Source organism: Girardinichthys multiradiatus, chromosome 6 (genome assembly GCF_021462225.1).
Source record: "Girardinichthys multiradiatus isolate DD_20200921_A chromosome 6, DD_fGirMul_XY1, whole genome shotgun sequence".
NCBI classification, from domain to species: domain Eukaryota; kingdom Metazoa; phylum Chordata; class Actinopteri; order Cyprinodontiformes; family Goodeidae; genus Girardinichthys; species Girardinichthys multiradiatus.
In genome coordinates, this window is record NC_061799.1 from 33,431,278 (window position 1) to 33,575,456 (window position 144,179).

Below are 144,179 nucleotides of genomic sequence, written 5' to 3' on the forward strand. Positions count from 1 at the left end.
TAAGCCTTAGATGCAGCAGCTCAGCCACAGAAACCCATTCAATGAAGCTCTCTACACACCGTTGTTGAGCTAATCTAAAGCTTACATGAAGTTTGGAGGACTATAGGTATTGATTCTGCAGAAAGTTGGCAACCTCTGTACACTATGTACCTCAGCATTCGTGGACCCTGCTCTCTGATTTAACCTCGCCTCCCACTTTATTGCTGAGTTACTCTCAATTCCAATGACTTTCACTACATTGTAATACCAGTTGACTGTGGGATATTTAGTAGTGACTAAATTTCACAACCGCAGTTATTACATAGGTGGCATGCAGTCCTGAGAGCGATACAGTTTTGCCATTTCTATTTTCATCATATTTCATATTCATGACCTCAAGGTAACGGTGCAGGGATGCTTAATGCTGAAAATTAGATTCAAAAGTGCACTAAGAAATCTTAACATTATACTCTGCAGTCTTAAACACATCTTCCATCGCTTTAACTTATTTATTTTCTTTGCCAGCATTCGGTTTGATATGTTATTTTATGTACTGACACAACAGGCTCGGAAACATCTAATTAAGTGTGCATTTTCCTTGAAGAAATTATGCTGTAATTATATAATGTGGTGTTATGTGCTAATAGAAGGATAAAGACAAATTGCCTCAAATTTGTCAGCAGCTAACAATCATTTCATAAGATGATAATTATAAAAAATGCCTGTCAAATGGCTGTGGAGTAAATGCATGTTTTGTCCAGAAGTCACAGACATTCAAATTGCAGTGTAATAAAAAAAAGAAAGCAGCTCAGATTAATGGTAATTTTCTCTCCTTTTGAATAAAAAATATGCAACAGACTGGGAGAGTTTGCAGCTTTTTTTTAAGGGTTTGCCACTCAGTTCGGTTTAATCCAAAAAGGTATGAACCAGGGTGAGAAGAGCATGGAAGTTCATGGTTGCATCTGCTGCCATTTTATCTCTGGTTTCAGATTTTTCTGTTAGAAATGGATGTTTGAAATTGGATGTTTACCACAGTGACACCTCATCCTGTCAGCAGAGCACCTCTCCTGGAAACAGACATGAAGGTGCAGTGAGGAGACTGACAAAAGGGGCGAAGTTGTTCAAAACTAGAGAACAGGCAGAGACAACAACTCCATCGTGAGCATTTTTATAAGTCCCAAACATCACTCTGAGAACACCTATATAGAAAATATCTGCTACTTTAATTGACATTAATATCCATAACGAAAACCAGTCTCACTGGATATCAAAATCAAATTAAATTACTTTCAATTAAAGTATTTTCAACTGAAGCGTACCTTCCAATTGAGTTCTTAACAATTGCAGCAACAAATATACTAAAGATCGCAGGGAAGTTCAAACTACTATTAATGCACCAATCTCTACCTGTTACTATTAATGAACAACAAAAATAAGATAAAACAAGCCAAACACTAAGACATAAAGCAAAGAATAGATAAGAGAAACAGGTAATTGTAAAGGACATGCTAGTTATTGGCTTGAAGGTTGAATGGAACTCCTGCCCTTTTTCTATAAGTAGAGAGTCTGACTCTTAGATGTCAAGAGGAAGATCATTTTTGTGGTCTAATCAGGAGTTTCATGGCCTAGTGCTAATTTTGGGAAAAAATTTGGAGGAGGAAGAAAGAAACTTGATGTTTTGGAAACTATTTCGAACAAATATTAGACAAAGGTAATCCTACAGAGAATGAGCTAAAGGGAATCTAAAGTTATCCAATTGTGTGAGAATTTTACCCACAACATTTAATCGTCTGCTAAGTATTGCTGTGCACATCCAACTGTACATACTGTAAACATATAACCATTCTACTGAATAAAGACAGCTTCATATTCAAAACTTTGATACAATTAACATTGAATACAGAATCTTACAACCCCTCATTCTGAGGGGCTAGCTCTTTTTTTGAAACAGATGTTTTATTTTAGATTAAGTGAAAGATAATTATTTTCTAAGCGTAGTAATACAAATTCTGCTGGTTCGCTGAAATGGGCAGGAAAGCAAAAAGTCTCTGGTTTGGAAGGATCAAAAATAAAGGCTGGTTCAGCCTACACCCATATGAGGCAGCAGAGTCGCCTGTGGCACCAGATAGGGCCATGCTGCCATGCAGGAGTGATTAGAGCCTCCCTTTATAATCCCTCCTCCTCTGTCCTTTCTCCACACATCATTACAGTAATGCACCAAGCTCTATTACCTCCCAGCATCTAGTCAATGCCCCTTCGCTGCTGCCCCCCCTCCAGCCTCTGAGCAGACCTCAGAGGGGTGATGATGATGGTGGGTTAAGGCATGGCCCGTGGTCCCTGCAGTCTGGCAGCTTTAATTTCACGCTTTGTTAATGTCCCTATTGCAAGTGCTTGTCCTGTCTGACGCCCCGAGCAGCCCCAGCCAGGCCTGCATCTGTCCTGGCTGCCCTCTGCTTTGGCTCAAGGACTGCACCAAGAAAGGGGGACAGGAACTCACCTTTCCTTTTCATTTTTTCTTTGCGTTTGTCACCCATTTGTAGGATATCTGTCCTCTCACAACCTGCCCGCCCCCTGCTCACCTTTATCTCATTCTCTAGCTGCTGTACACTTCATCACTGTCTGTTTCACTCCCAGCCTCCCCTCTCTCCCCTTCCCTCTCACCCATGTCGATTATCTATCTGTGTTCTGTAGCAGTCTTTCTCATCCACTGACTCCCCTCTCTCTAGTAAACAGCTTCTTTTTCTCAGCTTGGCCCACTCCTTTCCCAGTCGCCGTATCATCTTCCAGTTTTCCTGCTCTACCTCAATTTTTGCTTTTCATCTCTTTCCCTCTCTCTCTCCCATTATGGTCCCCCTTTAATTCAGGTGCTCGTTTCGTTTTCATTTGCTCCGGCTTGCAGGCTCAATTCGGATGAACACGTCTCATTGCATCTTCCTCTGTGCATCTCCGTCTTTAAATCTCCATTTACACACTGTACCATCTGTATTTGCAAAGCAACGGGAGGCTGAGGATCATCATTCTGTCAACCTGCTCCTTCTGCATGAGTCGGCAGCCACTTACAGGCATCCCTAAAAACGCTGGCGTATGCACAAACTTGTTGAACCATAGTTTATTAGAGTCAGCTGGAATATTTCACTGACGGGGGTGGAACAAAGGCCTAACCTGATCCTCTGTTCTGCTGAAATATAATACTTTTAATATCTTTTTTTGTTTTATTTTTCGTTTTTACAATAATCATGTACTGGCCCCTTTTATTCAGTAGTAAAAGTTATTCTAGGGCGGATTTTTGCCGTTCATATATCTGAAAGTTTGATTAAATTGTTTTATGCAGATGCCTCATTTCAGAGGAAAATAATATGTTTCAACTCTAGATTTCTCCACCAGTTCTAGCAGCATTTATTTTTATTTATAATAAATTATCTCAATCCTTTTGTCTTATTCATAGAGGGGATGCAGCCTTTCCAACCTGAGAGAGACAGGTTACACCACCAAAGGATAAACAGTTTCATTTGAAGTTTTTTGAACCGTGGTTGGAAATCAGAGTACCTGGAGAAAATGTAGAGTGAAGTTAATAAACGAGAAACATTAAAACATAGAACTACTGTAGTTGTCTCTCTTCTTTTCTATTTGCCTAGAAAGTATTGTTGGCTCTTTGCTTCTGTGTATAACTGTGCGGCTGTTCTGGACAAAGCAATCACTGCCATTAACTTTTTACCCTTCCTTTTTCTTTCCCTTAGAAAATACTCCTAGTGACTGTGGAGGCCAGGTCATCTGGCGCATCACCCCATCACTCTCCTTCTTGGTCAAATAGCCCTTACACAGCCTGGAGGTGTGTTTGGGGTCATTGTCCTGTTGAAAAATAAATGATGGTCCAACTAAACACAAACCGGATGGAATAGCATGCCGCTGCAAGATGCTGTGGTAGCCATGCTGGTTCAGTATGCCTTCAGTTTTGAATAAATCCCCAACAGTGTCATCAGCAAAGCACCCCCACACCATCACACCTCCTCATCCATGCTTCACGGTGGGAACCAGGCATGTAGAGTCCATCCGTTCACCTCTTCTGCGACGCACAAAGACACGGTGGTTGGAACCAAAGATCTCAAACTTGGACTCATCAGACCAAAGCACAGATTTCCACTGGTCTAATGTCCATTCCTTGTGTTCTTTAGCCCAAACAAGTCTCTTCTGCTTGTTGCCTGTCCTCAGCAGTGGTTTCCTAGCAGCTATTTTACCATGAAGGCCTGATTCACACAGTCTCCTCTTAACAGTTGTTCTAGAGATGTGTCTGCTGCTAGAACTCTGTGTGGCATTGACCTGTTCTCTAATCTGAGCTGCTGTTAACCTGCGATTTCTGAGGCTGGTGACTCGGATGAACTTATCGTCCGCAGCAGAGGTGACTCTTGGTCTTCCTTTCCTGGGGCAGTCCTCATGTGAGCCAGTTTCTTTGTAGCGCTTGATGGTTTTTGCGTACTGTATCCACCTCCTGCACAACACAACTGATGGTCCCAACCCCATTTATAAGGCTTGAAATCCCACTTATTAAACCTGACAAGGCACACCTGTGAAGTGAAAACCATTTCAGGTGACTACCTCTTGAAGCTCATCAACAGAATAACAAGAGTGTGCGTAGCAGTAATCAAAGCAAAAGGTGGCTACTTTGAAGAACCTAGAATATAAGACACATTTTCAGTTGTTTCACACTTTTTTGTTCAGTATATAATTCCACATGTGTTAATTCATAGTTTTGATGCCTTCAGTGTGAAGCTACAATATTCATAGTCATGAAAATAAAGAAAACTCTTTGAATGAGAAGGTGTGTCCAAACTTTTGGTCTGTACTGTATCTTTCCTAGACAGAACCGCTATTGCCACTATTAACTTTATGCACCTTATTTGTTTTTCTTACACCAGACAAAATACACCTGACTCAGTGCCTCCGCGTTTAACCGTGTCTCTTCTCTGGTTGGAGGCATAGTTGGAGGTACTAGTGCCATTAAGTGTGTAATTTCTTTATTTGTGTTTACCAAAGAAATTACTTCTGACCCACTGCTACTATGTTAAGCTTGATCTTTCCCAGATAAAGCCATTGATGGAGCTATTGCCATCACCGCACATACTCAAACAAAAGGTGCATGAAAACAGAGAAAAACAAAACAACCCAAAATGACAAATAGGCATTAATGGTAAGTGACAAAATCTTTAAACCAACCTGGAGGTCTCACAGCTCTCCCCACACGCGACAAGGCCAGAGGCTGACTATCCACTAGCAACCTCAGCCCACACCCATCCAGAGGGCTCAGAACAGATGAATCCCCCTGTGGTGAAGGTGAATCAGGAGCGGGGCAAAGGCGGGTACTCGAGGGGAGCCCAGGGATAAGGCCAATGGTGTACGGTTTTAATCTATCATAATGAACAACCTGTGAAAGAACATCATCAGCCAGAGGCTCACTAATGCGATAAGTGTGGCCATTCACACCCTCAGAGTCCAAAACACCCGTGATTTGAAAGGGGCCCCTCCAGTGGGGAGCTAGTTTCATCCTATCTTCCCTGGGATTGTGCAGCCAAACTAAGTCCCTTACAGTGTAAGGCTTATGATGGGCATTAGAGTCATAGTACAGTTTCTGCCTCTTGTGAGCGACAGCTGTACTCTGCCTAGTATTCACAAAGGCTACCTCTAACCGTTCCACCATAGCAGAGACAAAGTCAGCATTAGAGAAAGAAAAGTCCGAATGATTTGCCTGATTTGGTATTAACACATCAACAGGAACCCGAGCCTCCCGGCCATGAGTGAGGTATTAGGGAGTGTACTCAGTGCTCGCATGAACCAATGTGTTGTAAGCAAAGGCCACATGTTTCAAATAGTTATCCCATTCATCACCGCAAGACAGCAGTGACTTTGCTAACTGGTAAATGAGTGTACAATTAAAAGATTCATCCATACCGGCAGATTTGGGATTATATGGTGTAGAACAAGTTTTCTTAATATTTAGCAGTTCACACAGTCTTTGTACTATCTCGGCCTCGAACTGTCTGCCCTGGTCACTATGCACAGTCTCTGGAATGCCATGTAGTAACACAAAATCCTCAAACAGACACAGAGCCACCGATTGGGCAGTTTGGTTAGGGAGAGCATACAGACTGACAAATTTAGAAAAATAATCCTCCACAACAAGCACATATCTATGACCTCTAGATGTCACTGGAAGCTCTAAAATGTCCACGGCGACTCTCGGAAAAGGGCAAACAGTCTGTAAGCCCCCCATTGGAGCGCGATGTTTTGGTACAGGGGCCTTGCGGGCCTGACATGGCACACACTGTTCACACCACTGCCGAATGTCCCTGAGCATGGAGGGCCAATAATAATGTACTCCAGCCTGGTCCCACACTCTTTCTGCTGAGAAATGTGCTGAAACAGGGCCCCCATGCAGTTGAAACAGTACATCAGAGACAAGTGATGCAGGCACAACCACCTGATGTTGCGCCTCCGGAAGAGGAGAGGATTTTACTGTACGGCAGAGGAGTCCCTTCACTAATGACAACCTAGGGAACTCAGTCCAAAGCTTCTGGAGCCACTGGGAGCAGCCTTTTAATTGCCCCCTGGGAGGACGGGCCCCCCCCAGTGTTAATCCAGTTCAACGCAACACTAATATCGGGTCATTCTGCTGTTGGATTGTCAAGCCCCCAGTATCATCCAAAAGCACCTGCAAGTGCCGGCCGCTAGTGTCAGGATCAGCATGCTGAGGGACTGCACTCTGCCGGGATGTATCACGGGGCATGGGGTGAATGTCAACAACATTAACCAAGACAGCACTATCTTTTGTATCCCTACTTGGGCGCCTCGAGAGGGCATCAGCATTAGTATGGTGCCGGCCCTGTCTGTGCTGTATGTCCCAGTTAAAGGGGTCCACTTCCAGTATCCACTTGGCTCTCTTCCCAGATGGATCTTTATCAATAGCCATGCCTTGTAGCCCTAAGAAAAGTTTATGGTCAGTTATTATAGTGAAAGATGACCCAACGTAATCCCTAAACTGCCTAACAGCCCATAATACAGCCCACAGCTCTTTATCAAATGTAGACCAACGTTTCTGGGTATTAGTAAGTGACTGACTGGCATAAACCACTACTCTTTCCAGCCCATCCTTATTCTGAGCCAACACAGCCTCTACAGCTTCCATTGAGGCATCGGTGTACACTTTAAAGAGAACAGGATAATCTGGCACAGTAACCACTGGGGTTGACGAGAGCACAGATCTCAAATACTCAAAAGCTGCATTACAATCATTAGTTCAGTCAGAAGGGATATCTTTACATGTCAAATGATGCAATGGGGCAGCATTATGGGCAAAGTCTTTAACAAATCGCCTATAGTAAGAGCACAGGCCCAGGAAAACTCTCACCTCCGTGGGCGAATGTGGTGTGGGCCAGGTCTTTACCTTGTCAGTGTTCCTGGGGTCAGGCTGCAGTCCATGGCAGAAAACAACATGGCCTCGGAATACCACATGATCCCGGGCAAGGTGGCATTTGGTAAGGTTAAGCTTGAGGCCAGCTGCCTGAATACGTGAAAACACCTCTTGCAGGCTGGCCACATGCTCTTCAAATGTGGGGCTGAATATTAGCACATCATCCAAATACACCATACACATCTGCCACGGGAGCCCCCGAAGAACTAATTCCATCATGCGCTGAAACGTAGCAGGTGAGTTGGTGAGGCCCATGGGCATAGACCTCCACTGGTACAGGCCCCGACCCATAGTGAAAGCCGTCTTCTGGCGGTCCTCCTCGGCCACTTCAACCTGCCAATAGCCAATAGAAAAATCCAGGGTACTAAACCAGCAGGTCCCCCCCAAAGCATCGAGAATGTCGTCCACGCGTGGCAGGGGATGGCAGTCCATCACTGTAATACTGTTCAACCGTCGATAGTCAGCTGCAGCTCTCCTCATTGACCCCATCGGCCAGCAGAGTCGTCACCTGTCTGTCAAGGTCCGGTAAGCACGCTGTCTCAAGAGGTGGGTGATTACCAGTGTTGATACAATGCTTGATAAGGGTGCACTTACCAGTCACTGCTTTGGACGTGCTAAAAATGTCACTATACTCGGCTAACGGGGCTTTCAACTGTTCCATTTGTGGCGAACTGGTGGGGGAGTCAATCAGTGACACTGGCAGCATGTCGGTAGCTACCACAGGGGACACTGTATTAGTAATGGGAGTTGACAGGTCTCCCTCCTTTACTGAAAATAACTCCCCAAGGTGTGTGCCCTCCGGTAGCATCATGTTCTGGTTTGTAGGGTTAAGCAGTAGGGCTGTAATCACACCGTTCTCCACAGAGGTGAATGTGTGGGCTACTACACACTCACTCTTACCTTGGGATTAGGTTAAAGATAACCAATAAACTCTGGAAAATTGTCAACAGGCTCAGAGGGAGAGACACTCACTGGGACCAGCATCTCACTGAGTGGTGGCAGTGTCAGAGTAGAAATAAGAGATACATTACAACATACAGGGATCAAGTCTTCATTGCTCAGCAACCCAATGTCCATGCCCCACAGCTGCAGCCTACCAAGGGAGAAATCCAAAAGTGCGTGGTGTGCCGTCAGGAAGTCCAGGCCCAGAAGAGCTTTTTGAGTGGACTTACGGAGTACATGGAAAACATGTTTCCATGACTGATTGCCCAAATGTAATGTGGCAGTAATCGTCCCTAGAGTGTCCAATAGGTGTCCGTTTACAGCCCAGGCCGCAATAATATCCACCTCTAGGGGTCGCTGGCGGAGGGCAGGAATGGACTGGCGAAAATCTGCACTAATAAAAGATTCTGTGGAACCAGAGTCTATCAAAATATTAAGTCCAGTACCTTCAATGCTTCCTTGCACATATGAGGATCTCCACTCTATAGCCGTGAAACAACCAGTAATGTGATTCTGGACAGGCATGGCGGTTTCCTTCATGGGGGGCCCTGCAGGTGTTGTAGCTGATGTTTGGGCCGCGACTACAGCTACATCCCATTTTCCAGCGGGTTGGCTGGGTCCTCTCCTGGGGAGAAAAACCTCACCCCTTGTTGTCTTGCTGAATTGCCATACAAAGTATTCCCACTCGGTCTCCGGCCCCCAGGAGATGTGGAGGGATCCGTGTATGGAGATGGAGACCGGCGGTCTGGTCCGGCGTACCGGTCATTACGGCGACTACGCCAGTTCGGAGCAGGATAACGTCCACGTGGCTCGGACCATGAACGCAGGGACTGACAGCCCAGGTCTCCACACTGGCACTGACATTGGGCAGGCCTGGGGGAGGAGGAGTCTGCATCCCTGCTACGACTTTTCAGTCTTTCATTTTCATCTGACAGCTTCTTTATGTCCTTTCTCATCTCTTTCATGTCTTCAGCAAGTCCTTCCATGGTACGCTGCCAGCGAGACTTCTCTGAGATCGAGTGCACCAGGGCAGTGACACCTTTACTTATAGGTGCACTGACAGCAGGATAGGTATATTCACCCTTTAAAGTCTCTCGAGCCATGTCACAGCGGCCTGCTATGATCAAAGCCTCATCCAAGTCAGCTGGTCCCTGCTCCCGACACTTGGCATTAAGGCCGGCATCAAGTCCAGGAATCTGCGGAATTTTTCTTCTCTCTGAGCTGCTTCACCATAGTTAGGAAAGGCTTCGTCTAATAGCTTCCCTATATCAGCCGCATAGACATCCAGGCTTTCACCAGGGGCGCGACGGCGAGCAGCGAGGTTAGCTCTGAAATTGTCCAGAAAATGTCTTAGTCTAAAGGCTTCTTGCAGCCGCTCTTTCACGGTAGTGTAGTCTGCCTGTACAACTGCGGGTAGACTGTCCCACAGCATGAAAACAGCCTTGGATAATCTGGTAGGAAGTATCCGTCCCAGTTCATAGTTATAATCACCGCCCATACCTGCCACCAGCGCTCTCACTGCCACTTCACATTGACGTGACCAGCAAGAAAAACTCTCACAGTCCTCCTTGAGAAGGGTGGTGGAAGTTCAATTTTCACATTACTGGAGAAGGGTCTTTCCCGGCGAAGGAATTTGCAATCCAGTGGGTCTTCATCGTGTTTCCACATGGTTCTTGTCTCCCTACACGCCTCCCTTACTGTAAGAAACGTGGAGTTCAGCTTACGTACTATTTAAACTTTCACAGCTAAGCTAGTCGCAAGTTAGCGGTGGCTAACTTCAGCTAGTTGACTAAACTTGTTTTTACCGTCTCTGAAAAAAAAAACAAAAGTGGGCTTGTGCACTAGAACTATCCCACCACTGCCACCAATGTAACCGATGGTCTTAGGATGATGACCACTGATGTTATAAAGCTTACATGAAGGAGGGACGACAGTTGTGAACTCCACTCTTTTTATTGTTACACTCTCCCCTCTTCCTGTCTGACCGCACTCATTAAAATAAAAGTGTCACAAAAGTAGCACTCATCAAAATAAGAGTCTCATAAAATTAGCTTACAATTGGATCTTTTGGACTGATTTGAACTAAATTTGGACTGTTTATAACTTATTTAACTTCTAATAACTCATACAAATATATGAAGTATTATATGTTTGTAAACCTCACCAGAAGTAATAACAGTAACAGTATAACTCTTGCGTACAAATATTAGAGCCCCGTGACTATATAATATATATCTAGTTATTGCAGTGGAGTGAATAATCAAAATGGAGTCTCCTCAGTGAGAAAATGGTGAGAAAAGTGAGATTTTTCCTTTGAAGAGGCTATCGTTTCCAAAAAACAAGGGGAAGAAGGTAACAGAATCTCTTTGAGAGTGAAGTCATGGGGTCTCCTGTGGGAGGGCATTGATCGGCGGTGTAATGCTGAGAAAAAGGGGAGCACCGATCAGATTCTACCTACTCACGCACAAACACACAGAAGCACAGATGTAAAGTTTACTTAAAAGAACTTAACACACCAGCGTTTTGCTCAACACCCTCTTTCTCTGTTTCTCCATGCCATAAACACTGTATCCAGAAACTAATAATACACTGACAATAATAAAATAAAAAATGTAAATAATTACACCTTTAAAAGTTTTCCTAATAAATCTCAATGAATTAAAATCTCACTGAAATATTATTCAATAACGTAGTTAAAAAGCGAACCTCATTTATCATACACAACAAAAACTTTCATGCCTTTATTTTTGTTAACCTTGGTGATTAAAGCCTGCAGCTAATAAAAATCCAAAATGCAGTGTCTCAGAAATTTTCAGTATTACATAGGAGCAATAAAAATATATATTTTTCCTACAGAATGGTTATTATGGCCTACATAATCATGGGGTAGACTGCTAGCTTGACAGTTGTCCAGCAGACAGCTACTGACACCCTCCACAAGGAGGATAAGCCATAAAAGGCGGTTCAGAGTGCTGCATCCAAGCATATTAATGGAAAGTTGAGTGGAAGAAAAATGTTTGATAGAAAAAGGTACACAAGCAACAGGGATAGCTGCAGCCTTGTAGTCCAGTGTAAACTTTCTACAGTCATTGATAATTTGCGGTGCCATGCCATGTGCTGGTGTTGGTCCACTGTGTTTTCCTTTCCAAAGTCAGCACAGTCTAAAGGACATTTTGGAGCATTTCCTGGTTCCCTTTGCTTTATAGAGATGCTGATTTCTTTTTCCAGCAGGATTTGGCACCTAGTCCCACTGTCAAAAAACCAATACCTGCTTAAATGACCATGGTATCACTGTGCTTTGTTGTTCAGCACACTAACCAGGACCAAATCCAATTGTTTTCTATGGACTACTGTTGTGGCCATTTTTTTAATTTTGTAAATCACAAGTTCTATTTAGTTTAGGTGGTTAGAATATATTTCAGTTTGTTTGGAACTATGATATGAAATTAATTGTTTGGAATTATTATGATTTATTTGGTAACTTTTAAGCCCCTCCCATTAATTTAAGAGAGTAAGAACACACCGGGGGCGTGTGACTGGGGTTCTTTGTTTGCTAATGTCCGGTGTGATGACGAGAGGTTTTTTACAATGATTTTTTGACCACTTTTCAATCACTTTTTGACCTTGCAAGATGAGTTTAAGCCAACTTTCGTTTACATCATAGTTGTAAGAATTTTCTGGTTATTATTTGGGCTATAATTTTGCAAAAAATAAAAGGATATTTTTCAAACAATCAAGTCGGAAGTGCATTCAAGAAACTAGACCACCTGTTGCCACTGACGGCCTTTTTTTTGGAACTATTTTGGCTTGGAAACAGAAAGGCCGTGACAACTACTGTCAAAAGATTAGAGACACTATAGCTAATAATGCTAATGAGCAAAAGGGCACTTTTAAAGCAACCTTGGCTTCCTTAACACCTCAGAAAAGGGACAGGCTGACGGCTTCCCTGACACACTGCATTGATGCATTAATTAATGGCAAAGGAGTCCAAACCCCAAGTACTGAATGTATATGCTCTACAGTACATGGGCGTACTACATACCTACTACAGTAGGCTATAGAAATTTCAGTATTATAAATGGTCTTGTGTAATATCCAGTTTTTAAGAAACGGAACTCTGGGTTTCCATTGGATGGGTTTAAGCCATAATCATCTAAATTAACTGAACTAAATGCTCAAAATATTTCCATTTGTGGGTGATGAATCTATATATAAATTACACTGTTTAAGTTGAATCAGTGAACTAAATGAACTTTTAATGACACTCTTAATGTACACCTTAAACCAGAAACGTCTTAAAAAGCTTTTGATTTAACCTATGGAAGCTTGCAGAAAATATGTTAATACATAACAGAGTAAATATTTTCAAAAAAGTCTATTCCTACTCTCAAATTGACTTCCTTTCCCAACTGCAAGAAAAACATGTCATCCAAAGGAACAATTCATGACATTTTCAAAAATGAAAAGGTGCCATGAAACAATAGCTCAAAGTTTTAGTCAGTGCTAATGATTTGGTAGCAGCAGTCAAGCCATTGATTGTTTGTCTCTGGATTTGACTTCCTCCCTGAGCTTAATCATGAAGAATAGTCTGAAAGTTTCCCGCAGATTGAGAACCATTGCAGCAGCGCTTGTTGCCGGGTTACAGATGACCACCAAGCCACTCCACAGTTTTTGTCTTGTACTTTTTCAACACGTATTGCGTCGTGTCTTAGATTTGCTACATCTCACAGTTGCTGCAAGGCTTGTTCCACATTTGGAAAATACTTTTTGTAGCTTCTGCAACACTCCAGACGCAACCGGGTTCCTCGGGCCATGGTGCTGTGACACATCAAGGCCTAATCTTGCAATGTGTTAGCTGATATTCAGTATGGCTGTTTTTGTGTCTGTTTATATGCCTGGGTGTGTGTATGTGTGTGTGCGAAGGCAGTGTCCAATTTGTCATGTGAAACAGAAAGAAGGCAGTTTTTATCTGCAGAAAATATTATCATTTTTTGCAGAACACTGAGAAGAACCACAAAGCGTTTATCAGTTTTCTACTAGTTATATTGATGCACCTGGAGATTTTCCTGCTGGTAAAGATATGTAGCAGCATGAAGTATATCCTTGTCCACAGTTAGACTGTACCAAACAGTTCTTTTTTTTGTGATGAGATGGGCCAAGGTGACCCCTCGGTAATATATGGGCTGCGGCTGCCAATGCCTCCCAGGAAGGTATTTGTCATCAGTGTCCCCCAAAGAATAAGGTTAGCAGAAAATCAGGTTATCAGTCTGCAGTTTTTGTCAGAAATGGCACAAAAACACAGATTATCTTTTCAATGCAGCTCACAAACATTCAGAGATCTTGACACACACACACACACACACACACACACACACACACACACACACACACACAGTCATCCTCTATCTTACAAGCTGAACTGGCATTCCTTGACCCCTGATGTTCAAAGTTTGAAGTCTGACCTTGACCCCATCATCTAAAGTAATTTAGTTTACAGTGCATTGCAAAAGCATTGCATAACCCAGAGGTCATGGAGATTCAGCGAAAAACAGAGAGAACCGTGAGGATGGATGATAGAACAGGTACGGACTATGGAGCAAATGAGGTATCACGGGCAAGCAGAATCTACTTGATTGCAAAGTGGCTGTGGGTAGGAGACTAAATAAAATGAATGGAGCTAAACAGAAGTACAAACAAACCACAGGAAAAACAGGAAATAACTAAGTGTACAAAGAATATTAGAATAAACTGGGATGATCTGCTCAGCTCTATGTTAATTAGTCTCTCTCCCTTCAGCTTCCCCATCTTCCTTGTGTAACAGCTGCTTCAAATCTACTCTGATGGCTCTTCTGGTTTGCTTCTCATCTTCCCACACTCCCCTCAGTATATACTCGCTGGTTCTTTGTTCTTTGCAAGATTCTTCCGTTTCTGTACCATGCACGTTACAAAGTTTGTTTTGCTGATGTTTTTCTGCCTGTTGCCTTTTCCATGCTCCATGTCCTCATCTCCTTGTGCCGTACCCTAAGTCTTTCTTTGTCTTTTATTTTTATTAAATCCTTATACTCAAAGTGCTGCTTCCACTTTCCTTTTTGTGCTTGGGTCCTAGTCTGAAAACCACAACCTTACAACCAATGAAAATATGGACAGACCCAATAAACTGAACACTTTCTTCAATAGGTTCAAGTTCAGGAACAAGTTCAGGAACAACCTCAGCATCCTCCTCTCCTGCTCACAGCCAAACAGACATCCCCTCCTCCCTTGAGCCACAGGTTTTCTCTCTACCCCTAACCCTCCAATGATTTATCATCCATCGTCATGGATCCTGCTGCTTCTTCATTATCAGGGAATGCTGATGCTCCCTTTGCCTCCCCTCCCACACATCTATCTCTAGAAGTCAACTGAAGAGGCAGCTGGACAGATTGAACCAGAACAACGCTGCAGGTCCAGATGGCATCAGCCCCAGACCTAAAGGCCTGTGAGGACCAGCTATGTGGAATTCTGCAACACCTTTTCGACCTGGCTTCGACCCTGATGCAGGAGAGAGTTACAGTGGTGTAGAAGACATCCTACCTATAGACCCATTGTCCTGACATCATGAGGATCCTGGAGAGACTCGTGTTGATCTATCTGAATAAGCAAACAAGCATCTTTCAGGACACCCTGCAGTTTTATTAGTGCTGTGGAGCTGAAGATGCCATCATATACCTGCTTCAACAAACCCACTATAATCTGGACAAAACAGGCAGCGTTGTGAGGATCATGTTCTTTGATTTCTTTGATTTAACATGATTCAGTCTGATTTACTATATCAGATACTCCAGAAGAAAGGTTTAGAGTCCTCAAGGATCGACTGGATAAATGACTACCTGACAAACACACTACAGTTTAAGGGGTGAACAAGAACCTGAGTACAGAGAGCTGGTTGAAGATGAAGAATTTATTCTTTATATTTTAGAACTTCGTGCACTACTTCTTCTTCCTCATCCATGTGTCCACAACAGAAGACTTGATTGGAATGAGAAACCTGCATGTGACCCCAGCTAGGTGGCATCAAGATGTCTGCCCTGTCCTTAAAGTAGTGGTCAGTTGACATGCTGGAGGTGTAGCTTGCCAGACGTACACACAGAAACATATTACACAACGACACACACGTATATTGCACATGTATCTGTCTCGAACACATATATTATACACATAATGAATACATGCATTATATGCACATATGCACAGATTACACTATACATACATAAGTCTGGTTTCATGTCCAGTATTGATTACTGATCATTAGTAGGCCAAATTTATCTCTCCTTATAGCCTGGGGCAAACACCACATAAGATAATCACATCAATACAGAACCCTGCTTTCATAACGAGTTGTATGCAAAGTGTTTATTGAATAATGAATACATTGACAGCTGAGGCTGCTCGTGCAGCATCACCTTGTTGCTATATGGGATACCACTCCAAAGACCATGAACTCTCCTGCACAGCAGAAGCATTGGCCGGTGTAGGCGGAAACCAGAGAGCGAAAGTGGGGGTGACAAATGTGCAGGATTATGTGAGAGGAGGCAGGAAGCGGCACAACATGTCAGGATACAGATGCCTGCATCTCCCTCACATCCCTTCTATTGATGTACTTCAACCCACAGCTTTAATTGTGTTTGGGTTGGAAATGTCTATCTTGCTGCAGGCAGAAGTGGTGCAAGAGCAGGGGTTAATGCAGGGGTCAGGCGCCTCTACAGTAAGTGCTGTATAGAGCTGCTCAGGACTGTGCAAATAGAGAGTTACCCACTGCTGTAAACATTCCTTTAGGTACTTTATGTCCATTTCAGTCTACTGTAGTTATTAAAACCATGCAGAAAATCAGGGCACAGAGTTATTCTCTAAAATCAGACGATCCTTTCTAGTCCTTACAGAGCTATGCCAGAGTCTTCATACCCCCTTTTCACATCTTGTCATGCTACAACTACAAACTTTAATGTGTTTTATTGGGGTTTTATGGTACAGCATCCCAGAGTAGTGCATAGCTTTACATTGGAGCAAAAACAGCGAATGGAATGCATTTCTATTCAGCTCCTTTACCATGACATCCCTTCATACAACCCAGTAAAACGCATTGCCTTCAGAATTCAGCTAAGTAGTAAATAGAGTTCTCTTTCAATTAAAACTGGATATAAAATCAGTAAGGCCCTATAAAAACCATTGTTTTTTAAATTTTATATATCATTTTATCCCACAAATTGTCAGATCCTGGTTATTTTTGCCTGCTACTAACCCTTTTCCACCAGTAGGGGCGTTAGGAGCTGTGTTCTGGGTGGTCAGGTGTATCGCATGAGTGTCATCAGCTGGAGGACTATAAGAAGGAGGCGAGCCAGTACTTCGACACCTGAGTGTTTTGCCTCCTCGTGGTATTCAGCCTGGCCAATTTCATGATTTTGTGAAGTTTTTGATCTTCTGTGAAGACTCTGTTTATTCCCTTGACTAATGGTCTTATCTGTCTCAGGATACCAAAGCCTAGTTCCTAAGAGATCTCTGGAAGACTTCTAACAGTTTATGGATTCTGGATTCTCGCTCTTCTACCCGCTGGCTGCCGGATCAGACGTTTGCTTCATAGCTCCAGGCGAACCCTGTCCACCCTCCTCCAAACCTCTCAGGACTACCTTGCTCCAACGTTGCAGTGTTGCTCACAGCCCCTCCAGGATCATAACCTCTCTCCCTAACTCAACCGGACGTAACATTACGTCACATAGAGCACATTGTTAAGGTTTCTTTGGTGGTGTCTTACCTGCGTTCACTTTTCTCTTGCAGTCGCTCAGCATCCTCGGTTTCCAGTACCTGGTTCTGCAAATAAAACTTCTTACTAAACGCTTCTCTGTTTAGTTGTGTTTTTCTGCATGTGGGTCAAGTCGGCCATTAACACTATGACACAAATGTAGTTTTCTATTTTATGGATTTCAACCTTTATGATGCAACTGGATTTGTTTCACAAGTATAACTCGTGAAAGAATATTGTAAAACAAAACAAAGAAACCAGGAAAAAAAGAAGAAACTCGTCTTTATGAGGACCTATATCAGTACTTTGAACTTAGGTTAATACTTATAAAGCGGTTATAAGACAATATCTCAAGATTTGGACATATGACTGAGCTGAAAAGGAAAAGATTATGGCACATCTGCAAACCTACCAAGGCATAGCCATCCTCCTTAACTGGTGGAAACATGGTTGTGGGGAATGTTTTTCATCAGGGATACTAAAGGATCGCCTCCATGCAAAATAGTATGTGTGATGGAAGACTAACACTGGACGTCATCCTGGACACACTCTACCTACTTTGAAACACAGTAGTGGCAGTATGATGCTGTGGGGATGCTATTTCTGTCTGCAGGGATAAGGAAGCAGTTTTGGAAGAAAACCTAAGGCCGAGAAATAAATGTAGAGTGTCACGTTTTATTATACAGGCAGAGCTATTATGGAGGGTGTAGATCATAGCATATTCATATGTTAGAATGGCCCAGTCAAAGTCCATGCCTAAATCCAACTGGGAATCTGCCTCAAGTCTTTCCGATCTGTCTGTGCTTAAGGTGTTTTGAAAAGAAGAACCAGAAAACGAATTCAGTCTCTAGATGCAGGAAAAGTTTATCATTGAGGGCCTAATATGAGTGCTCACCTTTTACATTCTGATTTGCAAAAACTGTGAAAAACTGGGTATTATTTTCCTCCCATTACAAAATCATGTGCTACTTTGTGTTGATGTGTCACATTACCCCCTAATAAAATACCCTGAAGTTTGTGGTTGTAATGAATACTTTTACAAAGCACTGTAGGTTGTCCAAATGTACTTGCAGTCATTCCTGGGACAAGACGCAGCAAGCAACCAGCTGAGGAAGACCTCAAGACTAAGGTGGCCCTTTTTCTCACAACAGGTGTGAGCTGCGGTAACCTGAGCAGAGAAATAAGCCCTTTTGCAAGTAAGAGCTGACCTGCAACCGGTTAGGTGAGAGACCTAAATAAAGACAAAGCTGCGAAGAGGCTTTGTGTTAAGGCAGCTGACCATTCATTGGGAAGAGGGTTCAGTGTGCGAGTGAGCAGGTTATGAACTAGACCCTAATGTGCTTGATTTTGAACCTTGCATATGTGAGCTGTGTGCTTTTGTTTTCAATTTATTCTTTAATTCATAAAACAAAGTGCAAGTAGCAGGCTCCTTTAATACATTTGATCTTAATGTAAACATGATCTCATGCTAAACAGTAACTAAGCAAATCCATGTTACTATGTGTATAAAAAGGCTGGTCTTCTTTTTCCTACAGAAGCAGTGCTTCAGAGGCTAATATTTTTCAACAGCAAATGTGCTCTCCAAAGCTAATAGGAAGTGCAACACCATTAGAGCAAATTAAAAGCAACAGACACGACAGTTTACCGTGACAGCCTAGCTCATTTACCACCTAGCAACAAAGCAGACGGGCCAAAGATATAAGGAATAATAAGAGCCAGGAAAGTGGGACAAAGCTCTGGAGTCGTGGAACACATCTAAGAGGCTTGTCGAGATCCTATTAAATGCAACTTCGTGACACCTGCTCCTCTCTGCTCTGACCGGGAAAAGATGAGACTCAGCTGACCTGCATCTTGATCATCGTGCGAATCGGAACCCCCCCTTGCATAAGATGAAGTAAAAACTGGAGCGACGTTACAAGAAAAGAACAGAGGGGAGGGCAACAGTAACGTTTAATAAGGGGCACTTTTGTGATCCAACATCAGAGCCTTTTCTGTCTCTGTCTAAATGATGAAATTGAAAAATGTAATGGGGTAATGTAAAGCCCTTTTGAAATGGGTCTTTATGTAACTAGCCTGAAATGGCTCTGCTGTGAGAAAAGCAAATGGCAAAAAAAAACCTTTGAAGCTGTCCAAAAGCTTTGACCGAAAGATGAGCCTGTTATTGGGAATTTTACCTTCAACCACAGTAAAAAGTAACTTTCGAGTCTTATGCAACAATTCTATTAAAAGTGCCTTTAACAGCTAAGTAAATGGATCAATCTGTGTGTTTAGATTTGCTTGCATACAAAGAAATTTTTTTGGGTTATGAGTAGTATAACATGAAAACGGTTGAAGCAGCAGGTGATGGAGTTTAGGGCTGCAAGGTGGATCAGTTGTTAGTCATTTTGCCTCGGATTAAAAAGGTTCCTGTTTGCATGTATTACACATCCATGTGTTTTCCTCCGACAGCTCAGATAGATTAATATTAGGTTAATTGGCGATTCTACATTGCCTTTAAGTGTAATTGTGTGCATGAATGGATATATGTCTTGTTTATCGCCCTTTAATGGAGCCTGTTCGTGGTGGTACTCTGCCTCTCACCCACTAATAGCTGAAGATAGTTATGCACACATGACCCTAAGCGAGTGCAGACAAATGATGAATGCTTTTACGCTGGTAAAGATCAGGACCAAATGGCAGGTCAAGTGGACCCAGTCCACAACCTTTTAATATATCATATGGGGTTTGTTAGAGAACATTTTTATTCAAGAACATGTTTGGAATTAATTAGAGCAGAGACAGTGCACCATGGTTTCTCATCCAACATCAGTGTTTGACCTTGCAAGTGTGCTTTTGAAAGACTGGTCAAAAATTCCTAATAACACCTAAAAACTGTAGAAATATTAAACCATAACCATATAATTATATCTCTTTTCTGACAAATTAATGAGTTTCATTTGTAAAACATGAAATTCCCAAAAAATGAAAACAGAAAAAAATAAATTTAGGAAAAATAACATGCAATTTTGGGATAAAAAGCTTTTTCCTGAAGGCAGGAAGTGCCATTTCCAAACTATAATAATGTATAATTCTGTCTCTGGGTATCTAAGTTTTACGTCAGTTATTTTAATGTTTCAGCATCTTGCTGCACTTTAGGTTCAGTTTATGCATTTTGTTTGTAAAGAAAATTAATTTTTCGACGTATGACAAATACTGAAGTTGACGAATACTGAAGAATTTTAAGTTAAATTTTCTTTAAAAATTAAAGAGTTTATTATGCTTTTCCGTCACACAAAAACAACTGTAGGTATAAAGTGCCATCTCCTTTGCTTGTAAGATGATTGTTGTTGTTCTGGACGTTTGACCTGATCTAGAAAACTAGACATTTGAACACAAAACATAAAAACCCCAAATTGTTTATCGTCGCTGAAAACAGCATTATTTGGCCAGTTGTAACAGTTTTAAAATAACCTGATCATTTCCTGCAGTATTGTACATTTAAGTTGACAGTTTATCATCTCTTTATCTCAATTAACCCAGTACACTCACAGGGGCTTGTGCATGAGCTTTGCACACATAATCATGGTAAATACTGTTTACTCTGCAAACATTGTTAGACAGATTCTTTTGCAGGAGACAATGTCTAAAGCCGCTGCAGATGCAGGAATCAGCGAATAAATGGCCACCCTGACATGAGGTTAAGGGTGAGATGAAGAGGCCAAGGACAAACAGGATGGTGGGCTCAATGTCATTGGTGTCTGCCTTAATTGAGCCGATGATGTATTGATCCTTGGGTTAATGAAGACAAAGCACACAAGAAATGGGGGGGCTTAATTCCTCTACGGTTAATTCCTTAGAATGCTAACATGAATCTTAATCAAACGGATGAGACAGAAGTGGAAAAATAACATGTCTGTCTGCAGAGGAAAAGACTGCAAATGAGAAGCAGCAGGCACACAAATGGGTGATCACGATCTCACCCACAAGTGGAGTTGAGCTTAACGGCAGAGTATCGTTTGCTGCCTCTGCTCTACTTATTTGTTTGTAATTCTGGCTTCTTTTATTATCGGCATAAACAGTAACACTACACTTGACAGGAAAGAGGAAAGAGGTTTTCACCGAGACCTGGAAGGGCTGTTACGATGCTTCAAGCTTGATTGCAGAAAGAAATGAAAACCATGGAGCATTCAGTTGAGCCTGTGAGGAAATCATAAACAGCTTGAAATTTGTTTCAGTTGTAAATGAACTCCAGTTAGATCAATTAAATTATCAACTGAAATACATTCAGTATCTTTCAAAATTATTCATATTGCCTGAGGTTTCACATTTTGACAAACAACAAATTTCAATGTGTTTTTGTGCGACATCATGTGAAAAACCAACACAAACTAGTGAAATTTCTTCCTATTGTTTGCATCGTGGCAATGGCGCGGTCAGACTGAATTGAGAGCAACTGTAAAGAGCTAACAAATTCTCAACAGGATTTAGGTGAACACTTTTAGTCCTACTTCGGTAGTTGTAATGTACCAAACTTTTGGAGTTGCCACAAAGCTTTACGTTTTTATTTCATTTATAGACGAGAAACGTTTCATCACGTCGCAGTCAGTCTCTGGCAGGATTAAAGGAATCCTTAACAGCTAAAATTTCTGATGGAGGCGCGGCGCTGGTGGTGTAGGGGTTAAGCACGCGACCGTGTGCAGAGGCTATAGTCCTCAGTGCGGCTGTCACAGGTTCAAGTTCCGGACCTGGCGACCTTTGTTGAATGTCTCGCCCTCTCTTTGCTCCTCTTTCCTGTCTACCTTCTATCAAAAAAATTTAAAATAAAGGCCTCTAGTGCTGCAAAAAAAATATTTACAGAAAAAAATAATTGTGATGGACAGTTGTAAGTCCAGCTGCAGAAGCACTGATCTGCTCTTTCTGTTTTTTTTTTTTAAATCTACATGGAAATTTGATTTGTCAAGTGTCCATGTGACTAAGTATTTTTTAATATTAGTTCCAGCTAGTACAGTGCAGCTAGCTTAATTATGAAAACAAAGAAAACCAACCATCTAGTTTTAGCCCACCACACCTGAACCAAAGTGCTAAGTTACCTTCTCACCACGTCTTCAGGTTCTACAGAACCCTGCCAATGACTTAGTTATTTGATTGAAATGTGTTAGTGCAGGGACACGTCTAAAAGCCAAAGGACTGAGACCCCTGGTTTAGATCAAAGCATATTCATGTGTTTGGCCCAGTCAAAGTGCAGACCTGCAGTTAGTTAGACTGATTCAAACATTTCTTTTCTTTCATGCAACAAGGATGACGTATCTGCTCATTTCATACACATGCACTTTACATCAGTTTATTTCCCTTTTGCATTTAGTACTTTTCAGGAATTAAGGAGATGAATAATCATAAAAGCATGCATTATTTTTTCTATATTTCTGTGAATATTTTTTCTCTTGTTAATTTCTTTATTGGAGTCAAATTACATTATCTTTCAATGGAATGCTAAGATTATAGAAACTCCCTTTCGTACCTGGAAAATGTTGGATTTGGAAATAGCAAAACTGCAAAAGTAGAAAATGGAAAAGGTGTGAAGTGACCATCATCCGGACAAAACAGGTTGCTTCAGTTGTCGATGTCTTGCAAACAATGTTATTCAATTGTGCTTCATTTGTTTCCACAAGAGAACGCTTAGGGCTCATGTTTGAACTGTAGTTGAAAAGAAAGACAATAGAGACAACACAAAGGCTACCGCTGAAATCAAATAACGACGCAACATCGTTAACATAATGCTTGCTTCAGCTTACAGATTAAATCTGTGGAATACAAATAGAAAACTTATAGATTTAGATTATGTGCTTTTGTTGCATCTGCTGTGTGTGAAGACGTGTCTTTCTATGCTTATTTGGCACTTTGAATGCAGTTTGGTGCTGAAGTGCAGGGTGGATATTTCATTGCTAGAGCTTCAGAAGGTTGTCTGCATGCAAATGAAGGAACACCTTTTTTTATCAGATCTGCTTTTAAGTTAAATTCTGGCTGTGCTACTGGGAGATAGTGGACAAAAACATTTATTGTATTTTAGAGTTTAATTAAAAAGTACAATATTCATATAATTACCACAATACCATCAGAAAAGTTCTTACTTTAAGGTGATACAATTAATTATGCACCATGTGGAAGGGGATAAATGTCATTATCCTGGCACTGTAGTGATATCTGATCGTCTGGCTATGATAATCCTGGGCTTATTAGAATTGGTATCTTTAACAACTACCATCTAGCTTGAATTACTCATATTGGTTGTGGGAATCAAAGCAGTAGTGTCCTACATTCTGACTTACAATACTGTTGTACTCTAATCAACATTTCTCACTTTACCTGTGAAGAAGCATAACGCTTTGTAAAGGTCTCTCAAACATCTCTAAAATGCATTCGGCTAAAAAGAAAAACCTTTGAAAAATGTGTCAAAACACAGCTGCACCATCGAGTATTCTGCAGTAATCTGTATTCTAGGGAAAGCTAAGACTCTATTTAATAAGCTCAGGTTAGCAGGTCATTTCACACTTTTCAGGTCCCAGAAAAAAAAGAAAATCCCCACAACTGAATCGGCAACAAGTACTTTAGAGTGAAAAGCTATTTAAAAACTTAAAGGAAACCACCGATATGTTGTTGACTTTTTGAAGTCTACTGTACACAGTTGTAGTCTGACCAGCCTTCATAACTCTGCGAATACTAAACTTAACTGAAGTTGTCTATTTTGTAACTAAACTGCATAAACTGAGCAACTGGGAATATAAGGAGACCTTCCAGACAGGTAACATACTTGTGCATTTATAGCTGTGTTGACAAATATTCATATGAGTCGTACGTTCCCACATTTTGTCCCTTTACAACCACAAATTCCAATGTATTTTATTGACATTTTGTGTTAGATCTGTATAAATTAGTGCATAATTGTGCAGTGGAAATAAAAAGCATACATGGGTTTAAAAAAATGTGCCAAGCTTTAAACATTTCACAGGGCATCTCACTGTTCAGTCCACCATCTGAAAATGGATGGAGGACGGCAAAACTGCAAACTTACCGAAACATGGCTATCTATCTAACTCACAGACCAGCAAAGGAGAGCATTACTTAGAGAAGCAGCCAGGAGGCCCATAGTAGCTCTGGAGGAGCTGCCGAGTCCATACCTCAGGTGGAAGAATTTGTCAATAGGTCAACTTTTAGTTGTGGCAAGAGGAAACTCATTAGATGTCTTGTTTCCTATTTACCACAAGCCAAATAGGAGACACAGGAAGCAAGTGAAGGCAGGTTCTCTGGTCCGATGAGGCTAAATGCAACACAACGTTTGGTGGAAAACTACCCCCACAACACCCTGAACACACTATGCCCATCATGACACATGGTAGTGGCAGCATAATGTTGTAGGGATGCTTCCTTTCAGCAGAGACAAGCTGATTTCACCTTTGCCTAAAACATGTTGATGATCCCCAGAACGTTTGGGAAAGATATTCTGTGGACTGATGAGACAGAAGTGGAACTGTTTGAAGCTTTGCATCCTACATCTGGCATAAAACCAACAGTAAAACCCACGGTAATAATCACAAAAGCTTGATGGCAGTGGTTGCTGCCAAGGGTGGCACAACCTGTTATTGGGTTTAAGGAGCATTACTATTTTTTGGCTTCTATTTTTTTCTCTTAAATGAAATCATCATTTTGTATTTTCTCAGATTATGTCTGTCTGATGTTAAAATTTATTTGTTGAGCTGAAACATTTAGGTGTGGCAAGAAGGCAAAGATTGAAGAAATCTTTAAATAGCAAATACTTTTTCAAAGCAGTGTATCCCATTAAGCCAAAAATCTGTCATATTCCTATTATCATATTTTCTGTTTAGATCTAAAGTAATGTTTTTATTGTTTCTTCTGAATGGAAGCAATAGTAATGTTTTGAAGTGGCAGTGCCAGACTCCTCACTTTAATCTGATAGAGAATCATGGATGGAGCTAAAGATTAGGGTGATGGCAAGGAGGCCATCTAACTTTAAAGACTTGGAGCTCATTGCCAGATCAAAAATGTCAAAATACCAGTGGAAACAATAAAAAAACTTGGCCAGCATTTAGAAGAGTTTGACAGGTCTAATGCCAAGGCCTTTTCACTAATTATTAACCTTTTGAAATGTTTTTTTTATATTTTAAAAAGATGCCTGTCTCATTTCCTATCAGAAACAAACGAAATAAAATAACTTCAATTGTAAACCTGCCATGGGTATGAATAATTTTGGGTTTCACTGTATCTCACATACATTTAAATAAACAGTTTCTTGATCACAACACTTCTGGTTCATAAACACTGAATTGTTTCAACAACGTCAGAAACATAATGGGTGGGATAAAATACCTTTTTAGCTCAATCTGATGTCATCAAGAAAGACGTATAAAAAGTTTTCAACGGAGAAGTAAGTATGTTCAAAAAGTCACATTCTTTTTCCCCATTGTGCACAGACTTTCTGTGAAGTAACTGGATGTATGGTATGGAGGGGAGCTGTTTGACAAAAAATGCCGCGTTAATGCTGATAAATTACTGTTATCTGCTGTTATTGGTTTACAGACCGCATTAACTTTTAAATTACATGAGAGGGATGCGCATTAACTGTCTTTTGCAATTATTATGCCATGCGGCAAGATACTGTTGTAAATTTACAGTGGTTTTGCTGCAGTTCATTCAAGTTCACCATGTGTGCGCTTGAGCGCATTTTTAGCCACATTCCTGTCCGGCTCCCGTCACTGGCTGGGAGCTGGCCAGTGAAGAAAGTGCAGCAGAGAGCAGCCGTCCATGGAATCAGCCAGCAGCAGGAGTGATGAGACAGAGATGAATCACACCAACGTCCATTCCTACAGCTTTCAGCAAGGATCAGCCCACGACTTATATCCCTCCTCGCGTGGATTCAGCAGGGGCCGTGACCTTCAAAGATCACAAATCTTGCAAGTGTCACCAGTCATTAACCGAAGCAATATGTCCCTCTGTCCACAGCCAAGTCTGGGCAGTTCGCAGGGAGGGCCCTTATAGCCACTGTCCAGCTCACTCATCACACATCTATCTTTTCCGAGTCATATCGTGGCAGTAAAATTGTGTGTAAAATATGACCTCAAACAGTCATGGGCCCTAGCAGCGCAGAAGAAAAATTCTGTTTTAAAACTTGCATCTGTCTCTTTTTAATTGGATTTTCTCTGCACAAAGATGATATTTTTTATTTTTTTCATCTAACCATTTGTCAAGCCATTCGTGTAGCATGTATGAACCCTGCTTTAAATACGTCTCATTAATAATTCATAACAGATTTATCAATGGCATAGCATTGCATTGCACAGCATCCTGCAGTGAATGCATAAAAAAAAAAAAAAAAAGACTTATGGAAAACTCAAACTATTTCTTTTGGTAGCTGCTTCTTTTGTACTTTTTAATGATCTGTTTAGGGAAAAGAGTGAAGGATAGCACAGGGTTGGGGAGTGGACACAAATGTTTTGCAGTTCTCTGGTCTCTTGCATTGTTAACAAAATAATTAAAAAATTAACATCAATGGCACACAAAGGCAACTGAAATGTTTACCACGACTCACTACAGCTTTAGTTTCAAGAATCCAGAAACAGTTTCTAAAAATTGATTGTCTCCTCCTACTTTGTGTAAGATATGGGTTTTAGGGACATATCTAATCAGGGGAGTATTCACTGAGGGATGGATAAAAGACGAAAAGGAAAAACAGAGGTCAAGAAGTTGGATGAACTATGCCGAGCTGAGCTGCGGGTTGATTCAGATAACCACAGAGATCCTGCCCACAGACTCTGCACGATTGAAACTGCAGCAGATGGAGAGGTGTTCATAGGACAAGAAGCATTTTACTCACTTTCAATGCAGCCTACTGAGATATTAGTCAGCAAGTGCATTATGTAAATCACGTGCCTTGTGTTTTATACACATACGTTTTTTAATCTAATATAATTATACTGAAAACTCAGAATCCTGTTTTACATATTCATAAAAACCTCAATTTGGCATATCTACTTCATTTGCTTTAGGCAAATCCCAAAGCTGTGAATTGTCAAAGCTTCTTAGACAGCTGACCACACAATGTATTGGCTTGTCTGCAAGATGGTTCTCAAAATAAATCATTTTCAAATGAGGAGTCATTTTATTTCTGCAAACATTCTGTCTATAATGGACTTCAGTGATCTGCTTTTTATGAATGCAGCGGACCTGTACCTGAAGAGACTGGATACGGTATAATTGTGCTTTGCATTTTATTATTGTCTGTGGAGATCGCAAAGATTACTGTTCTCTGTAAGATGCTGCTAAATATGCATCCTTGTATGTAGGATGGTGTTTTTATTTTACAAATCTCTATTTGGGCAGTTACCTTCTAACCTTTGTGATTAATGTGAATATATCACACCCAGTATGGGCTCAGTTCCCCATGATATTCTTCAAATGTCTGTTCCAACAGTCAGAACAGAACTAGGAAAACATTCCTTTAAATGCTGCACCGGTTTCATGTAATTTACAAAAGGATTTTAAATTGCCAGAGCTGGTTTGTCTAGTCATTTTTAATGTAATAAGAGCAAGTTCAAGAGATCAGTGTGACTGTTTCAGAAGTTGTTTCTGTTGCTCTGTTTCTGTGACTGTGAACTTGCTTATGCTGAGTATCAGTTGTACTTGTTCTGCCATATAATGGTTGTGTGATTTCTGTACTGTGTTGAACTGCTGATTATACACTTTATTAATTATTTTCAGAAGCCAAAGTTTCTTCTCTCCTGGATGGTTGCAGGCAGTCAAGAAGAGGGCTCATGGTTTCCCTCTAAGGGATTGTTGACAAAGTAAAAGGGGCCAACACGCAGGTTTTTTGTTGTTGTTGGGGTCTTCAAATTAAGATGCCACATTCATGTTCATTCCTAATTTGCTGGTAACTGATTGAAAATAATCCACTAATCGCTGGATTGTCCTGTTTCACTTGGGTGAAAGTTTAACATACCAGCTGACGCCACAGGTTAAGCTGTGTCTGATTAAAGCTGCAGTAGAACAGCACAATAGCAGGCATGTCCTGACATGACTGAGCTTTGAAGGGACATGTCCGTAGGTATGTGATTATCGAAACAGACAAAGACAAACAAAGTGACACTTATAAATCATATATTTTTTTAACCACGGCTGAATTGTTCCTTACTTATTGGGTTTTCTCTAATTAAGGAAGCTAAAATATTGTCATATTGTAATTAATCAGATTTTTCGTCTTTGTTCTTTAGAAAGAACACTTTGCTTTCAAAACATGTTGCTGCAGTATCATAAACATTTCTATATTTTTTTTGTTAAATTTTAGAGTCATGACAACCCTACACACAATTAGGTACCAAAACACATCACTTTACTGCAGTGTTTGCTAGCTTACCAGGAGTTGCTAATATAATCAATCCTACAGATACATTTCTGTTCACCGATACTCTCCATTCAATCTGACTGAGCAAAGCTATCTTGCAAAAAATAATGCGCCAAAAATGTCAGTCTCGAGATGTCCAAAGCTGGTAGAGACATATCCCTACAACCGAAATGATTCTTGCAAGTTTTTACTCAGTGGGGCTAAATACAAATGCATGTCACCCTTTTTTTCTAAAAAATATTAAAAACCACTTCACAATTAATAAAAGAAGAGTATAAATAAATAGAATTAACAAGTGTGTGGCTGTAACATCACAAATTGTGAAAAAGTTCAAGGTAAATACTACTACAAAGTAAACAGTTAAGCAAGGAACTGTACCTGTACAGTGGATGTTGTGTTTTAGGGTGCAACTTTATGTTTTATACCACCGGAAGTGAAACATTTAGCAATCATAAGGTATCTTAGAAATAAATGAAGGCTTAGATATTTGGTCTTTTAGCAGGGAAATTACCTGTAAATCACAGCAGTAAAAAAAAAGACTGACTAAAAAATAAAATTCCTGCCCCAAATCCTCTTAAAAACATTTAAAGACAGCCAATAATAAAGTGTCTGATAAAGTTAAAAAATACAGAGAGGAACAGTGCATCAACTTCCATCTGATAATACTAAGAAATTTCTACAAAATCAAACTAAAACATCTATTATATAATAATTCCTTGCTTGGAAAGACCAATATATGCAAAGTTTTATTTTTTGCATGTATTTATAAATATAGAAATAATATAATCCTAATCCGGTCCTGTCAATACAACTAGCTCATTACCATTATTTGTTATGCATTTATTATCTCTGTAAATAGTTCTTCTTGAATGTCAGCCATTTTTATTGGAAAACTTAATATTAAAGCCACAGATTGCTTTAATATTTTTAAACTTTAGTAATTGAGTGTGCTATTACTTTTGGGCCTGATCTTCAAAAGCTTTGCGTGTACAAAACCACACGCAAACCTGTTTGCATCCGGAAAGCTGATCTGCTAATCAGATTGCGTGTGTAAAATCAGCGGAACAGCTGGCAAACTTTTTAGGGTGTTTGCCTTCACGAATATGCAAAACATATGATAATGAACCAAAGGCGCACATTTATGGGAGGGGGATATGCAGATGTAATCCTTTACCACCCACAATGCGATTTATCAAACCAGAAACAGATTTCAGGTTCTGTTTTTGCATCTAGATTTAGCACGTTTGAATTGCATGCACTAACTGGGATGCAAAAATGTCTGCTGTCACTTTGGCCAGAAGGATGCATAGATAGAATGACAGATCACAGACATAAGTACGTGTCTGCAGATTTGCATTTTCAAAAATAAAAATAATAAAAATAGATGAAATAGAGGATTCTAAGTAGGATTATCTAAGGTCTGATTTGGAGTAAATCACAAACAAAGCCAAAATCTTTTTTCTGTGTCTGGTTCATTCCAGCGCACGATAGCTGTCAGTGAGATCATCTGCTGCTGAATCACAACCCCGATCATGGCGAAGTGCACACATAACTGATCTTGCCTGTAATCCATGATTCTGATTAAAGGCGGAGTAGGATGTAGTCTTTGCGTCACTGACATAAGTGAGGCAAAGACTCACAAACATAAAGCATCTGCTTGCAGGACTTCAAACTCAGCCTTCTGCATGCGCAATTACGCACTCAGAAGCATCCTGCGCAAATGAACAGACAGAAGAAATAATCTTGTCAGGGCAGAGGCTGCGATGACAAACCTGCTGCTGTGAATAGCGACGGGAACGGTTAACAAACTATAACAGTCCAGAAAAGCAGGAGCAGAACGGAACAGAAGGAAAAGAATCAGCAGCTGGATCATTCATAAGGCTGCAGCACAACAACCCCCGCTTGTTTCAAGCAACACAACTTTTGTTCGCTTCTTCTTCAGTTCTGCTGGAAGCAGCAGCAGGCAGCCAGTAGCACAAGCAATGTCCTCATTTAAATAGTGTGGTCTGCACCTCTTTTGCTATACATTGCCTGCAAAATATTTGACGATCGCATGCAACACACCCACTTATTGCAGGTGCAATTTTTATTTTTTTTTACAAGCAATTTAGCACCCCTTTAAAGGTCAGGGCCTAATGGTTTAAGTCACCAAGTTGTGTCTACATTCAAAAATACTTGATATTTCCTCACCTAAAAACACATTTTAAGTTAAATGCAGAAATATTTCTTTAACCACAAGACCCGTATTACAGTTATTACTTGTAGTGATGGGTTTTAAGAACTGAGACACTCTCTTTGACTTTTTGTTCTCATTTATATTTTCTCCTTGAGCAACCTGCATTTCAACGTGCAGAAAGTGAGATTTTCTCTTTACCAGTGTGCTCATATGCCTTATAGTGTATAATCGATTACATTATTCAGTTACTGTGGGTGGTGGGGAAGTGGGGGCAAGGAGTAAGCTACAACATATACGTTTTTGAATTACACCTACTTTAAAAATTTATATTTTTAGCTACATCTGTGACTCATTTGTAAGCGAATTACATAATTTTTCCCACTTCAGTAAGACTTTTCCTGCAAACTGGAGATTTATCTGTGAGGTATAACCATGTACCACATCCACATTATCCACATATATGCCGGAGATACAGAAAAAGTCAATTACAATAAAAAAAAGTTGCACCTCTGGCCAGAGGGAGCCTGTAGTGTAATGAAGCCCTTTAATGTTTAGAGGACCAGTAATCCCAGTCTTTTGTTTCAGAATCTCGTTCTACATACAAGGCGCATTCTTCCACTTCTCCTACATTGGACCCACCAAGCTCCCCTGCTTCTGCACCATCTGCATCTTCAACACCAGCACCAGCTCTGACACAGCCAATGTCCAGCACAATGTAACAACGTGACCTCTCCGAAATATTTATTTAAGGGACATAAAAATGTATATACCTGGAGGTATTTGCTCTACGTTGTAGGATAGGCCTATTTTGAGTATTATATTTTGATTATTATCTGAGCATACACTGGTGGAAGGATTCAACAGTACTACCCAAGCATTTTTCATTGACATTTATGTGCATTGATGTCTCAAGAAAGGGTAACCTATATACATTAAGTTTCTTACTCAATGAAGTCATCACACAAAAGGACTATTCTTGGATGTGTCAGTGCAGAAGTTTAACTGATTTATCCTCTCCTGTTACTGTTGGATTATTTTGAGCTTTTTTCTCTTACCATTGCATTTTTCATAAAGTCTTTGTAATATGTACAAAACAAAAGTAGAGACATTGAAAGATACACAAGTTTATTGTCAAAATTCATAGCAAGATCCAATGATATATGTTTAGGCCCATAACTGGGAAGACAATAATATGTTTATATCCACAGTAGCACAAAACACCTGCACAAAGTTGTGATGCTGACTCCAAACAGATGCCCAGTACTCCTGTACTCTGGTAGCTAGCTTCCACAGTGCAGTGGCCACTCTCTTCCTTGTGAGCATAGGCTCACTAAAAGCCGTATTTTGTCGCTCCAGAGCTGGATGTAGTTTGTTGAACAGGAACATATGTTCAGACATCCTCAAATTCTGCAACTGCTGCGTGTTCGTGATATCGGGAATAACATCCCACCACTGGGAGGCTCGCCCACACTGACGATCTGCACTGATAAATTTATAACAGGACATCGTCTAGCAAGTTACCTTCAGTTTGATGCCCCTTAAGGGCTTTCCACACTCTCCTGTACTTACCCAGAGTTTTTCTTCTTGGCACCCGAACCTTCTCGGGCTCTCTTAAATGGGCTCTACTTTAGCTGGCTTTACTCCACTCAGCCTTTTTGGAACTGTTTTTTGGGCTGAAATGTGACGTGGAGAGACTGTTTACTGATTGGCCAGGAGCGTGGTCAGCGGAACACCAGTATGAGAAAGTCTAAGCTGAGGTAGCGGAGAAAATGTCAAGCCACTGACTTTACTGCACACCGCAGTGCTGGGAAAAGCTAAAAAACCCCAAGAGCGACAAAAATATTAAGGACCACAATGGCCAGAGCTGGTCAAAGCCGTGGTGGTGGGTTGAAATCACCGTTAGAGGACATGATGTGCGACGGTGAGGGTTTGTTTTACTTTGCATTTTTGTACTTGAAACTTATCTCATGTTTGGTAGGCTCACACTGAACCATTATACAGTTAACGGTTAATAGCAGCACTGCGCGCAAGGCTGGCAGCTGGTCGTGGTGCTTCATGCCATAACTCCAGCAGTCAGCAAGTCAATGGAAACACAACAGCTTTCCTGCGGAGTAGAGCGAAATCGAGCGAAGTGAAGCCATACGGTGCTGGAACAGTGAATGGAACAGAGGCATTTGAGTCTGACAAAAAGCCATAGACATAGAGCAGCAGGTTTACCATTGATTGCGTTGTGTTTAGTGTCGCATACAAATAACATCACATTACTTTTCGAACTCTGTGGAAGCCTTGCTATGACAACCCCACCCACATTGAGGTGGTGCTCAATTGTAATTGAAAACGACCAAGACAATGTTGTCAAGCAGGTACTAAAGGAAAAGGGCCATATCTGTCACTGTCTGGGTTTGTTTGCTCTGGTGGTAAAAAACAAAAAATGTTATCGCATTACTGTGATCAACTACAACTTTCTAATCTTTTGAGTAATATGAAAAACCCCATTTTCTCACTATTTCAATCTACAGTATGCAGTAACTCTCTCACCCTTTACTGCCCAGTGCCATCAAACTGAGATTACCTGAGCCTTTGTTGAAGAGAAGCCACAGGAGGGAGAGAAAAGGACGAGTGTTCATAAAGAGACAGAGAAAAGCCTGAGAGACAACAAGATGCAGAGATCAGGTCTCTAACAGTGACACAGAGAGGATGTCTGATGGCAACTAGGTTGTCAAAAGTCCCACTGTTGTTCTGACGTGAGATCAGTCAGGTCACCAGCTGGTTCTTCTCTGGCAAAGCTGGATTTCATTTTACAGGCCAGCGGTGAGAGTGGCATGACAGGTCTGTTTCCATGGGAACATATTTGTCACTTCTCCAAGCATGGCCAAAGGCTCGAAGGGGAATCACAAACGAGGTTGTATTACTGGCGGGAAAATTAATCACTAATGATGATTCAAAGAATGAGCATGGGCAGAATCTGAAAGCATAGGCTGCTCCTGCAGTTTTTCTGTTTTCCCCTTTGAAACTGAATGCTGGTGGAGAGAAGCAGGATTTTATATTTCTTTCTTCAAGTGGCTCTTTGCAAGCAGAATCATCCAAAAGAGAAATACAGCCGGCAAATGAGGGGATGCCAGCAGTTAGAACATTGTGGTGGTAGTCTGGCTTTGAATTAGAGAGGAGAACCGGAAAGCGGAGGGATGTTAAGATGCTAAATTCCTGGCATTGACTGATGCGTGTCTTCCAGCTGCAAAGCACCAAGGACGACTGCTGTGCTGTGGCAAACCATGTTTTCATGCCTCTGGAACTAGATGGAGCATGTGTTGAGTGTTGTGCATCGCTAAGTCTGAAATGGGTAATTGCTTTTTGGTGCCAGAAGAATATTAACAGATGAAAAGTGACAACTGAAAAATATCGATCGGGCAAAACTGCTTTTTGAAGCCCCTTTTGTAACAATATCACCCTCGTACTTAAAAACAAATATGTTTCTTTAACTTCATTAATGCTGCACACATCGGAATGAATGTTAAGGAGAACCACTCTAAAGCTGAAACATCTGCATAGACGATAAGGTTTCTGCAGCGCTGAAGTGCACTGTCAAATCAGGAAAGAGTTGCCCATTCTGGGGGCCCAAGAGCATTTCGTTGAGATAACGTTTAAACTATCCTAAAGAAGTAATGTTAGTAAACCCTTAGATCCTTTGATTGCTGCCAAAACAGCTTCTTCATTGGATATTTGAAGATACCACAGCCTATGGAACATCACCATTTCTTATAAAACTATCCAAGGTTGGATTTAAGTGTCATGTCCAGTATTTGCACAGTACAGCACAACACATCTCTGATGTTAAAGGCGCCAGTATTCTTCTGGGGGGGCATCAACAACAAAGGGTGCTTCCTCATTATATGTGATGGCACGTCAAAGTTCTGCAGATTGTTGGAGCAGAATGTACTGAGTTTGTAGTGGCAGCAAGGGTCCTGGGCACAGCATGGTGGACCCTGGTAGCTCTAGTAGCAGCTTATCCATTATGCGTTGCCTGCATGCACCAATGTGGATTTGTCAGAAACATTTTAAGGACTGGCCACACTGGCCTTATTCCAAAGCCCCAAACTGTCATATTTAGAGGTTGAGCAGGCAGGAGGAAGGGAGCCACATGGTGAGTCGACAAGATTTAATAATAATTGATCAACACTTACATACGCAGGCAGGTTAAGAGGCAAGAACACTGAGGCGAGGAACTAGGGAGATACGCAGCAAAGGCGTACAGCAAACAGAGGCAGCAAATGCAGAGAATCCGGTGGAGAACATTGAAAACCAGAGAACTTCAATACTGAGGAGAGTGTGAACCAATGAACTGGGAGAGGAGAGTCAAGAGAATGTGAGACACCTGGGGATCAGGGAACCTAAACAATATAGAGGGAGAATGATTAATTAATATGAACATGGAGAGGGTACAGGAAGAAACGTCTAGAGAACAGAATAAGTAAACAATGAAACTAAACTAGAGGACATAACCAAGGGGAAACAAGATCTATAAGGAAATATAAACTAAACACATCTAACACCAGAACCCAGGAAGTAACAAAATTTACCAGAAGGAATCTAAATAAACCTGAACAGAAAAGCACCTGGCTTAGCAGAAAGTAAACACAAAAACCTAACAGAGACAGATCCTGACACAAACTGGTCATGCCTACACCAGGCTGACAGCACCTCAAGTCATCAAGGTGTGCTTTTGACCTGGCTCTGGATGTTACAAAAACCAAAATCCCATCAGGCAGTTGAAACTCACAAATAAAACAAATTTTAAGAGGGCAGTAGGCTTCAGTTCACACTGAAATTAACTTTTCCAAACTGTACTGCAATCCACCAACATACATATGCTCTTGGAGATCCTGTGAAAACCACAGGCTACCGTCTCATTGTGACAATAGCCTTAAAGGCGTGAGCTGTAAGATAAATCCAGGAATGACATACCAATATTGAAGCAATGTGTTTGCATTTCTTTGAAATGATTGCAAAATGTAGCCTTTTAATGGACATGTTGCTGCAACTGAGAGTGTGAAAAGAATCAGTCTCCAGATGAGTTTTTAAAAAGTTAAAAAAGATCTACGAAAAAAGAAAAAAGTTACAATTTAGGTGCAAATCATTAAATCTATTCCCCCTCTCCTATACAAGGTTGGGATATAAAGGCACTGATCCAAGCAGTGATACTTTCCTGCTGCCCCAAAAGGCTGCATGCTCATTTGTCCTCGGGAAACACCCCATACGGTGGGATATCGGATATGTGAACCAGGCATAAGAAGTAAAGTTTGGATGTCATTTACTGATCCGTTTCCATTCACTAATCTAAAGTTGGGTTGGGTCTTCTCTGCAATAGAATACATGTTCTTGGTTGAGGATAGAAAATTGTTTTATTAAGTTTATTAAGTTTTTTCCGCTCTCGGTGGAGGAGGACACTTTTCTCTGTCTCCTGCACCCTCCCATATCTGCCCTGCTTCAGCTCTGTGTCTTGTCTTTCTTTTTGGAGCCTCTTTTTGCATATCTTCCAAAATTCTGAGTTATAGATTTGGTCAGCTGGTCTCTCAATGCAATTGATCAAATTTTCTCAACGAGAAGACAGGGTGAAGGGGAACCCTCTTGTCCAAATGGGACATGTTTCTCCAGATGCACAATGGACTCCTGGCAGAAGTGGAGGATTGTGTGTTTGTCGATAATGTCAGTCGAGGATGTTGAAGATGTTTACACAATTGGATGTTTGATAACAGGATTTCTGCTTTTTGTGCATGCGATGATAATAAAATCAATCTGTCTGTGTCTAAAGATGTTTATATACACTGGTGTTCTTAGGCTTGCAAGCATCCATATTTTTCTTCCAAATGTAGTATAGGTCATTACGGTAACTCCAACATTCCAATTTGTGTTTCTTTGGACCACAAATCTCTAGAAAAGCAGTGTGTTTGAGATGGTACCTTCAAATGCATCCACAGGTGTGGCTCTATCTAGTTAAAATGTTGAGATTTTCAGAATTTTACAAAGTCATGATCATCTGGGCTTTCCCAATTTGTTTAAAGACATATTAGGCTTAGTAAACTCCCAAGGATTATTAGTCTCGTTTGATTTTTTTTTTCTGTTTGATTTTCTGTATCATTGTCATATTTTTCCTCATGTATAGCGCTTTAAGTGCCTTGTTGCTGAAAAGTGCTATATAAATAAACTTGACTTCACTATTATTTAAACAAAACAATTTTCCAAGAAGAAAATGTTAGTTTGTACCCTAAAAATAATGAAAAGCAAAACTGCAATGGATGGTTGTTATTTATTCAAACAAACTCGTGGGGCCTACATTGAAGTGGCTATGCAGAACTTCCTAAATCTTCAGACTTATCATGACCACCCTTGCAATATTAGTCCTTCAAGGCAATTTCCTAGTCATGCACATCTATCACATAATTATCTTCCAGCCGCACTCCAGCCTCCCTACAATCAGCACAGAAAGGACCACTGTCATTGTCAGTCTGCATTACAATACCCTACCCACGCTTTGAGAGCATATGTGGATTCATTATGTGGTTACCTATAATTTATGCTAACTCTGTGTGTTAATGAGCTGCATTTGTGACTAAACAAGTGTTCATTTGAATACTCATTCCTCAAATTTGACGGAACAAACACCAAATAAACAAAAGAGTTTTATGCTTCACTTATCATGGGATAAAAACAAATGTATGAATAATTTAGTAAGAAACTCTGAGCTGACCATCTGGATGGTCTCAATCCTCCCCCCTGGCTCTCCCACTGAATTATTTCAGTCATCTTACCATTACCATCAGGTCATTCTCTACATTCCCAAGTTTGGGTTGGCATTCAACACTTCGGCACTCATGGATCTCGTGGTGAAGAAAGTCCTGGCATCACTCCTGCAATTCCTCTGCCTCACTCAAAGCCCTATTTTCCCAGATTTGTTCCCAGAAGCCTATTCCTTTAATGGCACAGCTGAGGCTTCCCACATTCCTGCATTTGGTCATGGTGAGAACAAACTTGGAGCTGTGCTTGAGAAGGCGGCGTTGTGGCCCGTCTCCAGTCGCCAGGCCTGCCAGGATCTACAAGTCCTTCCAGAGAACACACCAGTGCCAGCCTGGAGAACTGTAGGACAGGGAAAAGGAAAAAAGAGTGGAAAGCAAGCAGTGGATTCTGGGATCACTTCAGTATGACCCACATCCCTCCACTCTGCTCCAAATGTCTCAATGATAACAAAAAATACAACCCAATTACTGATGAACTCTGCACCGCCTCCAAAACAGAGCAGTGATGACTAATTAAAACTGAAAGGCTTCCCTCTTCCGGCTTTGTTTGTGCTCAGTGTGGGGGTTTTATTGTGTAGGTACATTTAACTCAAAACCTCAGCCTGCCCACTGGCATGTTTTGCATGGAAATGGCACAAATGCACACAGATTGAAACCATGGTTGTCTTTTATAAATCACTTGATGTGAACAGGGCACTTTAAAGGAAGAATTAAATCAGCAAGTCGTCCAAACGGGCTGTTTCCTTTTCACCAGCCAGAACCTGAAGGCCTGGGGTGACGAATCAACAACCTGCCGCCATGTCTGGCACTTACAGGACCTGTCCATCCAATCTCTATTTCATTCAATTATCGTCCCCTGCAACAGGCCCCTGCGTTGTTTACCCTCAAGAGGATCTTGCATAACACCTATATATACTATTTGCACATCTTTTCCTGAGCAATTTCCATTTATCTTTAAACACACAGACACACTGTTAAACAGGCCCTGTTTGTTTGTTTGTTTAAAATATTCAGTTTCACTGCATATTTCCTGCTTTAGGTCAGTAAAGATTACCAAATCTGCTTTGATTCACTAAATGCCAGAATGAAAGATTCTTTACTTTATTCAGAACGTAGCAAAACAAACAAAAAAAAAAAAATCAAAAGTTAACATACACTAAGCCTAATATGTCTTTAAACAAATTGGGAAAGCCCAGATGATCATGACTTTGTAAAATTCTGAAAATATTTTAACTAGATAGAGCCACACCTGTGGATGAATTTTAAGGTACCATCTCAAACACACTGCTTTTTTAGAGATTTGTGGTCCAAAGAAACACAAATTGGAGTGTTGGAGTTACCGTAATGACCTATACTACATTTGGAAGAAAAATATGGAAGCTTGCAAGCCTAAGAACACCAGTGTATATAAACATCTTTAGACACAGACAGATTGATTTTATTATCATCGCATGCACAAGGCAATTTGATTCAATTTTGTTGGCAGCAAGTGTGTCAGACAACAAAATAGTGGCTCAAAGATATACATGTTGTAGTTAAAATGAGCAGAAAATCTGTTTTCATCTGTGTATGTGTATACTCCATATCAGAGCTTTATCATATATTGAATGAGTTTTGTTATCACAATATCCATTTGTACAATATTGCAACTGCAAAGGACTACTTGTGACTGTATTTTACTGCAAGTGCCATGCATATTTTGCCTGCCAACAAAATATTTGGCCTGTTGGATGGACGTTCACTGCCCTCAATGCCCAAACTGGGTGTATATTTATAGTGGTGGAAATGGTAAAGCTCACAAAGTGCAGTGGAGACATTGTGGTGAGGCAGGATAAAGAAAAGAGCCAAGAATATGTAGGTTAATCATGATTGACATTGTCATTGCAACTTCTGATATAGGTTTTCTGAAAGAATCCTTCTGTGTTGGTACAAAATTTGTAGCTGAACCATTTTGAAACGTTTAACTTGATCAGAGTATTTAGGAACGTTTATTTAGGAATCCATTACTTCCTCTTTATCTATGGTACGATTTTGACTCAACACAGAGGCCCAGCTCTCTTAGCCACTTTTCAAAATGAATGAATGTGGGCAAGTTTCTCTCCCAAAACCCCTGGTAGTTTTTAATGTCTCCTCCAAAATTAAGACCCTGTTTTATAAAAATTATAACTTTTATAAAACATCATGTTTGGATCAATGCCTGGTACGGTAAACCACACTCGGTAAACTGGTCAATGTGGCAGGTAAGATTTTGGGGAGGGTGGGGGGGCTCAGCTTGTGGACTTTGATAACAGGCAGGTACAGAGGAAGGTAACCTCTGTTATGTTGTTCAGACCATCCTCTCTTTATAGATTGTAAACTTCTTCCCTCAGGTCGTCACTATCATATGCCTACAGTGAACACCAAGAGATATAAGGTCAGTTTTGTTATTGCTGCAATTGTTATTCCTAATAAAATCGATATGTGATGTTGCCCGTATTATTAGACATTGCACTTTGTCGATGCCAACTGATCGAACTTGGGCTGTTGTGTTATTTTATTTTAGTATGTTTGTGCTTTGTTGTTAACTGTTTTTTTTTTTTTTTCAAATTATGTTGTTTGAGGAGTAGACATGCTCCAAACATTTTCCCATTAGAGACAATAAATAACCCTCAACCTACCACATTGTGTGCCACAGCAGAATAGGCGCAGCTCAAAGAGGAAGTGACTCAGCATCCATTCATGTAAAGTTTCTGAAGGTGAAACCAGTCTCTCTTAGCTGGTCTCAACCAAAACAACCTCACCTGTGGATAATACCAATGTTCAAATACACTTTGCTTCATGTAAAACCATGTAGACCATTACTGATCATGGAAAAGTTTAAATTTAACTGTGTTAGTATTTCACTTCTAATTATGTACAACTAATTTCAAATTCATCATTTTATCAATATCCATCATACAACCAAAATACTCATATAGTTAACACAAAAAATACACATTTAGGGTAGCAGCAACATTTTGGACCTTTGACACATCTTAACATAAAATAACCTTGATTTATGACTAGGCATAATAGTTAATAAAGATATCTATAATTATATTTTGACTTGGCTAAATACCAATTTGAGATATGTCTGATTACATTCTGACTAAATAAGGTCAGATTTACCAACATAAGTTGTATGGAGGCTCTAATTCTGGTTATCTGGAATGAAATTATTTTTTGAAACATATATTTCAGATATCAATAATTAAATTATGAATAGTCCTAAAGTAAATTTGAGATATCTTGCTTTTTGTTCTGACTAGTCATAATTCCAGTGAAAGATATCTTAAATGACCTCATTATTTATACCTTGCATGTATGTTTTGACATCAAAAACTAAGATTTAACTAGTGCAAATTAAACTGCAGATATCTTGAAAGCAGATAATGACTAGGCAAAACTAAGTGATATCATGAACTGTATTCACTAGTCTACATTCCTTTAAGATATTTCCAAAAAAATCAGACTAATCTCGAACATTTTTTTATCTAGACGGCTTTTATATTTCAGATATCTCTAAATTATCATTCTACCTAGTCAAAATGTCCCAGATTTATGTGGCATTTTAGCCTTACTTGTGCTTGTTAAAAAAAATGATCGTATTTTTATCGATTTTGTGCTGCAGCTGTTTATTTTAACAGAACATGCAAGTTTTAACAGCAAAATGCTCATCAACAAATACTTCATACAAGTCAGAATGTAAATGCAGATGTCTTAAGTTACAATTCTGGATAGTCAAAATTTAGTTGTGATTGGTCAAAACTAATTTTTAGATAAATAGAATGTAATTGCATATAGTTGGACGAAGCTGATTTTAAGTTAAACGGCCTGCCGCAGTCCACCTCATTTTCCTGTCTGCTTACTTTCGGGAAAAAAACTAATAAAGGCCACTAGTGCCGTAAAACAAAATATGTATAAAACACAATCGTTTTTACAATTCTTTTCATCATTAGTTTGAGTTTTTAACCCAAAGGCTATATTAATTTTAAACTGATATTTGGTCAGTGACAAACAATTTTAAAACTATTTATTTTATTACATCATCTCAGCTTTTATAGTGCAAGCTCTATGCTGGGTTACTGAGCTGCAACAGAAATGTATTTATTTTAAGGGTTTTTGTACATCTTTGTTAAGAGCGCCAATAGCTGTGGAAGACCCTGTATTTTTGCTTTAATCTGTCCCCGTTTTAAAAGCAAATATCAGTTCTATCACATGTCATTATTTTAACAGCAGTTCTGAAACAATTATTTTTAATTGATATGAGTAGCATGACTTTAATACGTCTTATGATGATGCTAACTTAAACTAAATGGTTAATCAAAAAGTCAAGTTGGTTCAGATCATCACAATCTTCTGTAGTGCATTCGGTAATGTATTTATGGGCACGTCAGATGTGAGACATTACTGTCAGCCTCACCATCTAAACAACAAAATAAAAAACCAAACTGTCTTCTGACATTAAATAACTCCCTAAGGTGCTATTAATGGTTTGAAATTTTACAAGAGTTTCTCTAAAATCATAAAACAACTCAAATGTCAGCCTATATACATATGTATATATTGGATGTTTATAAAGATGCGTGCTTGCTGTTTGGTTCCAAATGCTGCACACATTTCATTTGCACTTTATTACTTGTGGTGACAGCAGGGCTGGAACTGCTCCCACCTTATGAATCTCTCTGTCAAGCCAGTAAATGTGTGCTTTTTGTAATACCGCATTCATGAGGTCGGAAATCAAGGACTGTACTGCACTTAAAAGAGTCCAACAGCTTTCTGGAGACAATAAAGCTCACCTCTACGAGTGGAAATGTTGCTGTAATTAAAATAAGAATTACAAAATGTCAATGGAGAGTCACAAGAATTTCAGCATCTGTTACGGTTAACTCTAATCAACTTTGGATCATTACCTTCTCAAATAAGGAGAAAATTTAATAGGTTTAAGAACGATACATGTAATGGTTAATACTGCTATTATTTCTCAAACTAAATATTTTTCAATGTTCTTGAAGAATCTCTTCATGACGCCAAAATTCCTAAAAATAAGATAAGCATACTAGCTCAGTAGGTGGCAGTAGAGTAGGCAGAAATGTCAAAATTGAATGGTTAATTCCGCTAAACTAACTGTATTAGACCTGCTGGACAACTGCCTTTAAATCATTAACCTTTACAGCATTTGATAGAAGTTAAATGGCAATAGACTCAGGATAAATCTAGTCAGATAAAAGATAATCCCAAAGTTATTGCAGGGTCTCTTGACATTAATGTAACAAAATTCCTTCTACTTCTACTAAAGGTTCAGCTTTCAGTCCTTGCAGGCAATTTTACATAACTTCAACATATAAATTAAAATGTAGTTGCAGTAATCAGACTTTAAATGTAGTAAAGAAACTGCTAAACCCATGGATGGATGGACACAACTCCTATTCCATTTAGACAATGGAATAGGGAACAAAGTTGTGAAATCTTATGTTTCCATGTTTCTCTGTCTAGAATAATCTAGACCTTGAAATTATTAAATTCCACACTTTTCCATACATTTCCAGACTATGTAAGAACCCAGTTATTTTTGTCATATGCTGGTATATATATTCAATCCAAAAACCAAAAGTGCCAAGTAGGCTGCAGCAACACAAAATTCCTATTTGTCAAACTAAGAGAAATGCACTAAAAACAGAAATTCTTTAAACGCTCCCCTCGGAGAGATGTTAACATTTTCCGTTTTCCCCCCCAAGAACCCATCTGTGTGTGAATGACATGAACAAATGCAACAGAAGAAATGTATTTCCCAAATCTTCTTTGTTAGTGTAGATCTCCCATGGGACAGTCTGTCCACAATGAATAAGAAACAAAATAACCAAAATATGTCAGGTGTATGAATCCAATAAAAAAAAAAGATTACAAAAATATGACATATTTCAAAAGACATCATAACATTTCAAAAAAACATGAAAGAAAAAAAAATCTATGACTTTTTCCATCTTCCTTGTCAGTCGGATCAGTGTCTGTTTCTCCTTCACCCTCAGCAGCCCCCTGTCTCTCCTCAGGGACACTTGAGCTGCTCTCCCACCCAGCAGATGGTCAGGGTTGAGAACTTAACAAGATTCAGCAGCACATCAAAATGTATCCATGTTTTTTAAACATGAAACACTCTAAAATATATCTTCTCCATACTATGTCTGCTACTATAAGGCAATATTTTAATTTTCATCCCCACTTGTATGGAATGCTTTTAGGTAATTATGATCTTGTTTTTCTTTAACAGTTTCAGGGAGGCAACATTGTACGACAGCATATTCTTAAAAAACAAGGAAATTCAGATTCGACTTACTTTAATTTCTGATGTTTTTTTGCTCATACTTACTCATCACAAACAAAACCTAAAACTTTTAAGATTTCCCAACAGCAGATGGTGAGATCAGACAAAAAGCAAAGTGTGGAAAAATGCAGTGAAAAACAAGAGAAAAAAAAAAAAACCCAACTTGTCGACATACTTATTTTCCATCCATACATGGGAAGAGATTTTTCTTGAAGAAACAGCAGCATCATTCATTGCAAATTAGGGTTCTGGGAAATATCAGAGCTGACAACACCAGCGTCTGCGCGGTAAGGGCGACCTTTATTCGCTCATCGACAATTCGAGCAGGGAAATTAAATTGTTGCATAAGCTCAACAGCAACCTGTTGCTCGTTACACGCGTGCACAGAGGTGAAGGAGAACCTTGCTCCATGTGTTTGATCTGGTTCAGGCCCTCAGGAGCGGAGGGTGTTCAGAGCGTGGTGAGGACAGCCACATCAGGGCACCGCAGACAGCTGGCCCCCTCAGTATGATGCATTGGCCTTGGCATCCTAATTGGCCCCAGCGCCTCAGCCAGTGCCTTAGCCAGGGGCGATGTGGTGTTTCTCTGTGTCCACTCCATGTGTTTTCGGTATGTGCCCTATGCGCTACAGAGCATACAGCACTGATTATATGCTACACACATCCACATCCAGCAACTGCTTTGAGTATGAAGATGTGTGTGTTTGCAGTCTTCCCTTTTGAATGTATACCACATACAGAGCCCTGGACTCGGATGCACTTACACTGACCTTTTACCTCCCACATTTGAATCAAATTCACATAAGCAGCAACACAGAACTCACTGTCTTGAGAACCCTGGCTATACTGTGTTGCATATTGCTGTGTAAATATATACTGCTTCACTATGTTCATTTAAAATCAGTGATCAATGTCATTCCACTGAGGCTTCAGTAAAAAACAGCACCTCCCAAACCTTTTCACATTTTATCTTTAACAAGAACAAACTTCAACGCTTTTAAATGTTTGGTCATAGTAACAGTGAAGTGAAAGGAAAGGAAAAAGATACATGATTCTCATTAGATGGATGTACATTTATGTGCACCTACCTGAGTCAATACTATGAGTAACAACATTTCATTTCTGGATAAATAAAGTGTTTTTGTATGGAACTCAGTATGTTTGATTTAAAACACTTTGATTGTGGCTCTGGCTATATAGTTGTTCACCTCAATCTCAGTCTCCAGTCTTTAGGAGGCTCTAACAGGTTTGTCTCCAGCATTTAACTCCATCCAGTTTCCATGTTCTTACTGAAGAAACACATCCCCACAGCATGATGCTGCTAACACCAAGTTTCACAGAGGAGATGTGTTGAAAGTGATGAGCGGTCATGTTTCTGCCGCAAATAGTATTTTGCATGTAGCCCAAAAAGTAACATTTTGCTTGAATCTGAACAAAGTACCTGTTTCCACATTTTTGCTGTGTACTCAACATGAGTTGCAACAAAATTTCATGGCTTTGTTTCAGCAATAGCTTTTTTCTTCACACTCTTTTACAAAGGCCTGATTAGTGGAGGGCAAGACTAATAGTTGTCCCATCAAGAGATTCTCCCATCTAATCTGTGGATCTTCGAACCTTCGTCAGAGTCGCCACTGACCTCTAAGCAGCCATGTCTTGGTAAGTCTGCGGTTCTGTTTGGATGATGGAATGAAAAGTGTTTTGTAAGACATTCAAAGCTTGGGATGTTACCAAATTATGTATCTCACCCTGCTTAAACTTCTACACAACTTTCTCCCTGACCTGTCTGCTGTGTTCCCTGGTGTTCATCATGCTGTTTATTAATGTTCTCAAACAAACCTCAGAGGTCTTATCAGCACAACTGGATATATACTGAAACTAAATTACACACAGACTATTTTATTCTGTGTGATTAGTCATTCTCCTTCGGCTCAGCTGTCATGCATTCAGGTAATTAGATTCACCTTATCCCAGACTCAGTAATCGCCTCCCTAGCATTTAAATACTCCCCTGTTGGGTCAGTCTCTTGCCAGATCATTCTGTTGTCTTTTAAATCAGGTCCCATTAAATGTCTGTTGCTCCTCTCATGTTTCTCACCGGTCCACCCTTACTTTAAGGAAGAATTTTGTCAGTGAATCACCCTAAAATTAGACTGCTCTATGCTTATGTGCTATCCCTGTCCTGTCTGGTTTTAATTTCATTCACCAATGTTCTGCAACAAAACCTCTGAGGCCTTCAAAGAACAGCTGGATTTATACCAAGATTAAATTACAGGTGGAGTGTTTTCAATAATTAGGTGAAGACATTGGGTTGGCACTGGATTTTGTTAAGGGGTTTCCGAGCAAAAAGGGTTCATGTCAAATGTGTATGTAACTTTTAAGATTTGTGTTCGGAAAACCCTTTGAAAACAATGCATCCTTTTTCTTTCACAGTACAGTCATGCACTACTTCGTGCTGGTTTACCACATAATGCTTTTGCAAGGTACTGTATATTTGTGTGAAGGCATGTGGTTGTAATAACCCGACTTCATCATATCCATATTCAATCGAATGCATGTCATGTTAGTAAAGTTCAGCTGGATTGAGATGTTGAAAAGATGCAGTTTTTGGCTATGTTGTGCATGATGTTTTCGTTAGCCATTGTTGTCATGACCAATTTAAATCCGCCTACAAGACAATAAACGGAAGCGACCTGAGACATTTACATTATCTTGGACTCTTACAAATGGAGTTAATTACTGTTGTCATCCTCTCTGTTCCAAAACTGTCCAGTGACCTTAAGCAGCAACAATGGGCTGGTGGTAAGGGAAAACTAAATGAAAAGGTCACAGGTCCAATTCTAACAACAGTTTATGTGTGCATCGCTGGAGAGGAGGACATTTAAGTCATTCCCACTGCAGGGGCGTAGGGAGCATCATGCATGGGTAGCCATTTCTGAGGGATATGCTGAGAAAGCTCCTCAGGTCTGCTGGGGCACTGCATATCGTTCAATGAAAGGTGGTGGCTGTGCCAAAACCTGAATGCATATATTTCTAATAGCTGATTAGTGCTGTCACTGCTGCTACCTTTTTTTTACCCCTCCCATCTTTCTTGTCCAATCTCAGGACCCCACAGTGAAGCTACAGGCTATTACAGCAATTTTAACATGACCAATGTCGACTGACTAGAAAAGTAGGCTGGGACTTGCTCGGAATTAGAAGTATATAGTGGACCAATTACCCCTGTGGTGATGGCAATATACTAGAGAAGCTATAGGCTGGAGCTGCAGTGGGTGTAATTGATGTTGCTTGGTGGCTGCCAGTGAGGTTGAAAGCATGTAGACCACTGAGACATTTCTTCTAATAGGCCCCGCCAGGGGTCATGGCGCGTGCTGCCCACCAAAGCACTTACGACCCGATTGGCTTTCCTGTGTCTCCTCCAATACACACTATGTCACACGGCAGCAGGAAGGCTGTTCTAATGGGGACGTAACCCTATAGCACGGCTGTCTGACCCACCTTTAAAATTAAAAAACAAAGTTTATGAACCTCTTCAAGTTGGTAAAGAAGGATTTATCTGTAGAAATGGGTTATTTGCTTTGCTTTTTTTCCTCAAAAGAAAATTGTACTGCTGTGTACATGTTAAAAATAGTTGCTTAGCAAAGTTGGACAGGTGGTGACTTTAACAGAGCATGATGGCTGCAAAGAAAACATAAAAATAATAAATAACCTGAGAGAAATTATACAGCAATGTTTAAAAAAATGCACAATTAAAAATGTAAATTGAAACGCAGTTGAATAATTTGGATCATGCATATAAATTGTTAAAATTCTTAATTTTAGAGCTTCCAATGATTTTAAAATAAACTAATTTAGAGAGCTACAAAAAATAAGAATTGACCAATGATTACACAGTACCAGAGACAAATATATTCATACAATCCAATTAATATTGGGTTCAGTGTCCCACCTCCACCACCCATTTTATTTAGGTATCAATAGACTGTTTTTTTGAAATAACTCGTCAAATAGTGCTGGATTTTTGATCACTTCTCTTACTGTCTTTTGTCAGAATTTATAGAATACATTTAACTGGTTGATTTCCTGCTACAAATCTAGCTTTTAAGCATAAAATTGTGTAAGAGTTTTAACCATGTGATCTAAACCATCACCATCACACGAAAGGAAATCTGTCACGATGTTCAGGAGTAACCAAGGAAGCCTGCTGAATTAAGTGTGAACTACTTAACACTAATGGTGCTGTTCATAGTGAAGCTAATTTCTCAACAGCATGAACTGAGGGAGACAAAGATTGAGCTGTGTGGTCACAATGACCAGACGAATGCCGAGAGGAATAAAGGCAAGATTTTCTAATCTAATAACACCATTAACTGTCAAGCATGGTGGTGGTAGCATCATGTTGTGGGTCTGTTTCAATGGTAGTAGGACTCTACAGTTCACACTTCGCATGGAAAACCTTTAAATTTAAATCTAATTCACCTCAAATCAACAGCTAGATTATTCAAACTTGGACATAATTGGGTGTTTTAGCAATGATCCAAAACACACACACACACACACATTAAAATTAAGGATAAACAAAGTACTCTGATGTTAAGCTTGTTCCCAAAGCCCTGACCTCAGTCCTACTGAAAATGTATGGTTTACGCTTACCCAGGTTTGTGCAAGGAAATTAACCCATGAAATGTCCAGCCAGAATCCTGTCGGAAGATTGTTGATGGCAAAAAATCCCGAGTGGCCAAGCTGCAACTTGCTAAAGTGCATTTATCCCAATTCTAAGAGGGGTGTACAGTATATATTCAAGTCTGTAAGTATAATCGTTGACCAGTTTTAGATTCAAATCTCCTGAGTATTCAACCGTGGGCATTGAGCACTTACTTTTAAATAGAACCTTTAACTGAACTTATCACTGAAACAGTAACCCTTTTCAAAATATACCTACAAAAGCAATGGCTGAAAGGTTATGCTAAAATGTTTAGAAAAGTTGCCCTAAATGTATTTTCTTATCGATGGCTCAGGTTTTAGATTTACATGGGATTATGGGATTTTATCATAATTATTGTCCTCCATTTTTGATAAATGTTTTAGTTTTATTGCTGCGGCAGAAAATAGGAAATACTGAGATGTTAAGTGGGGCGTCCACACACGTTTATGTAATTAGGGCTCGTAATATCATTTGTGCTTCAATGTATAAAAAACTGTTCAACAGAGATAATGATGCACTCCCCCCTTCAAGAGGATATGAATCATCCCAATACGAGTCCATGATGGACTGTGCTTATGTGGGACATAATGAGCCACAGAAGATAGATATCACGTTCATTACGAACAAGCACGTCTGAATGACTCAATTTAAGAAAATGATTGATTTTGCTCAGAAAACCTCCACCTTAAGGTTTTACATTTAACGTGTGATTTGGAGAAGATTTCACTGTAGTTGGTTGTTTCTGAAACAATGCAGTGATACTCATGGCAAAGCGACCTTCAGTGAATCTCTGCAAGCAAATTTTGAAACAGTGTGGAATCTTCTCAGCAGATAATGGTACCAAGATGTTGTTATGAGGACAAATATTTATTATTTTACTAATCTGATTCTCCTACCAAACTAATTTTAGATGCTTTAGACTAATATTCTTGGACTAATAAGGTAGTTCTGCTACCTTTAGTGGTTCTTTTCCACACAGCTCAGAATCCCGCATAGTGGTACATTAATGCATCAGCTTTTCAGGTGCTGTTTCTAATCTCAGGTAACCAAGGCAACCACCTGTGGGTTAAGTGCAGCACATGGAAGACTTTCGGTTTGAAGTTCAGGAGCCTCTTCAAAATATGGTCAGGATATCAGCTGGGCTGAGAGTCTGCAGAGGAATGCAGAAAGGCATTACACTGGTCATGATCACTGGAAATGATGAACATAACCTGTTAATTTTGCAAAAGACTATGAGACACCTCACAGGCAAAGACAAGTAAGGGTAATAAATCCCATTATTGCATTATTTTGGTTATTGTAATGCTGAAGACGTTGAAGGTGATTTGCCACAGTGCTGAGAAAAAGTATTTGCCCTCTTACAGATTTGTTTTTGATTTTTTTGTCACAACTAAATGTTTCAGATAATCAAACAAATCTAAAAATTGGATAAAGTTTTCAAATTATGATTTCATTTATTAAAGGTAAAAGACTGAATTATGATTATATTCTACCTACTTACTACCTACTCACTCACCAATAATCATTTATCTTTCAGTTCAGCTTTCAGCTATTTTTGGCATTGGCCAATATTTTGCCCCCTTGGAGTTTCCAGTCCATCTGCATTGCTTCAACACTGTCATGGTTTTGGAGTCTGCATCTCCAGTGACAGGTTCCCAGCGTGGATGAGGCAAGGGCAGCATGTTGCTCTCACACCTGAAGGCAATGTTCTCATCTCCTGCATGGGTTCATAAGGAGCTGCCGGATGACCACTCAACGCCTGATGGTCAACCCTTACTGGTAGAATCAAGCCAAACCTTAGTCTCCTAGTTATCTTTCATAACTCTCATGTTTAACTGGCCTCAGTATCTTCTCAGATCAGTCCCGGCGAACTCTTACTGTCGAAAGCCCTGGCAAATCTGCTCTTTCCCCTGGAACACCAGAGGCACCCTACCTCCAAGCCGACTGGACTCCTGTCTTATCTATGAACTGTGTTTTCAGAAAACAGATCCCAGCAGTGAGGCGTTTACAAGAGAGCTGAACACTTTGATCTGTTTTTCAGTGTGTTTTAATTACGTAAGTTCTGAATAAAGTTTTTTTATTCCCGATACCGAGCCGAGTCTTTTAAAGAATAGGCATTTACCAATACAGAGTCTGACTCTTAACATTTCCTTGCCATGTACTGAAAAAGCTTGAATATTCAGCAACTGTAAAGTGGCGTAAAAACAGAGTAATTATTTTTTGTATTAACTCACTTGCCAATGACATTCTGAACACTGAAGTTTCAGTTTTTCTTGAAAATAACAGATATTTTATCCAATCTGGCATTTCTTCATGAGAATTTCTTAAAATTTATCTTATTTAACACACACACAGGTAGTTCTCTATAAATTTATGTCTTCTTTTATATTGTACTTTCATAGAGTAGTTAGCTTAAGTGCAAGTTGACACTAGCATGTTTACTCTCAGTTTGATAGGACTCATCCATAATTCAGCTCTTGAAATGTTTCAGAGTCAAACCTGTTGAAAAAGGTTCTTTGTTTCATAAACGTCACACTTTGATTTGATCATTGTAAATTTTAATAACTAGTGTTTTGGCTTCTCTCTTCATCACTACACAGCATACTGAACGGGTCATACGTACAAGGACAGGAAGCCGCAGTAGTGATTAAACACTTTCAGTGTAAAAGGGGAAACACTTTGATGTGTTAGGAAAAATAGCCTGTGATTTTAAAAAAACATCGCAGAGCAATCTGGAACAGCTCACTGAGGGTGTAGCTTATAAAAATCACAGACAGTGCACTATCAAGAGGTATCGAGAACTGAGTGTAGTCAAAGACTGTTACCAATAGTTAAAATTAGAAAAGATTCGACAAGCTTCCTAATTGTAATGCTTCATAAAAACAAAAAATCACAAGTCTCAGCCTCTCCAACAAAGCTTTTATTTTCCTGTTTTTCTAACAGCTGCGTTTTAAGCAGCACATTTTTTTGAGCCGTTCCATATTTTGGCTCTAGACTGTGGTTAGTGACAGTGTAAAATTAATGGCTGCGCGTTTACAGTAACACCCAAAACACTGGGGGAAAAAGACTGGTCTTATTGAATCTGGCAAATTACTGTGCCATCATTTAAGTATATTGAGCCAAGGAGACACACAATAAAACTGTTGATAATCCTGAAGAGTGATTGTTATTTCAAGCCAAATAAATTTTTACAAACATTTAAAATGCATGAGTATATTATTAAATGTAATCAAAGAGCAACCCTGTTTTAACCAATTTTTATCTGTAGACATATTTTATAGACGTATTAAATACAAATTAAGGATCAAGTCGGCCATAAAATGGAAAATTCTGGAACACCAGTGTGACTATTCGCAGTGAAACCATTTAAAGAAAGATTTGCACTAAGAGGGTGAAGACAAAAAAAAAAATCCCCCGCTTCAAAATCGACACATTTAAGCTTGATAGAAATTTGCATATATAAACAAGCCAAATCACTTCTGGAGAAGTGTTTTATGGTCTGAGATAAAGCTTGGGCTGTCTGACTACAATGACAAAAAGTATCATAGGAGGACTTAAGGTGAGGATTTCAAACCTATGAACGTTGTAATAGTCATCTTGAATGGTGGTGGTAGCATCATGCTGAATGCCTGATTCACTGCCTGTAGCACTGCACAAAGTAGTGGGGATAATGAAACACTACTAAACCTTTTACTTCACCTATAATGAGCAGCTAGATGGTTAAAAGTAAGATACCACTGGGTGTTATAAAGGGATTTTCATGCAACAAAACAATGTGCTCTATTGTGAAGCATTATGTTACTTCTGTGTATATTGAGCTTGTAGCTCTTGCACTCCCACCTCAAGAAATCGCTGAACTGCAAAGCTTATAAGTGAATGCGGGACTGCTTTGATTTTCTGTCTAAAAAATAGAACCCCAAGACATTTTAGGAACACTAGTATGCAAAGTTCTGCAGTAGCTCACAACATATGGGTTTAGCGAAGCAAAACGAAGCAAGTAGGCCAACAAAAGTTTGCAGGAGTTGCAGACAGTTTCCAATTCCCATCTCTAAAAAAATGCCCTGATCAGTACCAGAGCCAAATCTTGTGAACAGACGGCTACATCCCTAGTGTTTACAGAACTGAACTTCTTGGGCTCAGTCTGGTTGGAATGTAGGTGGTGGTATTCAGGACTAAATGAGGCCTAATATTGGACTCAGCATTGAAGTTACGTCTCTTGTTCTTTGGGACTGCTTGTCAGGGGTATGTGATTTGATTAGAATGGACAGTGCTAACCTGGAATATACAGCTGTATCGAAATAAATTACAATATCATTAAACAGTTTAGGTCATATGATAGCTAATGAAAAACCCAAAATTCAGTTTGTGAATTTCTCCCAAACATTTGATTAGACTTTACATAGTTTCACAGTTTTTGCTTTCAACTTCCCTTATATATCTTTAAATGCAGCAACCTTTAAATAGCCAGCGTCTTTAGCAATGATCTTTTGCACCTTTCCATCATTTTGGAAGTCGATAGTGACTTTGTGCTGGACAGCTGTCAAATCAGCAGTTTTCCCAATGATAGTGTAGGCCATAAAATAACATTTCTGTACTTAAAAAAAAAGACTTCCTGGTCTTATGTAATGTTATTAGCTGTAAGCCATATTCATCAGCATTAGCAGAAATAATCTTTTAAAACGTATCACTCTGTGATTAAAGTATGCGAGTTTCCCTGAAGTACTTGAAACAAGTAAGTTTTTAATGATAGTGAGATTTACTGAGATGCATCTGCAAGATGATAATACAAAAAAAAAAAAAAACAGTCACTTAGAACATTTAATATTAAAGTTTTGTGTTGACTGGTGATCTCTGATGGGTTAAAAGGTAAATTACATCAGTATGAGGAGGTGTGTCATTATAATTACTTATAATTATTTTTTATCTATTTTCATGACAAATTTGGACTCTTCTAACATGTCTTTTTTGGTTTCCCACATTTGTCACCAAATGATCGACTCACTGGAAAGGTAAATGACTGCACCACAGTCATTTTTAATTTAACAAGCGGGTCAAACTCAAATGTAATTCACCTGAAGGCAATAAGGCATCAGAAATACTCTGTGACGTCAACACCCACAGTGTGAATTTGTGCATGTCTGCTGTGTACCACATCCACAAACTGCTGATAGCTGCAAAATCTACAGAAAGGTCATACTGCTCCTAAAACGTGTCCGTCAACTGCAGATCAAACGACTCGCACTGACACTTTCTTACCTGTACTGCGCTTTGATCTAGATGTGACGTGACATTTTAGTGAATTTGTCCTTCAGAATCAACAACTGCCACATGAAAACTTTATATCGTGTAGAGTTGGCAAGTGCAATTTTACAGAAGACATATCAAATGATCGAATCTAAGGCTTATTTCGACAGAGGGATTCCTACATGACTGTTATCCCCACAGTGTCACATCCCCCATGTGAATTTTGAGGGTATATACCCCAGAATGTCTTTTTATATCTTCTGCTGGAGCATTTTAGTTTTGATCCTTGTTGCATAAAGTGATCCGGCAATTAAAGGGCAAATATAATCATTTTGAACTATAAACTTTATAAAGTGCAAAACAAACAAATCCTTATTGGCTTTTAAGTATATAAGCAATCTTAATTACAATTTTGAAAATAAAGCAGCCTTTTTCGCCATGCCATTTTAAAATAAAAAAACAACAACTTTCTAACAGAAATATATCAAATACATGAGTGGCCATATATTGGCTACTCAGAAAAAGGATGGGGTGAGCACTCCTGCTACAAAGTTCATCTTCACAGGAAAAGGGTAGTGAACTCTGTGGAAGTTGTTGTTTGTGAGCATAAAGTTTATCAGGTAAGAAAATACTTTATTTTACAGTGGCTCCTTCAGTACAAAACTATAGTTAAAGTAGACAAATCATGGTAAATTATGATTTACCATGATTTAAATTATAATATCTAAACAATCCTCGATTCATTCAGAAAATCAACATTAACAGGTTTTGATCTCTTTCTATTATTTTTATTTGCACATAAGTGCATTTGCATTTCGAAATTCCATATTTGGAAACTATTAGATTTGCAGCTCATAACAGTTATTTTATGTTGAATTAAATGTTGAAAGATTACAAGTTATTTCCTTACATAATATTTAGGCCTCAGGACAAACAGTACAATATAAAACTTCCATACATACTCCAGTGCAATGTCATAGGCAGACAAGAATGAATGTGAAGAAAAAAAATTATTTGAATCAGTCGAGACTTGATCTGGACTTGCTTCTTTAAGACTCAAAACATGACTTGAAAATGGACTTGCAAACAACTCTGCCCGTTTCTAAGATCTTAATGCCACTGCACTTAGGACACAGTTATCTTGACTTTTTGATCCTCCCTGGACAAATCACCATAAACAAGCTAGCAAGTTTTCTATGTTTACATTAATCATAGCTGGCCATTGTATTATGAACAGGTACCTCCTTCCCAAATGTAACAATCATTCGTCTGCAACTTTCACCTGCCCTTGTGCTTTTATTTTTTCTTTCAGGCTTTTGTTTGTTTATTTCTCAATGTCAGTCATGGAGGTGAATATAACTATTTTGAGCTACAAGCCTGAAAACAACTGAAAAGAAAAAGTTGTAAAAGAAAAAAAGCTATATCCCCATTAAGGTTTTTCAGTGACAAGAAATTATCTCCAGATGAGAGTGAAAGTATAACGTTGTAAAAATAAATGTTTATTTTACTGACATGTGAACTTGCTTATAAAAGCGGCTTCTGAAGGAAAACAGTGACCACATTGACGCACGTTTCTGTTACTTTGGTTTCAGCTGCAGGGACAGGGATAGCACGCATCCGATTGCTGCAGTGTGTCGCATCCGAGCTTGACTCACTGAAGCCTCCCTGCGTTCTGAGCCGGAGTACTATTCCTCATTAACATTTCACTGTGGTGGGTGACCCTGCAATTCATTTACAGACAATTACTTCCTGACAATGTTTTTCTTTCTTCCTCTCAAAGGAGAGCAGACCATTTCTCTCCAGAATGTTAATGCCTTGTAAATCTACAAGTCAGGATGAGTTTACAGGGAGTAGCTACATCCTTTTGCTTTTGGTGAGTGTTATTAAGAAAATCAATTAGAGTGCTGAACCGTAGACAAAATGGGAGGTGAATGGGTTGAAGGGTGAAAACATTCCCCCTTAGTGTTGGTGTGTTTTTTATCTCAAGACAAAAAAGTGTTTTCTCTCTGCTGAAAGGGAGACATTTGCCAGGTTTGTAGTTGGCAGAAGATCTGGGCGACACAAAGAAGGATCAATACTCAGTCGTCTGGAGGGTGAATTTACAATCAATGCCTGTTCAGGGGCAGATGCAACAATTGAAAAGTTGCACACATCAATAAAGATGTCTGCTTGTAGATTCCTTTGAATTCAGCCACCATCAATTTTTAGGTTGTCTTAATGTGTGAAAAATGACTTGATATTGATTGAGACTGTGCCAACACTGAAAAGATACTATGTGAAAGTCAGAGCTAAAACATGTGCAAACAAGTAGAGGGGCAATATAAGTAGGTAGGTGCCTTTGTGCATTTCTGATATACCCTGATTTAATGCAAACCTTCAAAAACCAAATTATGTTTTCTTTAAACTGCTTTCAATGTGATTGTATACAAAATTTTGATAATTATAGCTTAGTCATTTTTTAAAATTTGAACATCATTAAAATGTATTTTTCTTTATCACAAAAGTGTCATTACAGTCTAAACTATCATGGTAAAAAGAGTACATATACCTGTATCCAAAACCCTTTTAATATTATAATTTTCAGAGAGTTTCGATTGAATTACTAAAACAAATAATTTTTTTAGGATTATTACATTCATAGAGATGATCCTGCACAGCCAATTCAACAATGTACAAAGTATTAAAACAATTTTAGGTCACAAACTATGCAAGAAAATGTCCATTGATATTTACATTGGTGATAACCTGACCTGAAAGGAGGCATTCAGCTTCCTAATGAGAAGTCTGGTGAACAGAACAGCTGCAGGAAATGATTTGTTTAAATTAATTTAAACTCAACACAGCTGTATGTTAGCAGACTTCATTAAAGGGAGTCTCCCATTAATTACGATAAATTTAAAAAAATGAATGTCATCTTAAAAAACATGCCCAATTAATTACGAATATTCTGTAGTGGTGCAGATCAATTAGGGATACAGCAGATCTTTACCGTAATAATAATAAAAAAAAACACTTATAAACCCTGTTACTTAATTGAAAATATATTAAAAACTGAGTCCATAATTGTGTGTCCTCTCCTCAAGGTGGGGAATGCAAATAAAGAACACACAAAGTGAACTAAGTAAGGTTTACTAAACCACCACAAGCCAACCAAAAGTGATCAATTTTCAATGTGAATCTATAGACACGGCTCATGGATACCATAGTCTACAAACAAATCAATATGTTAGAAAGTTCAGGAGCTTAACAACTTTATTTTTTAAACCGCCAACACGGAAACAAATAAAAAGAGGCTACAGTTTGTAGCTTAATTCCAGCTTTTCCAACTACATGTTGAATTTTGTCCTTTGGCAAGACACAGAACCTCGCGTTGCCAGTGTTCAGTGAATCTTAATGGGTAAATGTGGTTTTTAGCCTAAATGCTATTTGAATGGTCCAGAATACTAGAAAAGAACTATAAATTAAGTGATTCCAGCTCATTTATTATCATAGACAAAGAGTTAATAAGACAATTCAGCAACTACAGCCAAACATGCAGTGTAGTGAAAAAGCATGTGCCCTTTTCCTATTTCTTCTACCTGATAAATAAATTACTTAATTTCACACTATATTCAGTATTTGATTTGGGAAAAGGCTGTGAATAATAGACTTTTCATCACTGCTTGCTGCTTTTCTAAATCCAACACCACATGTGCCTCTGCATGCATGCCCCCCATAACAAGACTTTCTTTTCTGCTGAGACACCCACAATGAGAACTGGACAAAAAACCCGTTCAATCGATTTGATGCTGCACCTTTCCCAAAGGACAAAATTTAGCGGTGCAGTGGCACGTTGTTCACAAGTATGTAGAAAGCAGATGACCTTTCTGTATATTCAGATTTATTTTCTGGTGCTGTATTTACTTAGGAAATTGTCTTGAGAGTAAAGGAGATTTTCCTGTGGATAAAAAAGTTTTTTCTTCTTAACAACATTCAATTCTTAAACAAAGACTATCGAGCTGTGGCTGTTTGCGGATGTTGCCAAAGGCCATGTGCTGCCTCTCTTGCCAACATTTGTCTGCTGTTTAGTGGAAAATCTTCATGTGCTTTCTTTTTTCTCTCCTTTCTGTGTGACCGGGAGACATCCTGCGGCACCTGTCTTTGATAAAGTTGGAATAACAGGAGCAGCTGGTTGGCTCATATAGACATACTTTATAGGCGATAACATCTTTCTCGCTTTCTCTCAGTGTGCTACCCACTGGTCGGCCTCCTCCTGGTTTGTTTCCTTCCTAAACCAAATCACCTTCCTGGGGAACTGTGTCAGGCAGCCTGTTGCTGGGTAACCAAAGAGGATCGTGGGTCAGCTGAATCCCAGCAACAACTCCTCGGCCTCTGGAGCAAATAATACTAAGTCCTGATGGTTTCTTTTTTGAATTTCCAAAAAGGCAGATTTTTCAACAATGTCCATAATATCCATGGTGATATTTATAAATTAAGAATGAAGAAACTCCAACAATACAGGTACACCTTAATAAATAAGAACATAACGGAAAAAGGGAGGCTGTATGCATACATTATATAAGCATTTATTTGTTAGCCTTCATGAATATGGTTTATAGCTAATGAAAACAGAAACGTCAAAGAATTGTTGAGACAGAAATGTTGTGTTACAGCCTACACAATGAAGGTGAAGGCTGCTCACTTAACAGGTGTCCAGCAGAGTCACCGACACCATTCATGAAGGGGAAGCCACAAACGGTAACTGCTACAGAAGCTGGCTCTTCAATGAGTGCTGTGTCCAAAGGTGAGTAGAAGCAAAAAAGTGTGGTGTACAAATTTGCACATAAAACAGTGACAACTACACAAGGAGAGCATTGTGAAACAAATCCCATGCGAGAGTTTGGAGGAGATTCATAAAGCTTTGACAAGAGCCACCACGCACAGACGTATCCAGGACATGAACTGCAACTGATGCATTCCTTATGGTAAGCCAGTCCGGAATAGAGAAAGCGTCTTACTGGGCTGAGGACAAAAAGGACTGGACTGTTGTAGGACATTTCCCCAGTCGACTCTGCATACAGTGTCAATACCATCTAGTTTAATGACCATGGTATCATTGTGCTTTGCTGGTCAGCAAACATACCTCACCTAACCCCATAGAGCACAGGTGTCAAACTCCAGTCCTCGAGGGCCAGTGTCCTGCAACCTTTAGATGCGCCTCTGCTTCAACACACCTGAATCTAATAATTAGGTCATTAGCAGGATTCTGGAGAACTTGACTGCATACTGAGGAGGTAATTTGGCCATAGATTCAGGTGTATTGGACCAGGGACACATCTAAAAGTTTGAGGACACCGGCCCTCGAGGACTGGAGTTTCACATCCCGGCCGTAGTGGATTGATAGTTTTGTCCATAGGAAGATGACAGCCACCAGACCTAACAATGCTGACGAGCAGAAGACCACTTATTTAAGCAATCCGGGCTTCCTTAATACTTTAGCACATCTACAGGTCGATCATCTCTTAGCCAGGCAGCATTGATGTGATAATTCCAGCAAAAGACACCCTGGCCAAGCTCTGAGTTTATATACTGTATAGGATCACACACTTTTCAGCAGGTCAACACTTCTGCATTCAAAATCCTTTAAGTAATACAAATATATTCTCAGAAACTGAACTTTTCCTTTTTATTAGCTGTAAGCCATAATAATCATGATTAATAGAAAACACTTCAAATATACTGCAGGTTTACTGGTGGTTCCTAGAGTCTCTAGAAGTAGAATGGGAGGCGGATCCTTTAGTTATCGAGCTCCTCTCCTGTGGAACCAGCTCCCAGTTTTGGTCCGTGAGGCAGACACCCTGTCTACTTTTAAGGCTAGGCTTAAAACTTTCCTTTTTGATAAAGCTTATAGTTAGAGTGGCTTAGGTTATCCTAAGCTATCTTCCTTATTTTCTACCTCGGTCTTCCTCCCTCCTTGTTGGATGGAGTAAGGGGGAGTCAGGTTTAGCCTAAACCGGCTCAGTTATGGTTGAGGTGCAAACACACCCTCCATTTCTGCTACCTCTATGACCCCTTCTCTTTTCCAATGGTTATAATCAATCTGACAGAGAGAGGTATCCCAATCCTTGTAGTTTTTAGTATAACAATGGCCATCAATGGGCTCTAGATGGACAAACTTTATCAGTGTATTATTTTACTTAGTGCCCCTACAGGTGGCCCGTTCTGGGGTGGCCGGGCTCTGGCACTCCGTGGTTTGGTCTGGCCTCCCCGGCGGCCCCGCACCCCTTTGTGGGGTGCCTTGAGACGACATTGTTGTAAATAAGCGCTATATAAATAAATAAACTGAAACTATCTCTGTAGTTATGCAGCTATAGTCTTAGGCTGCTGGAGGACATAACGACCACTTTCACCCTCTTTGCTACATTCTCACACTACTCTCCAATTTTGCATTATTTGCTGTTATTTCAGCTTTTAACTTTATGTTCTCTCTCTTTTCTCTTCCTAGAAGCTACAGATGGCCTGACTGTGTCTACCTGTGACACCTTTCTGGAGAGTGGCATTGTCCAAGCTTCTGCTAGGCAACAACTTAATGCTCACCTTCTACAGATGATCCACTTGGCCCTGTCTTCAGTGTTTAACCCTTTCTCTCTCCTAGATATAGCAATTGATTGAGCTTTTACCGTGACGAACTCTATGTGCTCTCTTTCAGACTCTAACCTTGAAAACTGGCTCAAAGTTTATCTGTTTTTTCTTTCTTTCTAGATGAAACGACTAAAGGAGCTACATCCACTAACATTTACTTTTCCTTCCCATAGAAAGTACTCCTGGATCAGTGCTTCTGTGTTCTTTTTGTGTCTCTGCTCTATTCTCTCAAACTCCCAGTCGGTCGTGGCAGATGGCCGCTCACACTGAGCCTGGTTCTGCTGGAGGTTTCTTCCTGTTAAAAGGGAGTTTTTCCTGTCCACTATCGCTACATGCATGCTCAGTATGAAGGATTGCTGCAAAGTCAACGCCAGTGACTGTCCACTGTCTCTACATGCTCATCCAGGAGGAGTGACTGCTACAAGTCTCTGACTCGATGCAATCTGCTGGGTTTCCTTAGATAGAAAAACCTTTTATCCAATTTGAATAAATAACTGAATCTGACTGCACTGTTCAATGGTTAGGATTAATTGGAATGTATGTACCTGACTTTTGTGAAGTGCCTTGAGACGACATGTTGTGAATTGGCGCTATATTAATAAACTGAACTGAAACTGAATTGAATATATAACTATGTGTGCAACAACTCTCTATAATATGCGAGTTTAACTTTTGTAATTGAATAAAGAGAATTAACTTCTCAATAGTCTCCCAATTTACCAAGATAGACCTGTATGTTTTACAAAACCAATGAAAAGAAAATAATCAGTGGTCCTTCTGAACCTTCCTGAAATGAGAATAATTACATGATGCATTTCATTTTACAGACATCAGCAAAGCAGCAGTGAACCAGTCTCTAATCAGCCTTATCCAGCTGAGATTTGAAGCAACCTTGGCAGTGATCCATGTGCGAGCTGTTCAACACATGTTGCACTGTTTCAAAGTGGGAAATCAAAAATTAATGCCTGTAAATATATAAATTTGGGTAAAACATCATTCTGTGTCAGTGAGTATTTTAATTCTAGCCGTGCCTAAGGCATCAATTATTGATGATCCGTCTTTTGTGCCCGGGTCACGACCACATGAATGAACGGCAGCTATTATAGGGCTGAACTGGAAATGACTGACAAAACAGAAGCGGATGTACATTTCACAGCTCTGAGCTTTGACACAACACAGTTCTTGTACTGCCTCTCAGCTCACTGGGCTAAGAAATCAAATGTAGGCCATGATCTGAACCTTTTATTCAAGCAATGCTTTGCAAATTTTGTTGATAATTTAATACAATATTTTTGCTGTTTTTTTTTTCCCAAAACAATTTTCTAGTAGAACTAGTCAAACTCCAATATTGATTCCAGCCTGGGTTAAGTACTTCCTTATAAGCAACTTCTGGCCAACTCAGCATACAATGAATCAATACCAAAGCTAATAAAGAGAGTTGGTAAAATCTTCTTAGTCACTATAAATATAGTTTCCTCTGGGATGTCAACTTTCTTTAAAACAGACGAACTAGAGAAGTTTATAAAGCACAGCACAACTACATAAACCTGGAATAAAAGTTGCCTCATCTTATCTAATCACTACCTATTTTTATTGTTTACTCCCAAAACCACTTAGATGTTTGAAACTAGCAAAGTTAAGGCTGTAAAACAGTCAAGGCTGTTAAAACTCCCAGAGTCTCATAATGAGTACCGAGGATGTACCATTAGGGTCCATAATGGTTGTTGTAGCATTAACTAGGTAATAAAAAGCAGAATCATTTAAGACATCCCTAGTGTCATCCGGCTCGGTGGTGCAGTTTGGACGAAGACAGTGTATGCAAGCCTAAAAATAAACTAAATATAGTTTAAAACAGATGTTTACATAAACTTAATAAAAAAAGACAACCATTTTTTTTTGTTACTGACAAAAAAGAATAAACTTTTCCTGTTTTATATCAGTTAGGATTCCCCAAGTTATTTCCATCTGCTAAGTGGAATATTGAGAGAAATAATTTGTTATGACATTTTTTAAATTCAGAAGGTAAGGCACATTTGGGCTAATATGCCTTTAAACAATTTAGGAAAGTCCAAATCATGAAATCATGTCAATGTAAGATTCTGAATAATAATTTGCTACATTTGAGTTATACGGAGGCTTCCTTTTTCATCAACATGGGACAATAAAAAGAAATCAGCCAAAATATCAGGAAAAGAATTGTGGAGAATTGTTCACACGTCTGAATCATTAGGTTCAATTTCCAGATGCATGAAGGTACAACGTTCATGTCTTCACACAGTTAAATGCAAGGATAAACAGCACTGGAAAGTCCAGTCATCATACAGTTCAGAAAGGAGACGGGATTTGTGTGCCGGAAACACACAAAAACAGAATACCTTGAAAAGATGTTGGCTGAAACAGTAAGTGTCATCAGCATCCACAGTGTCCTGCGCCAACATGGGCTGAAAAGCCACTTAGCAAGGAAGAAGCCATTACTTCAAAGGCAGCAACAAAAGCAGATTACAGTTTGCTATAATTATCATTGTTAAATGTACGTAAAGTACGTAGTATAATGTTATGTGGATGTTCTGCTGCAGGTGGGAATGTTTCACATTGCAAAACAAATAGAATTATGGGGAAAGAACATGGTGGAGGTAATGAAGCAACATGTCAAGATATCATCCAGGAAGTTAAAGCTTGGGCACAAACGGCTCTTCCAAATGGACACTGACCCTAATAATACCGCAGATTAGTCACAAAGTGGCTGATATCAGTCCTCTGTCTTAGAGGGAGTCATTTATGCAGTTATTGTTGCCATTAAGGTGTTGTACCACTTTTCTTTTTCCGAACAAATGTTGTAGGGACTCATTGATTCTGTGCTTAACTGTGCCTTTTTCCCATCTAGGCAAGGCAGGTGGATATACCTAATGAGCCTGGCTCTGCTGAGGGTTTCATCCCGTTAAAAAGAAGTTATTTCCTGCCACTGTCACCACAATCTTAATCAGGATGAACAGATTGCTGAAAAGTCAAGGACTAGATGCAATAAGTTGCCGTTCCTTAGATAGACCACTTTTTAACTATTGCCATTAAATGATGCATATGACTGAATGTTTTGCGCAGTAATTAATTGGACTAATTACCTGAATAAGAACTGAATTGTACTGAATATAATGCAGTATAAATTAGGACTGTTTGCCAAGTTAAGAGTCTTGAGTTTACCTTCTTTTGTGAATAGGTGGCAATCAAACAAATTGAATGGAAATCTGAACAAATCCACTGGATGACAATCAGGTGCGTTTTGTTTAAAGAACAGGATTAAAACTCTGTGATCTACAGCATGTTTTGGAAATGTATGATAAGATAAACTAAGGGAAATTTGTCAGATGTCACTGAATTGTTGATGCTAAAATATGCGCACATCCTGTTCAACAATTTGTTCTAACCATTCTACTGATGTACAAAAGGTCAATTTACTTTTGCACTGATCCATCAAAAACATCTGTTCAAATTATTTATCAATGTAGTTCAATTCAATTCAATTCAGTTCAAAACTATTTTATTAACCCCAAACGGAAATTAAATAATTACACGAGAGATCCAGTTTAAATCTTACAAGCTGGCCATGATCTTGCGGTAGAGCTAATAAATGTTTTATGCAGTCAGCAATTACTCCAGAGATATCTTCAGCTCAGTCACAGCTTTTTAAAAGTATTTCCTATTTAGGAACCTAAAAGGGTTTTAAAATATTTTTCTCCAATTAGATTATATAATCTAAAAGTAAATTGATGAAGAAAAATTATTAATATAAAAAATAAACATATTCCATGAAACTGCTCCACTAAAAAATATTTTGTTTAGCTCAGCTGTATTTCCTCTGGTGTACCCCAGGTCCACACTGTACAGTGCCTTGCGAAAGTATTCGGCGCCCTTGAACTTTTCAACCTCTTGCAAAATTTCAGGCTTCAAACATAAAGATATAAAATTCAAATTTTTTGTGAAGAATCAACAACAAGTGGGACACAATCGTGAAGTGGAATGAAATTTATTAGATGTGTCAAACTTTTTTAACAAATAAAAAACTGAAAAGTGGGGCATGCAATATTATTTGGCCCCCTTGCGTTAATACTTTGTAGCGCCACCCTTTACTGCAATTACAGCTGCAAGTCACTTGGGGTATGTCTCTATCAGTTTTGCACATCGAGAGACTGAAATTCTTGCCCATTCTTCCTTGCAAAACAGCTGGAGCTCAGTGAAGTTGGATGGAGAGCGTTCGTGAACAGCAGTCTTCAGCTCTTTCCACAGATTCTCGATTGGATTCAGGTCTGGACTTTGACTTGGCCATTCCAACACCTGGATATGTTTATTTGTGAACCATTCCATTGTAGATTTGGCTTTATGTTTTGGATCATTGTCTTGTTGGAAGATAAATCTCCGTCCCACTCTCAGGTCTCTTGCAGACTCCAACAGGTTTTCTTCCAGAATGGTCCTGTATTTGGCCCCATCCATCTTACCATCAATTTTGACCATCTTCCCTGTCCCTGCTGACAAAAAGCAGGCCCAAACCATGATGCCGCCACCACCATGTTTGACAGTGGGGATGGTGTGTTCAAGGTGATGAGCTGTGTTGCTTTTACGCCAAACATATCGTTTTGCATTGTGGCCAAACAGTTCGATTTTGGTTTCATCTGACCAGAGCACCTTCTTCCACATGTTTGGTGTGTCTCCCAGGTGGCTTGTGGCAAACTTTAAACGAGACTTTTTATGGATATCTTTGAGAAATGGCTTTCTTCTTGCCACTCTTCCATAAAGGCCAGATTTGTGCAGTGTACGACTGATTGTTGTCCTATGGACAGACTCTCCCACCTCAGCTGTAGATCTCTGCAGTTCATCCAGAGTGATCATGGGCCTCTTGGCTGCATCTCGGATCAGTCTTCTCCTTGTTCGAGATGAGAGTTTAGAGAGACGGCCGGGTCTTGGTAGATTTGCAGTGGTCTGATACTCCTTCCATTTCAATATGATCCGCAGCACAACCATCCTGAGGACGGATCCCCAACACAGACAGTTGGACAGTTAAGGGAACATTTAACCCTAACATTTAACCCGCAAAGCTGCAGCTAAACCAGAAGGCTTTAGTTATGCCCCAAAAAACAATTATCCCCTTTTACAGCAACAAGGCTCTGGAGCCCCCTGTAGGTATAAACCTTTCTCTCTGGGCGACATTACGGCTCTCTGTGACAAGTTGCCCCCCATAACTGAAGGAGCAGCAGTGTGGCTCCAGACGTTAGACACCCTGACAGCAGGCACCACGCTAGCATTGGGAGATTATAGAGCAGTGGCAGGATGGTGCATGCCACACCACAAATGTAGAGAGATTGAGACTGCTGCTTACACCTCAGGAGCCCCGGATTCTGACCTCTTCACCCAGCATGTCCACTGGCTAGGTGATGCATTGAGAACAACATACCCTGTAACCAGGGGACGCACCATTCCTAAGTTTGAATAGGACCCTAAAATTAACCCCAGGGAATACCTGGACCAGTGCAAATCCATGTGGCAAACTCGGACAGGAACTAACCCAGCTAATGAGGGGGCACATCGAGACTGGTTCAGAGATGCTGTCCTTAAGGGACTGCCCCAAAAGGTGAAGGCCAGTATGGACGACAATCCTGACATGCTTGGAGCGGACACTGGAACTTGTCACCACCTGTCCAAAATAAGAGAGGACCATAAGAAAGATGAGGAGGAACTTAAGACCCTGCAGACCCAATTGCTAAAAATGCAGTTAGCCAAAGCAAAGCAGAAAGCAGGAGAAAAAAAGAAAGACAACAAAACTCCCAAAATAATGTATGAAGGTGCGGTTTCTCAGGGCCCCCAGACTCCTCCCTTTCCAGGCCATCAGGACACAATTGCACCAAGGTCTGCAACCTCTGGTCCTTATCATGCCCAACCAGGCCGGTTCAGGGGCAGAGGCGGGCCAAGGGGCCGTGGATTCCGTGGAGGACCACCAAGGCGATGGGGGGGTGCTGACGCTTGCTACTACTGTGAGGAGCAGGGTCATTGGAGCCGAGAATGTCCGTACAACCTTGAGGCATATGGGCGTGGGTATGGACCCAGAGGAGGCCCAGGGCGACGCCCGTATCGAGGACGGGGCGGTCCACCACGTGGAGGTCAACAGCAGCAACCTTCACTTCAGCTGCCAGCCTGGGATGAACCCAGCCTTGGCCCGGACCACTACTGAGGGCCCCCACAGAACCCCCCGGACAGAGGGACTGAGGACCCCTTACTGTCCGTGACAGTGTATGGACAAACTCTTCCTTTTTTGGTGGACACTGGGGCCACATGCTCAACTATTCAACGAGCCCCTCCTATCACCCTTTCCACAAGGACTACCACTGTCATGGGGTTTTCTGGGGCTAAACAGGTCCTACCTTACACCACACCCCTAAAAACCGAGATAGGGGGACAGACTTTGAACCACAGCTATTTGGTGTCAGCGGACACCCCTGTCAACTTATTGGGCAGAGACATGTTGATTAAAATGGGTGCCACCATTTTATGTGGACCTGATGGACTGTCTGTGCATCTGCCCAATGGAACTCAACTAGCCTGTGGCAACAATTCCCGCCTCTCTCACGGACAGTATCTCATACAACCCCTGGCTGACCCTATGGATGACATATATTGGGTCCTCCTGCATCCAGAAACCACAGCGGGCGGAGGCATCCTCTCGTCCTTCCTTCGGTGGAAATCCTGGATCTCGACCCTGGCGCCCTACGTCTCTCCCCCTGACCCGCCACATGTAACCCTCTTCTATGACAGGAATAACTGTGAGTGTTATCAGGAAAGCTTTGCTGAGGAGCTGGAGGGGACTTCCTAGGAGATTGCCACCGCAGACATTTATGTAGCCCCTGAAGGTGTCGTAGCCTCCTGCAGCTGTCTACAGAACTGGTTTAAAATGTGGTCTGATGGTGTACCCCATGTTTCACTGGCGCTCCACCCTGCTCATGAAGCCCGCGAGCTGGGAGGAGTGTTAAAACGCTCCCTAGCTCTCACTGACTGGCATTCTTCATCCACACCCAGTCTATCTTATTCCCCCTCATGTAACACCTACCGCATTACTAACATGTCCACAGACGTTGGCACCTTGGAACATGTGCAACTTGAAAGACATCATGGGAGAGAAAAAACAAATCATCCAATGGCTGCAGCTGTAGTTCAGAGCATGCCATCTTCACTTTGGGCAGAGGGCCCCACGGACGTGGGACTCATTCAGTGTTCTCCCATCACTTTCCAGCTTAACACTGACCGACCCATTCGGAAATCCCAGTACCCTCACAAACCAGCAGCCGAAACTGGAATTTCTGACACCATAGAAGGGCTGTGGAACGCTGGGGTGCTGGAACCAGCTGACGGCTCTTCTTGGAACTCACCCATCTTACCAGTAGAAAAGAAGGGCACTGGGAAATGGAGAATGGCCCACGACTTGAGAGCTGTAAATGCAGCACTTTACACTCCTACAGTTCCAGTGCCCAATCCTTATGTTGCTCTTACCAGTCTAAACCCTGACCATGCATGGTTCACCTGCATCGATCTGGCCAACGCTTTCTTCTGCCTGCCTCTAGCTGAGGAGTGCAGAGATATTTTTGCATTCACATATAAGTCAAAGGTACCGCTACACTCGTTTGCCGCAGGGTTTTGCTCTGTCACCAGGAATATTTAATCAGGTCCTTAAGGAATCCCTCCAAAACTGTCCCCTCCCACCGAACACCACATTGATTCAATATGTGGATGACATTCTTTTGGCGACACCAACTGTTTCTGAATGCTTGGAGGCCACGGCTGTGGTGCTCTCACACCTAGCAAAAGCTGGGTACAAGGTCAGCAAAGCCAAACTACAAATTTGCCGGAAACAGGTGGATTTCTTGGGCAGGGTAATCTCTCAGCCCGGGACAGGAATGTCCCCTTCACATCAATCTGCTGTCCTTTCTCATCCAAAACCGGTGCGGGTGAAGGACATGCTTTCCTTCTTGGGACTCACCGGATACAGCAGGTCATTTATTCACTGACCTGACTGCCCCACTCCGCAACTTAGTGAAGACACAGGGCATGCGCCATTTGACGGCGCCTCTAGAATGGACAACAGAAGCAGAGGAAGCATTTATTGCTCTTAAAACCAGCCTTTCACAAGCTGCTCACTTGGCACATCCAGACTACACATTGCCCTTTCACTTGGATGTTTCTGTAACAGCACATAAAAAGGTGGTCATTCTCACCCCTGAGCTTAATAAACTGGCCCGTCTGCTCCTTTGTCCCTAAACAATAAAAACAACAAAAAAAACCATCTTGCTTAATATCAGTGTAAAAAAAGCCTGTTTTAATTTTCCATTTGTCTTAATTTGCAGAACATATTAAAATATTTCTATGCAAATGCCTAAAACAAGCTCTTTCAAACTTTTCACTTCTTTACTGAGATTTGCTTGCATTTGAAAGCGTATTTCTCTTCAGCTGTACCTGGAACCACAAATTATAATGCTAGCTGAATTATAAATATACTTTTAAAAACACACATAGCACATTTCTTCATCAAAAATGAATATTTAAAAGCTTATTTATTCTCAATCACACTCTCCAGCGATACGGTAGGATTACATAAAATCGTCCATTTATTCAGGTTAACTTTAATATCACCTGTAATGTCAAATCGACTTACATGAACAAATGACACAATACATTAAAATAATACTAACAAAAACTGTTAGAAATCACTTGTGTTTAACGTTCACTGTGATGACTGACAGCAGGAGCTCAGTGCCGATAGTCCGGTCAGATCTCTACCGGGTCTAGCTCGCTACACCGCCGGTAGGACTGGCGAGGCAAGCCGGCAGTTACTACGGTGGGAGCGGAAAACTCCGAACACGTTGAAGCACGTTTGAAATTAAGCGATGTCTTGATAAATCAAGCAGATTTTTCACACCTACAGTTATATTCCCTAAAAACATTGTAAAAGTTCATTTGTGTCACAGAAAGTGTAATTTTTCACAGTTTACTCACAGCTTTTGCCACTGTGGTCCGCCATGGCTGCCCCAGTTTGACCAAACCGCTTCGGCCCGCAATGAATCATGGGAAAAGATGGACCGCGAAGGATACTCACAACTTATCCTTCAAATCGCGCAAAAGAAGGACACATTTGTCGGCAGCATCTGACAGACTTTACGCGCCGCGCTGTGATGTAATCAGCCCACAAGTACGCACTTGGAAGGATCCAGCCCCTGAATTGGGACACACCCTCGTCCTGCACATGGATCCTCCTCCTTCCTGTATATTGACCAATAGGAGAGGAGCTGGAGAGAAGAAGGCAGCCCTCCTCATTTGCATAATGAAGCAGAAATGCATACGGTAAAGGAAAAAGAGAGACGAGGAAATGTCAAAAGAACAAAGGCATGTGTAAGGAAAAGGAAAAGGAAAACATTTACATTTCTTGATGAAAACGCATGTTTAAGGAAAAGGAAAAACAAAATATATATATTTCTGCTTTTATTTTTTAATTTTGTCAGGATCGGTCCTCCATATCATGACAGCGCACTGCGGTCAAACTTCAGCAAATTTCAAATTTAACCTGCATGCAGCCAAAGCTCCACTGTGCTTCCACTTGTGCTTTGCTCAGTGCAGCACAAAACCGTTGTTGCAACACCAATAAATGCATTTCAGAGTGCAATGGAGATGAAACATTCAGTGAGGAAGGCCCTGTAACAGCTTTACCTGCAGGCATAATTAATCTATTGTTGGAGCCAGAGGTAGATGGATCATCCTGAACAAACCTGAGCCCAGATGTGAGTACGAAAAGATTAAAAAGATGAGCTGTAATAATGGAGCAGTTTAGCTCGGAAAGTCTCTATGCACAGATTTTCAACAACCCTGGAGAGGAAAATAAATTTGATTGTAACAGTGCTGAGCTATTTTATTTGTAGGAATCATTATTTGGTGGACTTCTACATTTCCAGCTTAGAATACCTAGGAGGAGCTAGCTTGTAACTGTTTAACTCTCAAGTAAATACTTTGTAATAAAAACAGATAAAACATCTAGGATTATCAATGAGCATCCTGTTGCACATGGGCAGAGGACACAGTAAGTTTTAGGTTATTCTTTCTTCATATACTACATAAAAAATTAAATTTCATTAATTTTTTCACAAGTTTTATTTACAGGTGAGTCCAACTGAGACATGAGGCCTAATTTCAAAAGCGACCCATTTAAATAATCACAGAATATAAAATAGAATTTGTTGCAACCCAATATTCAGGGTTATAGAACACAATACTTCAAAACAATGGATTCATCAGGGCAGCTTAAATCCTTAGAAGCAAGATAAAATTTTATCAAGTTTCTTCACATGAAATCAAATTTAAACTTTTAAAAAAAAAATTTCTTTTACATACCTTAAGGCAACCACAGGTAAATAAAAATACTAGATAAAATCATAATAAAAACAGTAAGCAATAACAACACAATAAAAGGTTTTTAAAAGATTTAAATTCATTAACGGTTCTTTAGTATAAAGAACTAAGCTCAGCATGTGAGCAGACAAAGCTCTGATGAACAAAAGGTGGTTGGGGTGGATATCTAGAAATATTCAATAGTTTTAGGAGTACATATTACCCCTCTTTTTTTCCAATTTTATGTACGTTTGATACATAAGGGTTGATGCCTTGTATCCTTTCCCCCAAAATTCAAAGCCATCAACATTGTTCAATCATAAATCAATAGCTGGACCCTCGTTATACACTTCTGAGAAATGTGTGAAAATCTGATATTAAATGTTTATATTCATGCAAACACAAGGAGAGTCCAAAATGCTAATTTTACTGTGTCACTTACAGTATTAGCTTGGTGACGAAGTACTCACATTCTGTTACCTGTTGCGTTGAGCTCACTGGTTTGAAAGGTCCACAAACACAAATGTATCAATGTTAGAGCCATTATGAGGCCAATCACCTGCTGATCCACTACAGGATCCTAAGTTGGGGTCCTGTATTCACAATGTGATTCAGAGAGCCAAGTGTAAGCAGCCTGAAACACATGAGCTATAGTCTCTCTGAATAGAAATGGTCCAGTGCCACAACACCCAGGATTCATGTATTGGAAAACACTGTGCCATTACCACCACAAGATCCACTTTGCTCGCTTTCAAATAATGCTTCAGTCGGGCACATTTGGGTCAGCCGTTTAAGTGCGTCCCCCTCTGTGAATGAGTTTATTAACAAAGAGCTTCTGTTTGTTCCAGCACCAAATTGAGGGAAGCAGCAAGTGCAACCTCTTAGAAATCGAGGCCGTTTGAATACTTTAGTATGCAGAACAGTTATAATGCAAGGACAACATTTAGTTTGAGCTCTAAATGCCGTTTTGCAGCTTTTCTTCCAAGCTTAAAATTTGCAGATCAGAAGATTAATGAGGTTAACTTGAGCCGTTTTGTTATTATGACTAAACCAAATCCAGATGCACAACATTTACCTATTAAATACTGTTTGAATGTACAGCTCATTGAGTGCATGCTTTCATGCTTGTTGGCTGAATGGGACACGTGCAAAAACAGCAAAGAGTGAACGAGTAAGAAAATGTGCTGATTTTTTTCTGAGTCAATGACTGAGTCACCAGAGTTACTAAAAGCCTCACAGCTAAAGTGTAGGAGGTTTTGCTTGTGTGTGTTTGGTACGTACAGTATGCAGGGATAAGTGTATGGTTGTGGCCTGCGTATTACGTGTATTAGCACGTGTGTTTGTGTATTAGAGGGGTGAGAGGGGGCCACTGCTCAGTGAAGCTGAAAGAGGAGAGATGACATGCTGTCAGTCTGAGTTGACGGTCACCGCTCAGTGCTTTAGCGCCTCCTGACATTTTCTATTCAGACGAGGCAGCGTGCCTGCAGCCTGCCGAGGGATCCCGCCTTTTTAATTGAGCCTTTACCCAAGATTCATTTCAGCCAGCACCTTTCGGCCTCACTGGGAGCAGATAAAACCATGAGAGTGACAAAACTGGGACTCATTTTGCTTGGGCTGAGAGGCTGCTGAAACCCCGGCCTATATAAATATGTTAACCTTTGTAGACAATATCCCAGTTTCCCAGGCACTGAAATGTCACTTATCTAAACCTTCACTAGATGAAAGTAATATTATACTCCGAGCTCCCATATTAACATCTCCATTAGTCAATACAATACATCGGAGTTATCCACTAATGGGATAGATCCCATGAGCGAGAAGATGCTCCAGATAAAACACAAATTAATGCAGGATGCAATGATCTTACGCAAGGCAGCTGAACACAAAAAGAACACGGTCATTCTGAAGAAGAGTTGAAGCAAGAAGCTGACTAACAAAAAAAGCTATTTAAAGTAATCAACTTGGTAATGCTATTTTACCGGTTTGTAATTTTCAGTATATCAGGACACTTTGTGTAGGGAGAACAATGTAATTTGGTGCCAATTACACTGAAAACAGTCAGTCTCTAATTCAATTACGTTTCAAAAATTGCCTTCATTGCCTTCAAAGTGCTTTCATATATTGTTTGAAGGAAAACAAAACAAATAAAAGGAAACACTTGATATACTGAAAATTAATTTAGCAATTCTTGAAAGACAACCTCAAATGTTACTAAGTTTTATTAAAGCTTAAGGAGCACGGACCCAAATCCATATCCTCTGCTTACATTTTGTCACATTGTAACACAACGTTATGATATTTTAGTGGGCTTTAAAACAGTAGTAATGCATAATTCTGAAGTGGATGTAAAATGATTGTATTTAAAAGCTTTTACAAATAGAAAACTGAAAAGTGCATATTTGTTTTTAGTACAGTTTACTACGACACCTCTAAATAAAATCAACTATAACTAATTGCTTTTAGAAGCACTTAGGCCTCGCCTTTGTGTCATTTAACCTCGGTATAGCAGCTGTTCTGTGAAGGCCTAAGAGGTTCGTTGGAGAACATTAGTGAACAAACAGGTCTGGAAGAAGGTTGTGAAGCAGTTTAAAGCAGGATTAAATTATAAATTTAATATTCAAAGCTTTGAAGGCATGTTTAATCCTTTATCTGGAAAAAAAAAAAAGAGTACACAATGGCAGAATTTGTGGTTGAGGCAGCTATTAGGGATGTACACCACAAATCTGACTTTTATGGAAAAGTAGCAAGAACAAATCCATTGCTGAAGGCAAGGCATTGCTAGGTGTAATAAAGGAACAACCATAAGGTTGTTTTCTTAAGACAATGGCATGTTATCCTTAGAAAACAATATTTGTTCAGCTAGGATATTTGAGATATCGGCACATGTAACCAACACTCATACTCGTACTCATCGTCTTCCGTTTCATCCGGAACCGGGTCGCAGGGACAGCAGACTCAGTTGAGATGCCCAGACTTCCCTCTCCCCAGACACCTCCTCCAGGGGGAGCCCGATGCGTTCCCAGGCCAGCAGAGAGACATAGTCCATCCAGCGTGTTCTTGGTCATCCCCTGGACCTCCTCCTGATGGGACATGCCTGGAACACCTCCCGAGGGAGGTAGGTGAGGGTAGGAACATAGACCGACTGGTAAATCGAGGGCTCAGCTCTCTCTTCACCACAACGCAACGGCATACTGCACTGGCCGCACTGATCCGTCAATCTCCCGCTCCATTCTCCCCACACTCGTGAAAAAGACCCCAAGATACTTGAACTCCTCCACTTGAGGCAGAACCTCCCCTCCAACCTGAAGAGGGCAAACCAACCTTTTCCAGTCGAGAACCGTCTTGGCTAGAGGGGGCCAGCAGGACCATGTCATCTGGACAAAATCCACTGGTCCTCAAACCAGACCCCCTCCAGCCCTTTGCTGCACCTAGAAATCCTGTCCATAAAAGTTATGAACAGGACCGTGACAAAGGGCAGACCTACCGAAGTCCAATATGCACCTGGAACAGGTCCGACTTAGTGCCGGCAATGCAAATCAAACTCCTGCTCCGCTTGTACAGAGACCCGATGGCCCCTAATAAAGGGCAACCGACTACCTACTCCAGGAATGCCCCACAGGACACCACGAGAGATATGGTCGAATGCCTTCTCCAGGTCCACAATACACATGTGGACCGGTTCGGCAAACTCCCATTAACCCTCAAGCACACTGTAGAGGGTGTAGAGCTGGTCCAGTGTTCCACGGCCGGGACAAAAACCACACTGCTCCTCCTGAAGCCGAGGTCCGACTATCGGCTGGACTCTCCTCTCCATTAACCCAGCATAGGCCTTACCACAAACAAAAGCAAATGTCAATAAACGAACATTATTTAGCTTAACTCTAAACTAATCTTCTCTACCCAAACACCACCTCTTACGTAAACCGTGTCAAAGATAAGTTGTCCTGGGCGTTGAGAAAAACATCCACGTGAGGGTAAACAAAGGATTAGCTTGCAGCTAACCTTCATAGCTGTGGGGTGGGGCGGCTCTTGGATGGGCAGGCCGAACTGCACGCAGAGCAGCGTGCTGTGTTGTGGTACCTCTGTCCTTCCTTCAGACTGGGAAAACTGCTCCACTCAGCGTTGTAGAGACAGGGTCTCTGCTGGGAACGCTCTGGAACACAGTTTGCTTCTGTAGACCTCAGAAAAAGGTCAAGCCACGCTTGTACCTCAATTACCCACATTCTTGAATGAATACTGGATACACAAACAGCAATTTATTCCTACTTAACTTTGTGCATATGATCATGTAAGATAAGATAAGGTAAGTTTATTTATATAGCGCTTTTCAGTAACGAGACACTCAAAGCGCTGTACATACAATTACAATACAATCACAAAGAAAATAAACACACACACAGAAAAACAAATCAAATGATACTACAATCCTAAGAAATCTAAAAATCTCTGGCCAACATTACAATGATACAGACAACATTAATAATCCATTGGGTTTTACTGGTAAGAGCTGGTTCTAAACCAATCTTTCTAAAGAGGTAATTATATCATTAAGTCCTCTATGTAGGGGAAAGCATTTTGTGCTAAGCTTTTACTGGTACTGAAGTTGAACTAAGTAATAACAGTCCATTGTAGTCTAATTAAGAAAGCTGGGTCATTGGTGTAAGAGCAGCTAAAGTCTAAATTACTAATAATATATGGTTTTTGCTGGTAATCCTTCTAATAAAACTAAAAATCAATGGAAAAGTAATGAAATACTAATAATAATTGGCTTTTGCTGGTAATCCTTCTGAGAAATCTGAAAATCTATGAAAAGTAATGAAATCACACATTTAGGTAAAGTAAGATAGGAGGAAATAAAAATCAGACTGAAATAGTACAAAAAACCTCAGCAGGGGTAAGCAACACACACATAAGTAAAGATTTAGTATGGGTACGGTGGAATCTTGAGGGTGCAAATGTAAGTCTGAGTGTGTTTGCAAGAAATAGACTATCAACACTGATAGAAGCGCCATTGTCCTTGAGAAGAGAGGTGGAAGTTTTATCAATCGGCCGCATACTATCAGCACAAAACTGGTATGGGAGTGCTGGGGAAGAGCCCCGTGTTTATATAACATCCAGGAGACATGTTGTCGATATCCAGTTAGCAGAAGTTGCCAAGGCCACATTGGGGAGCCAGATTTAGAAAAACAATAAATGTTGGAGTTCAGGCAGTTGAGAATTTCCAACTACCTTAAGAGTTTTACTGGAATGGATTATATACTTTAAACTCCAACCGATGCCAGGCTGCGATTCTGTTCAAGAATCATGTCCAGCTTGCGATTCTGCTCTCTCAACATTTCCGTCTGAGTGTTGATTGCTCTACAGACTCCAACTAGCATCGCAGGCAGCTTTGGGATGCTTTGAACAGCTGCCCACGTTTTGCGAATCACTCGATAAGCCAGGTAACCACCAACTCCAAAAAGTAGAAATCCTGTTATCAAAAGTCCAAATATGTACACATTTTCTATGTCCTCGACCAACATTGTAGTCAGGCACACAATCTTCCACTGCTGCCAAGAATCCATTGTGTATCCACAGAAGAACGTCCCATCTGGACAAGAGGGTCTCCTTTACCCTGTCTTCCCGTTGAAAAAACAAAATTTGATCAATTGGAGGATATGCAAAACGAGGCTCTGAGAAAAATACAGACAAAAAGCAGAAGCAGGGATCAGCGGGGAGGGAGGGAGAGAAAACGCGTGTGTCTTCCACCGAGAGCAAGAGAAAAAAAAAAAAAAAAAAGTGTTTGAAGGGTCGTGTCTGCTTGCCAGCAAGGAGACATGCGCGCTATGCCTCTCCTGTCTGGTTCCCGTGGGGATCCGCATGGAAAGAGGTCTGTTTGTTGGAACGTGGGGTTTTTATTCAAACAGTGACATCATGGGAAGTCCAATGTTACCCCTCTTGTTCCTGGCTATGCTGGAAGTAGGTTAATGCGATTTATTTTGAAAGAAAAAGTTCCAGAAAAGTTCTTACTGGCCTTAAATGTTGTAACCCATGGCTGGGGTTCTAACACGACCCCCACTGTAAACAGTGTTGGCGGAGCACTGCTTCTCTCTCCTGAGGCGCTGGCCGGTTTGCCAGAATCGCTTCGAGTCTGACCGGTAGTCCTACTCTATGGCCTTACCAATTCCTCCCATGCTGTAGATTTTTCCTCTGGCACAGCCCGGGCCACGCATGCTTCGCCTCACGGTACCCGTCAGCCGCCTCAAGAGTCCCACAAGCTGACCAGAGCCGATAGGACTACTCCTTCAGCTTGACAGCATCCCTTACTGCCAGTGTCCACCACTGGGTTCAGGGATTGCCACTGGGTCAGGCAATGCAGACCTTACGGCCACAGCTACGGAGGGCAGCATCGACAATAGAGGCGGAGAAAACTGTCCACTCAGACTCTATGTCACCAGCATCCCCTGGAATCTGGTCAAAGCTCTCCCGGAGGTGGGAGCTGAATACATTCCTGGCCGAGGGCTCCAACAGACGTTCCCAGCAGACCCTCACTATACACTTGGACCTGCCAAGTCTGTCTGGCTTCCTCGTCTTCCAGTGGGTCCAACTGACCACCAGGTGGTGATAGGTGGACAGCCCAGCCCCTCACTTCACCTAGTGTCCAAACCATGCGGCCAACAATAGGAAGATTAACCAACATTCTCCTGAAAATCCATAACATTTATTGAAAACAAGTATGAACATTCAGAACTTCCAAAGCAGTCTTTATATTATTTTAGAACCTTCACTGCAACTCATCTAAAGTGTTTAAAGAACAAGTCTTGTCGAATTAAAGTCCACTTCTGAGGATTTTCCAATGAAAGCCTAGAAATCTGAATAGCCTCTGAGTAGAACGGTTGGATGATGAGTGGTTCTTCTCACCTCCTTACGTAAGATGCTTCAGAAATAGAGCTGGATCTCTATGTGACTTAATCTCTAAAGTCTGCTCTGACAGCTGAAACGAGAAACCAGAGAGAGCACTTGCAGGCTTCATTAGCACCAGCTGGAAAGGAAGGGTCTCACCTGCTGTGACAGATCTACTCAGTCCTCTCGGAGTAAACAATGTGCTTCATTATTCTCGTCCTGCAGAGGCTGCGTTTGTCCAATGTGACGACAACTGCCTGCCTGCAGGAAAATAATGCACATTCAGTGCTGCAGAACTTTGGTCGGTTTAGAGCGGAGGACTCACAGAAGTGCTGTAAGGAGATCAAGCAAGGTGATGAAAACACTAATTAGCTGTTATCTATATTTGCTCGTTATTTGAAACTTCAATGTAGCCTTAGTTTAGAGTGCGTCAAGATGTTTAAAGTTAAAAAGTGATAAAATTAGCAGGTGTTAAGGTGCAAGATCATTTTTTTAAAAACAAATGTTTTTTTTCTTTAATGTTTGACTAACAATAAAAAGTTGGAAAACTATTAAACCCAACAAAATAAATAACTGCCATTTTTTTAAACTAACATTTCATTTGCTTGTATTCACTTAAAAAAGTGTGACTCATTCATGTAATGAACAGATGGCTTAAAAATAAAGGTTTGTACCCCTTTAAAGAGGAACTGGTGTCCCCAGTTGACAGGTGATGCAGGTGGGGATGAGCTACATAAGCCAACAACTGAAATAGTCAAGATTATATTATTATTTGTAGTGCACGGAGAGGAGAAGTGTCCCTGGTGACGGGAACCGCAGTAGTGATCCTTGTCTCTGCGTCTTAGTGTGTGTTCTGACTCCCTGTCTCTTAATAAGCAAAGCTTACCAAAGGCACAGTTGGCTGTTCTGTTAGCCCCGTTGCCAAGGCCTGTCTTATTAATATAAAATTCAATGCAGCGGCTGTGATATAAAAAACACAGAGCGAATTAAACATTCAATACCTGAGAAATACACAGTCCTCTACATTTATGGACACCTGTTGGGAATGATGTATAGAAAGCGTTAAAATAAATAACATCACACTGAAAACATTATGAAAAATCCAACTAATTTGAGTACATTTATTTAGAGGGGAATTAAAAGTTTGATATTTTGGTGCTTGGCCTGTTGGTCAGTGTGTCAACTGGTCATTGGTTTAGCATTTGTATAATCTGTTTGTCACAGGGATGTGCATTCAAGTCATATGGCTGTACATACTATTTCTTTTATCCTTATTATCTTTCCTCTAAAGTTTATATATTTATACATCATGTCTGTGTGCTGTAAACTCTTGAAACTATGGACAAATTCCTTGATTTGGTTCAGAGTTCAGTGATTCTGGTTAAGAAATGGAAGTTGAAGATGAAATTGTCCCTCATAGGTTGGGAATGTGACGACCACAACGGCAGTTGTACCCCTTGTCCTTTAAAAAAATGAATGCTGGAAAGATGGTGTACTTACATCAGTGATTGATCAATTATAACGGCCATGGACGTTATGACAAGTCTACTGAGCAAGTAATTCACATAACCCCCCCAAGAGTTTATGAAGGATGGCAAAATTATTTTTTATCAATACAGTTAAATTGTTACCTGAAGCTTGTGTGCTGGTGCAGCAGTATGATATTTCAAATCACTAGCATCTTTTTGTATCACATCTCTACTTGACTAAATTGTGCAATATTTTCCATAGAGCTAATTAATAACCAACACTTTTCAGCTGAAGCTAATTATGAAAGTTGTCCTTCACTTTGCTAGAAAACCATGCAGTTGCTATCAACCTGCACACCAGCGGGGTCTCCCATTAAGGGAATGTAACCATTATTAATCCACCTTGCAATTTGCCTGCTAAGACATATGAAGATACCAGCTGTGCAGAAATATCCATTTTATGTACACAAATCAGAAATTTACAAATGTGCAGCTGCTTGTTTATAAATTCTACATTTTCTTCCCACCGTATGGAGGTGGCTACACATGCAGCTGAGTCCAAGAGAATCCAAGAGAAATTTCCATATGTGGCAAATAAAATATTTGCCATAACATTGATAACATATAACCTTAGCCTTCATAATAATAACTATATGTTTATATACTTTATTCCCTTTTGGAAGATGGGATATTAACCACATGTAAATAGAAGTTTAACAATTCAAGCTTCTTTTATTTGTAAGTGGTGCCATAGAAACAAAAAAAATGCTTCAAGATCTATATAAGAACATCAAAAACCACAGTAAATCCACATAAATATAGAATTAGAAGAAAGGCTTCATATTTGAATTTCTTGAATAAAACATTATGTAATCTTAAATGACTTAGAGAGTGTAGATTTCAGTAAAATATGGTAATTGGTCAGCAAGGGCAAAGGAAGTCATCTTTCATCATAACCGAAGCCATTTAAACAATGTTAACTTTCAGGACTGCTAGTGTCTGTTCTCAAAAATATCGGAAACTCCTCTCAAACCTTTGAAAGCCAGGTGATGCAGAGCTAAAACAGACTGCTGCCTGTTGACCTCTACAATCTTCTTCAGCCTGGAATGCTTTGAATTATGTCTTTAGCCCTGCCTTCACTACCTGCAGATTGCTCTGTCCAAGTTCAAACTGAGGTGGAAGTCATATTTATCTATTCGCTTCACAGTACAGTGTAGAAATTGGGACATTCAAGCCAGTTGACGTAAATTCCCGGAACTGGACTTAACCCGAAGTTAACCTAGTTTTACTTGTAAAACAAAAGACAAACAACAATGCGATGCCCCACTCTTCACTTTCAGCTGTGACATGTTTGAGGGGTTCCTTGCACTTACAGCTCATTTCAAGTAATCCCACAGCATCTCAATCTGACCCTGCCCAATACTTTCCATCTCCTAGTTTTCAATAACATTTTGGTGGATTTACTAAAAGGTTTTGGGTTACTGTCAGGTCACTCCACAGCATCTCAATGAAATAAAGATCTGGGCTTTGATTGGGGCCAGGATTTTCCTTTGTCTAATTCTTAGCTGGTCCTTGGTGGATTTACTGGTATGTTTTGGGACACTGTCATATTGTGGGGTCCAGTTCTGTTTCTATGATGGTGACCTGGCCTGGTTCTACTGCAGCAAAGCATCCCCAAACCATGACACTTCCACCACCATCTTTCACAGCTGCAATGAGGTTCCTTTCCTGTAGTGCTGTATTTGGTTTATGCCAACATGTCCGCTGTTCTGATCTCTAAATAATTAAGTTCTACCAAAAGTTTGCTTTAGGTCCCTTGATTACATTTCGAATTTTGGGGACTTCTTTTAGCATCCTGTGGTCTGCTTTAAGGGCGAGCTTGCTTGGATAGCCAGATCTGGGCATGCTGGCAGTTGCTTTCCACTTGTAGACTAGTTTCCATTTATTGGAACAGCCTATTTAAAATTAATTTGTCAGCCTCGCTTTCAATCTATTCCAAAATGCTGATTAAAAATGCATCATGTTATTCAGGAATAAATGGGGTTTAATTTTAAAAATTAAATTAGTTTCTTATTCGTTTTGTTAAATACCTCACATTTCTCAGTATTGTTAATATTGATATTAAATAGTCATATGTCCAAAATATGTTGGAAAAACACAGGGGCTGAAATGAGCTGTACAGACATGGGACAAAAGAGAGCGGCTGTACTATATCTTTGTATTTTGACAAAAACATGTCACAGATGTTATTACGATCTGAAGAGATTGTGTCAGCTTGTGAAAAAAGGGCAAAGTGTGTTTCATGTAACAATCGCAGTTCCTGTGAGAAATCTTCCACCAGTGGGATCCTATGAATTGTAACAGGAGGGAACAAAGTAACTCTAGGCATTTTGGTTTGAACATAATTGATATTTTCTTTTATTCTGCTTCTAGTCTTTTTTGTGTCTACAGTTTCCTGTTTTTGTGGTCTGTTAGTTCTCAAAAGTCTCCAACATGCTGAGTTAAACCTCTGGGTCTTGTTAAAACCTCGGCAAGCATTTGCTTTTATTTTTGTTAAAGAGATGTTCAAGTAAAACAGAAAAAAGAAACAGTCTCTCAGCATGTGATGTGTTGGAAGTTGTACAGACAGAAAATAAAACATAATATCCAATGAGCTCTTTGTGATATGGAAGGAAAAGCAAAAGGCCTGGAGCTCTGGGTCTATTATAATTTTCCAGATGTACTGTATTTTATATGTGCCACTTACCTTAGTTGTTCAGATGTTATATTAACATGTATTCAGACAGAGAACAGGTGCACAATGAAACAGTGTGGGGGAACTGCAGTCATTGTTGATAGATTTACAGTGCTTTAAAAAGTATTTGTTCCCTTACACATTTCTTCTGTTTTTCTCCCACAAACATTTTTAGGACAAACAAATGTAAATATCAGAGTAAAAGCTGCCGTTATATAAAAGATTCAAAACACTAGTTGTGCTACCCATAAAAGCAGCACAAACCATTTTGCAAAGAGTCTTTTATACTCAATGTTAATTAATTTTGGCCCACTCTTCTTTGCAGAATTGTTTATTTTTTCAGCAAAATTGAATAGTTGTACAGAGTGAACGGCATGTTTAAGACCACGCATACGGCGATCCTCACCCTAACCCTAGGGCCGCAGTTAATGATTATTTTAGTAATCAAATATTCTATTGAGAATTCTTGAGTAATCTGATAATAAATTGTCAAGTTCGGTAGTAACTACTTAAGCCTTTTTGATGAGTAATAAAAAAAAATGAAACAGAGACCTCAAGTAAACACCTGATTCAATTCATTTTTTTTTGTTTTAGAAAATCAAGATTTTATTTCTTAAAATGCGATAACATAGCATGTCAAACCTCACTCAACGTTTGGGGTAGTTACATTATTTTTGGGTAGTTGCATTAATTACAAGCCCTGTCATTTATTGATTTTTTTATCATTACCATTACATAAACATTAAAATGCTGTATATTATTTTTAAGGTTTGGAAATTTTAATGTGACCTTCCGTAATATTAGTAATTGGGTAATTTAACAAGTTTGAGTTCAGAGAGCTACAGAGTGTTGTGGAGTTCAGTAAATTTATTCTATATAGTAAAAGTTCATTCATATTTTAATTAAGACTATGCTCATAGCTCCCATTTTAGCTAACCAAAATATAAAACTGTTGACTGTTGAGCTAAAACTAATTAAACAGCAATAAAAAATAAAGACTAATACCAGGTTTCAAAGCAGAAACCTGACAAAAAAAACCTATTAACTACTAAAACAATTGTTAAGCTAACAATATTCACTCCAAGGATCTAATTAAAATCAAGATAGAAGCACAGCAACAGATAAAGTTGTTTTAGCTCATGTCATCTTTTGCTGTGCTTTTATCTTTGTTTATGTGAGACACTTGCAGTAACTGCAACGTAGTTGTACAAACTGTCACTTATTACCCTGCCAGGTAGCGTTAGAATTAACGGTATTACCCTTCTTGATCAGCCAGTACAAGTAATGTTAGCCAAAATGTATCTCCTTATATATTTTAGGGCTGAAACAATTAATCGTGATTAATCGCCTATTGAAATAATAGTCAACTAATTTAGTTATCAAATAATCCTTAGCTGGAGTATACACACTCTAAAAAATTCCACTTGTTGAAAGAACAACCAACTCAGCAGTAATTAGGCCAAAATTTTACAGAAAATATATAAAGTTTGCATTTATGATGCAAAACCTTCTTTGTCTGTAAATATACCCTTTCCAGAACTCCTCAAGTGCCCTAGTTTTAGCTTCACCTGGTTCAAATTCTGTAAGAAATCTCCTATTAAGCACCTTTTGCTATCAGAATATGAAATCGATTAATCAAAAAAATAGTCGACAGATTAATCAATTAGCAAAATAATCGTTAGTTGTAGCCCTGAAGCATTTGTAACATGCCAAAATCTGCAACATCGAACCAACTATGAAAAAACATCCGTGTTACAATAAGCCTGTATAGACTGTATAAAAAAAGGACTATGGCAGAACTTTACTAGGCTGGCATGTGTAATCATTTATGAAGTAATATTATTAATAATAATAGTAATAATACTAATAATAATTAATTTTATTTATAATGCAGTTTTCATTCCAACAAATCCCAGAGTGCTACAATTAAAACACAAGAATAAACAACACTAGAGTAAAATAGATATTTAGCAGTTAAAAGTTTTCCTCAGCAAATGGGAAGCAGTATATTTCAACATCATCCCATATGTGTCAACGCTAGTCACGGGAGCTAACCGTGGCTAGGCATTCGGCAAGATGGTTCGTGTCAGTAAGAATATCAGTTGCTTCTCATTTTTTCCTTGTTCTGGAGCGTAATATCAACTTCAACTTATTTTAAAACATATTTTTTATGGTTGTTATTTAAGTCCAATTGGTGTTTGTGTGGAATGGCTTTAGATCAAGTTACAGTCGCCTTTGTAATCTTTGTGTGTCAGTGTCAGTGTTTTGCCCTGGTTGTAAAATGTTTCCTTAACGAGATCAATAAAGATGTCCCGTTATAATCTCATCAGGATGTTTTCACCATGTCTGGATGCATAGATTCAGCTACTGCTCTGTGACTGGTTGACTCACTTTATCTGCTAAACAATTAAACAAATGTACCATAGAAAGTGGCTGAGTGTATATTTCATGACTGATGAAACACCCTTCAGCACACCCTGGATGAATAGTTTATTTATGGTCATAAGTCAGTTCAATCTATTATCAGCCTTACCCTGCGATAACATAATGCAGTATTATAGGTTTTATTTGAACATAAATATAGGACAGTTATCTTCATATATTTCCAAACCTTTCCGTAATGGATGCCTGTAGATAATGGTGCTTTTACAAGGCTAGATGATTTAATAGGAACTAGTTTATGTTGTAACTTCTGTATTCAATTGTAGAGTGTGTCAGTCCTCCAAATGGAGTTTTACTGTCATAAAACTTCCCTCTTTTCAATACCACAGACTTTCTATTGAGGTTTTTTTTTTTACTATGGTGAGTCATAAGGATGGTTGTTTCTGGCAGCCTGAGGTGCTAAAACAATGCACGAGAACTGAGAGAAATTCTTTCTCTGCAAACAGAAACAGCAATGTAGCAAAATGTCTTTTAGTTCAAAAAAGCTGTCCGCCCTATTCTTTCTCCTGTTGCTTAGGCAAACACAAAATGATACGCAACAGATGCACATATGCAGTAAAACTTACATCCTGGAGCATTCCTGTTTGCATATGAATCAGACTCGTAAAGTTTAATTGGTAGATTTACTCCTTGACTTGAGAACTACTTTTCTAAATTTAACCTGCTTCCTTTAAAGTTATTGCAAGAAGACTCTGGAATGAAAACACAGCTACTTGCTGCGGTAATAATGTTTACAGCGATAGTGTAGATATGTGGATGATCTCTGTGGAGTTTCCCTGTCTCTGGAGTGATCTCTAACGTCCTCAGTTGACAGCGGTGTGAAGCTAACCGCTTACATTGAGACAGTGCAGGTCTCTGTGGCTTCTCATGCCAATGGACATTAGTATCGGCCGCATCCCTCTGTTTGAGATTTATACCCATTAATAATTCATTCTCTGCTGCTGACTTAGGAGGCCCTGTTTCTCCTTACTGCATCACGCTGGCCCATTTATATGCTCAAAAGTGACGCATGGCGAAGTAATGTGCAGAGCTGCTTTAGTGGCCCCTGCATTAAAGCTGAAAGAGAGACAGGACAAAGAGAAAAAGACGTGATCTAAAGCTCCATTTTTACTCTCTCTCTCTCAATTCTCTGTTTCTCTTTTAAACACGGTTGCTAAGCTACACCAAAACTAATCACCAGGAAAATCATCCTTATTCAAAACCAGATCTCCAGTTTCTGTGAGGACGTACAGTATTTAGCCCTTCTAATTAAAGATGTTATTGAAAAAACAAGCAGCAATATTTTGTTTAGAAATATAGATTTATCCCGTTTTTGCTTTTTTCATAACTTTGTAACCTCAGACACATTTTAACATTAGACAAAGATAACCTGAGTAGAATTAATTGTGATTAACTGTTATTGACCAAATTGTTTGGTTCAATTTCACTAGCCACACCCTGGCCTAATTATTGCCAGACCTGTAAAATCAAGAAATGTCTTAAATAGAACCTGCTTTACAGCATGAAGTAGGCTAAAAGTTCTCAAAATGCAAAACATCAAGCCCCGATCTAACAAAATGCAAGCTCAGATGACATAGTCACTGTCATTTGAGTCTGGAAAGTGTTACAAAGTAATTTCTAAGCCTCTGGGACTCCAGTGAACCACAATGAGAACTTTAACCCCAAATGGAAAAATTATGAAACCTTTCCCAGAAGTGGTCTGCCAACCGAGATTAATCCAAGAGTACATCGACAACTCATCAAGAAGGTCACAAAATAATCCAAATCAACATATAAAGCTCTGCAGGCCTCACCTGTCTCAGTTAAGGTGTTCATGATTCAATAATCAGAAAGAGAATGAGGAAAAGGACATCCATGCAAGAGTTCCAAGGCAAAAATTACTGCTGACTAAAAAGAACAAAAAGACCCATCTGGCATAGTCTAAAAAAACATCTTAACGATTTCCAAGACTTGGGAAAATGTTATGTGGACTGATAAGACAGAAGTGTAACTTTTTGGAAGGTGCACATCCTGTTATATGTGGCTTATACTGCTAGCATTTCAGAAAAAGAACATCATATCCACAATCAAACAATGTGGTGGTAGTGTCATGGTCCAGGGGTGATTTGTTCCTTTAGGATCTGGGCAACTAATTGATGGAACCATGAATTCTGCTCTCTAGGAGAAAATTCTGAAGCCGAATGCCTGGATCCCACTTTGTGGTGTGATGTTAAAGCACACTTGGATTTTGCAGCAGGACAATGATTTGAAGCACACTAGCAACTCTGGTTCAGAATAGACTTCCTAAGATTTTGTGGCTTGACCTTAAACAAAATATTTATATTGAAAAAAACTGTAGTTTTGCGGAATTAAAGCAATTCTGCAAAGAAGGGTGGGCAAAAATTCCTCCAAAGGGATAAATAAGACTCGTTGCTAGTGTTTTTGAAAACACTTGATAGCAGTTGTTGTCACCAAGGGTGACACAACCAGTTATTTGGTTGGGAGGGCACTTACTTTTCATTTAGGACCAAAATGGTTTGGATAGTTTCTTTTCCCTTAATAGATGAAATCCTCATTTAAATCTTTAAATTTGTTGACTTTACTCCAGTTAGCTTTTTCCCGTATTAAAATTTGTCTTATGGTCTGAAACTTTTAACTGTGACCAAAAACCAACACAGAATAAATCTCCAAGGGGGAATCGTATATCCTGTGGTTAGGGATGATTTAGATGACAGTTTGCCTAAATAAGTCACCAATTTGTTGTATATCAGTGTTCTTAAATTGAAGTTGAATATCCTCTGCTCCCAACAATTTCCTCAAGGCCAGCGTGTTTCCCACCAGTCACCCAGGACCTGGATGGAAATCTTTTCCATCACCGTTCACCACCTCTGAGGGAGAAGATTATGAAGATTAGATTTGCCGTAAATGGATTTTTTTTATGGCACCCAGAAACAATGCTATCTCAGAGTCACTCTATATGCAATTCGCTCGGCAGAATGCCTGACAAAAAGCACTTGCCTTTCATTTGCGCGCGAAGCATGGCTTTGTGTGCTCCTGATTGAATCTTGCAGGGGAAGTAATGGCGAATGTTATGACCGGTGACGTAAGGGGATGGAGACTAATATTGTTCTCTGCCTTCCTCAACAAACCGCAAGTCTATGCAATCTGTCTGCAGGTCATAAAGATGCTACATCTGCACTGATGTACTGTAAGAGTTGCCTCACCTGGCCCAATGGGGTTTTGTGTATATTAATATTATGGTTGAAGATGTAAAACATGATCATGATAGAAACAGCAACATTAAAGTATTGCATGTTTATGCTGATTTGCTTTGAGGTTTAACAGTTAATCTAAGCGCATAAACCTTCGGCAATTCGTATGGCTACTAAATATAAATTTACATCATAGTTGCTATGTTAAAAAAACTATCATTGGGGGTGATGAGTGACGTAGTGGTAGAGCACGTGACCCATAAATAGAGGTTACAAGACGCAGCAGTTCTTGGTTCGAGTCTCACCCCAGAACACCTATACTGCATGTCTTCCACCTCTCTCCACACCACTTTCTGTCTGCCTACTTTGGAAGAGTAAGAAAAATAAAGGCCGCTAGTGCAGCAAAAAAAAAAAAAGTTATTTTCTTAGTCTGTATTAATAGCTGTACAACATGCATGAATTAGGTTCAATGCAGATTAGAAACATTCCTGACCAAAAGTACATGGATAAAAGCAATGTGTTTTCTTTTACATTAATTTAACCTAAATGGCAGCACTTAGATTTTTTCAAACAAAAAAGAAAATCCAAAGTCAGTAGGCGAACAAATCTTTGAGAGAAACCCAGGCATCTTTACCCAGCAACACTATCCTGCTCATTATGAGAAATCCCAATGAGTTCCCAGGCCAGATATATAGTTCCATCTGGGGGGAACAAGCACACCCTGAAAGAAGGCAGTTATGACACAATCACACATTGTCAATCTATTGGCTGGCACTGTTACTAGGCAGTTACTTTGGTCTATAAGGGAGCACACAGAATCTGTGAGCAGAGAGGACAGAGCTGATTGAGCAGTTTTAACCACCCTTCCTACATGTGTGATGTTCTACATAAGTTACCATTTCACTCTTAAGTAATTTTAGCAGGCTCCTGGGAAGGTCTTATCAACGTTTCGTGATTTCCCCATTTGTGGATAATAGGTCTCACTGTGTTTCACTGGAGTCATGTGGCTTTTTGCTTAATTCATGTTGTCAGGCATGTTCTGTTTAGCTGATTTCGTTATTCTAACCCGGTTGGCACTAATCAGGACTGGGTGTAGCTAGCGAAACTGCACCAAAATGTTTAATCAATAACAGTAAACTCATGACATAACCAGTGGCACAATTACTTTATCCACATTAGGACAGGTTGATTTGGATAGACTCTCCCCCCCCCCTTTCTTTTTCTAAATAAAACAATAATTTGAAAACTGTTTCATATATTTACTCACTACTATCTTTGATGTTAAAATCTGCTAAATCATCTGAAAGTATGACTAAAGGCAAGAATAGAATAAATCTTTAGGGGCCAAATATAAAACATTTTATAAATACTTTGCAATTATTTGTTGGAGTATAATGAAAAACTAGATGTTGGAATAAACCCGACAGCAGAGGGAAGACCAAGCAACAGAAACATTAAGTCGCTAATTAACTTTATAATAAGCAATAAACCGGAAATAAAACATGAGTTTGGCTAAAAGGCAGATTGGTATATACAGTTAATCAATGTAGAAGGTAGTTCAGCATTATCTGATTCAAAAAAGACGAGAGAAATTCTAACATTTTTACATAATTATTCAGCAGTAATGTTGACTTAATCACTGTACAGACTCCCGTTGCCATTTGCACTAATGCACTAGTATTATCTCAGTGTTGCTACATACTTCTCTGTACTCATAACAAGCTGGATGTTCCAGGCCCTTTTTTATTCAGAGAATGCCCTCCATTTGAATTTCAAATTTCGATTCATCAGACCACTGGTTTTTGGACAGTTTTTCAGTCCCTTTTCACTAAGCTATGAGTCAGACAAGGCAGCAGAATCTGGATGTTGTTTGCATTGTCAGAATTTTGAAATTCAATTTGTGCTAAAAATGTACAAAATTTCAAAAATAGTTTCCAATAAACATGTAGCATTACATTTAGAATTTACCATGAGTAATTATCTCAGTAACATAATGACATTGTTTATGTTAATATAATCAGAACTAATGACCAAAACGTCAACGCTCCAGCTGGTAGCAAGCCTTAATAATCCTTAATTATGTGCTACAGTGGTGAGGATGCTATTTCCACTGTTCTCAAGACCTGTGTCAGTAACAGAATTGACTGGCAACAGACAGATTTTCTATTTGGGTGCTCCTGTACTGGTTGGTTCATTCGAGACAGCTGGGTTTGTTAGTGTCCTGTGGAGGCAGAGACAGGTAGACAAGAGACAGCTATATGTGATGACCCCCACCATCAATAAATAAGCAGCAGCAGCTCTAGATGGCTGAGAAAGTAAACCTGATATTAATGACAGCAAAGCTATAATAACCACTGCTGCCTCACTCTCATCTGTAGTGCAGAAAAAGTCAGGTGGACGGGCTACTGGTGGGAGTAAGGATTTGTAGAAATGTGTGCATGCACCAACAAACACATTTCTGTCAGGCAATTATTTCTATTCAAAATTGTACTTGCGGTAGGAGGGATGGCAAAAAAAAAAGTTAAGCATTGGTGTTTACATTACAGACGGATCTGGTCACATCAAATCAACAGCTTTTTATGATTTTTTTATTTTTTTGTTTTTCAACATCCAACACAGCTACAGCAAATTTGAAAATATATAGTCAAATACATTATGTATTTTACGCACTTCAGTGTATCAACCACTCAGACCTCTCAGGTCTTCTGGCTCGAATCTACTCTGCATAACCAGAACCAGAATCAAACATGGAGAAGCAGCTTTTAGTTCTTATGTTCCACTAATCTGGAATAAACTCCCAGAAAACTGCAAAAGCGCCGAAACCCTAAGTTGCTTTAAATCAAGATTAAAAACCTATTTGTTTAGACTGGCCTTTGAATGTGTTATCTAAACAGTATTAGTTAAGTAACTGGGTATAAAAGACAGATGTTGCTCAAGGTGGAATAACAGGAGATAGCTCACCAGCTGAGATATAAGCCTGCAAAAATAAAAAATCACTTAAAAATAACAGAGTAAATATCTCTTTTTTTTAATCTTCAGGTCATTGATGTGTCATTTGTTTAAAGCCTCTGATCAGAGTGTAGGGAAGTCTTGGAAAAACACTGTTTTCATTGTCCATTTAACCAGCTTCCAGTTTCACCTTCACTTGCAGATTTAATTGCCTTGTACACAAGAAATTTATTGATGAAGGACGAATGTTGAACTAGAAGATTACAGGAGTGCATAAATAAACAAGTGATACCAAACTGGTAAATCATGGGCTTCACAATAACTATGTACACACCAGCCAGTTGTTTAAGGGGCATGCCAGGAAAAAGCTTTTTTCTGTCCTACCATCACAAACATAAACATGTGGAGTTTAAAGATACTGGGACCTTAAAATTAAACATGCACTGATAGGATTAAGAAGCTTATCAGCCACAACCACTCCAGGAAGGTCCTGTGTGAGCTGAAAGATAGATATGTGGAAAGCATCTCATGGCCACTGTTAGGCATTATGGAGGTTCGATGTTGCTGGGGGCCAGTTTCTATACCAAAGCCCCTGAAAACCTTATTACAGTGAATAAAATCATTAACTTTTTGAAATACCAGAAGATTTTAAAAACAAATCTGCGGAACTCTGCTAGAAAACTGAAAATTAGTTATCAATGGGTGTTTCAACAGGGTGACTGTCCAAAACATATAGCCAAATAAATACAGAAACACTCCCCACACCTGATCCTTTAGAATACTTGTGGGTTGAACTCTAGTAAAGAGAGAATAAAAACGGAACCAGGACTCTAGGTGTTACAGAGATTGTTCATAGGTTGTTCATAAAGTAATGGAAAAACTCTCTCTTTGAATGTTCCAACCTTGTAAAGTGTTATGTAGGTGTAAAGTGTTATAGGTGAAGACCAATTGCTTATTGGTAAAGAAGGTACAAAGTATCAACAGCAGGGGTGCTAATAGGTGTGGAACAGATATTTTTTAAGAGGGAGTATTTTTCCCCAGCAGAATAAATGCACTTAAACTGAAGATCAGATTGTTTCTGTAATTTTCAGCATAAAATTATACTGCTCAGACAGACAGACAGATCTAGATATATGGATTACTCAGTGAGTCACGGTGAACACATTTAGATGCATTTGTTAAATTTAACAGATTAAATGTTGTTTTTGGATCATAAGGTCTACTCTGAGCTTCTTGGGATCCTGTCCATGAAAACCACAGCCAGGATCATGAATAAGGAGCAGCCCTGGCAGATCATTAGTCAATTGATCTTATATGTATAAAAAAATTATGTTCACCTGTAAGAAATAAAAAGGAACTGAGAAGTCATCTGACCGAGAGGGACCTTTTTAATGTCAAAATTAATCAAGTTGGGTTGCGATGGTGGAGCAGAGGTAGAGCATGCTAGCTGTAAGAATTAACAGATAAAAACAAAAATTTAATAAAACAAAACATTATTCAAGTTATGAGAAAAAAATAAATATTGTGACCCTGTAACATTGGCAGTAAATAGGCAAAACAAAAACTCTCAAAGCTTTTTCAAGCATGTTCTGTTTGGGCCACCTGGAAAAACAGAAATAGTTTAAAATCTTAGCTTTTGTTTTCTTTTAAAAAGTGATTGTACCATTCTTGGATTTTGTTAATTCTTCTGCAGTACTGACTGTCCTTACAACATCTAGATGAAACATTGAGCTTTCAACTAAAAGTTGTCAAGAAACAGTCAAGAGTATACCGTAACAGAGTCCTTCCACATACTTTACAGTTCTGTCTTTCTCCTAGATAAAGTGAATAAAGCCCAGAGGCCCCTGATTACCCTAAAACCCAGAAAGTTCATTACTTCAAAGCAGAACCTCATTAGTTTAGATTTGCCTTTCAAGTTCACTTTCTCTCAGGATCTCAAGTTGACTGTTAATTACTTTTCAATTAATTTAAGAACTGGTAACCTCAAAGGCAGGTACTGATAGCACATATAACTGATCAAGTTTGACAAATAATAGATAGGGCAGCCTATAGTCGAACTGATAGGGCACACTACGAGCAAATATTCATACTGCATTCATGCTGTTTGATGTAAATCTTGATTAAACATCACAGTTATTAATTTCTGGGCAGAGCCTGAGTGGATAGTTAATTACACAAGCTCTGTTTCTACAAGACTAATACTATTCCACAATTAATCAAGGCAGCCATAAACCATGACATACTACATAGGAGCACCATTCCACAATCTATCAGTTAAAAAACAAAGAATTAGATTTTATTTTACTGTTTCTCATACAAGTACATTTTTATTCAGACACTGTTGTAAATAAACACATGAGATAAGAATGTTGAAACAAACAGGCAATACAATATGTACAAAAAATGAACTAAAAATTTTAAATAAAAGCATTAGATGCTAGTATTAAAACAATGACAGAGAAGTGACAGGTGACATATAAAAGCTAGGTAGGTAGTAAGTGTATAGTATAGTGGTAATAACCCATTTTCGATTTGTAAATGAAAATATACCTGTTCTGTATTCAGAGATGGTCACAAGTAATTTTTCATAAGTTCACAAGTCAAGTGAGATCATATTTCTCCTATTTTAGCTTCCCTTCATTGGCTTCCTGTTAAATCCAGAATAGAATTAAAAATTCTCCTCCTCACATATAAAGCCCTTAATGATCTAGCTCCATCATACATCAGAGATCTGATTGTTCCATATATTCTTAACAGAGCACTTCGTTCCCACACTGCAGGTTTATTGTTTGGTTTCCTAGAGTCTCTAGATGTAGAATGGGAGACAGTTCCTTTTGTTATCAAAGTTCTATCTTGTGGAACCAACTCCCAATTTTAGTGTGTGAGGCAGACACCCTGTCTACTTTTAAGGCTAGGCTTAAAACTTTCCTTTTTGATAAAGCTTATAGTTAGAGTGGCTTAGGTTATCCTGAGCTCTCTCTGTAGTTATGCTGCTGTAAGATTAGGCTGCTGGAGGACATAATGACCACTTTCTAGAATTGTGCCGCTCAAGGTGGCAGCAGGTTGGAGTAGCTCTGTTGCTTTTGATTCTGATTTATTCTTTTTTGGGAACTCTTCCTCTTGTGTTGGATACAGTTGATTTTTTTTGGATGACTGTCCACTCCAGTGTCGGATGCTGTGCAGCTTGGAGGATTTTTCCTAATACTTTCTATTTTTGGACATTTGTTATGATGCATTGCCATGGAAACAGGGTTGTTTCTTACAACCGGGAGCAGCTGATTAATATCTCAAAAGCTCAAATAATACTTCAGCTACAACCCCAAATCCCTGATGAGTTGAAAAGGAGACGCCGTGGATGCAGAGCAGGAGCTAAGAGAAGAGAGAGAAGGAGGAAGTTCAAACCATCTCTTCCGTCGATTTTGATGGGCAATGTGAGATCGTTGGGAAACAAGTTGGATGAACTCCGAGCCCTACAAAGGACCCAGCCATAGTACTGAGACATGGCTGCAGGATCATATCCCCGACTCCAGCGTCTCTCTGCCGGGCTTTTTAACCATACGAGCAGACAGAGATTTAAAGAGGAGCGGCAAATGTAAAGGAGGTGGACTGGCAGTACTTGTGAACAACAGATGGTGTAATCCAGGACATGTTACTGTGAAGTGTCATCTCTGCAGTCCAGATATTGAACTGTTGGCAGTACGTTTTCGTCCATATTATTTACCCAGAGAGTTCACCAGTGTTATTTTGGCAACAGTTTACGTTCCACCTTCCGCTGTTGCTAACACTGCATGTGATGCCATCAGCTCAGTTGTTGCTGAGCTACAGACACAAAACCCCAATGCTTTTGTGGCAATTTCTGGTGATTTTAACCATGCTTCACTCTCTGCTACACTTCCAACGTTTCAACAATTTCTCAGCTGCTCTACCAGAGAAAACAAAACATTGGATTTGTTTTATGCAAATGTCAAGGACTCATACATCTCTACAGCAAGACCTCCTCTAGGCAAATCAGATCACAATCTTGTTTTTCTCTGCTCGAAATATAAGCCCCTTGTTCAGAGGCAACCTGTAATAAAGAGGACTGTGAGAAAATGGTCACAAGAAGCTGAAGAAGCTCTGCAAGGTTGCTTTGAGGCTACAGACTGGGACGCACTGTGCCAGCCACATGGAGAGGACATCAATGCCATGACTGAGTGTGTAACCGACTATATAAACTTCTGTGTGGATAACATCATCCCCACCAGAACCGTGAGATGCTTCCCCAATAACAAACCTTGGATCGCCAGTGACCTGAAGGACCTGCTTAACAAGAAAAAAAGAGCCTTCAGAGAGGGAGACAGAGAATTATTGAGGATTATACAGAAGCAACTTAAAGTCAAGATAAGAGACAGCAAGGAGGTGTACAAGAAGAAGCTGGGGAGCAAGCTCCAGCAAAACAATATCAGAGAAGTGTGGACAGGGATGAAGAAGATGGAGGTCTGGACAGAGCCAATGAACTGAACACATTCTTCAATAGGTTCAGTTCAGAAACAAGCTTCGCATCCTCCTCTCCTGCTCACAGCCAAACAGACATTCCATCTTCCTTTGACCCACAGGACCCACAGCTGTCCAGTAACACCTCACATTTTTTATCTTCCACCTCAGCCCTAGACCCTTCTGCTTCTACATGTTTGCCTTCAACCATATCAGAAGATGCTGATGCTTCCTTTGCTTCCCCCTTCCACCTGTGTGTCTCAAGAAGTCAAGTGAGGATGCAACTGGAGAGACTGAATCGGAATAAGGCTGCAGGTCCAGATCATGTCAGCCCTAGAGTCCTGAAGGCCTGTGCAGAGCAGCTCTGTGGGATTCTGCAGCACCTCTTCAACCTTAGCCTGGCCCAAAAGAAGGTTCCGGTGTTGTGGAAGACATCCTGTCTTGTTCCGGTACCAAAGAAAACTCAGCCATCAGTCCTCAATGACTATAGACCTATTGCCCTGACATCTCACATCATGAAGGTCCTAGAGAGACTCCTGTTGGCCCACCTGAGTAAGCAAACAGTAAACCATCAGGACCCCCTTCAGTTTGCTTATCACTGTGGAGTTGGAGTTGAAGATGCCATCATACACCTGCTTCAACAAACCCACTGTCATCTGGACAACGTCAGCAGCACTGTGAGGATCATGTTCTTTGATTTCTCCAGTGCATTTAATACAATCCAACCTGATTTGCTCTGTCAGAAACTCCAGAAGACTCAGGTGGAGGCCTCAACAATCTCCTGGATCACAGACTACCTGACAAACAGTTTGTGAGACTGAAGGGTTGTGAGTCTAACCAGGTAGTCAGCAGCACAGGAGCACCACAGGGGACTGTACTCTCACCATTCCTTTTCACTCTGTACACCTCAGACTTCCAGTACAAGACAGACTCCTGTCATCTGCAGAAATACTCGGATGATTCTGCAGTTGTGAGGTGGATCGGAGATGGACAAGAAGCTGAGTACAGGAAGGTGGTGGACCGCTTTGTGGCATGGTGTGGAAACAATCATCTCATTTTGAACGTGACTAAAACAAAGGAGATGATTGTAGATTTTAAGAGAAACACGTAAGTCAAAAACTGTTTCTAACACGGGAGAAGAAGTGAAGGTGGTGCAGGAGTATAAATACCTCATTGTTCACCTGGACAACAGACTAGAGTGGAGATGCAACTGTGAAGCCATCTACAAGAAGGGACAGAGCAGACTGTACTTCTTGAGGAAGCTTAGATCCTTTGGTGTTTCCAGCAAGATGCTGCATATCTTCTATAAGTCTGTTGTGGAGAGTGTGATCTCTTCTACCATCATCTGCTGGGGAAGCAGCATCAGAGCCAGGGACTTAAAAAAGCTCAACAAGCTGATAAAAAAGGCTGGCTCTGTTCTGGGGACTCCTCTGGAACCTCTGGAGATCATTGTGGAAATACGGATTCTTCATAAAATGAAGGACATTATGGAGAACCATGAGCATCCTCTTCATGAGACTGTCCTACAACAACAGAGTGTCTTCAGTCAGAGGCTTCTTCAGATCTGCTGTAAGACAGAGCGCTACAGGAGATCCTTCCTGCCCACAGCCATTAGCATCTACAACGGCTCTTTGAGGAAACCTTCATAATATGAGCTATAACAACATTTAATTTCCCTTTGGGATTAATAACGTATTTTTGAATTGAATTGAATTTTCACTCTCTTGGCTACATACTCATACTACTCTACAATTTTGTGTTATTTGATGTTATTTCAGCTTTTCACTTTATTTTCTCTCTGGATCTGAATTTAGCAGTGGCACATTACTGGAGGGGGGCATCAGCTAAGCTGCTGCTGACAACAACGTAATGTTCTCCTTCTACAGATGATACACCTGGCCCTGTCTTTCAGTGTTAACCCTGTCTCTCTTCTAGACAAAGCTACTGGCTGAGCGTTTACTATGACTAACTGTATATGCTCCCTTTCATACTCTAGACTTGAAAACTGGTTCAGAGTTTATCTGCTTAGCTGATTTTCTCTCCTAGATGGAAAACGTTTTTCACCAATTTAAATAATACCCTGAATTTGACTACACTGTTTGATAGTTAAGACCATGTATGTACCTGACTTGAAATCTGTATGATTCAAATAAACGGACTTTGTAAAGTGCCTTGAGACGACGTGTACAAAATTGGCAAATTATAAATAAACTGAATTGAAGTATTTGGCACCAAATAAGTCATAATTTCAAATTCAAGACATCTAGTTAACCTCTAACCTGCATTACTTGAAGGTTAGGAATCCAAACCTGTACTGTTTGTACTTAGGCGTGAATTACCATATGAACAATTCATCTTTTAATGGTTTAACATTTAATTTACCATCCAAAAAACTGTTAATGGCTGATTTATTTTATTCTAAAAAAATGATCAAATGTAACATTTTACTTGTCAGAAATATAAATAGAAAAATAATAGAAGGAAATGCAATCTATTGATGTTGAACTTCTGCTATTTTGTCTTTGTAATGACTCTGTTGACACCTGTTGATTCCTGTCTACACTTTGTCCACTCATTCACTACATTTTGCACTAAATAACGTTTGTAGAGTGTTCTTCTCCTCACTCTGAGCTGCAGAATGTTTAATAATGTTGAGAAACCATTTTCTATACCACGTTTAAAAAATGTGTTCTCCATTCTAAATAATAAGGATGTTCAGATTTGAGGCATAAATTACAACATAATTAACGACACAGCATAGTAAGTAAATAAATAACTGTTAGGATTTTGAATAAATGGAATGGGTCCCATGTACTACATGTATTTAAGGATAAAGTGACCTGTTAGAATTCAATTTTAATACTTTATGAGCAGTCAGTTTCACGATCAATTTTAAGCATTTACCTAACTGAAGGTTCATGAATCTTTAGCTGGACAGACAGCATAGCCTGGGGTAAGATCAAGTTATGTTATTACTGGGTCATTGCTGCATTTTTGACCTGCAGTTGTCAATTCTGTAGCAGTGGGGCAGAAATGCAGTATAAATGACGAGTGTAAGCTACGGCACACATCTGGTGAAATTTGTCAAAATGCCAAAGTGTGAAATAAGATGAAACGCGATGCCGGTATCTTTTTTCAATTGGATAGCAAGTTGGAAAATGTCTCTGCAATAGAAATGAAAGGCAGACACACAACGGTGTGATTTGTGTTTTAAGGCAGTGTCGCATGGTGGTACAGTTGTTAGCACAGTTGACTTGCAGCAAGAAGGTCCAAAGTACAAAGCAAGGGTTCCACCGCCACGGCAAAACAAAAGCCGCAACATATTCAGAATAAAGTTTTTTTTTTTTTTAAATACACACATATATATATATATATATATATATATATATATATATACACACGCACACACACACACACGCAGGGGTTGAGCAATGAAACTGAAACACCTGGTTTTAGACCACAATAATTTATTAGTATGGTGTAGGGCCTCCTTTTGCGGCCAATACAGCGTCAATTCGTCTTGGGAATGACATATACAAGTCCTGCACAGTGGTCAGAGGAATTTTAAGCCATTCTTCTTGCAGGATAGTGGCCAGGTCACTACGTGATACTGGTGGAGGAAAACGTTTCCTGACTCGCTCCTCCAAAACACCCCAGAGTGGCTCAATAATATTTAGATCTGGTGACTGTGCAGGCCATGGGAGATGTTCAACTTCACTTTCATGTTCATCAAACCAATCTTTCACCAGTCTTGCTGTGTGTATTGGTGCATTGTCATCCTGATACACGGCACCGCCTTCAGGATACAATGTTTGAACCATTGGATGCACATGGTCCTCAAGAATGGTTCTACTGTTGGAATACTGTTGGATGTGGTTCGTCCTTCTTGGTGGTATGCTGGCATTACCCTGGATACCGTGGCTCTTGATACATCACAAAGACTTGCTGTCTTGGACACAGATGCGCCAGCAAGTGCACCAACAATTTGTCCTCTTTTGAACTCTGGTATGTCACCCATAATGTTGTGTGCATTTCAATATTTTGAGCAAAACTGTGCTCTTACCGTGCTAATTGAACCTTCACACTCTGCTCTTACTGGTGCAATGTGCAATCAATGAAGACTGGCTACCAGGCTGGTCCAATTTAGCCATGAAACCTCCCACACTAAAATGACAGGTGTTTCAGTTTCATTGTCCAACCACTGTATATGCCTTGTTAATTTTTATTTACGCATTTATACTAAACATAATCAGAGAGTTTGAAATTTAAATATAATGTAACCTTAAAATTTACTTTATTTAGAAAAACCAACACCGCCAGCCCCTTCCTGCGTGCGAAGCTGCTAGTTGTGTGTAGAGGGAGGAGGAAGGATTCCACATCTTCCGTTCCTGCTCTGTTTCGTTTTGACCAACGGAGCAACTCTGTGGTTAATTAATGAGAACGGTTCCACATTCTCCGTGGCTACCCCGAACGTCACCGTTGTTCTCCGTCAAATTATGGAACAACTCCAGTTTTCTGTTCCATTCCGGTCCATCTTGCTTCGGCTGGGTCAACCAATGTACCTCTCGGGCATGCTTTCTTTGGGCTCCAAGGAACTTGGACATATGTTACATTTGAATGACAGTAATGTAGTTAATTAATATAACTTTTACCTTAATGCATAATGGTTCAGATACGTTTTGTCCGCCCCCCCCCGGGATGGACTAAGGACCAACCTAGGTGGTACCCTTTCTCTTTGGCAGTTGAACCAAGGACACAGGCAGCAGCTACAATGAAAGGATTAAGTAGGTGTGCAAAACAGATGGATTAATTAAAACAAAATTGTGTTGGCCTCAGTACACAGCCTTGAGGAACATCTTTTGTGACCAAATTCAGATAACAAGAAGGAAAGAAAACTGTGTCCCACCATAAAGATACTTTGAAAACCAAGGGATTGCTTGTTCTGAAAGGCCAATTTCTGAAAGCCTGTGACAAAAGATTTCATGGTCTACAGCATGAAATGCTTTTTAAAAGTCAATCAAAACTTCAGCACAGCAGTACTTTGTATCCAAAGAAAAAACCAGAAGTAAGTAGCAATGAAGTGACCTTCTTAAAGCAGTGGGTGTGATGCTGAAGGAAGAGAAGCGTTCCTGAACATTGAGCTAAAACAGCAGTCGTCAGCAACAGTGTCATTATGTGCAACAGAATTTAAATGAACCTCACCAGCCGGTCAACAAACCGTGGTTTGCTCATTTTCTCAGCAACATTTGTGTTCTAAGAGTTTGTATTGGTTTACAACAAGGATGGGAGCCATACTGAGACAGAGATGAATATGTGAATGTTCATGCTTACCCGGGTGTATAGTGCGTCTGTGCACACAAGTAAGCTGCAAGCTGTCGTGGTGATTTTACTTCCTCGTTTTTCATGTAGAGTGTTGTTGGATGTGCTGTTGCGCGCCGGATAGAGTGATTACGTGGAGAGATTAAGGGAAGAGAGAGATATAAACCTCAAGGAAAGCCTGTCTTTCCCCTGCATCCCAAGCTTTCTCTTACGAGGCACAGGCCTGACTGCTGATTAAAAACCTCCAACAGTAGACATTTTCATCAAATCTAGACTTGATCTTTTCTTTCATCTGTGTGGTGATTTTATGTCATGAGTGGATCCAGCAAGGCAGAAGGGAAGGTTTTTCATCTACAAGTATTGCAGATATCCCAGTGTGCGATCAGTTCACCTGATGGAAAAGTGTGCAGCACAAATGTGTCATGCTGTATTGGTTCTGCCATAATCATTGCGCTCCACTGATAATCACAGTGACATGTTACAGATTTGAAGCTCCGGAGGTCAACATGAAGTGAGATAACACAGGTGCAGAGCAATGCCACTGTGTTTTTTCTGCCCTTAGATGTTTTGGTATTGAAATTTCCCTCTGACTCAAACAAATGGCATAATATGTTGCTTAGTCGTTGATTTTGCCTGGGCTTAAACAAAATCTCTGTAAACTGCAACTGTGCAGAATGTTTTAATCACTCACAAATCCAAGAATTGACTGCACTTGCTACTAGATTGCAGATGCCAGCACATTTTAAAGAAAACATTGTGCCTGGATTTTGTTTTCCATGACTGAATGAAAAATTCATTTTGCTAATATAACTGCAACTCTGGAAGGTTTTCATATTCATTGGCCTGTTTTAGCACAAAATAAACATCTGAAACATAATGTAGTTAAATAACTTATTAGAAACTAAAAAACTTCTACTGAATTTTAACTTAAAATCATTACTTCAGTTGCTAAGAAATCCCTCATTTTTAAAACTGAGTTTTAAAGCTTATTTTTGTCTGTCCCCATTACCACAAAGTTAAACTAAACTAAAGAGTTTTTATAAGGCCTCATATTTAAATATTAATATTCCCATTCCAACAGGACGCATCATATTTAAATATTAATATTCACATTCCAGCAGGACTTGACACCTGTCCACACTGCCAAAGGTACCAAAAGCTGGTTCAGTGACCGTGGTATTACTGTGCTTGATTGGCCAGTAAAGTGGTCTGACCTGAACCCCTTAGAGAACCTATGGAGTAATGTGAAGAGGAAGATGAGATACACTAGACCCAACAATGCAGATGACCTGAAGGCTGCTATCAAAGCAACCTGGGCTTCCATTACACCTCAGCAGAACCACAGGCTGATCCCCTCCATGCCACGCTGCACTGTCACACTATTTATGCAAAAGGAGCGTCAACAAAGCAAAGTGTGCATAGAAATGGACATAGTTTCAGAAACCTGCCATTTATATTGATCTTATGTAGTATTTAAATTTTTTGAGACACTGAATTTTAGGTTTTCATTCTCTGTAAGCCATAATGATTGATAGTCAGTCAGTCATTTTGTACTGCTTCTTCCATAGTGGATCACGGGGAAGCTGGTGTCTATCTCCAGCAGTCTATGGGTGGGAGGTGGGGAACACATAGGGGCCATAATAATCAGAATTACAATAAATAAAGGCTTGAAATGTTTCACTCTATGATTCATAAATGTATTTACTATAAGAGTTTAATGTTCTAAAATGAGTGACAAAAAATATTAAACCTTTTCACAATATTATAATTTTTTTTACATGTACCTGTATGGAGAAAATATGGAACAGTGGTAAACCTTTCCAGGAGTGGCCGGCCTACCAAAATTACCCCAAGAGCAGATTGTTGCAGGTTACAAAAGAAACCAGAACAACATTTAAAATACTGCAGGCCTCATTTGTCTTAGTTAATGTCGGTTTAACAAGAAGAAAGAGACTGGGCATAAACTGCATGCATCAGAGTCTCAGAGTTCCAAGGCAATAAAACATCACTGACTGAAAAGAACATGAATTTGGAAGGGGGGCGTCCAATTATGTCTGCCGTGAAACTGACACAGCAAAGAAAAGTCTCACCTACAGTTAAACATGGTGGTGATGGTTTGATGGTCTCACGCAGAACCAGACGACTTGCCATAAACTATGAAGACTAGGGAGGCGTGATTATCGATTGGATCGTCTTATCGGCGATTGAAGGGTTGGATCATGATTTATTTTTTCAAAGGGAGATCTTTATTATTTAATTTAATACCATGCTGGGAATGTAAAATAAATTTTATATGCGCGCTTCTCTGTAATTTAAACGTTTTAATCATCATCACCGTGATCTGTGCAATAGAGGGAATAAAATAATTAATATACAGTGTTGCGTCTCTCTTTTTTCTTTTCACTTTTCTCGGAGTAAGCCCCAACGCGGCTCCTCTTCACGTCTCTCCTCTCGTCATCTTCTAGCTCTATACTCTGTGCGCCACAAGTGGTGTCAATAGTGCTGTATTATCATGTTTAGTCACAAAACAAATAAACCATGACACGCATACATTTGAACAAGAAACTTTATTACAAATCGAGAGTTACAGTGTGAAATAAACAGGCTTTAATAAATAATGTGTACAAACAAAAAAGCTTATAGTTAAACGGTAGAATTTTTTAGAAAATATGAACGCTACCAACACAAAATAAAATCACTTCAAATATGACGCCTACTGAAATGGGACGCACTCCTTCGCCAGAAATCTTGCAACAGCTGTTGTACACTTGGCCCATCTTTCACTGCCTGGCTTGTATTTAGTTGATTTAGCAAAAGCTGCTGATATTGTGGGCTGCCCCGTGGCTGTCCCCCAGAAGCACCTGCAGCGCTGCTGGTTGGAGGCAGTTTTGCGGCCTCGGCGGGGTGATGGACTCGAATGTGCGCGAATAAATTTGTGGTTTGCCTATCCTTCACAGGCACACACAATTTGCATAAAGTGCAAATAGGCTGTGTTAGGTCTTGAGGCTCACCGTCAGCATTTGGATAGAACTTAAAATATGCCCAAATAACCGACTTAGCATTCTTTTCGGGCACCAAATTGCTGTTTGACTCTGCCATGTTTTCAGCACCAAGATTTATTTATTTTTTGATTACCTAATTGTGCCCGCCCCATCAGCCGATTGGATCGTATATCGGCGATAGCCAGTGACCTCGATCTTACGATAAGAAAATAGGGCGATTTCCCATCCCTAATGAAGACCTGAATTCTGCTCTCTAGCAGAAAATCTTACAGAAGGATGTACAACCATCGGTTTGTGATTTTAATCCTAAGCACACTCGAATTATACAGAAAAACAATGATGTAAAGCATAGACGTAAGTCCACCTCTAAATGGCTACAAAAAATGGCTAAAACATATATAAATTAAAATGAAAAACAAAGTTAAGGCTTTTTAGTGGCCTAGTCAAAGCCCAGACCTAAATTCAATTCATATTTAATTCAATTCAATTCAATTCAAATTCAAAAATACTTTATTAATCCCAAAGGGAAATTAAATGTTGTTGTAGCTCATTATGAAGGTTTCCTCAAAGAGCCGTTGTAGATCCTGATGGCTGTGGGCAGGAAGGATCTCCTGTAGCGCTCCGTCTAACAGCAGATCTGAAGAAGCCTCTGACTGAAGACACTCTGTTGCTGTAGGACAGTCTGATGAAGAGGATGCTCAGGGTTCTCAATAATGTTCTTCATTTTATGAAGAATCCGTCTTTCCACAATGATCTCCAGAGGAGTCCCCAGAACATAGCCAGCCTTTTTTTATCAGCTTGTTGAGCTTTTTTAAGTCCCTGGCTCTGATGCTGCTTCCCCAGCAGATGATGGCAGAAGAGATCACACTCTTCACAACAGATTTATAGAAGATATGCAGCATCTTGCTGCAAACACCAAAGGACCTAAGCTTCCTCAAGAAGTACAGTCTGCTCTGTCCCTTCTTGTAGATGGCTTCACAGTTGCATCTCCACTCTAGTCTGTTGTCCAGGTGAACACCGAGGTATTTATACTCCTCCACCACCTCCACTTCTTCTCCCATGATAGAAATAGTTTTTGACTTATTCCTGTTTCTCTTAAAATCTACAATCATCTCCTTTGTTTTAGTCACGTTCAAAATGAGATAATTGTTTCCACACCATGCCACAAAGCGGTCCACCACCTTCCTGTACTCAGCTTCTTGACCATCTCTGATCCACCCCACGACTGCAGAATCATCCGAGTATTTCTGCAGATGACAGGAGTCTGTCTTGTACTGGAAGTCTGAGGTGTACAGAGTGAAAAGGAATGATGAGAGTACAGTCCCCTGTGGTGCTCCTGTGCTGCTGACTACCTGGTTAGACTCACAACCCTTCAGTCTCACAAACTGTGGTCTGTTTGTCAGGTAGTCTTTGATCCAGGAGATTGTTGAGGCCTCCACCTGAGTCTTCAGGAGTTTCTGACAAAGCAAATCAGGTTGGATTGTATTAAATGCACTGGAGAAATCAAAGAACATGATCCTCACAGTGCTGCTGACGTTGTCCAGATGACAGTGGGTTTGTTGAAGCAGGTGTATGATGGCATCTTCAACTCCAACTTCACAGCGATAAGCAAACTGAAGGGGGTCCTGATGGTTTACTGTTTGCTTACTCAGGTGGGCCAACAGGAGTCTCTCTAGGACCTTCATGATGTGAGATGTCAGGGCAACAGGTCTATAGTCATTGAGGACTGATGGCTGAGTTTTCTTTGGTACCGGAACAAAACAGGAGGTCTTCCACGACACCGGAACCTTCTTCTGGGCCAGGCTAAGGTTGAAGAGGTGCTGCAGAATCCCACAGAGCTGCTCTGCACAGGCCTTCAGGACTCTAGGGCTGACATGATCTGGACCTGCAGCCTTATTCCGATTCAGTCTCTCCAGTTGCATCTTCACTTGACTTCTTGAGACACACAAGTGGAAGGGGGAATCAAAGGAAGCATCAACATCTTCTGATATGGTTGAAGGCAAACATGTAGAAGCAGAAGGGTCTAGGGCTGAGGTGGAAGATAAAAAAATGTGAGGTGTTACTTGACAGCTGTGGGTCAAAGGATGGTGGAATGTCTGTTTGGCTGTGAGCAGAAGAGGAGGATGCGAAGCTTGTTTCTGAACTGATCCTATTGAAGAATGTGTTCAGTTCATTGGCTCTGTCCAGACCTCGATCGGTCTGATCATCCTTCTGCTTGAAGCCTGTGATCTTCTTCATCCCTGTCCACACATCTCTGATATTGGTTTGCTCCGAGCTTGCTCTCCAGCTTCTTCTTGTACACCTCCTTGCTGTCTCTTATCTTTACTTTAAGTTGCTTCTGTATAATCCTCCATAATTCTCTGTCTCCCTCTCTGAAGGTTCTTTTTTTCTTGTTAAGCAGGTCCTTCAGGTCACTGGTGATCCAAGGTTTGTTATTGGCGAAGCATCTCACGGTTCTGGTGGGGATGATGTTATCCACACAGAAGTTTATATAGTCGGTTACACACTCAGTCATGGCATTGATGTCTTCTCCATGTGGCAGGCACAGTGCGTCCCAGTCTGTAGCCTCAAAGCAACCTTGCAGAGCTTCTTCAGCTTCTTGTGACCATTTTCTCACAGTCCTCTTTATTACAGGTTGCCTCTGAACAAGGGGCTTATATTTCGAGCAGAGAAAAACAAGATTGTGATCTGATTTGCCTAGAGGAGGTCTTGCTGTAGAGATGTATGAGTCCTTGACATTTGCATAAAACAAATCCAATGTTTTGTTTTATCTGGTAGAGCAGCTGACAAATTGTTGAAACGTTGGAAGTGTAGCAGAGAGTGAAGCATGGTTAAAATCACCAGAAATTGCCACAAAAGCATTGGGGTTTTGTGTCTGTAGCTCAGCAACAACTGAGCTGATGGCATCACATGCAGTGTTAGCAACAGCGGAAGGTGGAACGTAAACTGTTGCCAAAATAACACTGGTGAACTCTCTGGGTAAATAATATGGACGAAAACTTACTGCCAACAGTTCAATATCTGGACTGCAGAGATGACACTTCACAGTAACATGTCCTGGATTACACCATCTGTTGTTCACAAGTACTGCCAGTCCACCTCCTTTACATTTGCCGCTCCTCTTTAAATCTCTGTCTGCTCGTATGGTTAAAAAGCCCGGCAGAGAGCTGGAGTCGGGGATATGATCCTGCAGCCATGTCTCAGTAAAACACATGATACTGCATGCCCGGTATTCTGGCTGGGTCCTTTGTAGGGCTCGGAGTTCATCCAACTTGTTTCCCAACGATCTCACATTGCCCATCAAAATCGACGGAAGAGATGGTTTGAACTTCCTCCTTCTCTCTCTTCTCTTAGCTCCTGCTCTGCATCCACAGCGTCTCCTTTTCAACTCATCAGAGATTTGGGGTTGTAGCTGAAGTATTATTTGAGCTTTTGAGATATTAATCAGCTGCTCCCGGTTGTAAGAAACAACCCCGTTTCCATGGCAATGCATCATAACAAATGTCCAAAAATAGAAAGTATTAGGAAAAATCCTCCAAGCTGCACAGCATCCGACACTGGAGTGGACAGTCATCCAAAGAAAATCAACTGTATCCACCACAAGAGGAAGAGTTCCCAAAAAAGAATAAATCAGAATCAAAAGCAACAGAGCTACTCCAACCTGTTGCCACCTTGAGCGGCGCAATTCTAGAATTCTAGAAAGTGGTCATTATGTCCTCCAGCAGCCTAATCTTACAGCAGCATAACTACAGAGAGAGCTCAGGATAACCTAAGCCACTCTAACTATAAGCTTTATCAAAAAGGAAAGTTTTAAGCCTAGCCTTAAAAGTAGACAGGGTGTCTGCGTCACACACTAAAATTGGGAGTTGGTTCCACAGGATAGAACTTTGATAATATAGAGTGGACAGTCGTCCAAAAAAAATCAACTGTATCCACCACAAGAGGAATAGCTCCCAAAAAAGAATAAATCAGGATAAAAAGTAACAGAGCTACTCCAACCTGCTGCCACCTTGAGCGGCGCAATTCTAGAATGGTTTTATGGTGGAGGTACCACTATAAAAACACAGCTTATAGTTGAGCACTCTTCAATGCAGCTACACAAAACTATTCAGCAAAGAAGAGTGGGCCAAAGTTCCTCCACAGCGAAGTGAAAGACTGATTGCCAGGTAATGCAAATGCTTGATGGCAGCTGTTGCCACTAAGAGTTGTACAACCAGGCTTTAGGTTTAGGGGTTAATTAGCTTTTCACATAAGCTCAAGTTTGTTTGGATAGTTTTTCCTCTTAAATAAATGAAATCATCATTTGAAAACTGCTTTTGTAGTAACTCAATTACTAATTAGTTTGAAGATCTGCGACATTCAAACAAATAATAATAATTACCAACTGGCAGACTGCGCTAGCTTCCCATGCCCTTGAACTGTAGTAAGATGGGGCATAATATTTTTTCTCCAAAACACTCTAAAATAAATTTAAATCCCTGAAGGATTAAAAGGGTTTTAAAGGTTAGAGCAAAACTACAGGTTTTCACTTAACTCTTACAATGCTGTCACACCAAACCTTTGGAACGTTTTGTGCCGTACCAGTGTCTGATTTCTGGGGCGGATCACACCAGTGTGAACCCTTCCTGGACCCTGAAACGTACCAGAGAACAGCACCCTGGCACAGTTACAACAGCTAGTCTTTAAAGGTATGGTTTATCTGGACCCTGGAGCAGTTTGCCTGCAGTCCGAATGCATGCCAGCCCAGTGTAACAAAAGCAGGAAGAGAAGATGTAACGTAGGAGCAGCACAAAAGAAGTAGAAGAAAAACAAAGCTAGACCCTGAATCTGAAGATGAAAGAGCCTGAAAATGTCTTGTGGGGCTGCGTAGAGTAGTGAAGAGGTACAGACGCAAAACTACATTTGAAAACCAAAGTAAGATCCAAACACCAAACAATCCATTGCAGCAGCAAGACTTTGTTTGGTCCAGTCTATTTAAAAAAAAAAAAAAAAAAAAAGATCCCTGGACCCTGGACAAGACCAGCAGTGGTACAGGTTTCACATCTAAGACTTGTAAAAATAATACAAGGCTGAAACTTGAAACTGACTCAGAAATAAATGACTCAACGGGGTAATGAAGGCAATCTACCAAGTAATGGTTTAAAAATAAAAAAATCAGGCTGACAAAACATAAAGCCAGAATTTGAATGCCGTGAGCCATAATTTCCCACCGGCTGCCTAACTTTTTTAGATGTTATTTCTTTATAGTGGCCAACTTGTGGCCAATATAAACCAAAATAAAATACCTTTATTGAGGTTTCCTATCAAGTTTTAAAAGCCCACTAATCATCTTAAATCATCCTTTTATAGTCAAAATCCATTTTCAAGTTTAGTTAATCAAAATCATACACTGCGATGCTGTTAACAATGAAATCTTTAACGACCCGTTACTTCCTGAGTCAAGCTGCATCATATCATTATTCTACTGATTCAGGTGTTAGAGCGATGATACTGCAGCAGCTTCATTTTTAACCCCGCTAATGATACCGGGCATCACCTAATGGGTTTCAGACGTTTAGCCGATGTTTTTAATTCAGGTCAGCTTGCATGCGTTGCAGCACGATTAACACAACACACCAGACAAACGCAAACATAGTTGCTCCAGCCTCCAGAGCTCTATCTGTGCAAAGATCATGATCACAATCCTGACTATTGTGGTGATTAGAACATCCCAAATACCATGTTAACACACACATTGAACTGCTAGCTTCAAGGACCTTTAAAAAATCCTTGATCAACCTCTTAGATTAGCCAAAGCAGATACTTCTCCCACATGGATGGGGATTAGACTATAATCTAATGAACGTGATTTGATAAACTCTTGCCTGTTTTAAACTTACTGCATGGCTCAATTCACAGAATTTAGATTCCTTATCGGTCCTCAACTCTTTGACGACCCTCTGCGCAGACCATACAGTTCAAAGCTTTGGCCACCTTGAGCCAGTGACCTCATCAACGCACAACACAAAAGAACAGGAATGACAGACTTTTCATTATTGCCCAGCTATTGTGGTGGAGGGGGAAATCAATTATAAAAACACGACTAACAGCAAAGATAACAGCAATGTCCTCTATTGTGTCGGAACGAGCTGACTTTTTTTTCCCTCTCTTTCCTCAAGGGTCTCTTGACCAGTTCGGCATCACCTTGGTGCAATTTGCTCTCCATCTCAAATCCCATTGCCTTTTGGAATTGGATTTACCTGACTCATTCACACACTGAATGGACTCTGCTTCCAGTAGAAAAAAAGACCGAGATGTTATGTGAAATTGCCTGAAGAGTCACAAGGTTTTGGATTTGTCAGGTACCTCTCTGTCTACCATTAACCTTCCAACTGTAAGAATGTCCTCATTACACGGAAGCCCCTAGGGCTCCTGGAGGGGAGGTACCCAGAGCTGGACATTAAAACAAAGGAGTGAGATGCAGGTGACAAAATAGCGGTTAGGAGACGTAATGCAGAATGAGTACATAACGAAGAAGCACCAGATCAGTGCTTTGCAGAAGTATTCCTACCACTTGAACGTTTTTTCATTTGATCACGTTACAACCACAAACACCAGTTTGTTTTATTGAGATTTTATGTGATAGACCAACACAAAGCAGTAAATCACTTAAGTTGAAAACAATAGTTTGTGGGGCAATTTTTGACAGCACACACAGTGGCAGGTATTTTGAGGTACGTCTCTAACAACTTTCCACCTCTAGGTACTGCAATTTCTGTCCATTCTTCTTTGCCAAATGGCTCAAGATCAGTCTGATTAGATGGAGAGCATCTGTGAGAAGCAACTTTCAAGTCTTGCTACATATTCTTAATTGGATTTAGATGTGGACTTTGAGGGGGCCATTCAAACACATGAAAATGCTTTGATCTAAACCATTCCACTGCGACTGTATATTTAGGTTTATTTTGTCTGTCTCAGCTTAAGTCTTTGCAGGATGTAACAGGTTTTCCTCTAGGATTGCCCTGTATTTTGCTCCATCCATCTTTCCCTCAAACTTCTTTGTCTCCACTGAAGAAGAGCAGCCTACCACAGCACTATGCCGTCACCACCATGCTTCACCCTGAGGACAGTGTGTTCAGGGTAATGTGTTGTGTTAACTTGCCACCACACTAAGGGTTTTGCATGTGGGCCAAAAGAGATAAACTTTGGTCTCATCTGACCAGAGCACCTTTTTGGCTTGCAGCACAACTACAAACAAGACTCCTTTCGTCTTTCTTCTTACCATAAAGCCATTTCATGCTACATTTTGGTAGATGTCAGTTTGAACAGTGTGTGTTGAAAGAGAAGTTTGATATTGTTTATTAATTTAACCATGTTTTAAAAGTCTCCACAACTTTTGTCTGCTTTGTTTCTCGATCTTCATCATACCGTTTGTTCACTAATGTTCTCTAACTAATCTTTGAGACCTTCACAGGAAAGCTGGATTTGTACTGAGATTTAATGACACACAGGTAGACTTATTTTACAAATTGGGTGACCTCTGTAGGTAACTGGTTGAATGGGATTTTCTTTAGAGGTAACAGAAAAAATGTTTTAAAACCATGCATCAGTTGGTCTATCACATATCCCAAATATAATACATTTAAATTTGTGGTTGTTGACAAAATAAAAAAAGGTTCAGAAACATTATTGCAAAGCAATGTATGCTATGTTGTGAAAAGGAATAAAAAACAACATGGGTTTCTTACAGCTGTAAAAGTTTTGTTTAAAAACTCATTTGAAGGACCATCAAAAATGAATATGGGAAATACACCCCTAAGGCTTTTGGCAAGCTCAGGGACCTCCTTCTATCCCAAATGAGCAGCTTCTATATAAGGAAATGACATCTACTCACAGTGGGACAGTAAGCAGAATCAGCATGAAATCAGAATGACACACATGCATTTCTCTAACAACAAACTCTTATTCAGTCACAGTGATCCCTAAACTAGGGTGTGAAAAAGAGAGAAGAACAATATGAAACTCAAAGACAGTTAGACAGGTCTGAAAATGACAGAGTTTACAGAGATAAACTTTGTTCACTTTCAGTCATGAAGTACTGCGCTTTCCAGCATAACATCTAACATATTCTGCTTTCATTACCATCTAGTCTGATCTCTTAACTTTAATCAGGGTGCAAACTACTAAAATTATAACATTTCATTTTACTTCAACACAATAAACAAAACCATCAATCAAAGCACTAACTGACAAGATACAGTACTGGCAAACAGTTAAAAATATTAACAGGGAGCTTCCCATCCACCCACAGTCCAAAATATTTACCAGACTTCATTGTTATGGATTAAAAATTTAGGCAACATTTTATTAGTAGTAATCCAATAACGATTCTTTGTCCTCATCTGGGTCGAGATTAGGTCTTTAGATTTTGTTGATAACTTGATATTTATTTAAAACCAATGCTCAGGTATGCTTGAAAACACAGCTATATGAAAGTGCAGAAAAATAACACTCTACATAGTATTCTGATTCAGCCTCACTTTAGTTAACCCCCGGTGGCATTACTGGACACTGCAACATTTGTTTTTTTATGGCAAAGATTGGCCTTAAGTCACATAACAACAATTTACCTTAATATACCGAAATACATGCAGTACGGAACTCTGAGAAAACAGTGGACTTAGCCTGAAAATTGGAACAAGCACACCTTACAGGTCCCTCCCCGTCTCTGCTGTGCTACAGCCCTCTCTCCACAGCTCCTCCCCCACTATGGAGCCTGCAGTGAACACGCAGAGTAGTAAGCAGGGCCACTGTTGACGACGGATAAACAGCTATGGCACATTTACTAGTAGGGAGGAAACATCAACGATATGCTTTAGCACAGCTGCAGCTCTCTAGAAATCTTGAGCTTGAATGACGGTGTGAGCTGTCAGGGAGAGGGTGTGAACAGCACTTACACCAGCGTGATTGACACTGCTAAGACGTTCCTCCTGACTCTGATTGGTTGTTTCTGACCAGGAGCGGTGTATTTCTGCAAATGGTTGTAGGACCACTGGGAGGAGCCAGAGGAGCTTGATTTTTTCACAGATCATCTATCTCATATGTGTAAAAAATACATTTTAACAAAAGTTACCTACTTTTCTGCTTTAAGGCTTTTGTACACCTCTTTCACAAGAGTGCTAATTATTGTGGGGAGAGCTGTAGAAATTCCTATACAGCACACTGTGTAGCTGTTACAAGCTAAAATGACTAATTACCTTCTCAAACTGACAACATTTTTTTAGTTGCAGCCATAATTATTCATTTCAACAAGTAAGGCCTGTGGCCCATATTTATCAACACAAACATTATCTCTGAGATACATTTTAGCCGCTCCCATGACTTCTAATTGTTTGCTGGTCATGCTTGGCCGGTCATCAAACTGTTAGTTAGAAATTTAGTTTTGTTGGAATTATGAATCTGAGAATATTATTTAATATTATTTTATTTCAAATAATATTTCGGTCTGTTAAGGGTTGTCCTGTGAATGCCAGCCCATTAAGGCGATGGTATTAGGACAAAATAGAAAGGTGTGAGATGAGCTCTGACATTATTGAACAGCAAAAACTCTGCACAAATATGGAATAAATTTACAAAGGTGCGTTCGCTCTGAACAAAAGGGTTAGCTCCGGAGCTGTAGCTGGGCGGCCCGTCCTGTCTGCTCCTACAGGGCTTGGAGAGAAAGTCAAGCAATGCTTGTACCTTAATTACCCCTTTTCATGAATGAAAATACCTGATACACAGACAGTATTTCATTCGTACTTATCTTTGCATATGATCGATGATCGTATGACACTCTTGGATCCAGTTTGAGGAGTTTATGTCTGTTTGCCAGCAAAGAGACATCAGCGCGCTGGGCCTCCCCTGACCGGTCCCACTAGAGGCCGTGTGGAAAGAGGGCAGATGTAGCAACAGCTGTGCTTTTATTTGGGCAGTGACGTCACAGGAAGTCCGCAGTTATCCCGTTTCCTGGCTGTGCCGGAAGAAGGTTAATGCACTTTATTTTGAAAAGTTCCAGAAGAGTTCGTACCGGAGTTTAATGTTGAAATCCATGGCTGTGGGTCCCAACAGTTTGAATCAGGGATTATGTTTGAGGGAGGCTTGCATTACAACATCACAACGTAAGGTACATGCTGATAATTTTATAATCTTCCAAGAGAATGCCTGCTGTGATCCCAACCAAAGAAAGTCCTGTTGGATTAAATAAAACGTTGCCCATCAGCAGTGGGTGTATGGGAGGCGAACAGCCTTAAAACAAAAGCTGCTAACCAGCAGCTTTTGAGTTAGACCCGCATTGAAACCCGTCTTCTAGTGTAGGGCTAATCCAGGCTGACAAAATGTGACTAAATTAAAACAAAAAAACAAAAATGAAAAAAAGTTCAATACCACTGGAGAATGGAAACCCATCTAGAGTCATTTGTTAAAGCCTCAGTCAATGTTCTTTGACAAGAAAATCCAACACAACAGCACGTCACTTTCATTTCTCAGAAAATTTCATTTTACTGCAGAACAATCAAGTACAGCGAGAAAAAAAATCAATGTGATTTCCAACGTAGCCAATTTCATTTAGGAGGCAAGTGAGGCATTATATTGTTATGTTGTGCAGGGGTCTCATTTCAGTTTGCTGTTTTTAAAAGAGTCTGAAGTAGGAAAAATGTTGTGTGTTCCAGTTTCTTGTGAGGTCTATCAGAAGAGATTTTTCCTCTAACCTTTGTGTGATTTTGATCATCAAAAAGTGAAAACAAGAGAGGAACGTTTTATCAGAACAGTGGTATCTAATAGACCACTGAACCTTTACAGTTTCTGCCATTTAGGATCAGTAATATAAATTTGAAAGGCCAACAGTCTCCTTACGGGTCTCAGCCACAAACTTTAATGTACTTTTTTGGGATTTTACATGATACATCAGCACGAGGTAGCTCTGAATTGAGAATCAGGAGGAAAATATATGGTTTTCAAACTTTTGTTTACAACAAAAATCTTAAAAGTGTGGTGTGCATTTGTGTTGCACTCCATGAAGCTATATAATGCTGGCTCTACACGGTTTGGCCATTTTCCATTACAACTGAGTACCATCTCAATGTGGGCATGATCGTCAATAGTAAGGTGGCCCAACACACAAGTCACGTAATGTGATTTGTGTGTGACACAAACACAACAACAATGGAGGAAATGCTGCTTTTGACAGACTCAGGATGAAAAAAGAAAGCTAGACAAGGCTGTGGCACTCCAAATAAGTAGAGGAGAGAGAGGAGAGAGAGGAAAGCCAGGAAGCGGTGTCAGACTAGAGGACGTGTGAGAGTAAGCTAACGCTACCTAATACTAACTTGCGATAAAGGTCATACACACAATATGCCCACATCCAACAATTAAACAGTTGGAAGATGTTAGTTATTAAAATATGCTGTTACTATATGCTGTGACTAGTGGCGCCGCTTCCAACCCAACCGGTACTTTCATTTATGGCTTATGTTAAGTATTGTTGGTTGTAGCGCTCTTACTCCTTGGTTTTTTTTCCCCGAAAAGACACACAGTTGCCATACAGGATGTAATGTCATTATTATAGCTGAGTTTAGTCAGATGTAGATGGTTATTGTTTGCACCATGTATGAGTTCAACGTGTCAAGCTGAGCTACCTACAATAAATATGCCCAGAAGAGGCTAAAGAGAAGATCGAAGGAATCATCTTTTATTTTCACATTGAGAGTTAAATGACGCTACTAAGCAAGAATTAATGAAACACTAAACAATCTGCTAAGAATTAATTCTTGCTCATTTTCAACTTGTCAAACACACAACTGAAATATAAAGCACAGGATTATAGTTCAGTTTTAGTTAATATAACAATTTAGGTAAATTAAAAATAATAAAAAGGATATTTTTACAATAGTTTCTAACAATATTTAACTCTATATTTTGTTTTTCATTTAAAACACAATTTTAAACCAAAACGTACAGTCCTGGGTATTACTTAACCAAAAAAGAAACCTTTAAAATCAAACTAAAATGTTCCAGGCCTGAGTTCCCGTTATAAATTAAAAAGCTCACTGGTTAGATTCATGTACTCACAAATCCTCCTGAGTTCAGATTGGACAGGGATGGAGGGATACTGATTCCTTTAATCTGCAGCTGGGGCGAGATGAGTTCGCAGTTGATGAGCAACGGCCAAAATCCCCCTCAAGGCCACACAGTGGACAGCAACCGCCTAAATGGTGAAGCTCTGATGTTCCAGCGGGTCCAAATGTTTCCTGCTGGACCACTGTATAGATTAACAGCTCCATCAGTCCCAATACATTCAGTCATTTACCTCTCTTACTAAACTGTGAGAGCCTAATAAGAGGAATTGTTAATTTAGTACACAGTAACAGGAGATGCTACTACATTAAAAAACAATACATGGTATGTTTCGCTAGCATGCTAAAGCAAGCGACAATGGCCGGGTTTTAGTCACGTGATTTTGATGACGCGGAAAGAGGGCGCGATTTCAGATGGAGGGCAGGAAGTAAAATGTCAAAGGAGGCAACCGTTGCAGAGAGTCCGTATTGTAGGGATTTAGATCCAGTTTCCAGGCGAAGATACAAACAGTTAATTCACAGATATGTTGGATATGACCCTTATCTCATCAAGATGAGTGAGTTTTCGAGAGAAAGGTTAGGGGAGAGAGGCCTTAGCACTGTTTACTTAGAGCACAGCATCATTCTAAAGCAGTAAAAAACATACATAAAAAGGCATTTACCTTCTGTATGATTTTTAAAGTCCGTTGCTTGTTGCCAACTCTGAACCGACCAGAGCCTACTCTCTAATCTTCACACTTCCGCACCTCATTCGCTCGTTCTATTGCCGCGATGATTGGTCAGAACAAAACGGTATACCCAATGAAAACACAGGAAAAGAAGATTGACACATAACATTATATAGGTTGTGACTTGACCATTCTACAGCGACGCACATCCTAAACAAACCTGTGTAACATTTGATAAACATAAGTAAAACTGACTTCTATCTCTCTTTAAAACTCACTTATTTTAATATATATGCATTTTTACTGCCTTTTTTAAGAAGAACATTTTAAAGCATATACTGCAGTTATCTTTTACATGTATTCTTATTTTTAGCCATTATACAACGTTTGTAACACTTTAATAATTTTAAATGAATTTATTTTAATAGTACAGTGAAGTAGCCCATTTAACACAGGGCTGGATATGTATTTGACCTCCTTTTAGCTTATACCAATTACCTGTAGAAATCCCATAATTATTAAATACTGTATAATTAAATCATAGAATAAATCCAGCTGATCTCCGGAACCCATCGGAGGTTCGTTAGAGAACATTAGTGGACAAACAGCATCATGAAGACCAATGAACACAGCAGACAGGTCAGAGAGAAAGTGGTGGGTTAGGTTATGAATCAATATTCCAACGTTTGAACATTTCATAGAGCTCAGTCTAATCCACCACCAGAAAATCTAAAAGCACAACCACAAACATACCAAGCAATGGTTATCCACTTAAACTAACAAGGAGGCAAATGAAAGCATCAATCAGAGAAGCAGCTTGGAGGCCCACAATAACTTTGGAGGAGCTGCTCAAGTGGAATAGTTTGTTGATAGGACAACTATTGGTCATGTGCACTGCAAATATGGACTTTATTGAAAGGAAATCCAAACTAAGTCTCATTTTAAGTTCCACAAGACTTGGAGGGGACAAAGCAAACAAGTGGAAGAAGGCTGGTCAATGAGAGCATAGTTAAACTCTTTGGCCTAAATGCATGACGCTATGTGCGGTGAAAAAAGTGCCTATCACCCTGTCACTATTGTGAAATTTGGTGGTGGCAGAATCATTCTGTGGGATTGCATACTCCAAAAATATACTGTAGTTCGTGGTCGTAATGTGAGCAAATGTGAAAAAATGTAAGGGGTATCAATACTCTTCAGTGCACTATAAATCTGAAATTTTCTAAATTCTCTCTTCTGGCATACTGTTTTGAAAAGGTCATTCAAACACAGTTTGATTATGTTAAACAAAAGACCCTAACTGAATTTAATGTAATTTTTTGCGTCATCTTGGTGAGAATATGACAGACAAATTAGTTTTGTTGTATGTGTTCATACAGTGCTGCTGTTTTCGGTCTGTTCAGACTGTCACAGACACTCACAGGCCAGCATTCACACACACAGCCCACAGGCGTGGCACAAAACAAAACAGATGTAGGACTAATGACTCACTCACAGAGTAAATGACAGTTGAAATAGGTTTAGAGCAATCTGAAATCAGATAAATGGACCTAATCTTGTTCTGGTCGGGACCCTGGCCGGGAAATGGCTCCTGACACCTGAGACCCTGCAACACGTCAAGCCTCAATCGAACCTGGCGGCACAACCCCATACATCTCCATTTTAGACGACAAGACAAAAATCTGAATCTTTCAACAGAGGAAAGCCTCAAAGGGTCGGTCGTTGTTTAGTGGGAGATTAAAAGGGGGAAGAAAAAGCGGTCGTAATCAACAGAGATGTAATGTTTATGTTTCACTAGATAAAGGCGACAAGAGAAATGGACCTGGTTTGGGCCTCATTAAGACTCAGCTTGAGTCTTTAAAGTGTTAGTGGTGCTTGCTTTCTTCCTGTAACTCCACCTGTAGAAAATCTGTTTGGGAGGCAGAAAGATAACTGTTCCCTGGTTATGTGATTTATCTTTTTTTAAATCAGTATTAACTTGTTTAAACTATTTAAACAATATTTTATACAGTGCCTCGCCAAAGTATTCATATCCTTTGAACTTTTTCACATTTTGTCTACAGACTTCTACGTTTTATTGTATTTTCTTGTGATAGTGGAAGCATGTGGTGGAACAAAAATGGCACATGTCTTTCACATAAAAAAATAGAAATCTGAAAAGTGTAGTGTGGAGTTTGTATTCAGGCTTCTGAGTCAATAAAAAGCAGAACCATCTTTTGATGTCGTTACAGCCCCATGTTCTTTGGAGTCCATCCTTGTCAACGTTACACTTTTAAAGACTGAAATTCTTGCAAATGTCAAAGTGGCTGCAAATAATAGCTTTCAAATATTGCTAAAAGTTCTCAATTAGATTTGGGTCTGGACTTTGACTGGGCCATTTGCTCTAAACCATTCCCCCGTAGCTCTGGCTGCATGTTTAGGATTGTTGTTCTGCCTTGGTTTGAAGGTATATTCAGTCTCTTCCCATCAACTCTGACCAATTTCCCTGTTACTGCTGAAGAAACATATCCTGCAACATTTTTCAGGTTGTTAGTCTGCAGTGTTTCTTGTTCTTCACTAATGTCCTCTAACAAACCTCTGAGGCCTTGATAGAATAGCTGGATTTATACTGGAATTAAATTACACACAGGCGTAAAGTAAATATTTTAGAGACAGAATGGTGAATATAGAAGGGTGTGAATATAAGTAGAGACCAAATTTAAGATTTTTATTTGTAAAACGTTTTGAAAACCATGATTCCTTTCTCTTGCACTTCACAATTATGCAGTACTTTGTGTTGATCTATCACATAAAATTAAAATAAAATATATTTTAGTTGGTGGTCATATTGTGACAAAATGTGAAAAAGTTCAAGGATTATGAATACTTTGACAAGGCACTACAGCAAACCAATTCATCCATAATCATTAAATTCCTTCCATTAAATAGAAGTCATTACTAGAAACAGTCCTCAGTTTTATATTACGGTCTGTATAGAAAAAGGCAGAGCCTCGGTTATGCCACTTTTATAACACTAAAATGACCACCAATTATATCAGAGGGCAGAGAAGACGATGTCTCTAATACTCACCCTATCACCTTCAATCAGTGTTCTCAAAAGATGGGAGCCAGATAGCAAAGATCAAAAGTTGGGAATATCTGGCAGACAATATAATGGTGAGGCAGCTGGCAGAGCAAGAACAGACAACAGACTGTCGGCATGAGATGTACATACCGACATCAATGGTCAGATGTTATCCCCAAATTACACATAATTGTACTACACAGTTTTGACACTACTAATTATAGAAAGAACCTACAAGCTCCATATAATTGAAACCAGGATGGATATGTTTGTTTGAAATGATGTCACTAATAGACACCATCCTAAACACCATTTATCTGCCAATAATAGGTGTCAAATTTGCTTTCCCCTAATTGATAAAAACATTCTTTGTTTTTCTTCTTTATAAACTTTGTGAGGATTTGCCACATGTACCAAAGCATGAACATGTGAACAGATGTGGAGCCACAAAACAAGGATCGTTAAATATTACAGGGCAGACATTGTACATTAACAACATAACATCCATGTCTGTAGTCTGTTTCTTTGTCACAGGTCTACAGTATTGACTTCATGCCTGATAGCAGAGTTTACCTGAATATTAATGATTTAAAATAATTTATACAGAGTCCCAACTGTACAACCAAAAGAGAGGCTTTGTAATAAAGGTGTGCCGTCTCACTCTCACCTTCATTAAAAATAAATAAATTAGCAGACCAACAGATATTCAAGGCTCATCAGTACTTAGGAAGTAATGTTTTTATTAAATATTAGATTTTCCATCTAATCCTGGTCTCTACCGTGGAGATGTGTTGTCTCTCAGCCTGAAGATCACCTGTTGGAATCAGAGCAGGATTTTTTGGTGCTATTGTTAATTGTTGGACTCCTGTGTACTCCAGTATCCTCCAGCAGGCCAAACACATAGAGGTTAGGTTAAATAACAGCTCAAAATAGTCCATGGGAGTGTGTGTCTTATTTGTTTGTGCATTAGCCTTGTGATGCACTAGCGACCTGTCCAGGGTGTACCCCACCTCTTGCCTGTTGACCTCTTCTTGAAGGAGAATAAATTAATATAAAATTGGCATAAACTCTGGATAGATCTACGTAATATTGCTAATAACTGAACTGTAACTGTCTGACAAGCAGAAAGTTGTGGATGCAACCATCAGTTCAATGTCTACACTATAAATTTAGTCTAGATTATAAATTTAGTTTAATAATTTAATCTATTATCCAGGAATTCAGATGTGGGTCCACCTACTCTACCAGTCAAAAGTTAGGACACACCTTTGTCATACAATGGCTTTTCCTTATTATTATTACTTTCTACATTGTATAAATAAAGCGAAGACGTCAAAACTATGATGCAAAAGTATGTAGAATTTTGTAGCAAACAAAAGAATAGTGATATAACTCTAAACATTTTTTAGATCCTTCAAAATAGCTCCCCTTTGCTTTGAGTCACCTGCAATGGTTTTCCAGCATTCTTGAAGAGGTTCCCAGAGGTAGTAATAAAAATAAAGAGAAATCATTGAATGAGAAGGTGTGTCCAAAAATGTGACTCATAGTGTACATTTTCCAGAGCTTGTCTCTCAGTAGGGGGGAGTGGATGGTGTTTAAGGTGCGGGAGAGATGAAAAACATGATATTATCACTGTTGCACTCCCCTTGTTTAAATGAGAATAGGTACTGTGCAGCATGTAAATGATGACATCTTCCACCTCTGACTCTCTTTGGGTGTGCAAATGTCACGGAGTGACATTTTTGGACTCTGTTTGTGGCTTTGTGTTGGTTTACCTTTTGCTTAGATGTTTCTATTTCAGTTTTTGTATCGTGTTTTCTTTTCTCCCTCTTCCGCCTTCTAGTGTTTTCTTCTTAAGTTCTTTTATGGTTGTTTTCTTATTACTTGGTATGGTTTATTATTATTATTGTAATTATTATAGTTCTTGGTCTTCCCTGGATTCTCTAGTTTTATTTCTCTTTAGTATCTTTGTGTTTAATTGTGTTTTATTATTTGTTCCTTTGCACTCTTGTTGTTTACTAGTTTATTTTCTGTTTCCTTTCCAGGTATTTCAGTCAGTGTGGTTAGGTTTGTTTACTTTTGTATTCAGGTTTTCTTTATGGGTTCTTTGTTTGTTCTCATGTTGTTATTGTTGTTCCTATGTTCCCTCTAGTTTCTCTGTTTACTTTAGTCATGATTATTCTAGTTTTCTTATTCCCCATTTGATTATTTATCTTTGTCTACAGGTTTGCTTGGTCTGTGTTTCTGTTTATTGTTTATTAGTTATTTTGCCCATCCTCAGCCTTTGTATTTGTTTTCACATGTTCCTTCTGCTTCCCTGCCTCCTTGTCACACCTGGTCCCTGTTCCGTTGATTATCTGCCTTTGTTATCTCACAGTATATAAGTTGGTTTTGTGTCTTTGTCACTGCAGGGAAACCTGCAGTGATTTTGCTACGTTTTTGACCTGGTAAATAAATCTTTGAATTACAAAGATGATCCTGCCGAGCTCTTGTCTGCACTTTGGTCCGATCCAAAACCATATCGTGAAAGCAAACTGTATTGGATGGAGTGGAGGACTGACCAGAGTATTAGAAATTGGTTTTCTTCAACCTACTGTATGTAGGATGTAAAAGTGGCAGGCCTTTAAACCTTATCAACTAGGAAGGTAATTGTCACAGGGGCAAGATTTAAACCTGTTTTTGCTTTCTCCACATTACCCTCCACTATACAGCAATTATTTTCATACCATTTTTCCTTTGCCCCATTCAGCCCCATCTTGGAGTCCCCTCTGTAGGCATGTTAGCTGAGCCTGGTATCTATTCTTAACCATGAGTTAACCTGATCTGGCAGAAAGGCATAAAATATGAATGGCTGTGCAACTGGTTGTCACACTCAGGAAAATTGAGCTCACAGATGATAACAGTTGACTTTTAATCCTGTAGAGATTTTGGGGTCAAGACAAAACTCAATTGAGAGTAGATCTGCACTTTAGTCACTTCAAAGCTTCTCCTCACAGAACATTTAAATAAAATGTGATGTGATGCATGCTGTCAAAGTAGCTTCAATGCTTTACCTACAGAACATAGAAACTGCAGATTTTCTGAGACTGTTGGTTATAAAAGACAAGAATCTCCGGGCATTATGAAGGTGGCAGATTTTGCTCATGACAAAAAATAGCTTTTTGGGCATTAATCAGCGGTGATCTCTGCTGCCATCAGACATTTTTGAAAAAGAAGAACAAAAATTAGTACACCAAAAGCTTTCTAATATGCCACTTATAATGGAGAGCAGAATGTTTTAAATCAAAATGTAAGTAAACACATAAACTTCGTAAATGTTTTCTACAAAGTACTTTGGTTTATTCTTTTTTACGAAACCATTTATGATTTGGCGCTTTTATAATTTTTTTTATGTTTTCCCATATAGAACAGCTCATTTTGTGTCAGGTGCACTTTGGATAGATCTAGGAATAATGATTAGTTGTTTATTACCCACACTAATGACATCAGGTGATTAATTGACTACGTAAAGTAAATTCTATTTATAAGTGTTTTACAGGCCATAAGATATAAGACAATGAAATGACATCAAAATACTAGCACCTACTCCTTTTTCAAATCAAAAATTTAAAAAATGGACCTGATTTCAGAAAAAAAGATTTCTCAAATTACATACAGAGTTGGAGTGTGAAAGAAATACCATTGCACAAGGTGATATTTAAAACTTAATTTATTATAAGAAACTGTAAAAGAAATACATTCATTAATCTGCTGGTAAAAAGTGGATCTGATTGTGTTAGACTTCATAAAATTTTAGAAATGTATTTTCTTTTAACATCTCAAAAAAGTACAGACAAAGTGTCTGACTGTTTTCTAGAATAAATGTTGTTGTGACAATTCCTCAAAGTCTGAATTTGCCTATTGCTTCCTAGTGCGCTAGCACAAAAAATAACTTTATTTGTTTCCACTATGTGATGTTGTGTTATGAGTAGAGATGGTTGGATGTGGGATTTGTCAGGATCTGCCATTTTGTTCTTTGTTTTTGTTTACTTTGCTGTTAGAGATTTTCCCTGTTCCTTTGATTAGTAGTTTACTTGGTTTAGTTTATATTTGCTTAGTTTCTTGTGCTTGTTTACATGTCCTTAGATTAAGTTCTCTCTAGAGTTACTATTTATGTTTAGCTTATGTTTAATATTTCTATTGGTTTAATAGCTGTATTTATTGATTCCTTCTGTTTACTTTGTTGTGCCGTTCTTCTTTGCTGTTAGCCTAGTAGTTCCTCCTCTTATCCTTAGATCCCCTTCAGTTATTATTTACTCAGTGTCCATTTCCCTTTTATATTACTAATTATCCCCAGCCTTATTTCTAGTATAGTTCTCCGTATTAGTCTCTACTGTTTAAGTTCCTTCCAACAGGTTATAGTTTAGTTATTTGTTTCCTCACTAGGCTTAGTTCCACTTACTGTTTACGTTTCAGTTTATAGTAATTCTAGGTCTTCGCTTCCCTGCTCTTCCTTATCAGATAATGTTATCCTTAGATTCTAGTTTCCCTTTGGTTTTCTTATAGTTTAGTTCCCTCGTGTCCCTGTGTTTCCTAGTTTGTGTTGCCATAGTAACCATTCATTCCCTCAGTCTCCACAGCCAGTTTCCGCACTTGCTTCCACTTCTCTCTCATTGGTCCACTCTCCTTCTCTCCCTGCTTATATACCCGGTTCCTCTAATTATTCTTCGCTGGTTCCTCATTTCATGTATACCTTGTTTGTCACGTCTTTCCCCGAGTTCTTTGGATTATGTTTCTTGTGAATTTTCTTCTGTGAATCTCCTACGACCTTGTAAGTGCTGATCTCCAAGCCTTAATTAAAGAAGGTCTGTTTTCAATATGCTGAGCCCAAGCGTCTGTTTGCATTTTGGTCCAAAACAACCACAGACCGTGATAGTAGGAACCAGCCAAACTCAGGACCAAGCAGACAGGGCGGCCGACCTACTTGGGTGGATACAGCAGTAGGAGGAAAGACTGAGGGAGATGTATGGGAAGGAGGTCGAGAGCCTACCTTCTCCCCTGCTGTTACAAGAGATGGATGAGGTGTTTGAAGTTTCTAAATTGGCACAAGCTCCTCCAGGGTTTGAACCAGGCCAGAACCGCACCACTGCCACTCCATCTGCTCCAGTGTCTTCCTCCTTGCGCCGTAGGCGCTGTCATCACCTGCCGTCCACGCCTGCATGGGCCGCTGCCCAGCTCTCTTCGCCCGCGGCACCCGCTGCTCAGCTCTCCTCGCTCGCAGCGTTCGCTGTTCAGCCATCAACGTCCACAGCGGCTTCAGCCGAGCCATCCACATCGGCAGCGGCCCCAGCCGAGCCATCCACGTCCGCAGCGGCCCCTGCCGAGCAATCCACATCCGCAGCAGCCTCAGCCACCGCCAAGTTTCCCGCGCCTATTACGCCCTATTCCTTGGCGTTCATGAGGGTGTTAAAAAAAGGCAAGGTCCTCAGGGACTTAGCGATCTATCTACTGAGATCGCAGAGCTCACAAAAGCAAACACTAGAAGTCCTTGATCAATTAAGGGGCTGGAGGACGAAATGGGAGACGCTACTCACCAAGCTCCCTAACCGTCGGGATAATTGAAACTGAGCGACAAAAAGTAATCCAAACCATCCACGAGTCTGTGTCTGTTTTAATGGCCGATTCTTCATCCGCCTCAACCTCCACAGAAGCTCATCTCGACGCCTCAGCCATAGACCAACATGGCTCTTTGGATCAAGGACTCTAGTTCTTTCCCCTAATGGGTTTTTTGTTTTTGGACACTTGCCCTCCTTCCGAGGCCCCCTCTGCCCGCCCTGTTGGGTTGTTTTGTGTTGTGGACTCTAAAGGTCGTCTGGCATCCGACCTTGAGGGAGGGGGGGCGGGGGGGGGACATGATTTCAGGATCTGCCATTTTGTAAGTGCTTATCTCCGAGCCTTAATTAAAGAAGATCTGATTTCCATATACTGAGCCCAAGCGACTGTTTGTCCTAAACAACCTCAGACCGTGAAAGGATTTTGGGGTTCGGATCGGATCTGGATGTTGATACCTAAATCTGTCAGTACCAATATTTTTCAGAATGCATACGTCAGAACTTAACAGCTTAAAAAAACTTCAACTGTTGACTTTGAGGCTTTATTGGTGTGTGACATGTTAGCACACCAATAAAGCCTTTCTGCCTTAAATGCTCAGTTATTCATGTGCAGAGGTGCCATAACATCTCACAGGTGAGTGCAGGTTGCAGACTATTGAGGAAAGATGCTGTGAGAGAAATCATGAGCAAAAGATGCACAACTTTTTCCAGAGTGGATAGCACCACGTTGGCCCACCAACAGATCAAAAGATTTTGGTGGTTAGGAAACCTCCCCATCAACAGAGAGAGAGAGAGACAGAGAAAAAGAGACAAACTTGCTACTGTCTTCAGAATAACCAATCACAGGCAGTCCTGTTAAACACAAACAACCTCTTTCCTTATTTGGATGAGGTTTAGCAGCTCTGCTTTTCTCAGCTATAAACAGCATTAGCACAGATAGCATTGCTAATCATAAGACCACTATCTGAGTATTTTATAGATTGTAAATTAAACCTTGTAATAAAATCTACCAAGAGGCCGATGACATTTCCAGTCTTTTATGCTCTGAGACAGACAGAGGATGAAGAAAAATGAAACATATCAACGTTCTCTAATCCAGTTAGCTCCTGTGGCTTCTGAAGCTTTGTTGCTCCTCTCTAACCAAAACATATACATGGCACACTTTTTAGAATATTAGGGAAAGAAATTTACAACCATCCTTTCACTTTGCATTATGGAGTACTCTGTGTTGGTCTTTCACATGAAATCCCATTAAAATACAATGACTTTGTGATTGCCACATGACCAAAAGAGAATTATTTCCAGGGGTATGAAAAGTTCATTCCTCTTTTAAACATATAGGTTTTCCAACTAAAGGTTGCCGACGGTCCTAAAGGTCTTATGGAACTAGTTTTAATTCCTTGCTCTGATCTAAATGTCAGGTTATGAAATGACCTGTGAATGCACATCTGTCTCATGAGAGATCATGATAAATCTGAAAAGTTTAACAGCATCGGGAATATAGAAGACACACATATTAATGAAGCCATAAATCAAGGATAAAACCACTGTTCTTATCAGATAGACAAACATAAGTGTATTGTACCAACCGCACACCTCCTCCATAGTGCACTTAGAGAAGTGACCTCTGAAACCCCGCTTTTTGTTTATTACACAACAAAAGATCCAGACAGAACACAGACACAGACCTATTTTGATTGCTTATATGGAAACCCCATCTAAGACACTTTCTGTTAAGGGGCCATGCTGCTACAGATGTACATTTAGCAATTGTCCACTGCAAGATACAGATCAAAATTAATCTCATTCAACAGTGAGATCTAATATATTTTCATTAGCTGTGTTCGCTAAATGATTTGTAAGCTGATAGGTGATTTTTAACACACAAGGATATTATGATTTATTACTTTAATCAAGATTCCAAATATGATAGATTAGTCAGGGCAATTACATGCTTCTCTTAACCTATGTCATAATGGCTGGGCTACAGATTCATGTGCTCAGATGGACATCTTGGGAAATAATTGCACACTGCTGACAGCCTTATCTAAGAAGCCAATTAACCATTTCTTACTTTTCTACAACAACAAAAAGAAAATCTGTAAACACGCTGGGCACAAACAATGCAGACAGAGTAATATTTGCAGATCTCAGCGGCTCATTAGCTCATGTTTATGAAAAGCAGGAAAAGGCATCCTCTTCCATTTTGCCACGGCTTTACTTTTATTGTCTGGCTGGCCTAATGTACGGTAAAAGTATCACATTCAAAGATAAACAACTGCCTATTTTCCAGTCAGTCATTAGAGCTAAACAGGAACGGGGACGATGAGTCAAGGCCGGCATCGCCCTCAGAGCTAATTGCAGCAGGATGCTAAGATGTCTGGAAGAAATGGACGTTGAGTAGCACATCAGACCTCCCCTCACCAAACCAGACATGAAATCACCAACTCAGGATAGGATGTGTGACAATCATAACATGTCAGTGCAGTTTTTTCCATTGGTTTTTCATGGCCATGGTTCTTGCACAAAGTTTAAGGTGACAGAATACACAGCAATGTGAATGTCACTTTTTCGCCCCTCCTTTTATTATAATTAATCGCATACCTCGAGGGCAAAAGGGAGAACACAAGGGAGGCAAGCTGAAGCCAGGACGGCTGTAATCTGACATTGATGTACAGCAAAAATGGAAGTCCTCGTTCACCTTCTCTTTGTTCCAGCGAAAGGGAAGTGGTGTGTGAAAGGGTGTAATTAATGAACCTACAAATAGCTCCAGTTTCATTTAATGACAATCCATGTGTTAAGAGGCAGCACCTTTTGTTACTGTGGCTGTGGGAGCGCGGGCAACACTGGCTCCCAATGGAGCCCTGACAGGTAATTCTGCATTTTTGAAATGGTAATGAAGCAGAAATTCATCCCTGGATTAGCCCTACGGGACCAACATGTTGAACGCCTTTCAGGCTCCAAAAAAACCCCACAACGCTCTTGATCATGAGCGAGGCCACTGGCAGCAGAGTTATGGGCCGGTAAGGAGGTCAAGAACTGTATCTGAGCGACTTACCCAAGGGCTTAGCTTCTGCAGTTCTGCAGCCAGGTTCTAATTGCCACTTTAAATGGTGCAAATGAAGCTGGCATGACAAATTGCATCAAAACAAGTCTGTAGGCTTGAGCGCAGTTAATTTCTGAGACGCTGAAATGTAGTCGGTGCCAGGAAGAACTCACTGGTAATAAATATCTTTTCCCAGGTAGCAGCCCACAGATGATGTATTTTACTGCCTGCTGTGCGCCATGCATTGAAGGATCGACAGGCTGCTGCTCATTTACCAGAGCCTGGACATTGTTGTGTGAGTAACTTAGTGCTAATGCACATAAAGAAAGAAATCATTGCCTTCCACTGTAATGGATGAAGCAGTGACTTTGATGTTTGGATCAGATTGTTAGCCTAAATGAGATGTTTTCTTCTTCACAGGGATTCTACATGTTCTGCGTCTAATTAATTTTTCAGTTCAGGCAATTTTCTAAGACTGTATCTTAGTCTCTTATCCGTAGGTCCAGATAAAAAAGAAAGGAAAAAAAAAACAAAGTTTCTGGCTCCATTGCTGCCCATCTCTTTTTACAATATGGTTATCTTAGTCCCTGAAAGATTCCCATTGTTCTACTTCTAATCCTTCAAATCTGCAGCATGACTCAGAACTTAACCATACCATCTTGTGCCAATACTATTCTCTTCAGTTTGATCCCCTGACAGAAGCCACACGTCATTTTTCCCTATGAGACAAAGCCCTCAAAATGGCTCCTTGTGTGCCAAACAGCTGATAAAATGCCCAGCTGTGTGTTTAATGATGCTCACTTGCATCTACACGAGTCAAGGGAGCCCTGAGATATATAATAATGCCCTATTGATGATGAGGCTCATTGTTTTGCACCACCTTGGGTGATCTGACATATAAAGGTTTTTTTGCACTGCTATTCTTTTTGTAATCTCTATACCTCTAATCTGTAAAGTAATAGAGTCTAGATCTGTGGTTCTTCAACTTGTTATTCCGAGCATCTGAAATGTTTTCCACCATCTTTATAAACCTTTTTAAACTATAGTACAACAGAAGATGGACTTTTCTAGTCACGAAAACAAGACGCAAGGAAATAAGAAAAAAAAAAACTTTGCATTGTTTCATTGGTTGAAGGATGTAGTTGAATTAGGTTCTATTTATACTGAAAAGGTGAACAATTCAAGTTTTAAGTTGTAACAAATAACAGAAATTTCTCAAGTGAGTGGGAAAGTCAGAGGTCTCTCACCCACCCTGGCCTCGAAATCCAATATGGCTGCTTTGCATTTCAGACCGATTTACAGATGTAATGTCAAGCATTTTTTTTGCACTCTTGACGAATAATATCTAATTTAAATCAGTGACACACAGCATTATACAACCTTCCTTAGTGCACAAATTTAGATAAATGAAAGGTTATTAGCTTGTTTTGCTAATTGTAGTTGGCCTGCTCACTGAATATATCAATTAGCAAATCTCACTGCTTTTTAAATGTGGAAGTGAAACATGGCCAGGAAAACAAATGCAAAGCATTCCCACACAAAGCACATAAAACTCCCTATTCTCAACAAGTCGGGGGCCACCAACTCTCAATTGACTGGACATGCATATAATCAATAGAAATTTTGTTCAGGGTGCAACTGAGAGTTCAGTCAAAATTTGATCAGATAAATGCTTGTGCTTCTGTGCCCCCAACTACCCATACGGCCCATATAATGGAACACAGCATAGGTAGCCTACAGCTCTTATTCTTGGTTCGCTGGCATCCTTTACATCCATGGTTCTCAAATTGTAGTACAAATACCACTGGTGGTACTTGGGCTGTGTTTAATGGTGCTCCAAAGAAATTTTGGTGTGAATTATTTGCGAGGTTAAAACATATCAACAGTGAAGTACACAAAAGCACAGAAGCCAGTTTACTGATGTGCACCTTTAAAGTATTCTAAGTTTTCACAGCTCAAATCTTCTTGCCAACCAAAGAACGATGAATAGAAAAGATTAAATGTTTCTGAATTTTGTAATTGTTATGTTATTTCCATTTAAAAAGATAAGAAGACATAACCTAAAAGATTTGAAAACTTTCACCAGTGTATAGAAATTATTCAAACCTTTGGCAGATTTAGGTTTAAACCACACAATTGAGAACACTTTTTAATTGTGTTCAAATTCATATATCTGATTAAAACAAGTCTGTTTTACTTTTATGATTAAATATTAATCCTGTTGGCCCTCAAAAAAGTCCATGCTTTGGTCCCTTCTTATTAAGTTTGACACCCCTAAATTAGAGTTGCATTATGCTATAAATAAACTACGTGTCCTATGATGGAGGCCGGCAAGTAGCCCTTTTGGTGACAGTTTATCGCCAAACATTCAGCCTTTCTTGCTAACATGCAAAAGATGTCTGCTTCTGAAATAGGATTATTGTATGTCTAGGCAATAAAATCTAAATAATCTTATTATATCATTTCATTTTAATTATTCTTTTTTATTAATGTAGGTCTCGTCATATCATAAATGTCTAAGAAATTTTAAATTTAGCTTACCAGAACTTGCAGAAACACTGAGAGTAGGAAAAAAACTTTCCTTAGATGTATCAGATTTTTGGATAAGCAGTAACTATAAATATTTGACCATCTACTGAATGATCTGAATCACTGACACAAATCAGATGTGATAGTTAGAAATTTAGCTCTAGGTGTATGGGGACAAAACAGAAAAGATCAAACTGATCAAACACTAAGAAACTAAGAGATGAACACATTACATGATTGAACATAAACTCGAAACAAAAAGAACAAAACCTAAGACAATAACATAATATGCTGTGAATTTTTGTAAACAAACTGCAAGCACTCAAACCTATAATCATATCTTGGATAAAAAATTATACTATTCAAAATAAACTAAAATTAGAGCAATGTAATCATTCTTTCTTAACTGTCAGAACCCACACTGCAGCGTTATGGATCAACTGGAGCCTTTGCACATCCCGGTAATGAGAAGGCACCAGCCTTGGAAAAAGTTTCTTTTTTTTGCTGCATTCTTCCAAGTCAGGATGCTCCTAATTTTGGCAATATTACAAAGGTGACAGAAAGCAGTTGTAGGAGACTGTTTTATATGCAGGCTAAAAGTCTTACTGGGGAAAAATAACTCCAAGGTTTCTCACAGTCGTATTACAGACCAAAGTAATGGCATCCTGAGTCAACATCCAGCTACACAGCATTATTCTGAGGGATTTAAGCTCAAATAACATAACTGGAGTTTTATCTTTATTTAGAGGCAGAATATTAAGAGTCATCCCGACCTTTATGCCTTTAAGACATGATTATAGTCTAACTGATTGGTTCCATCTGGCATCATAGATAAGTACAGCTGAGAGTTATTTGCATAGCAACGGACAATTAAAGTGTCCTGCCAATAGTGGGAGCATAAATAAAGCGAGAAGTACAGTTGTAATTGAAGCAAAAAAGTACATGAAACTTTACAAAAAATAACAAACAAAAATATGAAACAAAAATTCTGCCAACCAAAATTGGTGATCTAGTCTTTTTACTTAGAATATTGTAACAAGATAACTCATTCTTTCTTTTGACCTATGGCAAAGTTATTGATAACCAAATATCTGGTTTAGTGTTGTGTTACTTTCACTATGAAACATGTAATATAGCTCCTCTTCTTTCTTGTGATTTCCTTTTAATCGAACACATCCTGTATATGACCACAAACTGTTGATTGCATGGTTCTGAGTTCTGCCTTCTGCATTCCTCAAAATTAGGTACTAAATGAACATTAAGATAATTGTGTTTTGTTAATTGAGTCAGAATTATCTGTTCCACTGCCAGAGTTGGAACATTAAGCTAAATTTAAGAGTTTTATAAAATCACTTCTGTAAATAACAGACCGAACATCTCTTTCTTTAGTTTCATTTAACTGATATTTTCTTCGCTTAATTTCAGGGTTAGAAAGAAAATCCAATAGTACATGGTATTTATTTTTCTTTAAAAATAGTTACAACTGCATATTTCTGAAAAAAATCAACAGAAAAAAGGATCGTGATTAAAAACAAAATGTACATTTTCCCCTCTAACCTAGTTACATAAAATGAATGTTGCTGACAACTCCCAGGCATGTTATTCTTGATCCTTGATCAGGCAAAGTCATTCAAAACCTTCAAAGCCAGTTGATTCGAGTCCATAGGAATGCTTAGCATTCTATGGGAAGGGCTGACTGATGAGAGACAGCTTTTAACCCTCATGGTCACAGGAATTTTCTCATTATGGCAAATGATGCTGGCAGCCTTAATAGAAAAATCATGTCAAGCTGTGACATTCTTGGACAAGTGATTGTACATTTTGGTTCCCCCCCTCTTTAATCTTAAAGGTCTATTTTGACTTCAGATTGGTCCCACAGGTCCCCTTACCCCTGTGCAGTACTCCATTTCCATCGGAGCAACTGCACATTGTCATATAATACGCTGTCTGTCTTTAATTACTGCCTGGAAGTATGAGGGTTAGAGGCCACACATTCTGCATAGAGCCTCCCTGTACATTTGTGTGTCGAATGCATGTGTCCGTGACGGGGTACACTCAACAAACTGACGCCTGGAGTATTAGGGAAAGTGCTGAATTCCACTCCCCCCCCTTTGCTCATCACATATCCCTCTCACATGACCTGCAAAAAGATCAGCCTTTAGACCAGTTTTAGGGGTGCAAACGGTTTGCTTGGAGCTCAGGAAAAGTGGAAGAGCTGAGATTACAAGTGTCTATTTTACATGATACTGGAGACAATTTAATCCGCCATGATATGGAATCCAAACTCACTCTGAAAGGACCTCATATCGCTGGGGCTCAGTCTCAACTTTTTCCTGACAAGAGACAAGATTAGGCAGCTGTACTTAAGACCACTCAAGTTGAAAGTCGATGATTAGAGCTTTATCTTCAGATAGAACTGGGAAAAGAGTTCCTCATGAACATTTTAATCTGCTATACACTATAAAAAGGAATTTTCTTAGGTAATAAACATTACCCTTTAAATTTTAATCAAGCTAAGTAGCTTGTTAATGTAATTGTTCTATAAGGGTTAAATTTTAACAACAATATTTGTGTGTTTTTGGTAACAAATCCTACATAAATGTTTTTTAATACAATTCAGCTAAAGTTGAACTTTCATTCATCATGTGGATTGTCTCACAGACACCCTAATGGGCATATGTTTATTAGGGTTGTACTCTGAATGAAAACCACTCACGGCCACTTTATTAGGTACCCCTGTTCAATTGGTCATTAACACAAATATTGGATCAGTAAATCTCATGGCAGCTGTGCATGTTTCAATGCATTCAGACATGTAGGCGTGGCAAATACGACTTGCTTAAGTTCAAACCAAGCAGCAGAAAGGGGAGGAAGGGCGATTTAAGTGACTTGATGGTTGTTGGTGCCAGAAGGGTATTCCAGAAACTGCTGATTTAGTGAAAATATTGCACACAACCATCTCTTGGGTTTACAGATAATGTTTCGAAAAAGAGAAAATATCCAATGAAAGCCAGTTGTCTCTTGATGTCACAGGAAAATGGGCAGACTGGTTTGAGATTATATAAAGGCATGAGTAGCACAAATAACCACTCCTTAATCCCAAGGTATGTAGAGTCCAAAAGTGGAACAGCTTTATGCATAAGGTGGGAGACATTGTCCTATAGTGATGTCATTTATACCAGAGTCCTTCTGTCTCTCACCACCTGCACTGGGTCAATGGCACCCCCTAGGACAAAGTTGGCCTTCCTAATGAGCTTATCAAACCCCTTCCTCTCAGCTGTAGGTAAGCTGTTGCTCCAACATACTACACCATAGGAGATGGCTGATGTCACCACAGAGTCAAATGAGGTCTTCAGAAGCACCCACTGCACTCCAAAGATGTCCGTTTCCATAGCAGTTAGAGTCTGCTCTGACCCTTCCTGTAAAGAGCATCAGTGTGGTGACTCCACTCCAGTTTATTGTTCCCTGGATGTTCACCGGTGCCAGCGTGGTGGGTTTGCACCTGCAGAAATCCACCACCAGCTCCATGGTTTTTCCCCCCATTGATCAATAGATCAATTACATTGGTTAAATCAATTATCAGTTTATCAATGAACCCTTTAAAGCTTTAATATCTACATAGGAATGAAAAGAACCTAAAGACTACTTAAAAATACAAAGAAATTTTAGCTGGAGATCTCACTCCTCTGCCATCAGTTCAGCCAGACCATAAACTAAAACAAACAAACTCCAGACTTGGGCGACAGTAATTAGGTTTTTTGTTTGATACTTTCTTTATTTGGTGAGTTGTGTCATGCATAATCATAAAATTTAATGGGACAAAACAAAGGTGCTTTTAATGACAGAAAGACAGGCAAGCACAGAACTGCTAAGAGTCAGCTCTAATTCTATTGCTTTGACCATTGTTGTTTTCTAATGAATTTTTATCAAACACTTAGCAGAGCTATTGCAATTCTGCACAGATAGAAATAATAAATTATTAAATACTTGTATGTGACCCAAAGATGCAGCAAATGGGCATTTCATTATTGGATCTATTGACCAAACTGTCTCAGGCCATTAATCAGGTTCCCAAGATGATGATTATTGTAGGGGACAAGAACTCAAAATGCAAATGCTAAGCTTGACTAAAGAGCAAAACTTGTTATATATTCCATTTAACGGGGGATACCTATATAACACTTTATCATACAGTGAAAGAAGCCTTTCTGTCCACAGTGAAGAAGACGTATCCAAAACAGCAACCGCACTCATTGGATATTCAATACAATATGCACATATAAAGTCCCTGAATAATAAATGATGCACTTAAAGTGAGAGCATGAAGACATCTATTGATTAGGCATTTTTTAAATCTGTCATATGACCCACAAATTATCACATGATCTGCACAGATTTCCTTACAGGCCATGGCCCATTGGCAACGTGGTGTTATCTTCTGCTGGAAAAAGATGTGTGTATTGACGGGATGGTTCTTATGGCTTATCAAGTCTCTTTGACCTTGACCCTGAATAGGACATCTTGGATTTGGGCAGGTTAGTGACTCAAGCTTTGAACATACAATGCCTTACAGAGGTACCCCATAAACATTTATTAGAATTTACTTTGATAGATGAACACAAAGTAGCACATAATTGTGTAGTGAAAGGGAATTATGCATTGTTTTTAGAAAATAAAATCTAAAAAGGTGCTTGAATTTTTATTCAGTCCCTAAAGTCAATTTGTAGAGCTGGCTTTTGCTTTGCACATCTTGAAACAACATTTTGCACATTATTCTTTGCAAAACAGCAAAATCACTGTCAAATTGGGTGAATGTACTTTGATCTAATTATAACCATTCTACTGTAGCTCAGGCTGTGTATTTAATTTTGTTGCCTCTGTGGAAAATGAATGAATCAGAAGTCAGCCTCTGAAAAGTATTCTACTAGGATTGCTCTGTCTTTAGCTCAATTCATAAACTTTGAAGAAGCTTGTATTTCCACACTGAGGAAAAGTATCCCCACAGCATGACACTGTCACCACAATGTTTCATTTGGCAAATGGTGTGCTCAGAGTGATGATTGTTAGTTTTCTAACACACATATATTCTTGGCAAAAAAGTTTCATTTTGGTCTTATCTGACCAGAGTACTTTCTTAACTTGGTTGCTGTTTCCCCTACACTCTACATACTCTATAGCAATCTTGCCACTCTTCCATACAGGCCTGAATTGTGGAGTACAGACCTATAGAGTTACTGTGGTCCTCTAGAGGTGTGCTTCTCAGATCATCGCCCTCCTTGCTTGACTTATCAGTTTATTCGGGCAGGCATGTCTTGGTGGGTTTTGTAAGCACCACCCCTCCTACTCGGCCCTGTGCAGAAACCCCTTTTGCCCATATCAAGAGCTGCCAGTGAAAACATGCTTCTTTGTTTTGTGTTTTTTTGGCTCACTCAAGTATGTTGGTGCATGTCAGTCTGGCACATTTTTAAAAACACATGAGAATGACCTCCATCTGCTGAATGTAAAAGTGACACAACCCAGTGTGCAGTTGCAGCAGAACTATGAGATAATCCTTTGCCAAAAATGTTTTATCTTCAGCTAAAAGAACCTGTGAAGAAGATCAGAGATCAGTGAGATCAGAAGCAGAAAATGGAAAAGTGCAGCAAACTGCAGAAGTCTGCCCAGCTTTTGGTTTCTTTTCTGTGACGCTGATGCAAATACTACTTGCAAATACATGTCTTGAGGGCACAAAACAGAAGTCTTGGCTTGAATTTTGGCTTCATGAACTACATGAAGTGAGTCCAACATGATCCGTGTAGCAACATTTAAAGGAAAGGCTTGATTATAGTTATAATGTCAATGAATACACCTGAAAGCATACATGCACTAAATGTACTTACAGTTGTGTTTCGGATAACACTATATTAAAACATTTCTTTAAACAATAATATAAATGTTAATATAAATGTTAATATAAAGTCAGATGCCTTGTTGATCGCATAAACTTGGCGAATAAAGCCGTTTCTGATTTGGAAAATGAATCACTACTGTAAACAACTTCCTTTATTCTTGTTTACCACTAAATACACAGGATCATTTTATTAAACATAAGTGTAGCCAGAAAAAAACTTAAATGTCAAGTAATGTTTCTAAGCCATTGCTTTTTCCAAACTCTTGAAAATCAACAACACCACATAATATCACTATTAAGAAGCAGGGTTGATGTTTTAATTTGTATTTGGCATACTCATACATAAAAAAATGAGATTATAACGATTAAATCAACAAACATTCCCCCCATAAAGTCTCATCCAGGAGATAAAGTACTCAGCAACACTGCCACTTTTTCTCCTTATCTGACCGAGGCTTAGGTGACTTCTCTCCCACTGAGTTACCTTATCCTCCTCAAGCATCTGTTTTTGAAGTCAGGCAGCTTAATCTCAGATTAATGGAGAGTCCTAAAGCTTTTGCCAAGAGGGCACAAAACAGAAGTCTTGGCTTGAATTTTGGCTTGATGCCCTGCATGAAGTGAGTCCCCGACATCAGTAACACACCAGACTGTTGAGACAGCAGGTTTGCAAATGCTTTGACTTACCTCTGTTGTTTTCAAAGTTCTTCGACAGCATTGCCTCGGCTTGTGTTTCTAGTGATCACTGGTCCAGTTTGATTTTTTTAATTTGGAGATGCAAACCAATCCATATATTTCATTTCCTCAATGCTAAAGAAATCTTGGTATTTATATATTAAGATTTTTATTTGAATTTTTCCCAACAGGGTTAATACAGTATATTGCTTTGATAAAAAAAGGAAATCTGAATGATCTTTTTCTGGGGAATAATATTTGGACATTTAATTTAGATTAAACATATTTGTTTAGGTTGTACACAAATATCTGATAAGAAATAAAGCTTTAAAATCAGGATTTATGATTGCACTGGACACATCAGAGGAGACTCTCATAACAGTAGGCGAAAGTAGCGAAACATGGTTTAATTACCCTCTTTAAACCAGAATGAGAACACACCATGCATAAAAAAACATGTAGAGTGTTTATGGTCTGTGCAGGGACTTGGAGAGGTCTTCTGTGGTGCACAAATAATGCACAGTGCCCACTGTTATGTGTGATGGAGAGCTGAGCACCCTCAGAGCTTCTCTGGTGAGACTGTGGTGGTCAGTTATTGTGGTGATCCTTGGTGCTGCGTGGAGGATCCTGGTACCCGCAGTGGTAGCTTATCCATGACATGATGCACACTTCATCAAAGTTAGGAGTTGTTCAGGCTAATGTTTATATGCAAATGTAAAATATTCCTTCCCATTAGAGCTGTAGAATACATCAAATTGCAATCAGCACTGTAATGTCAATGTGTTCAATTTCCCAAATGCAATATTTTGCAGGACATTTGTTTTCAAGTATATACAGATTCTACAGGCTAATATTATATTTGGCTGGTGGATGGGCTTTTCATTATCCCCCTTGTTGATATGCTAACGCTCACCAAGAGTGAGCGTATTTTGAAGAAAGGGAAGAAGGAAAGAAAAAGATCAGACAAAAAGGTGGGTTAATTGTGATCAGTATCAACACTGCTATATTCAGCAATAATGTTGTAATTATATACTATCCTGATATTGTGCGACTGACCTTACCATTATATTTTGTGATAAAGAGGAAGGAATGTAGCAAAAAGTAAATAGTTACTGAATTTCTCAATACAATAATCAGTAAAAAATTATGATCAATAAATAAATCACAGCTTGAAGCCTTCTGACTGCACTCACCAAGACATGCACATAAAGCACTTTGTCAGGGTAAAATTATTGCACTAAATGACACACTCTGGTGCCCTGCATTTGTGGAATGCTGAAGGCATTACAGTAAGGCTGAAACCGATGGTAGAGATGCACAAACATCTCAGATTTAGGTGAAAATTCCACAATTTGGGGCAAAAAAAGAGAGGAAATTGTAAGACGATATCCTAAACACACACACAAAAAAAAAAAAACCACAAAGAAAAAAGCCTATAGGAACCAGTATACCACATGCTTTGCTTTCCACTGAAAGATTTACCATCCAGTAACATTTAGATGGTCTAGGTGATCCTGAAGACTGTGGGACAATCAGAGGCCAGTTTAAATGTTCTATTTCTGTTGGAACTACTTTTATTGTTTTCTAAAATAATGGATTAGTATGAAATTAAAATATCCATTAAGATAATTTAAGAGTGCATCTGCCTCGAACTTTCCACCAAAGCTTTATACTTAACTTATAACCATCTCTCCTGTCCTGAATTGCTTTTAAAAAAATACTAAAAATGTTTAGTTTGAGATGATATAATCATTGTCAAATGTCTTATTTGGCACAGATTGCTTTCAAATATGTGTATTCTCCTTTCTTCCTAAAATAGAGTACAGCCTCTCTATACATGTGAATTTGCACATAAATGGATTAATTTACTTCCTTTGTTTTGCTAGTGCATAATACATCTTGGTTAGTATGCTGGTATACGATAGTTGTCCTTTATTATCATTATTACTGTCATTATCATCAAGAAATGCTGAAACAGCTTTACCTACAGATAGTGTTACGGTACAGGTCTACTAGTTTTATTTCTAAATCAATACTCACCTGATCTAATTAAGTGGGAAGTAGTGGACTCTTTGACTATATCTTTTTTGCTCTCTCTCACACTGAGCTGGGTCCTGGTGAAAACGCCTCTCATTCTTTCATTCCATTGCAATGCTTTTAATCCTTAAGGCAGATACAAGTTTGTTCCTGAAACCATGCAGTGACTGTTCTCATGTTTTCTCACTAACTGCTAAAAAGAAAGAAGATGAAAAAAGAAGGTCTTTTATCCCCTTTTCAAGTCCTTCCTCTTTCTTTACCCCAGGAAAAAAAGAGCTTGAAAAGGTGGATTTGGAAACAGGATTGGAGAGGTGGCTTTGGCAGCAGTCCAGATTTACCCCTCCCCATCTTCTTGTGTAGCTGCGACTGTGAGAAAAACATGCTTACCAATTAACACTGTCAATGCAAAACGTGTTGAATAAAACTGTTTTCAGTGACTCAAAGTGAGCAGGATATGAATGAAAGTGCCTGGAATGACATCTAAAAACTTTAATCTGAAATTAAACCCACACTTCCTTACATCTTGTTTTCAAATATAACTGGGAAATGGAGACATTAGGTCAGTTCTTGCTATATGTGAAGCAGTTGATTCTCAGTTTTCTTGCTGCTCATGCTGATTGATTTAACTCAGTACAGTCCCTGGCACATGTATTCATAACTCTTGATCTTTGTTCCCATTTGGTTACATTACAAGCAAAACTTGAACGTATTTTAATGGGATTTTTGTGATAGACCAACACAAAGCATTATATGTTTGTGAAATGGAAGGTGAAATTACATGAGGTTTAAGTAATTTTTACAATCCCAAATCTGAAAATGTGGCTGTTCAACTCTCATGACAATACCCATCAGAACCGCCATTCAATGTAATTGTAGCTACAATGTGTTTTGTCTCTATTAGATTTGTATTTTTAGATACAAAAATGTTTGTCCATTCTTCTTGCAAAATAGCTGAAGCTGACTGTGACTGGGCCATTTTAAAAAATAAACACGATTGCTGTTATGTTTATGGTATGTTTAGGGTCATTGTGCAGGTAAAACATCTTCCCAGGCTCAATACTTTTACTGCTTCTGAAAAAAATTCTTCCAGGATTGACCTGAATTTTGCTCCATCCATCTTCACATGAAGTCTGACCAGCTTCTCTGTTTAAGAAAAGCATCCCTACAGCATAACACAGCCACCACCATGCTTCACAATGGGAATGGTGTGGATACCTGACCAGAACAAACAATTACAAAAAAATTGTTAAAACTAAAGAAAAAACGGGGGAAAGAGGAAAACATTATTTACATATACATACATATTTAGCCATGTGTGCTATCTACTAGGGAGTTATTGTTTTATATTGTGTTGCTTCTAAATTGACAGTTAAAATATGGTCAACTCTGAAGAGGGCCACATGAACCTAGAAGTAGATGTTTTGTTTTTGAAGACGTTTAAAAGCAAGGTATACCATTTCATTCACTTTATAAATATGCATTACTTTGCTTTGTTTCATGACATAATCCTAAAAGATTCATTGCAGTTTGTGATTGTAGTGTTACAAAATTGTATACATTTCTTTCCAAGATTTCACACAACTGATTTGAGGCCACAAGCCTTACAGCCAACAGTCCAAAATTATAATCCCTTTATTCAAAGTAAACCCATTAGAATTAATGTACTGGAAAATTTCAAACAGCAAACACCAATATCTCATCAGTTTGATTGTTAGGCTTAACAGCAGACAATCAATGAAGTTTCACGGCTATTAATCCGTAACAGTGGACTTCCAAAGCCTTTCAGTTTCTTGGGATGAGTGGGCCCATTGGTCTGGGTCCATGTTATTCCCTCTGTGTGTTTGTTTGTGAGTGTGTACGCAGTGCGGATATAAACTCTGCAGTAACAGCAGGCAGACTGAACAAAATCTACTAGTTTCCTCCCATGTCTTCATATGCGGCTATTTGCATTCAGGGCAGAAGCATGTGAAAACCTAACTCAGTCTGATTTGGACTGATTTTTTTCCCAGTTCCATCTCTTTGTGGATGCTGATTGCAGCTCAAATTACCTCTATGCCCGTCATTGGAAAAACCCGTTACCATTCAGGGACATTTTTTTTGAAAGTTTAATTGGGCAGCATTAAAGCGTGAATGCTTGCCCGAATTTATAGCAATCCACTTCAGTCTCTAGTAACTGACTGTCCTTGTTGCTGGTGAGGCTGTGAAGTGGTTGATGGGTAAATCAATACATTTATGTCAGTGGAGAGTGAGGTATTGAAAAAACAACACTTTGTAGCATATTTGTCTGGGTTTACATGTAACACAGACTGATCCTTATGGTTAGTTTCTGAAACCTGACATTCCCATCTGACAGCTGTCTTTTATTTGAATCCAAACAAAGGTTGGTTGCTGCAAGTTTTCTGTCTGTCTTGTACTATGGTGATGTTTTGTATATGCATGCTTTGTCTCAGTCTCCACGTGCTCGTAACACTCTGTATCACAGGGCTTTGTGGTAAATTACTAATTTTACATCATCTTCTCATTATTCTTTATTATTGAAACATTGTGGATGGTCTTCCATATACAAAGATACCAATTACACAGTCTGGCACTGGTATTTTTTGTTGACAGTCCAGTTCTTGGTTTACTTCTGTCTTACTTCTTGAAATTTCTCCATCTCAAAAGTCCAGGGCCTTATAGGCTTCATTCAAATAACTATATTTTATTCTCAGTTCAGAGGATAAGAACTGAGATGTGGAAAAAAAACACTTTCAGGTAAGCAGCTCCCTTTGCCTGACATATTAGTCAGTTTGAATGTATGTGCTGATATGTTTGCTTTTAAAATTTAAAATTTTGTGCCGCTTTCTTGGCCAGGAAACTCTTGTGAAAGAGATTTTAAATCTCAGTGAGGCTTTTCTGGTTAAATAAGGTCAGACAAGTTGAACACATTGTAGAGATAAATAGTCATGATATGCTAAAACCTATAAAGTAATTTCTTTGTACAAGATTTCATATTATGCCTTATTTCCATTGTTTATGGCTCTGATCCATTTTGGCGTGTTGACTCTCAAAACCAATATGACCTCTAATGCAATGAAAACAAAAACAGCCATGAGAGACCTTTTTCCTGACAGGTGAGTCAAGAAATCACTTTACTAGTATCCGTCTGACAACATGAAGTAGGCTAAAAGATCTCAAAAGCAACATGCCATGCTTAAAGACAAAGTAATTTAACATTTATCAATCTGGAAAGGGTTACAAACAGTGGAGAACATTCCCAGGAGTACCAAGATTACTCCAAGAGTGCATCAACAACTCATTCAAGACAACTCACAAAACATCTAAAGTTCATGATTGAACAATAAGAAAGAAACTGGACAAAAATGACATCCATGGCAGAGCTCCAAGGAAAAAACCACTGGTGGCCATAAAGATCATTAAGGCCAAACCACTTGAAGCTTTCCAAAAGTTCGGAGAAAATATTCTGTGAACTGGGGAGAGAAAAGTAAAACCGTTAAGAAGGTCTGTGTCCTGTTGCTTTAAAACTATTACAGCATATCAGAAAAAGAACATGACATTACATACTACTTATTTGTGTTATTTAAAGACTTACTGCCAGTTAATGCAAATACTTGATAGATGTTGCCATCAAGGGTGGCAAAACCAGCTATTAGGTTTAGGGCGTGATTAATTTTTTACACAGGGCCAGGTTGGATAAGATAGTTTTTAACCTTTATTAAATAAAATCATCATTTCAAAACTACCGTACTTCTTGTATTTACTCAGGCTATTTTCTTAAATGCGAATTCTTGAAACATTGAAGTTTTACAAGAATGCAAAAACAGAAGAAATCTGTCAAGGGCAGTGTAGGGCATGTTACTTTAAAAAGGTAATTAGTTATAGTTACTAGTTACTTCACCCAAAAATTAACTTGGTAATTAACTGAGTTACTATAAAAGTAATTAGTTAACAAGGAAAGTAACTATTGTGTTTTTTTCGTTTAAATATGTCTATGAATTTAGATTTTTTTTCAAAGGTTTCACAAGCCAGTTGCATAAAGTGGAATTACAAAGACAAGTACTTACACCAAACTTTTAATATTTACTACACATGTACGTTCTTGCTTTTTACCTCAAGAAGAATAAGGTAGTGTCTGCATTTCCACTTGAAAATGCTATTTTTCCCTCCGCCATTGTTGCAGCTTACATCTGCTAGTTTGCCTGAGCAGGGCTGCTGTGTGCGTTTGTGGTTTGTGTGTAAGCTGAACACGGACTCTGATTGGCTTACAATGAAAGCTTACTCTACCTTAGCCAATTATCATCAGGACTGCGATTTTCTCGCTCCTCCATTCACCAAAGAAAAAAAGCTTAGCTCCTGTGGCTTTGAGCCATGGCAGATGACAAAAGCTTCAATGAGTAGCTTTAATTTATAATGCGCCAATTTAATTGTTGGTAATGGTAACGCTAAAAGAAAGTAATTTATTTGAATACTCATTAGTGAAAAAAGTAACACTGTTTATTTATTATTAACGTGGTTATTCCCATCATTGGTCAGGGATCAAATACAGTTTTTACAGCCCCAATAATGACCTTTTCCAATAATTTTGTCTAAATAACACCTGAGCAATTTTGTTCAGTCCACAGTCAGGGAAAATAAATCAGTTTGTTTTTTTTTGGAAATGGAAAACTTGAGCCACTATAATAATGCAACTTTTGTTCTCCAGTGGTTACAAAGTTCAAATTCAAACTATTTAGAGCTAAATTTCTTTAAGTAACCCCGTTACTTAGGAAGTATCACGATAATTGTTTAGAAAACTTCTAGAAAAGTGTACAATATTAAACTAAGGTTTGGAACAATTTTATGTCTCTTTATGTGTTTCTGCGTTAATAAAGAAAGAACTTAATCAATTGACGAAAATGTTTCTGAGGATCACTACTATTACAGGCAACTACACCAACCCTATAGTCATCCACAAACAAGAACCGGTGTCCTGTGTCAAAGTAAAAACAAAAAAAAGAGACTGTAATGTGGAACACAGATGTGGACTGACTGCAGTGTGGATTTTGAAGCACCTGGTGTGTTAAGGCATCTAGATCAAAATGCCCCAGAGATGAAACGAGAGTACATCCACCTGTGCCGTATACTGTACTCTGTTATGGAGCAGCTGCAACACCCACCGCGTTCTGTCTCTATTGAAATGCAAACATCTGCTTCCTCTTTCTACGAGGTGTGAATTCTGGGTTTTCTCAGCAGCATCTGCAAGTGAACGGTTGAGGTTCGGCTCGCTAAACGTTTCCCAGCTGCTGACCCTACAGACGAGAGC

At 39.6% G+C, this 144,179-nt stretch overlaps 1 long non-coding RNA gene across 4 annotated transcripts; it reads right to left on the reverse strand.

The window, feature by feature from the left end:
• Positions 1–901: 901 nt before the first annotated feature.
• LOC124869644 lies at positions 902–116,137 on the reverse strand. Of its 4 annotated transcripts, none has more exons than XR_007038633.1 (4): positions 116,046–116,137; positions 115,379–115,568; positions 77,872–77,973; positions 902–1,046 (listed from the first exon to the last, which is right to left on the reverse strand). It is a non-coding gene; the product is annotated as an uncharacterized LOC124869644 (long non-coding RNA). The 4 variants fall into 4 exon arrangements; XR_007038632.1 differs by lacking the exon at positions 902–1,046 and adding an exon at positions 49,419–49,702; XR_007038631.1 differs by lacking the exon at positions 902–1,046 and adding an exon at positions 77,563–77,803.
• Positions 116,138–144,179: the final 28,042 nt, after the last annotated feature.